The sequence below is a fragment of the Pelodiscus sinensis genome, chromosome 5, assembly GCF_049634645.1.
Source record: "Pelodiscus sinensis isolate JC-2024 chromosome 5, ASM4963464v1, whole genome shotgun sequence".
Classification (NCBI taxonomy): domain Eukaryota; kingdom Metazoa; phylum Chordata; order Testudines; family Trionychidae; genus Pelodiscus; species Pelodiscus sinensis.
In genome coordinates this window covers 29,714,659-29,827,414 of record NC_134715.1, presented here as the reverse complement: position 1 = coordinate 29,827,414, position 112,756 = coordinate 29,714,659, and the positions used below count along the sequence as shown (strand labels likewise).

The 112,756-nt window shown below is 42.6% G+C and overlaps 1 protein-coding gene across 5 annotated transcripts; it reads right to left on the bottom strand.

The window, feature by feature from the left end:
• Positions 1-501: 501 nt before the first annotated feature.
• On the bottom strand, positions 502-110,417 carry EGF (epidermal growth factor). 5 transcript variants are annotated; one of them, XM_014571590.3, is made up of 24 exons: positions 109,563-110,417; positions 98,933-99,064; positions 94,148-94,347; positions 92,689-92,870; positions 90,250-90,480; positions 87,318-87,517; positions 78,526-78,651; positions 77,450-77,572; positions 70,942-71,064; positions 69,125-69,250; positions 66,709-66,845; positions 63,466-63,614; positions 60,985-61,089; positions 58,176-58,399; positions 54,470-54,637; positions 50,357-50,515; positions 46,794-46,910; positions 41,716-41,841; positions 36,601-36,723; positions 29,454-29,604; positions 24,481-24,645; positions 20,193-20,301; positions 16,045-16,147; positions 502-1,944 (listed from the first exon to the last, which is right to left on the bottom strand). In XM_014571590.3, exons 1-24 carry the CDS (start codon positions 109,687-109,689, stop codon positions 1,913-1,915), a joined length of 3,438 nt encoding a protein of 1,145 aa, XP_014427076.2. In that variant the 5' UTR covers positions 109,690-110,417; the 3' UTR covers positions 502-1,912. The 5 variants fall into 5 exon arrangements, with proteins under 5 accessions (XP_014427076.2, XP_014427075.2, XP_006119340.2 ...); XM_014571589.3 differs by lacking the exon at positions 502-1,944 and adding an exon at positions 8,919-12,123; XM_006119278.4 differs by lacking the exon at positions 502-1,944 and adding an exon at positions 8,919-12,099.
• Between the last annotated feature and the right edge of the window lie 2,339 nt (positions 110,418-112,756).

Genomic DNA, 112,756 nt, shown 5'->3' with positions numbered 1-112,756 from the left:
CATCCTGGTCAATAACACGGAGCTGAGTTAAATCAAGTTCAGTCATGCCCCTTTTAAGTTTCTTCTCCGTACACAAAGTATTTCCCATACTATTAATTTTATTTTATACCCTTTTACAAAAATCTCAGGACCACCAACTCTTTCCTTTTCTGCTGCGTGGTTTCCTCACTCCCTCCACTATGACCAAAGACTATAATCCATCCTCTCTGCCCCTTGGCATGTTCTCTTCTTCCACATAGAGCCATCATTCATCGTGGCCAGTGTTGTGCATCACTAGCCCATGCATCTGACAGATCCCTAAAAGTAGTTTGTTTTTGCATCCCTGATGGATATAGACCTGTGATTTTTTTAGCACTCACGTGCCTTGCAATAAGACATATAATGACCCTACTGAATTGATCCCATGCAGTAGCACTGATTTATTGACAGATCACACATACAATTTTGCCATGAAAAAGCTCAGAAGCTTATGTGAGCATTTATTGATAGTTCCATGATGAAGCTTGAGGCAAAAATCTTTTTATTAATATAAACACTGGAGGAAGACAAGTAACAACATTACAATGAACAAACCTCTTGATTTGTAAAAACTTCTTCAGCCTCCCTATGCCTTTGCATTATCCACCAGATCAGTGGTTCTGCCTTATTTCTGCTGTGCAGCCAGCAAAATATTCAGCTCATCATCCTGGAACTTACTATATTCCCAACCCTTTGCTGATAAAAGAGCTTGAGGGCTTTGGATCACAGGAAGAAGCAATGGTAAGTTTTGAGATACTGCAGGCTGGATGCTGGGGATGGTTAGCATAGGCTGGGCTGACAGAAATGCAGAGTGGAAGGTTGGTGATGGGTTTGTAAGTAACACCTCCAGTGCACCCACTACAGTTTAGTTTCAGGATAATGTCAGGTTTTACCTTAGCGTAGGATATCAAAACAGACTAGGATATATGGATGTAACACCTGCGAGAAAAGAAATCCTCTTTCTCTCTCCAAATTCAAAGTGTTTCATAGTTCCCAAGTGCTTGAGAGTATAGCTAGTTCATTTGCCTGCATGATTTAGATAGCTGGAAGTAGGAAGAGGCAGCAGTTGAGTAAGGTGAACGAGCTAATTTAAGGTCACATGACAAGATCAGCTCCACCTCTCTCGCATATGACTTTCACCATTTCACAGGCCTTGAGGCCACAGGATACATTTAGAAACATTCTTTACCCACAAAGATGATTCTTTATTAAACCCCCTACACAAAAACATAAAGATACAAACTACAGCAAGGAAGTTTTTGTGAACTTATTTGCGTATGTGCCTCACGTAGTATGTGACCAGGATTCATCGCCGAATTTGGTACATTGGTTTGATCATTAGAATCCACAGGCCAGTGACTGACAAAGGGCCCAACTTAAAAGATGATCCACAACTTATTTGTGAACTCACACACACTTAAAGACCCAGAGAATAGTTTGAGAGTTTTGATAAACCAAACTCCAATGGTCTCATCAATGCCTTTAAAGTCATTGTTCAACTGTGCGATTCAGATAAGAAATCACACATTTTGTTACATATCTGAATCTTAGCCACATTCTTTGGATGTACAAAACTGAAGCTCTAGGATGCTGAGCACCCTTAGACATAACTGAGTTGAAAGTGTGCTGAACTTCACAGGATCAGAACCTAGACTGGAAATTTCACTCCGAGCTCTCACCATTCTTTTCAGCTTTTCTGCATCCAGAGGACCAGCAATGCTATGACAGCTTCTCTTTGTCGTACTAGATGGAACCATGAAGTAAAGTTCAATATTTACAATTACATTCTTAAATTTTTAAAAGAAAAAATAATGTTTCTTAAAGTCGCACTTGGAAGCAGGGGACAGGTTCTTTATTGTTTAATAACATTCAATGCACAGTCTTCAGCCCATGCTCAGTCATCTCCTTCCCACCTGCTGACAAAACCTGGAAAGAATGAAAAATAAAAATTTTAAAAACATTTAAGCCTCTATAACACTCTCTAGTTTCTGTTTTGGTCTGATGTGCATTTTGTGCTATGGTTTGGATCAGCAGTGCAGCTTAACCCATGGCTAATTGTAAGTGATTGTGTGATCAAGTCTATAAATATTGGTATCAGTGGGAGCAGAGATAGAGTAAGGTTATTTTCAGCATGAGTAAGGGTATCAGAATCTGACTCACATTCATTAATGGCCAGGTTATGAAACAGAAATCAATGGGAACATGTTCAAGGTGAGGAAGAATATCACAATCTACCTCTAAATTCCCCGGGCATGTCTGTAACAGTTCTGTACATAATGGCCATCCTTTCTGCTCAGCTCCTGGTCTACTCCTTCCCAATCTCCAGAGCCTGAATCCCTCAGAAAATCCATAAACTATTAGGCTGTGTCTACACTGATGCATTCTTGCATGAAAACAGCTGCTCTTGTGCAAAAACATGCCGCCTGTCTACACTGGCCGCACGTTCTTGTGCAAGTAAACTGACGTTGTACTATAGAAAATCAGGGCTTCTTGCGTGAGAACTCTGATACTCCCTCTCAGGAAGAAGCCCTCTTGCACAAGAGCTCTTCCAGGAAACACCAGTGTAAACAGGCAATATGAATTTCTTGTGCAAGAAGCCCCTATGGTTAAAATGGCCATCAGAGCTTTCTTGCAGAAGAGAGCATCTACACTGCCATGGATGCTCTTGCACAAAAGCACATCTCTTGCGTAAAAGCACATGGCAGTGTAGACACTCTCTTGTGGAAGAGTTTTTGCGCAAGAAGCCGCCAGTGTAGACGTAGCCTTAGTGTATGGCAGTGGAATGATGCCACAGAGAAGTAACATTGTCAGCATTCCTAAATCAGCTGTGGCCCAAAAAGCCTGTCTGTGCATCAAAAAGGTGTGCAGAAGAGCACAATGGCCAACGCTGTGCTCACGTTTGTGTCGTTTTTCTCATACAGGCAGTAGGCACTAATAGGGTCCCTACTTAGTTATATCAATCTGTAACCCACACCAGTGTCAAAAAGGGGACACACCCTCACACAGAGTGATTTTTGAGCCAATGAGTCTTCACATAGTAGTAGTAAAGCAGAAATTATGACTCATCCCATTGGCAATAATAGATAAGTAAGTGAAAGAGTCATGGGGCTTGTATAGTGTATATAGATATTGCATTAGAGTACATTGATGACTGTATTAGAAATGATTTGTTTATTTTCAAAGAGCCCCTTTCTTATGAATTATTGCTTATCCCTTTTAAAGGGAACGCAAAAGTAGTTATTTCTTCCTTCCCTTTCCACTTCTTGTTTATATCAATTTAGGAGTGAATAAGAATTGTAACGGGTTAATGCCTTACAAAGGCAATTTCCCCTCTCTTGATATCCAAATTTACACATCAACTGCTGTGAATGAGCCACTCCCATCCTGAGTTGATTAACCTCAGTTAAACAAGTACCCTCTTTCTGCTGTTGTCCTGATATAAATACTCCAGCCTCTATAACTTCTACTCCTATTCATCTGATGAAGTGGGTTTTAACCACGAAAGCTTAGGCCCTAATAAGTCTGTTAGTCTCTAAGGTGCCACAGGTTTCCTCGTTTTGATAATGATTAGTGTTTTATATTTCCAGAGAGATGTTCATCATCTGGCTCTTTTTCATTTATTAATTCTTTTAGCAAGGTCCCATTTAAAGAGTCATTTAAAATACATGTCTTCTTCCTTTTACGTTTCCATTAATTACAGACAAATAGTCCAGAGTAAAGATTACTCACATAAGAATTGACAGTCTCTGACATGCTACTTTTGCCCCACCGTATATGCACACTTCCTTTAATAACTTGACATCCTCAAAAAGATTATGTTCCAAAGGTTATGAGCAAATCAATAAATTGATTTCAGGTGGGGTTGCAAGCACTTCGGAGAACAGGTTTAAAATTCAAAACAAGATGAAATTCAATACAAATACATGCCAACCACTTCGCATAGGAACGAAAAATCAAATGCACAACTAGAAAATGAGGGATAACTAGCTGGTTATTAGTACTGCTAAAAGGGTTCAAGGGTTATAATGAATCTCAAACTGTGTACATATCCAAAAAGTGATACAGCTGCTAAAAAGGCTGATATTCTGGGGTCTATTAACAAAAGCGTTGTAAGACACACACAGGAGGTAATTGTCCCACTCTATTTGGCAATGGTGAGGCCTAAGCTTGAGTAGTGTGTCCACTATTTAGGAAACATGTCAAAAAATTGGATAGAGTCCAGAGAAGAGCCACATAAATCATAAAAGATTTAGAAAACCTGACCTATGAGCCTTTTAGGTAAGGCTAAAAACTGGGCATGTTCAGTCTTCAGAAAAGACGACTGAGGTTGGACTTGATAAGAATTTTCAAAAAAGTTAAAGGTTGTTACAAGGCGGATTGTAATTAATTAATGGAGCAACAAAATGGCAAATGAAATTGAATGTGGATAAATGTAAAATAATGCACATTGGGAAAAATAACCCCAACTATACGTATAATATGATGGGGGCTAATTTAGCTACAACTAAACAGGAAAGAGATCTTGGAGTTATCGTGGATAGTTCTCTGAAGACGTCCACGCAGTGTGCAGCAGCAGTCAAAAAAGCAAACAGGATGTTAAAAAAAGGGATAGAGAATAAGACGAAAAATATCTTATAACCCTTATATAAATCCATGGTATGCCCACATCTGGAATACTGTATACAGATGTGGTCTCCTTATCTCAAAAAAGATATACTGGCATTAGAAAGGGTTCAGAGAAGGGCAACTAAAATGATTAGGGGTTTGTAACGGGTCCCATATAAGGAGAGATTAAAGAGACTGGGACATTTCAGCTTGGAAAAGAGGAAACTAAGGGGGGATGTGATAGAGGTCTATAAAATCATGAGTGGTGTAGAGAAAGTGAATAAGGAAAAGTTATTTACTTGTTCCCATAATATAAGAACTAGGGGCCACCAAATGAAACTAATCGGCAGCAGGTTTAAAACAAGTGAAAGGAAGTTTTTCTTCATACAGCACATAGTCAGTCTGTGGAATGCCTTGCCTGAGGAGGTTGTGAAGGCTAGGACTATAACAGGGTTTAAGAGAGAACTAGATAAATTCATGGAGGTTAAGTCCATAAATGGCTATTAGCCAGCATGGGTGAGGAATGGTGTCCCTAGCCTCTGTTTGTCAGAGGGTGGAGATGGATGACAGGAGGGAGATCGCTTGATCATTGCCTGTTCAATTCACTCCCTCTGGGGCACCTGGCATTGGCCACTGTCAGTAGACAGGGTACTGGGCAGGATGGACCTTTGGTCTGACCCAGTACGGCCATTATGTTCTTAATTGTTCTGCATATTCACCAAAGGTAAGTCAAGAAGTAATGGGTTTAATCTACAGCACGGGAGATCTAGGTTACATAGACATTATTCTTGCCTCAATAAAGATAGTTAAACTCTGGAATAGGGTTCTAAGGGAGGTTGTGGAATCGCCATCACGGGAGGTTTTAAGAACAATTTCAACAAACACCTGCCAAGGATGGTCTAGGTTTATTGGGTCCTGCCTCAGTAAAGGGGATTGGACTTGCTGACCACTTGCCTTTCATTTCTATGATTCTCAATTTTTTTTAAAAATTAGCTTTCAACATAGGCAAGGGCAGCCAGTTCTTCGGTCAATTAATTATTTGAATTGGGAAAGCATCTAGGAGTTCCCGTCATGGGTCCTGACCTTAGTTGCTGTTTTGTTGATACATATTGTGGCAGCTGCTTATGAACCTTATAAAAAATGAGAGAACAGCCTTATATGGTTGCTTTCACTTTGTCCTACAGTCTTACTTAAATTATTTTTAAATTATTAATTATTATTATTGAGTCTCTTGGATAAAGGGAACTCTGCCCCTAGACTGAGAACTGGCTGAAGGGCAGGTATGCATATGGCAACAATAATCCAGGAGGGGCCATAGAAAAGGAACAAATGGGAGGCAGCCATGTATGAGATAATGTGAAACAAGGCTCTCAGGAGCAGTGCAAATGGGAAGGAAGAAGGTTGGCACTCATTGGTGAGAACAGCATTAGGTCTGAGAGGGAAGGGGGGACTGAGGTGTGCTTACTAAGCCGGGGGGGCCATATTTTAGTTTCTTACCTTGAGAACAGGGGGCTGCTAGGTTACAGTGCGCTGGTCAAATAGACCTGCCTGGGAGGCTCTTTCTGGGCATTGGCTTAGTACATAGTTGGAGCTGGATGAAAACAATTGTTTCCCTTGAGCCGGTGGCAACTGGACACTAAGGAGGAAGACAAGTCAGGGCCAAGGCTCCAATAAGAATAAGGTTCTACAACAATTGCCTCATAAGGCAAGTTCTGTGGCCTAGGATTTGCAGAATTGTCTCCTAACCTTGGTAGTACTAAAGCTTTACTCTGGGGTCTGTATCCAGGCCCACTTGGCCGTGAACAGTGACAGAAAGTCCTTCTCATCCGATGACTAATGAATGGCCTGTCCGAAATTAAATGGTTTCTGTCCAGTTCCTAGAGGACAGATATCCACATCACGACTGGTATTTAGTAACAGTCTCAGGGGAAAAGCCAAGGGGACAGTGAGTACAAATATTCTGTCACCCTTTCAGGCTGGGGCTGCATGCAGATGCCTCCACTGCTGTTACTGTTTTATCTGATTATATGGATAAAGATGGCAAATTGTCAGTCAGTGAGGCAACAATAACAAGGTTGTACTGAAGGTTAACTGAACAGTTTAAGCATCAGATTCAAGTAACATGAGAGGTAAAATTACAGCCATTTAGAGGAAAATGCAATATATCTTGGCCAGTTGAAGGTTTGATGGCCTATAAGAATTGCCACACAGATGAGACCAGGGCCCTTTTATACAGTATTTCATCCCTGACAGTGACCAGTACCTGATGCTTCTGGGGAAGCTGCAGGAAATCCTGCAGTTGACAATCAGTGAATATCTTGCACATGGAGTAAGTTTCTTATTGATCCTCCCTCAGCTACTGGTTGTCTTCTGCTCTGAAGCACTAGGGCTCATATACCATATGCTTTTTCCTTTTTAAAAAGTAATGTGGATGTTCTCATTATCAATAAAAAAAAAAGAGTCTTTTCTAAATCCTACTGACCTTTTGGCCTCAACAATGTCTTGTTGCAATGAGTTCCACAAATTAATTATTCATTCAGTAAAATAGTTTCTCAGTTCAAAATGTGTGAAAGTTCAATTTCATTGACTCTCCCATTGTTCATTCATTCCAAGTGGCTTTTTTTTTTTCTCTTAATGACATTCTGAAAAGCCACTGAACCAATTTTGCCGAAGTTTTTAGAGAAAAAAAAATCAGACTAAGGTAGACACCTGGCATAGAAAATTTCAACGTGAACAGGTAAAGTTTGGCAAAGTTATGTGACTAAAAACAGGGTCTTACAATGGAAAGTGTCAGGAAAACGGTCTAAAAATGGTACTACCTGCATTGCATGCAATAGGAGTTTTGCCAATGACTTCAATAAAGACAAGATTATAAATATTTGTCTCCTCATGAAGAAATCTTATAGTATCTAATTGTTGTCTCACTTTTAACTTTTGCATCTTTTGAATAACTTCATTTTGGTTTAATATATTTCATGCAAAGCTTTAGAAAGAGGAGTTTTAATTTCATCCCATTAAAAAATCAAAGTTTATCTGTATATTTTTAGGTATCAGTTCTAAATCTGCTCCATTCACTGAACTCTCATTATCTTCAGTGGGATTTTGACACATGCTGTGACTAGGCAGCTAAGGACAGAGATGAATAGGGATATAGCTGTGTGACTGTGTTGGAGGGATCCTTCAATCTTCAGTGCACCCTTGTGACAAAACAAGATGACAACAACCTTGGCTCAATTTCCCCTCCTTTGTTGATGGATCATTTGTCACCTAGCTTATTTGCTGCAACCTCCAGCCAAGTCATTTTCCCTTCTCAGGGTGCTAAAGAGCCCAAGAGATCAGGATGTCAATCACCCTAGATGAAGGTCATACAGTCTACATGACTCACTTGTTTAAGGCCTCAATAGACCTCCTTGCTGTGTGTAGCAGGGGCACCCAAGGACACCCATTCCTTTAGGTTCCAGGCCAGGCATTGACATTAATCTTTCCTAACCCTTTACTTGCCCTGGACTATTTCTTACCATGCCTCTCTTATAGGTCTTGAGATCACACCCTCTAGTCCTCTCCTCATGGAAGTTAAACTTCCTGGGTGGCCTCTCACCAGACTGAAGAAGGAGGATCTATATTTAAATAGCTCCTCAGCCTCTCTGGCAGCCAATTGGAACGACTTCATTCTTGCTTCCCTTTCTCTTCAGGTCCAGCCCCAAGATATAAGTTACCTACTGCAGCTCTCCACTTCCAGTTCTCCTCTGTTAGCCTTGCAGTCATTCCTTTATTGGACCCATCCAGTCTGGCTCTCCACCACTGGGTCTAATCCTTAGTTACCTGTCTCCTCTCCAGATGTTACAGAATGGGCTAATGGGCTATCCAGCTCTCCCTAACCTTAATAGTGCCAGTGTGGGATTTTATATTCACCAGCTCCCGTTAACTTCGACTGAAATCCTAGGCTAACAGCCTGTGAAGTGCTAAACATAAAATTGCAAAGATCATTTTAGAAACATTCTCATGTGCACAGAAAGGAGTAAATATGCCGCAGAGCACACAGGGAATCATAGAGTCTTCTCATAGCTAAAATCCCACATTGCCTATTAACACTTACTTTATACTCTACTATGGGTGGGAGCTAATCTTGAGGTGTGAAGGATTTGCAGTAATAACAATCAGTGAAAAACAGTGTCTGTGCATGCTGCACATATTCACTAGCTTGGCAGCTATACAGTACCCATTTGGATTTATCAGTAAATAGGACCTGTATTAAATGTAAGCCATCATTTATACACCGTTCTATGAAAACAATGGAAATGCTAGGGCACTTTTATTTTATAAATCACAACATTTATAAACATACAAATAAACCAAATATATTATATTTATATATATATATATATATATTTCTTTTCCTTGTGGTTTTAGCACTAAAAAGCATTTTCTCTTTAGATCTATGTGAGTTGAGGAAACAAACAAGTTAATGTCATTGTCACCAACCATCTGCACTATAAAAATGTATACTTTTACCTTTCAAAACTCTCCAGTGAAAATGACCAAATTAGAAACTAGATACTTTATACAAAACTAAGACAAAAAGACAATGAATCATGGATTTGAAACTGTACAATTGTTAAGGAATTGAAAACACTTTTGTTTTAGAGAGAGTCCAAATCCAAAATCTGAACTGCTAAAGATGGGGGAAGTTTAGGTCCAACTTTCAACCTTGATTCAAGATGGAGTTAAGTACATGCTTCATTTTTAGCACATGCTTAAGTCTCATTGAGGAGCCTACGCATCTCACTAAGAGGACCTTTTTGTTGGTCTGACTGAGGGATGTAAGTGATTAGTGATGCGACTAGCTGCTTTCCCCCCCCCCCTCTTGCTGCCTCTAAAAGCCGATTCTCCCACCACCATCTCCGCGGAGGGCAGCGGAGATAGAAACACAGTGGGAAACAGTGCGAGAGGGAATGAAGAGGTCTCCACTCATGCTGCTTCTGTTGTGAGTCTGCTTTTGAAGTGTACAAGAGCCCCAGCGACTTGTACATTTCAAAAGGAAGCCCTGCAGGGAGTGTGGGGCTTGGCCTGCTGGGCCTCTTGTACATTTCAAAGCAGAGAACGCAGGCCCAGTCCCCTGCTGACCCCACGGTCCCTGTGGCACTTCTGCTTTAGAACTGTAGCAAGAGCCTGGCAGGGCTCTTGCTACAGTTCAAAGGAGGAGGCCCCCTTATAGAGTAATTGAATAGTCAATGGAAATCCCATCAACTATTCGATTAGTTAATTAATCTCAATTTAACATGCCTAGTCTGGCCTCTGTCCTTATACTGAGACAAGCAAAATCAGTGACATGAACAAATACCTCTGCAAAATCCTCGGAGGTGTGGGTTTAGATACAAATCCATACTTGGAGACTATGATCCATCTCTAATATATTCAAAGTGTAGCTATTTATTTTACAGTCCAATCCATTGAGTACTTGTGTTTCAACACAAGCATTGTCCTCTCTTGTATATTATTTAGTGTTCTCACACTCTTCAAATCATTTCAGTCTAAACAGAGGAGTCCATCTGTTCATATGGGTATGTGTAATTGCCATTAATGTTAATGGCAGTTACAAACACATCTGAACATTTCCAAGTAGAAATGAAACAAATCTAATTTTTACAAAACTTTTTCTAAAAGATGTGTTTCATAACTTTGCATTGAAATCAGAGCTGATGTGGTGACTGGACATATGTTAATTAAGATATCACAAGCTCAGTTCTTCTATCGCCCACACTAGTAGAGATACCCCAGTTTTATACTTGGGTAAGTGACTAGCACTTGCTTCTCCAATCACTACCCTGGAGACTTAATAAAATGAATGGAAAATATATCCTGCCCTTTTTAATAGAATTCTAAAAAAGGATTGCCAATATATGTGAATAGGAATAATGTTTTCAGCTATCCAGATTAAGAAATTATGAACACTATTAATAGTGATGGAAAACTCAGAGGATATTAAAGATGATGATCCATAATTAGTGCAGAATAAACCTCAGAAAAACTGGTGGCTTGATTTTGAATTGCAACCACATTCCTGTATGAATGGGGTGGAAGTGCCCATGGGAATATTCATATTCAAAGTAATAGAGCTGATCTGCAAATATTTTAAAAACAATCTCAGCAATTCCAGTGAACAGGATGCAAGTAATTTGAGCTCATAAGTGACACCTCTCTCTCTCTAACTGTGCTAATTTTACGTGGGTATTAAATAATTAGGTGTAAATTGTAGCTGCTTGGATGTCAACAATAAAAATAAATCCTCTTATATGTTTATAATCAATCCCCTGGATTTAATGTAGCAGTACAAGCAAGCCGGTTTTGTGTAACTCAATCCAAACTGGATTTTTTTTCCCTTCGTTTTTTATGAAGTATGTGTATTTCATGTGGCAGATGGCTGGAACTCTTTCCATACACCAGGCTCATCCAGAATGAGCCAGATTTCACTCTCAGTCACACCATGATGAAGGGAAAATAACTCCAGTGCAGTGACACTGGTAGACCAGAGAAGAAACTGGTCCACTGTCTCATCCCAGAAACAAACTAATTCATGATCTTAAGGACTTTGAAGATTTTAGATAGGAAGATTGATGAATGATGTTGGTTTCCCCAGAAGCTACATCTCCCTTATTGCATATAACAGATGTTCATTTACAGAAAAATTCTTATGGTCCAGGTAAATCTTAAAAGTATAGGACCTCAATTTGCTGTCACTTACACAAACCTTTATCAGGAGTAACTCCACTGAAGTCAAAACAAGCACACAAGTCTCAAACCAGTGTAGAGGAGAGGATCTTCAGGCCTACTGAAGAAACCATTTTATCTGATTCTACTGCATTATCCTAGGTTACAGAACTGTAGTTTCTCCATATGGCCATCCTGGTTACCTGTTATCTAGTCTGATTTCATGACTTCTGAATAAGAATGAAGAAAGCAAACACTAGAAAATAATAAAAACATTCAGAAGATTTGTTTCTAATGGTCAGCAGCTGGGGTGCATTTTCTTCCATGTCGTCTTAGCTGCAAAGTGCTGAAATTAGTAGAACTTGTACAGTGATATTAAAAATGTAATAGAATATTTAGTACTGGTATGTTCATCACAGTAGTGCTTCCAAACAGAGATAAGGAAGGACTGGCAAGGTATTTTTAATGTACAGTTTAAAGAAAAAAATATAGCGCCAATAGATTGTATATTTCAGTTTCATACTGAATCCATGCTACCACTACTTCGGCTTAGTTCTGATACCCTTTATTCTGGCAGCATTAACAGGATGGCTGGTGCTTAGGAGCGGAGGTCACCTTCCAACATGGGATTGTGGGTGATGCTCCACTGAAGCTCATGTGGGCTCTTCTCTGCTTCACCAACTGGTGGCTTCCTACCATTGAGAAGATGTAGCTGGCACCCCGGTTCGCTCCCCTCTTCTGCTAGCATCTGCGTTGCTTTGTTGTTTGCTGCAGGATGAGACCGCACATACGCTGGATGAAATGGATGAAAGTTACTCAGAGCCATCTGAGACCACTGATAGCAACTAGCAAGAAAATTCATAAGAACAAAACAGCAGCCATATTGAGTCAGACCACTAGTCCCATCTAATCCAGTATCCTGTTTCCACCAGTGGCCAGTGCCAGAGTTTCAGAGGGAGTGTACAGAATAGGACATTTTTTGGAGAAATCCACTCCATCTTCCCCTCCCAGGTTCTGCCCATTAGAGGCTTAGGGTTGCCCTAAATATGGAACTACTTACATCCTTGACCATCTTGGCTAATAACCTATGATGTATATATCTTCCATGAACATATATAGTTCTTTTTTGAACCCAGTTATACTTTTGGCCCTCACATCCCATGGAAATGAGTTCCACAGGTTAATTGTGTGGAGTGTGTGAAAAAGTATTTCCTCTTGTTTGTATTAAACCTGTGGTTTATTAATTTCATTGGGTGACTTGAGGTTTTTGTATCGTGGGAAAGAATAAATAATTTTCCATTCACTTTCTTCCATACAATTCATGAGTTTGTAGACCTCTATCATATCCCCCTTAATCATGTCTTTTCTAGGCTGAACAGTCCTAACCCTTTTAGTCTCTCTTCTTAAGGAAGCCATACCATACATACCCTTGACCATCATTGCTATCCCTCTCTGAACCTTTTCCAGTTCCATTATATTTACTTTTTGAGATAGAGTGAGCATAACTGGACACAGTATTCAAAGTGGGTGCGCACCATGGATTTATATAGTGGCATTATGATCCTTTGTCTTATTATATGCCCCTGTTTAAAATAGTTCCCAACCTTCTGCTTGACTTTTGACTGCTGCTGTACACTATGCTCAAGTTTTTGAAAACGATCCACAGTGATTCCAAGAATTCCTTCTTGAGTACTAGAAGTACTTAGAACCTATTATTATATATGTGTAGTTGGGGTTTTTTTCCAACATGCATCAATTTGCACTTATCAGGGTTGATTTTCATCTGCCATTTTGTTGTCCCATCAGCCACTTTTGTGAGATCCCTTTGTAACTCCTTGCAGTCTGCTTTGAACATAACTATTTTGAATAACTCATGACAGCCTTGAGGAGTGGATGTGAAATGAATACAACTGGAAATGTGTCACTACAAACAAAAATCTAGGGTAAAAGAATATTAAAGTTTCAAAGAGAAGCATTTAGAAGTCAGGAGAAAGCTTGAGATTTTCAGAAACAATTTTTCAAAGACTTATCACTTGGCCAGATTTGAAGTCCCTGCAACAAAGCATAGAAATATGAGTGGTTCAGGCATATGGTGTAAGAATTCTTCTTCCCACGAGCAAAGCAATTATCTTCCCCAAATCTAAAAAATGGCTGGACCATTTTTGCTAAATCTCTCTCTCTCTCAGCAAACAGCTGCCATCAAGAATTTCAGTGCAAATGTTTCAAGTTGAACAAAGTTATAAGCAACTGAGAACAGGGTGTTAGAATAGAAAATGTCAGGCATTCTTGTCTATAGGAAGTACTACTAGCTGTGCCTATAATAACCAACAGCACTATTCTGTTCCCTTTGAGAGTCCTTAATCTAAACATCTCAAAGCAGCTTCAGAAGTTGGATAAACATGTAAGTATTATTCTCATTTACAGGTGGAGAAACTGAGCTAGAGAAATCAAAGGGTAAAATGATCTCACATATACACAGCTTGAATAAATAGGCTTTGTGCAATGAATTGAGGGTAGAATTCTCCAGCCAACCTTAGTGACTCTGCAGCCAAGACTTGGACAAAGGATCTGAACTTGGGACTGTCACTTCTGCACGTCTTTCTTAGGTGTTTTTGGCCACAGTATGCATATAACCATGGGCCCCCTTCACCATGACACTGCTCCTCCTCCATCCCACCTCCATGAGAGGCTTCCACATGGACTCCTGATATGTTATCACCACTTCACACCCAATACAAGTCTGCTCAACTTCTACCCTTTCACAGAGCAGAAGCATGGCAGTTAAACTGCACTAGGCATGTCTGTTATCCCTGTCATCTTAAAAAAAAACTTACTCTAAATGAATTGATCAATGGCTCATACCAAATTGGTGGCCGTATTGGGAACAGAACCCTGGTACTACAGCTTCCAGGCTCCTGTTTGTAGAATCCTTGACTCCCACAATATTTATGCTTTGGAAAAATCAGCTAATTTAAATATGCTAGCCTGAGACCGCCCCTGCACGTGTCGGTGCGTTGATTTGAAGCCAACGGAAGATTTGCTTACAAAGAGCATTGAGGATTAAGCTTTATGGGCTAAATTTCAAAGGGTTTTAGGCACCTAAACATGCAGATGGACACATACTGGGATTTTCAAAAGTGCCTAAGCAGGTTAAGTTCTTTGGAAAATCCCTTTAGGCATCTATCTGCATTTTAGATGTCTAAAATACCTTTGTGAATCTGGCCCTATGTGTTTATACATTATTGCAGAGAGAATTTGCTTTCCCTGATAATCGTTGTAGGTGTGAGCTAAATATGAGCACCGAGAGGACTGGTGCTGTACATGGAGCCTTTCCTCCACTGGTTTCCAGTTCAAATCCAGTGCAGGTCAGCTGTCAGTGAATCCAGATGACAGCTGAAAAGCAGTATGCTCTAAATGAAAAAGCATAGGTGCCAGGAATGCCTGGGTTTTATGCCAGGACTGGCACGGATTTTCAAGGTCAGACTTCTCTCATCTTACAACGCAGATAATGCCTGCTTCCTTTCATCACAGGGATAATACGGGGAGGCTTCAAAAGTTAATGTTTGTACAGTGCTTTGAACATGGAAATGCTGAATGAATACATATTCTCAGAATCTCATGGCTGGTTATTCAGATGTCTGTGTGAAAATACTGGTCTCTTCCCAGCTCCTAGCAGACAATGTATGCGCACGTCACAAAATCATCAGCAGTGATACTGAGCAGACCACATGGTGTGTGTCAGCAGGGGTCAAGGGCTGTGTGAGCATTATCCAGTGATGTAAGTAATGCTTACACAGTGCCAAGGGGCCTTAAACTGGCCCCAGATTCAAAAGAGGGGGACCCCTGTGTAAGTTGTCACCTACACCAGCTACCCCCTGCTCCTGGTGCAAGGGGCAAGAAGGAGCATGTAAAGGATGGGCTAAGCTGATAGGGGCATGGTGGGGCTGAGCTGATCCTCTATTGATTTAGAGGACTGAAATCAATAAAACTCTACCAGTTCCCTAGCTCCTGCTGCCCTCCAGGAAAGTACAGAATCAGGGCCAGAGAATGTAAATGGACCTTAAGAATTCATTGGTCAGTGCAGCTTTCAACTCCCTCATCTAAGTGTCATCAAACTCACCTGAATAGCACAGAGTGGTTAGGAGGGGCTTAGTGACGTAACAAACAACAGGCATGAAGCTTTTATAGGAAAGGAACCAAGTCCAGGGTGTTTATGGGTAAAATCTTTGCATCTGTTCAGGCAAAAACTAGGAGATGTCAAAGGAGCTGCACCCACTGAAGAAGCAGGAGTTTTGGCTCAAGGAACTCCTTACTATCTGACAACTCTCCTCTCAGAACTGATTAACACACTGCAGGATGTGGCTCATCTACGCCTTGTCTTTGAATGGCCGCTACACATTGAACTATTTAAATGCTAAACAGCAGTTTACCTCTCTCTCAAGCAAAAAGATCCTCCTTACACATGAACTTCTGAGAGCTCTGGTGAGATAAAGAACTGGCCTTGCCCACCAGGCTATTTACACCAGAACCCCACGTAGGCTGGGAAGCTGTCGGCTGTCTCCTCGCAGCAAGGGCAGGAATGACCTTTTGCTGTAAATGCTGCTGGACTGGAACTCGGACTGACTGCTGCATACAAGGACGCACTCTCCTGCACTAACCGCTCAATGATTCCAAGCAAAGCGGCTGCCAAAGATTAAAGAAAATCTTACTCACCGGGCTCTGAAGGACAGGAGCGGTCGTCATCAGCTGCCTCGCAGTCCATTAGTTCGACATCTCTGCCTTCCCTGTGACTGTTATGTGCCATCACAACAAGGAACTGGAAAACACACACAAATACAGCAGACGAGTCTATTCTTTTTCCTGGAGTAACATACAGTGAGCCGCACTCAAAACCCATCGCCACCGGGCTGCTCTGCCCATGAGAGAGAGAGCAGGGCCTAATGTCCTCCAGCAGGCTGAGTGGAAGGCCCACCTGCTAAGCCACCCACTTTCCCAGAAATACCCACTCCTAAGTTCCTGAGCAGTTTTTCAGTGAGCCTCTTGGGAGCCCAGGAAAAAAGCATCTGAAATCTACCCAAAGGCTCTGTCCTCTCCCCCAGATGTGGGGGCCGACCTCCCACTGATTTCAGAGGTAGGCATCTCGGTGCTTTTTTAAATCCTATGGCAGGGTGACTGTCTGCACCTTGGGCCACCTACGTACCTGTCACAAAATCTCCCCTTTGCTTTCCCCTTGTCTTTGGGGAGCGAGTCAGCAGCTGCTCAGCACCACAGAGAGCCAGCTCTGCAGGCAGTGACCAGCAGGCGGCAGCTCAGAATGGGAGAGAGAGGAAGTCCTCCAGAGCAGGCTAGGAAGAAAGCATGATTGTGACTGGCTCCCAGCATATACTCTCTGGGTATGAGGGAGGAGGAGAGCCTGCCCATTCTGGAGATAAGAAGAAAAGATAATTCTGTCCCAAGGGAGATGGGGAAACTCAACAGGGCTGTGTAGGGAAAGAACCAGGAAGAACAAAGGGAAAGGGGGTGGAAGACAAACAGAGATGAAGAGGAATGGGGAAACTGATGGTAAGGGATAGTTAAAGAGAGGGGAGGGGAATGAAAGAGGGATACTAAGAGATGGGAGCCAGAGGGTCTGGAGGCAGAAATGGAGAGAGATATTTGATATTGACAGGGGTAGGGAGGAAGGATTGATGGATTTATGCAAATAAGACAATGAATATTTGTCTAATATGCATGTTTGGGTACTGATTCAGATGCAGAAAATCTCCAGTCCTACAACTGTAAAAGGCATGTGATGGACTCTGAAGCAGCCTTTCAAATATCTGCAACATAGAGCAAAGTAGAGCTAGACTGAATTACAGGTCTCAGAACAAACTAAACCCAGAATATACTCATCCAACAGTTTGCCAAGGATGCCACAATTCTGGAGTGAACCTTGGCTGGTTTATGATTCCCTGCAAAAAAAAAAATTCTGCAAAATATGCAACTTCACATAGGCTTGACAAAAACCAGGGGGGAGGGAGGAAGAGGACAGTTTCAACTGTATGCAATACACAGGTTGTCCCCGGGATCAAGCTGGCTCCTGCACCTGGAAAGCAGGATAAAAGACCCTCTGAAGGTTTGGGGTTTATTTGAATCTGAAAGTCTACATGGACCTCAAGGCTGTGAACCCTCATAGTGTAAAAACTTAGATATGCACCTCCTTAGTGTGAAAGCCTGCAGCAAACTGCAGGTATAAAGCGGATTGCTTTGCAGTGCTCTAGCAATTGGCATAAGTGCGGGAGTAAGTGAACCATTTTACCTAGTCAGTTCCAGTAACCGACACCATGGCAATTGATTGCAGCTGGAGGGAAACACTACACCTCTTGCATGCATGTGGGCTCTGCATCAGCTCCACATATTTCACAGCTGGTGGGTGGCTCTGGGTCCAAATAGGGACAAGGCATGGAAGCTGCCTTGCACCTGGCCCAGAGATCAGAGCAGAGATTCCATTCCCCCAAATCCCCTTCTAGCTACACAAACATTACTTGCTTGGACTAAGTGCCAGGAAAGGAGTGAATTTCATTAATAGTTTACAGTTACGGGTTGCATTATTAGCATCATTTATTGCATATATTATCATCATAACATTTGATCCACCCACTATTTAAGCCATTAATTATTAAATAATATTACTAACCATTTATATTTTGGTACCACCCAAAGTCCCCAACCAGGTTTGATGCCCTATTGTGCTGGGAGCAATACAGGCACAGAGGAGAGAGAGTCTCTGTCCCAGAAAATAACAGAACTTTCTTTTTAAATCAAACTCCTGAATGGTAAAAGTGGATTATTGTTCAATGCTTTTCTTGGCAATAATGCCTTTCCTGTCCCAAGTATGTGTGAAGATGCCATAGTACTTAATCATCATTGAGCAAATCAAATGCATGATGCAAAACTAATCTACTGCTTCTAAGAGAAAATAATAGCATTGGGACAGAAACTACTTGCTGACTCATTTGAAATGAATTACTTTATTAAACATAATTTACAACCCCCCATAGAAAGAATGTAGGTGGTGAAATTTATCATTAGACTGTATATTAGGTAGGTTGGATTTGTTTTTGTTGACTCAGTTCATTGTTTTGCTGGTTAATTACCCCCCAAGCTCAATGCAAATGTCATCAGCCGTTGGTATTAACTGCAGGGATAAATGCTGATGAGGACCATGTGAATCAACTGGAGGCCACCTAATAAACGGATCCAAGCCAACAGGCTTTTTTCGATTCCAACAAATGTTTCCGATTTCCCAAACCTCAGCCGCTTTGCAAACTGTGTTTTTCTTCTCTGCCCAGGAACAAATGCCAGCATGGCTCAGATTCATCACATTGGCTATTTGATACCTGCAGCAACAAAGTGCCGACTGGCTCAGCAACTGAAATGCTGGTAATAAAAGGTCCACAGGAGCACACGGCCTCCTCAGCTAGAGAATTATTTCATGCCGCAACCATGATCTTGTCAATTCAACATGCCTTGCATATGTTTAAACATACATTTCAGTGACCACCCACTTGCAAGCCCAGCCAGACCTTGAATCCAGTCTATTTGCAATATATCTCTTTAGTGTTCCTTAAAAGTCTTCAGAGGAGATACACATTACATGTTGTTTGAAATCTTCCAGCCCCTTGCATGTATTAATTTACAAACAAACCTGGCAAGGCCTGCAAACAGATTTCTCTGAACTCAGAGACTTGGTGCAATAGATTCAAGACAGGAACCTTTTTTTCAAGATAAAATCTAGTATCTCAATTATTTAAAAAAATAAACATTTAGGGCCTTAGCTTTGGTATATAGAATCTGGTCTAAACCCAGTTTTTATACTGATATAACTATGTAGGTAACGGATGCATTTTTTTTAACCCAAATAGGTATACCAGCAGAACTCATAGGGTAAATAGATGTACTTCAATACAGATACCTTACATGGTACAACTTATTGCCCTTCCCATACCAGAATGAACTATTCCATTATATAAGTGCTGAATTCATATTGCGGGGAGGTGGAGAGGTGGAGAAGATGTACTGCTTTAATTCTACTGGAAAGCTGTGCAACTTGTGTGTGTACATGAGGCTTTCCCCTGACAATGAAAAAGGGTCTTAAAGCAAAAATCAGTGTATCCATATTTGGAAAGCACATAATTTAGGGCTACTTTAAGGCTCAGTTACCGTGTCAGAGCAGTACAAAACAGCCTTAATGTAAATGAAAATCAAGCTGATCATGTAAGAATTATGGGGCCAAATTATCTCTGTTCCACTGGTGCAATTCTAGTGACCTCAACAGACTTGGATGAGTCTGACCAGAAGGAGAATTTGACATCCTCTGCCTCAAGAAAAAAATTATTAGAAGAATACTTTATATTTTCTCACCCCCAAGCTGCTATCATAGATTAGATATTTGTCTTTCTAAGATTGCTTCTGATACAAAGGCATTTAACGGCATCAAACCCCAATCTAAAGTTCAACAGCTTGCCTAGCATGCAAAATACTTGGCTTCCAAGAAACCCTTTGCAGGGAGGGCATACTTTTCTGTGAAAATAACTCTGTGATATGCCATGTCATCACGTTGCCATTTCCTTAATTTAGAACACAGTTCCAACAGTTGTGTTCAAAGCTAACAATAACACTGGCTAATGGCTGCAATACATTCAGGCAGCTGTGAACTTTGAGGGATAACAATGAGGTAAGATGAACTACAGTTCACAGCAAAGTATTTGATGACTCTAGCAGTTATTTAATATAGTTAAGATGAGAATTATTTGATGGATAATCTCAAGTGGATCCCTAATACTCTTTGATCCTTCCTACTTCCATATTAATATAGTTACCCGAGGCTTATTGCTAGTAGGTGTCACGTTCTCACTGTCGGCACTGCTGCTGCTGCTGGCATTTCTTATCGCTTCTGCATAGGGATTCTTCTTATAGAAGTTCTGACTTCTGCAACATAACAAAAGGCCAGACAAATTCATTGTCATTGGAAGGAACAAATGCCATATTACTTTTCCATTTTCTTTTACTGGCAAAGAATAATATTTTGCTACTATTGACAAATGAATGGATGTATTCTGTTTTCTTTCACACAGATAAATTAGTATATTACTACTAATTACAGATGTGTGGTTAAAACAATCCTGACTTGATAAAAGTAGAATTGTTTCAAAAGTAGTAAAATGTTTGTACTGATGTGCCTTCAGTAGCATGTTGTTTATAAAAATAACAATTGTGGTAGGGATTTGGGAGGGAATAGTAAACAAATATAATACTGTTTATTATTGTAATATTTGTTTATTTACCAATTTGGCTTTTTTCTCTTTATTAAAGGCCAGATACTCAGAGCTACACAAATGCTACGATAGTGTGTCCAGTCATTGTAAGTGTGCGTGCACGTCAGAGAAGTAAATACACATACATTCTTGCATGCTTATTTGAGTGTATACAATTCTGAAAATTCAGCCCTTTTTAATCAGTTTTTCATAAATGACATCAACAAAACTTCAGAAAAATCACATAATAAATATTACTAATAAACTCAAAATTCTAAGAGCTAAAATATTTCCAGAGTGTCTCTAACATAGAAAGTTATATAAGCAGAGAACTACTTAGTCCTGGGGGGGAAGAAGATAGCAGTATTATCAAGAGGAGAAAAAAAGATACAAGTAGTCAGATCTAAGTGGTCAGTTTCACAATTCTAACATATTATGCTACCAGTTGAACAATGATCACTACAACACAAGATTGAATACTATTTATTTCAGAAAATCATCCCTACTGAGGAACAAAGTTTAAGTACCTGCTTCATTTTAAGAGTAGTTAATTCTTTAGTTATATCCATGCTCTCTCCTAAATTTAACTGTGAAGATGTCTCCAGTTTAATAGAAAGTGAGTTACTGAATCTAATTTCTACTTTTACTACCAATTACTAATTGATCTTTATTACATTAAATTCAAATTTCCTTCTTCATTTCACCCATGTTAATTAGCTATTTTAGTATGATGCCCATGAATGCTATATTTTGTCACATTTATAAAAATAAATTACAAACCAAAAATTAGCTTCTGATGGAGATAAGAAAGACCCATCCCCGCCATGGAATGTAAGCACTTCCCTGACAATAGCTACTGACACTAGAAACAAAAAGTGAGACTAACAAAACTCACACACAGAATCTATGTGCTTACAACAGCCTGTCCCACTTACAAGGATCATTTGAATTTGATTGGTTTTTTAAGCACACAGAAAAACACATGCTAGAATCACTTGGCAGGTTTGAGGATGTGAGAACAATTTGAAGAGGCAGTGACACCAGTGGACTGAACCTGGTCGAGGAACCAGGACCATCTCAATTCTAACCACAGCTGTGCTACTGGCTTGCCCTGTGACCTTAGGCAAATCACTTTTCCACATTTGTAAAAAATAGTGATATGAATTCTTCCCTGCCTCATAGAAGTGACATGACACTAGCCAGCTACAGCACAATAAAAATATAAAGTGCTAAATATTATTCATAACAATACTTCTATTTTACTTGACGACTACCACTAAACATATTGACACAATGCATCAGTTCTTTTGCCTTCTAGATTATATATTTTGGAAGTGAATAACTATAGTTTGCCTTAGATTCTTGCAATTATAAAGAGATACACGTATGTGTTTTATGGGGGAGAAGAGGAGTATTACCTATCTGTTTATGGAATGTACTCAGTGCTTCAAAATATACTCAGCTATGAGAAAAATGAAACAGCAATCCCAATCCAAATATTGGTTTCTAGATGTCAGTTAAATAGGGATTTTTTAGCTCAGTAGTTTCATTTTGATCTAGTTGGGCCACAGTAATAGCTGTAGTACAAAGCCAGTCAAGCATGTAACTGAAAACTTGCTGTTGAGGTAAACGGCTGTATTGATCAGAACCATCTGGTAAAGAAGAAAAGTGAATCAGGGCAAAATGATAAAGATTTTTGTTTTTAACAGAATGCAGCTTAGAAAGAAAATAAAAAGAAGGGAAAAATATTGTGTATCAATGACTATCACTGCACCCTAAAGCCAACTGTATTTTTGACTTTGTTAAAATGACAGCTTCAACTAAACACACAAGGGTACATCTACACTGCGGCGCTATTTTGGGATACCGGAGGTATCCTGAATAGCTATGCCATGTCTTTTAAACCAGCCCATTATTTTGAAATAGATTTCTAAATAACGGGCTCACTATTTCAACGTCCCTGTAACCCTCGTTCCACGAGAGTTAAGGGACATTTTGGAATATCAGTTTATTTTAAAATTTGGCACTGTGTAGACTGTGGCAAACTTCAAAATAAGCAATTTCGAAATTAGATTGAAATAAGATATGCAATTTGCATAACTCAAATTGTGTGTCTTATTATGAGCTAAGAGTGCAGTGTAAACGCACCCAAAGAATCTATGAAACCCTAAAGTCGCACATTTATTACATTTACATAATTCAGCTGACATGGTTTCGAATCCCAAATCATGAAAACAGACCAACCTACAATTAGCTTTAAATCCAGAGCTCTAAAATCAGTGAATAGAACATAAGAGATATGGCAGCACCTCCAGTTCTGTGGTCTAATATACTATAAATAATTAAATAAGAAAAAAATTACATTAACTTCACTGGCTATTTAGTGTCTAATAGACTCAGATCTTACACACACACCCATTCACACATAAGTACATATGTAGGCAGGTTTATTTCCTTCTGAACTAATCAGGAGGCGAGTGTCTTGACTTGGCCACTGGGTAGTTTTCTCAAAGTACAAACTGTGACGTAGTGGGGGTACCTGGCTGGTTTCTATGCTGCTGGCTCTGGGGTAACCCCCACTGGCTGTAGTTGGTACCATGGCCCAGCAAAACAGGATGAATCATTATGCAAAGGGTGTCTCAACCTGTCTGACCAGCCACCCCCCATGGAGAGGAACAAAGGAAGGTGGATGCTGCCCTGGCTGGGGGGCAGGGCTGGAGGAGAGTTAGTTAGTTTCTGTCTGGGAGCATGGAGGAAGCAGCCTCAGCAAAGCCTGGGGGGGTTAGAAGCCGAGACCCGTGCCCCATATCAAGGGGGGCTGAGGCATCCTAGGCCTACCCTGTAACCTGATGACATCTGTGCTGTGCTGTATACTGGGGAAGCAATAAACCACCTCTATTCTACTGGCTGGCGGAGTCTATTCGTGCCATTTCGGGGGTGCAGGAGACGGGGGACCCCAACGCGCCGTCACACAAACATACTATCAGATTGTACTATAGCCTCTGAGAACAATTGGGTGATGAGGTCCTTGACTACAGATAGCCGTTCTTGCATGAGAATTTCCTTTCCTAAATAGAATTTGATCCTGCCTGCTCAGCTTCCAGTGAAACCAGACAAGTTGGGGGTTGCAATAGACTGAAAAATCGAGACCTTCTGACATCTATAGGAACAGTGCTTATAGGGCACTTGCCCACCAAAAGGCAGTCCATCCCTGTGCAATCCCTAATAGTCATGAGACTGTTGGGAGAACTTTTCCAACAGAATCACCATAGACTAACACTTCTGTTGCAATCTACTGCTTTCACATACTTTGCTGTATGCTGCTGCTAGACTATTCATTGTTTTTTGCTGTATAGTATCATTGCACAGCGTTGGTAATAGAAGGACAACACACCAGATCTCTTCCCAGGTCAAGAAAATTCTCAAGCCCCCACAAAAAACCTAACGGTGTGGCTATCACAGAAGAGGCAAAGCCCTACTGATTACTTTGCAGCTGCGGAGTACCAAAGAGAAACCACAGGGAAAAGATACACATTATATGGCATGCATCTGAAAACACTCATCAATACAAATTATGGATCCTCTTCAAACATAATAGGGTCTATTCTCCTTCTCCCTGGACATGTGTAACACTCATTAATGTCAATGTATGTGCTGCAAGCAAGAGAGAGAAGCTCAGATGCCTAAGGATTGTGAATAATTCACAGGGTAAATTACTGAAAAGAAAAAATAACAAAATACACGAGACCAAATTGTGAGTTGCTATCAACTGGCACAGCTCCACTGACCACAATGGAGCTACACCCAATTACACCTGCTTCTCGGTAGCTAGGACATGTGTTGTAAGTCTTACCTGCAACAGTAAGCAGCAAGAGATCCCAGGAGGAGCAGCAGGAACAGTACAGCTATACAAACTGCTATTGCGATGTTCCGCTTCTTTATTTGCTCCACGTGCTGCTGGTCCCACCATTCCAAGTCACTGAACTGACAGCGCTCCCCCACGTAACCTGTCACACAGCTGTCAAAAAGCAAATGAGCACACATGGTAACCGACGGCAGAAAAGAAAAATGTCTCTGTTTTAATCACCTGTAGTGTTGCTCCATCAAGTGCAACCCTTATGGAAGATTCTTGGAAAATGTAACAGGGATTAAACAAACCAATAGGGTTTGAAGAAATTCCTCTAACAGCCTACAGAATTTAGTAGCAAGATGTTGTCTATAGAAACATTCTAAAGAATTTTATACATGGGATTTCATTCCTTAATTTTCTATTAAATTTTTTTAGGCATTTTCATAAGAGAATAGCTTTCTGAGATTTTCAAAGTAGCATCTTCCAACAGGTAAGTTTCAATTTTTTTTCTACAAAAGACAGTTTAAAAGGTAGACAAGGCAAGACATATGAGATCTCGCTGAATAATTTGGTTTTATTTTCAAACTTTTTTTGTTAAAAGCAATGGAGGAAAAGGAAGTAGGGGGAGGGTTACAAAAACTCCTATGAATATCTTCAGGATCTTTTACATTTTGAAGGAATAGTTACCGCTTTTTGTCTTAAAATGACCATTCAGTGTAATGACCCCAGACACACAAAAAAGTTCATGAAATTGACTAAAAACTGAAAAATAAAAGGGATCTCCCCAGTCTAGTTTTATTGTCCAAGATGAGTGAAATACAAAAAAGGGAACAATGCAACATAAACAATGAAATGTAAACCAGATTTTTAAAAATTCTTTCAGGGTTAATAAGGTAGAACCAAATCCTACTCACCAAACTGGTCTTACTGAAGTCAACAGAACCACCCATGAATAAAGCAAGTAGGATGTGGCCAATAGAGCCCTTTGCTGATGATTTCAAATGCTACGCTAATATTAATTATTAAATTAAGACCATGCACCTTGTTTCTGTCCCACGGTATGACAAATATTCACTAGAGCTAGAACAATGCTAATACGGTTTTGATGTAAAACCACAATACATTCCATACAAGCCAAATGGATCACTCTCTAGCATGAACATTTTAATCAAATTAAAATAAATTATGTTTGGCATGTGCAATTTATTGCTCAACACATAGTTTCCCACCTCTAACCCCATAACTACATTCTTTTATTAAACTGAATGCTCCAATCTAAATGAGGAAATACTGCCATCTAATGTGCAAATATAGAAATAACCATTAAAAAGTAAGTCCTCTGCCATATAGTGCATAGTTTTAAAGACAAATAATCTTAGCATGCAGCAGCAGGGCTGATGAAATGGGTTCCAGCCCACGAAAGCTTATGCACAAATTCATTTCTTAGCCTTGAAGGCACCACAGGTCTTGTTGTTTTTGCTGAAACACACCTCATATGAAGATTTAATGCACATCAGGCTAGTGCAAAAGAGATGTATACCCCAGCTTGCCACAAACTGAGGTCATGTCTTCATATCGATGAAAACCATTGCTGTTGTGATTGATCTTCCAGAGTACGATTTAGCGGGTCTAGTAAAGACCCACTATATCGAACCCAGAGGGCGCCCCCATCGATGGTGGTATTCTGCTCCTTGCAAACAGTAAAGGTAGGCTGACAGAAGTGTTTGCTCTGGTGGAGACTGTGTGGAAACTCAAATGAAGGCACATTGAATCTTAATTTGACCTTGCCCTAAGAGTTTGCATAGATACCCCTGCCTTCTTGAGCTTTGGAAAGTATTCATATAAGGTCTGATAGGCAAACCATTTCTATTGCTTTCTTAACAAAAGACAGGACAATGCAGCACTTTAAAGACTAACAAGATGGTTTATTAGGTGATGAGCTTTCGTGGGCCAGACCCACTTCTTCACGGAAAGCTCATCACCTAATAAACCATCTTGTTAGTCTTTAAAGTGCTGCATAGTCCTGTCTTTTGTTTCAGCAAGACCAGACTAACACAGCTACATCTCTATTACTGTTGTTTTCTTCCAATTTCTTTTTAATGAACTGTGTTTTTTAGAGGACTGTTGTATTTGATAATTTCACACAGACTGCCCAAAAGGGAACAAAATCCCTGAGTTTCTAGGTGGAAGTGTAAATGTACTATATTGGAGAAGAGGCATTGGTCTGAAGGGTCATGGAGGGAGGTGTCCTCTCCCATCTCAGAACACCACAAAAGGCTGCAGCAAACCAACCCAGGGAGAAGCCGAAAAAACCAAGGAAAAGACACGAGTTGCCAGGGGTGTGGATGACTAAATATTATTATTGAAACACACATACACAAATATATAAACATACATGTAGGAGGAGAAATGAAAAGTAACTGTTAGACATCTGATATTCTTTAAAGCTGTGGGCACTCTGGTTTGGCCAATTACCCTACAAAGGCATTGTTTACACTGCACACCTCTAGCAGTGGCACAGAGCGAATGTGTAGCTATGCATTGCAGCAAAAAGCAGGCTGCGTTCACAGAGGCATGTAGCTACATGTGTCAGTGAAAGGCTGTGGTGGGAACGGGGCTGAGGTGGGGTTGGGTGGAGGACAGCCAGGAAAGGCTTGGAAGTGAGGAGCTGATGAAGCCTTTCTGCACTGCTGTTGTCTGTCCTTGCCTCTGGAAAAGACTCCTATAGTGTAGCAGCAACAGGATTCTATGCTGCTAAAAACAGCAGTGTAGCCAGGGGAGGCACTGCTTGAGTAAGGAGGATACATACCCACAGGGATCAAGTGTGACCTTATTCTACTCAACTCAGTCTTTACTGCCTATATGCCCATGCTATAAGGCAGGGGTGGGCAATAATTTTTAATGGGGGGAGCCACTCCAAGATTTTGGTAAGAGGTCAAGGGCCACACTTCTGTGGAAGCCATGTGGGGTCTGAGATGGCAGGTGGGGTGCAGAAGGGAACTTGAGATAGAGGACTGGGGTGCTGAAGCAGGTGTGGGGTCTGAGAGGGAGTTTGTGTGAAGGAGAGGGTTGTGATCTGGATCAGGGACTTGGAGATGCAGGGTCCAGGAGAGGATTCTGGCCTGGGGGAGGGGAATAGGAGGGGATGCAGGGTCTGGGAGGGAGTTGTGACTTGGAGGAGGTGGGGAGAGGGGATACAGAGGGTTTGGGTGGTGACCTGAGGCAGGTAGTTGTGGGCGGGAGAGGAAGTGGGGTGTGAGAGGCAGGCTATGGCTGGGAGACCATGCCTGTCTGCTGGGCTGACTGGTCCATGTGGCTTTGTCCAGTACTTGGAGGGAGGAAGAAGGATTCGCTCTCCCTCTACCTCAGCAAAATTTCTCAGCTCCTATTGGCTGAAAACTGGCCAATGGGAGCTTAGAGATTTTGCTGGTGGCAAGGACAGTGCACAAATTCTCCCGTCTCTCCCCAGCTTGCAGAGCAATTAGCAGCCAGCTGTTTAAAACAGCATGAGCTGCTGGCGAGGTAGCCATGGGCTGGATTTGGCCCTCTAGCTGCCTCATGCCCACCCCTGCTGTCATAACCAAGATGGCTGACCAGCAACCTGGAGACTAAAGGGTTAACTATGTCTCCTGTCCCTAGTCAGGTATCTGGTCAGCCAATAACAATGCAGGTAGGGATTTCAAACTGGGACAAAGGAATTTTTATATTTTCCCTCCTTTTTCTGGGGAGAGAGGTTTATTCCAGATAACAGGGAGATGGGAGGCCGTCTCTCTCTCTCCAAGAAAAGTCTTCTCTCAATATGTAAGCAGGGCAAAGTTTAGTTAGCTCGTCAGGTTTTATTGTTTTCTGGTTTGGAAACCTGGAATTGAGGTCTGTGCTGTTAAAAATGTTTTTTCTTTCTCCCCCCCCCCTCCCCCTTTTGTAATGAATCTTTCTAACCCAGGGAATTTTCTCTGAGTGTATATCAATTGGTAGCTCTTACCATCTAGGCACCTCAACTATGCTTGCAATGGTAGTTTTGTTTTGATAATAAAAGTTTGTTTTCTTTTTCTTATTAACCGGTATTGGTTCATTTTTTGTGTCCTGGGAGGTCTACCTGTCTGACTAGAAGTCAGCTACCACAGACTGCAGCTTGTTTTCTCTTTTCTTTTTCAAGCTCTGTGGGGAAAAGAGCTGGGGGGGAGGCCCTGGGGTTGGTTTCAAGTGTCCACCCCGTTTGTGCATTCAAAAGCACTTGATGGCAGTGGATATTCCCCAAAGTCCGGGTATTAGGATTTTGGGGGGAAGATTTTGTACCAAAGCCAGTAGAGAAAAGATTTTGGGGTGCTTTTGTGGGCTCCCACTTCTACATTTGTCATTCCAAAGTGGGGAACAGCCTTGACACCTCCTATAAGGGGTAGGTAGTGTATGCTTTCCACATGCCAGCAACAGGAGCATGTAGACTTAGCAAGAGTGTAGACACTCTTGTAGATTCCATAGCATAACAGGAGTGTAGACATACTATAGACTCTGAAACAAATACAGGTTGAATCTCTCTAGTCTGGCAACATCCGTGGTCTGGCATGATTTTAGTTAGCCGGATGTTCACTTATCATGGGTATAGCCAAGTTTCCTGCAGTCCCATAAAGTTTGTTTACAGCCACCAGAATGTCTTCTAAGAGCACAGCAAGCATTGGAAGTGTTAGTAATGCTGCTAGACAACATTGACCTGTGGTCTGGCAAATTCTCTAGTTCGACACAGATCAGGTCTTGAAAGTGCCGGATTGAGAGGTTCAACCTGTATATGCCAAAAGAAGCAAGCACTCAGGGAAGAAATCAAGCGCTACTGTTAACTGCAATGTTTGGGAACACAGTGGGCACCAGTTATATCAACTGAATATGATATATGGCAAAATACTTCATTGTTGGTCTAGAAGGAAATGCCCATCACAGCATCTCTCTAGGATGGCACAGGTGATACAAAGGTTTATACTTACGTGCATGCATAATCTTGGAGAATTGAAACATAAATACAAACTCCGCCATGGAGACAATAGGAGTCATGTGAAGATGGACAGCCCATAAAACCATCTTGTTCAATGGAAATGTTGTCACCATTGGTGCTAGTGGTAGACTGCAGAGCAGATTCTGAAATACAATATTTCACATGCATGCAATATTAGTTGTTGGCTAAAACTGGCAAAATAGCTTGGTATAGAGTTTCAGCATTTGTAGGCAAGATAAGAAGTAAGAAGTAAGAATCTTTAACCCCAACAAACAGCTTCACCCATAAGATTTGCCCACGTGCACATGGTTAAGGTGGAACTACAATAGATACTTTCTTTGTCTCTGAAAGTTTATAATGTTCTTCCATTACTACCACACAAACAACCAGAGCAAACTTAAGCTTTAGATCTTTAAAACACTATTTCCAGAGCTGAATCAGGCATAAAGTCATAGAATCATTGATTACTAGAATTGGAAGGGACCCTGAGAGGTCATCAAGTCCAGTTCCCTGCCCTCACTGCAGGATCAAGCACTTTCTAGATCATCCCTGATAGATAGCTATGCAACCTGCTCTTAAATATGTCCAGTGATGGAGATTCCACAACTTTGCTGGACAATTTATTCTAGTGTTCAACCACCCTGACAGGCAGGAAGTTTTTCCTAATGCCCAACCTAAACTTCCCTTGCTGCAATTTAAGCCCATTGCTTCTTGTATTATCATCAGAGGCCAAGGGAAACAATGTTTCTCTCTTCTCCTTATAGCACCCTTTTAGGGCGCATCTACGCAGCACAGTAATTTTAAAATAACTAATGTTATTTTGAAATAACAATGAGAGTGTCTACACAGCAATTCCATTATTTTGAAATAAATTCAAAGTAACAGATGGCTTATTCCGACTTCTGTAAACCTCATTCCACAATGAGTAACTCCTATTCTGAAATAGCTATTTCGAAATAGCTGTAGAGTAGACACTACACTGCTATTTCAAAAGAACTCCTCCCTAAGGCCATTCAAAGTAATTACTCCCCAGTGCCTCCTTGGGCTCTAAATCAAGGTAGCACATCCACATTAGGGAAGCCTGCCTCGGACTAATTTTGAGGCTTCCCTGTAGTTTAGATGTGCTATTTAGAAATAAGCTATTTTGGAGTATTTCTTCCGGAATAGCTTATTTTGAACTACGTATGCAGTATAGACATACTCTTAGGGTATGTCTACACTACAAAGTTAGTTCGAACTAACGGACGTGGTGGGCAAGGCCCAGGCGCTACACTAGCGCTACACTAGCGCTCCGTTAGTTCGAACTTAATTCGAACTAACGGAGCGCTTAGTTCGAACTAGGTAAACCTCATTTTACAAGGACTAACGCCTAGTTCGAACTAGCTAGTTCGAACTAAGGGCTGTGTAGCCCTTTAGTTCGAACTAGTGGGAGGCTAAGGCTTCCCAGGTTTCCCTGGTGGCCACTCTGGCCAACACCAGGGAAACTCTATTGCCCCCCTCCCGGCCCCGGAGCCCTTAAAGGGCCACGGGCTGGCTACTCACTTTGTGCCAGTTGCAAGGCTGCAAGCACCCGTGCCTGCACAGCCTGCACCTGCCACACCATGAGCCAGCCATCCGAGGGCTCCCAGCCCTCCACTGCTCCCCACGACCAGCCTGGCGGCTCCCGGGAGCCTGCCCGGGGGCGCAAAAGGCGGGCGCCCGCCTGGTCAAGTGCGGAGATCGTGGACCTCATCGAGGTTTGGGGGGAAGCCTCCAATGTCCACGATCTCCGCACTAGCCACCGGAACGCGGCCGTCTACAGATGCATGGCTGCCAGCCTGGCCGCCAGGGGCCACCAGCGCAGCCGGGAGCAGGTGCGCTGCAAAATTAAGGACTTGCGGCAGTCCTACTCCCGGGCCTGCCTGCCAGGGGCCGACCCGGAGGCCTGCCCCCACTTCCATGCCCTGGACCGCATCCTGGGGCCTCATGCCGTCCCTGCCCCCCGGGACGTGATTGACCCCGGGGCAGAGGGACCGCTCCTGGACACAGAGGAGGAGGAAGAGGGCTCTGAGAGCCAGGAGCCTGCCGCCAGCCTGCCCAGGACCTGGGACCCCCGAGGCACGCCACAGAGCCGCTCGCCTGCATCGTCAGAGGCCGGGGAGGCGTCCACCTGTGAGTACCCTCGTGTTCCCCTTATGTGTACGGGGGGCTGGGGCGAGAGGGAGCCCCGGGACCGTGCGCCTGGGCCTTGCCCACCACGGAGCAGCAGCTGGGGATCCTGCAGGGGCCCTGGCCTTGCAGAGGGGAGCTGGGTTTCACACACCTGGGCCCCTGGGGAAATTGACCGCTGGTCTTCTTGCACCACAGCTGCAGCACCTGGGCCTGCAGGGCGCACCACACCGCCTGCAGCAGCCGCCCGTGCCCGGGCAAGCAGGACAGCCAGGAACCAGGAGGACTACCAGAGGCGGCACCTCCAGTTCCTGGACCGACAGCTCCGTCTCCAGGACCACTGGGTCCAGGAGGACCTCAGGCTGCGCCAGAGGAGTCTGGAGGCCCTGGAGGAGCAGGGCCGTGCCCTGCGAGGCCACCTCCAGAGCCTGCTGGACCGCTTTCCATTTCCTCCTCCCCCTGCTCCCCCTCTTGCTCCCCCTGCTCCCACTCCTGCTTCCGCTCCTGCTTCCGCTCCTGCTTCCTCCACACCCCCTGTCCCCTCTGCCCCCCCCTCCACAACCATTCCCCACCGACGCCCCCGGACCCGCAGTGTGGCGAGACGGGAGAGGCAGCCGGACTCCCACCCCTGAGCTTTCCTTTCCCTTCCTCCCTTCCCTCCCCTCCCCTTCCAGCTCCCTCGTCCCAGGTTTCCCCCTCCCTTCTCCCACCTTCATTCCTCCCTCCCCCCACCCCAGTTCTGTGAAATAAACAGACGTTTTTGTTGGAAAAACAGGTGTCTTTATTTGACAGTAGGTAGGGAGGGGAAAGGGGAAGGGGGGGTAGGGTGGAAGAAGGCCCCAGTGGGGCATGCAGGGAGAGGTCAGTCCTCCTCCTCCTCCACCTGGAAGCTCTCCCGCAGGGCTTCCTGGATCCGGATGGCCCCCCGATGGGCTTCCCGGACGGCGGCGGTGCGGGGCTGACCGTAGTGTCCAGCCATGCGGTCAGCCTCAGCCATCCAGGCTGGCAGGAAAGCCTCCCCCTTCCGCTCACACAAATTGTGGAGCACACAACATGCCGCCACCACGGGAGGGATGTTGTGCTCGGCCAGGTCCAGACGGGTGAGGAGGCATCAAAAGCAGGCTTTCAGTCGCCCGAAGGCCCCCTCCACCACGATGCGGGCCCTGGTCAGCCTGGCATTGAAGGCCTGGCGGGAGGGATTGAGGTGCCCCGTGTAGGGCTTCATGAGCCACGGCTGCAGTGGGTAGGCGGCATGCCCCACCAGGCAGACGGGCATGTCCACGTCCCCGACCCTGATGTGGCGGTCGGGGAAGAAGGTCCCGTCCTGCAGCCGCCGGCACACGGAGGAGTTGCGGTACACCCGTGCGTCGTGTGCTTTGCCGGACCAGCCCACATTTATGTCCGTGAACTGTCCCCGGTGGTCACACACGGCCTGCAGGATCACGGAGAAGTACCCCTTTCTGTTGATGTACCGGGACGCCTGGTGTTCCGGGGCACGGATGGGGACGTGCGTCCCGTCGATGGCCCCCCCGCAGTTGGGGAAGCTGAGGGCGCCGAATCCCCGGATGACGGCGTCCGGGTCGGCGAGGCGGACCACCCTGCGGAGCAGCACCCGGTTGATGGCCTTGACCACCTGCGGAGAGAGACACAGCAAAGCGCCAATCAGTGGGGCGCCCGGGTGGCTGGGAGCGTGAGTGTCCTGGCAGTGCCCCGCACCCCACTCCCGGAAGCAACCCCCCTGGCGGCGTGTAGTACGGCCGGGACAGCCCGACCCCTCCGGTGCGGGGCGCTTTCGCCTCCTCCCGCCCCCCCTTTGTCCCTGGGGCGGCCCATCCCCTCCTCGCAGCCCCCCTCCCCCCCGGCTCGGTGGCCGACGAGCGCCTTACCTGCATGAGCACCGCTCCGACGGTGGATCTCCCCACGCCGAACTGGTTCCTGACGGATCGGTAGCTGTCAGGCGTGGAGAGCTTCCATAGGGCGATGGCCACCCGCTTCTGGAGGGGGATGGCGGGTCTCATGCGAGTGTCCCTTCTTTGCAGGGCAGGGGCGAGCCACTCGCAGAGCTCCAGGAAGGTGTCCCTCCTCATCCTGAAGTTCTGGGTCCACTGTCGGTCCTCCCAGCGCTCCAGGACGATGCGGTCCCACCAGTCGGTGCTAGTGTCCAGACGCCAGACACGGTGGGGCACGCCGGTGCCGGGGCCCCCAGGGCGGCCAGGCGGAGAGGCAGGGGGCTGACGTTCCCCAGGTGGTGCCAGGCAGCCTCGAGCCATTGCTGGCAGGCTTGCAGCAGCAAGTCCAGAACGTGCACCAGAAGGTGCAGGGCGAGCCGTGGCTCCATGTTGCCACCTGCGGCGGTCCCCCCCGAAGGGAAGCACCGACACAGATGGGCACAGAGACCAACGCTTTGCTGTCCCTCGGTGAGGTTGGCAAGCAAGCAGGAAAAGCTGAGAACCGGCTGTCCAGGGGGGTCCCTTTAAGCACGAGCCTCAGATAGCCTCAGACAGCAGCCACACAAAGCAACTGCTGACCTGATGCCCTGCCAGAACCGGTTTCAGCTGCCCTTAAATGCCCCCCTGCGTCCAATCAGTGTGGACGCGCTAGTTCGAACTAGTTTTTAGTTCTAGATGCGTTAGTTCGAACTAGCTTAGTTCGAATTAATTAATTCGAACTAGCGCTGTAGTGTAGACGTACCCTTAGATACTTGAAAACAGCTATCATATCCCCTCTCAGTCTTCTCTGTTCTAAACTAAACAAGGCCAATTCCTTCAGTCATCCCTCATAGCTCATGTTTTCTAGGAGTTTAATCATTTGTGTTGCTCTTCTCTGGACATTCTCCAATTTCTCCACATCTTTCTTGAAAAGTATTATTTCAGGTTACAATTTCTTAGTAACAGCTAAAATTGCTGAAAAATTAAACCCTTGGAAAGGGGAATGAGAATCTGTTGAGCACCTTCCATTAATGTCACAATTTCCTTCACTTTTCTGCAGAGACAGGTCTCTAAGAATTTTGCAGAATGTTTTCTCTAACTAGACCAGGCCTGCCAAGCCTTTTGATCCAGTCTGCCCTGCCAGGACTCGGAGGCAGGCTCTCTGTCTGCCGCAGCCCCAGGCTGCTCAAATCGGCTTGCTCTGGACCAGAAACCTGGGCATTTTCGGTTCTTCTGTGATGCAAAGAGGCCTATCTATGCACTATTACCCCAAGGAGGGCTGGATTAACCTCCCACTAATGTTGTTCTGAGAACTAGCAACTGATAGTTGTCTGCCATGTGCCTGATAGATAGGATGTGGACAGGGTTATGGTGTTGCGGGTGCACCAATTCCATAGGTTGAGAGCTTCTATGCATAAAGAGATCAGATCCTCCTTGCCAATTTATATAAAATATGCATGCCACATTCTTGGTAAGAATGAGGATGGCCTTGTTCTCTCCATGTGCCTCTAGGTGCAGGCCGGAGCTGCAATGAGTGGGTGGGGGTAGCATGCAAAGTCTCTCTCCCACCCCCAAATGTGTGGTACAGAGAAGCACATGGAGGGAGCAGCCAGCCATTTTGAGCAACCTGGGAGCCTGCCTCAAGATTCTGCAGGGCTACTGGCCAGGGGCCATCTGGGTAAGTGCCTCCTGGCCATAGCCTGCCTCTGGTACTCCAGCCCCTTCTGATCCCCAACTCCCTGCCCCTAATCACCATCCAAATCCTCCGCACCCCCCATCTCCCATGTCACAAGTCCCTCCTGGATGCTGCACTCCATCCTATGCTCCTCCCCTGGCCAGAATCCTCTTCTGTACCCATACCCTCTTCCCTATCCTGAACTCCATTCCTCCGCCCCAGCTCACAACCCCATACTTCACCCAAACTCCCTCTCAGACCCCACAGTCTCTCCTGCATCCCAGTCCCTTACTCCAAGCTCCCGTCTGCTCTCAACCTCCATCCCAGACATTGCATCCCCTCCATGGAAAAGTGCGGCCCTCAACCACTTACCAAAATCTTGGCTATGCATCAAAAATTATTTCCTACCCCTTAACTAGACAGTATATCAACAAGAGGAAAATTCACCCCTAGGTAGAGGACCAGCACAGGGACCACATTAAGGCCACATTTTCAAAGAAGATCAACTCCCATTTAGGCACATCAGCAAAGTTCAGGGCCTATTGTGACACTAATGGCTAGATTTCCACAAGAACGTAGCAGCCAACACGCCCATCTCTGCTGAAAACCTGGCCACTTATTTTTGTGACTAAGGAGAGCACTCTTGCAAAGCCGTCCTTTAAATTCTATTCCAAGGGCTTAAGTATGACTTAAACAATAGTAGTACCAACATTCTATATAGCACTTCCCCTCCCCTCAATAAATCTCAAAGCATTTTACAAAGAAAGTCAGTATTATTATCTGCATTTTACGATGAGGAAACAAAGACGCAGGGAGGGGAAGTGACTTACCTTAGTCATATAGCAGGCCAGTAGCAGAGCCTGGCCTAGAAGACAACCCTCTCGAGTGCCATGCTAGTGCTCTATCCACCAAGCCATAATGCCCTGGGAGACTTTACCAAGCCTCTGTGCTCTGCAGAGGAGCTGAACCCACAGAGAACATGACAAATAACTTGACATTGTGAGCCTTCAGTCATTTCTCTAGAGGGGCATGGTTTTAGCCCAACAGAGAACTATATCTGCTCTGACAGAAGACAGCAGTGATTAGCTGCACATGCCATTACAGTTAGAAATCAGTCGCTGATGCTTCGAACACTGATGCTTCAAACAAATGGAATCACACACTCACCATTCCCAGCTTTATAAAATCAAAATCTGGGTCTCCTCACCCCACCTCTACTTGAGAGGTGCAATTTGCAAAATAGCAGCATCCAGAACCAATTTAATTGGATTCATAGGCTGCCTGACACATGATTATTCTGAATTTTCCTGGATGATTTATCTCTGTGACAGCTCAACCTTCCTTACTTAGGGAACAGGTTATTTGGCTTATTCACTAACTTTACTCACCAGTACAGTTGGCCCTGGCTCCAGATGGACCACTGAGGCAAGTGCAGGTGTAGTTTCCTTCAGTATTGGTGCAGACAGTGTCGTCTCTGCATGTGTGCATCCCCAGCTGGCATTCATCGATATCTGTCACCCAAACAGTCTGCACTTAGAAGAATGAATGGCTCAGAGCGGTGGTCGAAACAGGCAGCAATGGGAGAAATGCTGCAGAGCCTCCCTCCACAAAATGTTCTTGGCAGCATGTGTGATGAAAGCAGGGCCGGCATGATTATGTTCAGGACCTAGTACTAATGAAATGCTGGAGCTGCACACTGGGCCCGGGGCTGCAGTAGCTGTTCCCCCAGTGCCGCAAAGAGTTTCCTGGCCAGCAGCGTGGTGAGCCGGGCTGCCCACGGCTCCCTCACCACCAGCACCCACAGGAGCCTCCTCTTCTTCTCCTGTGGGGGGGGGGGGGAGGGGAGAGACCCGATGAGGGGACTGCCACTGCCAGGTGCAGAACCACAGCTTCAGGGTGCGCCTCATGTAGGACGTGTCACCGGGCTAATAAAGTGTGGGGCCATGTGCAGGGGAACCGACTGCACACGGCTCATGCCAGCCTTGGATGAAAGCGCAAGAAAACATGCTCTCTGAGGGAGGAGGACAGCTAGGCCTACTCAGAGGACTGCTGTGTTGGGAGAAGTGCAGTTGGATCCCCCACAGGAGAGGGAAGGCAGAAGCTTCCCCCATAAAATGAAAGGGCAGAGAAAGCACAAGAGATGCATGAGACGGCCTAAGGCCTGGCCTACACCAGACATTTTCTCTTAATATTTCCCATCACAGCTAGCACCAGTGCAGCAGTAGCCATTCACCTCCTCTGAACAGGCGTCCCCTGTAGGAAAAGGCTAAGGCAGTATAAGCCGATAAGCCTCAGGTCTGTAGAACAATTTCTCAGCTAAACAAGGTATAAGGCTTAAAAGCCTGAGCAAAAGCAGCCAACCAAGAGTAAGCCTAGATCATCAGATACCACAAGATGAACCACCGTCGTGACTAAACTGCTGACAACAACCACAAGATGCTTGTTTATACCAGCTTGGCCTATTTCAAATGAGGAACATCAGCAGATTCCCAGCCACAAAATGCCATGGTAATTAATTGATGCATATGCTAATAGGGTTGAGGTTAATGGACTTATAACCTATGGAAGAAAGACATCCCAACATTAGGAGGGCAAAGAAATACAACTAAGGGAAAGGGAACAAAACTCCTACTGAATAAGCATTAGCGGAGCCATCCTGTGCATGGGATGGTTGGGGGCAGCTGCCCCAGACCCCATGCTTCTAGGGACCCTGCAGCAACCATCCTATGGATGGGAGGGGCCTGAAAGAGTACAGGGGGTCTGGCACAGCCACAGCAGGGGCCACTCCCACCCCACCCTCGCCGTGGTGACAGGAGCCAAAGCGGCTGAGCGGCCTGCTCCAATCCGCCCTGCCACCCTTTCCCAGCACGCTGCTCTTGGCTTCTCAGTGGTGGTGGGAAGCAGAGCTCTCCAGCACCAGAGTTCTCCAGTTCCCTCCACCATAGAGAAGTGGGGTGGGAGGGTGGTAGAGCGGGGCAGAGGATAGCGGAGGGGGGCAGGCTGCTCTAGCTCCCATGATCCACATGCTGGTGGTGGGGAGGAAAACCCTTCTGCCACCACACCAAGCCCATCATCCCCCAGGCTGAGCTGCTCAGGGAAGGAGGGAAGGCGGTGGGTTGGGGCAGAGCAGGGGTAGGGCTTGAGGAAAGGGAGGAGCAGGAGTAGGGTTGGGTGGGACTTGCAACAGGGAGGGTGGTCCCAGGCCCTGCACGTGGGGTGCTGGGGGTAGGGGCGTTGCCCAAAGCCCCACATGCCTCTCAGGACGGCCTTGCACTTTAGACATAGTCACATCAGCATAAAAGTACAGAAGTTGAATCCTAGCCTGCATGACAAAGAGCAGGAGGAAGACAATGTCTAACATTTCAGATTACAACACAAGGGATGATGTGCGTATATGGATGCAACAGACAGTCATTCTGTGTTATTTCTATCTACCTGCTAGGCTGGTATGTTTGCAGCTTTGCTAACTGTGATAATACAACTATTACAAATATAGATTTATGCCTAAGTGTGAGAGGTGTAACTGTGCATGTCAGGGGTCGCAACTGAATAGTAATTTTAATAATACTAGGTCAGATCTTGGGACAAGAACCTCCCAACCCTCAGAGTGGTAACTGAGAATTCTTAAATAATCAATACAATTAACACACAGTCAATAAATCAGGCAACACAGGTTAGACCAAGAGGTGGTTAAGAAGCCTTCAGCTAGTGCTTCCAGCAATGCTAAAAACAAGGGGAAAAAATCTCACAGTCTAAAGATGTGGTTAGGTCATGTGAAATTTCAAATAAACTCTGGAAATTTCAGGTAAACTCAGCCTTTTGAGGTTCGCCAATTTCTATTTTTTCCAAATTTAAGCTGAGACAAAGAACTACATCCTGCAGAACATGGTGTCCTTTAGAAGGCTCCCATTTCTGTCTCTCTATAGGGTTCTATATTTCAAAATCAGCTTCAGTTTCATTTCTCCATGTCAGCATCTCATTACATACCAAGTTTTGAAAAAAAAAAAAAAAAAAAAAGTAGCTGAGATACTATGGTTTTAAAATCTAGCTGCTACGCATAAAGTGAATTAACTTTTTCCAAATCATTTTTGTTAGGTACAAGTGCAATCCTAGATGTGCAGCGGTTCTGAACTAGAGGTGTTAAAATAGTATAATAGGGTAGCCTACCTTTATACTGAAGAGCCTGCAGGGAATTCTCCCCGGGAGAAGGGCCGCCCGCACTTGCTGGCCAGGTTCCCAGGGCAGAGGCTTCACTGAGTATACGGGCACCATTAACTGATAAGCATTTACTTATCAGTTAAATGATTAGTCATATTTATACCCAAACATCTCTATTCTGAGCTGCCTAGTTATGTACATATCAAGGGAACCTGAACTATAAAATAAAGGTTACTGCTGGTGTACACATTTCCCTCCACATTCCCACAGGCATGCTGCCAGCCTCTGGCCTTGATTTTTTGTTTTTTTTAAACAACCTTGTTCTAACCTAATAGCCTGAGCTAATGCCCCGTGAAATCAATGGGAAAAGACCCACTGAATTAATGTTGCCTGATTTATTGTGTGTTAATTATATTGATTATTTAAGAATTCCCAGTTAACACTCTGAAAAAGTCCCACTGATTTTAATGAGCCATTGATCAGACTGTAGAGAGAAAAAAAGACGAGAAAAAGGTATTTTAAAAGGGTGAAAGGGAAATGAAGACTCATGTAAAGCCCTGCTCAAGCTTTTCATTATTCTAAAACTGATAACAGGCCTGGTCTTCACTCCTACTTGAAAAAAAATGGATTTGAAAAAAATAAACCTTAAAGGAAATGAACTGAAGACATGATGTCAGAATCCACGTTCTGGCCAATAGAACCAGTGGATTTGATTATTAACACATTTTTCAATGCACTCAAATTGTAAATGTCAACACCTTGAGGCTCATGCCTATTAAACTATCCTAGGATTATCTGAGGAGTATTATGACACACTCAATACCTGTTTTAGTTTATATGCATGGCAACAATTTCCAATAGATTTCTGCTGGTTCACCCATCCCCTATCCCCCATCCTAGTCACCGAAGTATAACCACCGGGGGAAGTATCCATTGACAACTAGAGGCTATGAATACCGAGCAGCTGCTGATGTTGCCACACGTCAAACAGTAAGGAAAGAGCCAATAAGGTAGAGTAAATATCTTTCCTGAGGAGCTTACCAGTCTAATATAAGTATACAGCAACCTATGTTATTTCTTACCAAAGTAGTGGTATGTATGATCATTATGGATGCTTGACGCAAGTCTCCCTTCTTGACATGTAAGCAGATGAAGGAATGCTCTCCTTACACCTAGCTGGGAGGGGAGAGAGACCCTGGGTGTCTCTATGTAAATACAGTTTGCTCCTGCTTTGCTTAGATTTGATCATCAGCAGATGGAGTGGTATTTTGTTCATTGTAATCAACTTATTTTGACCCAACACCAGGTATGCTTGTATTAAATGAAGGGATAGCTGAAATATGGTTACCAACGTTGGTAATTTTGGGGGAATACAGAAAAGCAGGACTGTGCCAAATTGTTCCAGAGGAATGGGCTCACAGTTAGCAGAAAAAACCTTGCTAAGCAGAGGTTTGATTTTCAGATCCCTGTGAGAGTAAGAGGAGGTGTAAGAGAATAAGAGGAAGGTTATTCTGGTCAGGAAGCTACATACCTTCCTGGTTTGATCTCTCCCACTCCCCCTTCCTTCCCCTCCCCACCCCCCCACCCCCACGTCAAAGAACGAGCTAAATAGGCATCACCTGTCATGTTAATTGTTTTGAAGCTGTATTTCTTCTACCTGGCTTGCTAAGAGTTGAAATCACTGGGAGCTGAAATCACTTGAGACTAATGAGAAAATGTCGCAGCCAAGAGGTGGATGGCAGTAGATGGGGAATGACAGAGGTGATGGAGAGAGGCAATGAATGGTCAGCAGGGTGGTGAACAGGCAGATGGCAAGTGACTAGCAGAGTAAGATGCCTCTTTACCTCCCCCAACCCAAGATGAGAGGTGAACTCTGAGGATGCAACTCTAGAGTCTGCCCTGACCAAGGGCAGCACATGTGAGTAGGGTGCATAGAAGGGATGGACATGTGACGGGACATTTAGATTATTGGACTTAATAACCTGAGAAGAAAGACACTGCTCAGCCTACTTAGGGCGGGACTTTTACTCATGGTTTATGTTTATTATCCATATTTGTGGTGTTTTCCCAGATAAATGCCTAGTTAGCTCCCTCCCTTTTATTTAAAGTTTCTTTTCTACATTCAGCCTCTCGGCAGCGCCCAGGGGCAGTGTATGAATTTCCCATGTTACTGTGTGAGGACTCGTCTCACTTCGGTATTGGATTAATGAATAGGAACCCCCTAGATATTGAAATCAGCTTTGGCTGCTGCTGGTAGGCAGGATATAGACACATAGCTGAGCCAAATCATTAGACTCATCTCTCAGCCTTCGGTCACGGCCTCCCATTCACCCTGTTGCCCTCACCATAACAACGAAGCCCATCTCCAGTATAGCCCTCCCGACACTTGCAGACGTAGCCACCTTCAGTATTGATGCAGTCTGACAGGCGTCGATTACAGCCATCCATGTTAAGAGTACATTCATCCACATCTATGAGAAAAACAATGTTAGAAGCCAACGGACACATTCTTCATGGAGCAATCAAGTAACATGCTGAAATGATGGGAAAGAAATGACTATATGAGATTCACCCACAAACTATCCTGTGACCTTTGCTTTGGGCTTGCGTACCCTAGAAAGATAAGCCAGCCTACATTAGGTCAACTTACCATCACAGGAGTAATTGCATCAAGGCTCCTGGCTCTACACTGGGAATACAACTGCAGCAGGAACTAAGATCCCAGGAGATAGCTGGACTCTTAGCGGTGGGGAATCTCTGTGCAGCACCAGGGCACCCCATAGGGAGCAGGTACCAGGTGGGTTCAACCTGGCTGGGAGTGGGGAGCTGGACTTTAGCTAGAACCCCCAACCGTCTCATGGCTTTATTACCAATTTCAGAGCTGTACAGTTAATAAGAATGACAACCAACAGCTGGCATAAGTAACACAGCATCTACATGGACACCCCTCATGGTAGCTGCATTATTATGTTGGTGTAATAGGGCATTTACTGCAGCGGGAGCAAGGCTGGAGCATGTACACCGACGTAAGCAGGTCGATGTAAGCTGGGTGATGTCAACCTAACTTTGTAGTGCACACCAGGCCTTTTGCTTCTAAAGTATGGGGGAGAGTGAGCAGGGAGTGGAAACAGTCCTTAGTTCTGTCCATAAATTGAGGTTGTGATTTTCAAAAGAGCCACCTAACCCCCACCCAGCTGGATTCCTCGCTCCCTTAGGCTTCCTTAGGCTACCAGCCTGATTGATTGATTGATACTGAACTCAAAGAAAAACTGAACTCAACTTCACCCCAAAGGGCATCCCACTCCAAAATGCTGGATGCCCATGTCATGTGATCAGTGATTTAACTCCCATTACCACATGTTCCCATCAGGCACCTTCAAATACATCGGCCGTCCCTCAGTGCCCACTGATACAGATGGGCTTTGCGGAGTATGTGAAAGGCTAATTTGGACTGGCAGTGAGGGAGTATCCTATCTAAAACCGAAGTGCAGATTACTCTGTCAGCAGCCCCTCTCTTTTATATCATAGGGCATCAAACTTGAGTATCCCTGCTGATCTCAGTTGTGGCACAAATTTATGTGAGAAACATACTTGACTGAATAAATTTGTATTTAAACCAAAAAAGGGTTGTAAGGGGTATGAGGTATAATGTAATGTTTAGCTACTAAGTCTACTTTCCCAGGAAGGAACACCACCCATCCCCCCAAGGGAGTCAACAGTCACATTGGGCCCCTGGGCAAGGTGTGGGAGGTGGTTCTGCATCCCAGAAGGGGTGGAGCCTCATGCAGAAGAGGTGGAGCCAAGGGAAGCTCCCCCTCAGTGCCACTCAGAGCATGCCACACCATCCGCTGCCCCCAAGAACTGCCCAGAGCGTGCCACACAGTGCTCTGGCAATGACTTAAAGTGCCCAGGGCTCTGGGTGGTAATGACTAGAAGCCCCAGACCCCTTAGAATCACTAGGTTCCAGAACAGTTGCCCTCTTGCCCCCGACCACTGGCAAGCCTCCACCCACCCGCACTCTCACTTTACCCTGGCTTGCCCTCTGATCTGCAGTACCTGGCTTTCTATTTAAGTGAAAAGCTTAAATAAATACTCCGATCCATGTGGATATAACCCAATCACCAAACTGCCTCCTTTCTTGCACTCCAGAATCACTATAGAAAGAGGAATAGAGTCTTTGAAAACAGATAACATTTTAAGGGGAAAAGGTACAATGTTCTCCATTTAAATACATAATATGGTTTTGAATATTGCCAAGTCCCTGGACTCAACAACATACTATGTTGCATAGCAAGGTGCTTCTTTTTATCAATTTTGTTGACTTCCAATTTCATTGGATGTCTCCTTGTTCTAGTATTGTGTGAAAGGGCAAGCTGGATTGCCCCATTTATTTCCTCTGTGGTGTTGATTATTTTGTAAACCTCTACCTTATCCACTTTTACTTGTCTCATCTCTAATTACATAGTCTTAGGGTATGTCTACACTGCAGAGTTTTTCTGGAAAAACAACCATTTTCCTGGAAAAACTACACTTGTGTCCACACTGCTATTGCATTCTTTCAACAAGTCGAAGAACAGAGGGGCTTTTCCGACAGTGGTAAACCTCTTTGTACCAGGAAGAAGACTTTTTCTGAAAAAGCTTTTTCAGAAAAAGCCGTGTGTGGATGCAAAAGAGAGTGTTTTTTTAAAAGAAGAGGCCTCCAGGGAAAAGCACAGGTGCCCTGGTGGCCACTCCATCCAGAGTAATCACAACTGAAATGCAAGATAGTGTCCAACTGAAGTGGACGCTATCTTTCAAAAAAGCCGATTGCTTTTTCGATGCACTTTGGCAGTGTGGACGCTCTCTTTCGGAAGAAGTTTTTCCAGAAGATCTCTTCCGGAAAAGCTTCTTCTGAAAGAAGACTGAAGTCTAGACGTAGCCTCAATATATCACTCCTGCTCATCTCTCACACCGGTTAAAGTGTACATATTTAGTGGCTGCAGCCTGCAGAAACTAGAAATGCAAGGGCTTTTACATGAGCATCAATGTTCATTGTTCAGAATGGAGAGGGGTTACTAGTGGTGTCCCCCAACAGTCAGTCCTGGGACCAATCCTGTTCAACTTATTCATAAATGATCTGGAGAAAGGGGTAAGCAGTGAGATGGTAAAGTTTGCAGATGATACCAAACTGTTTAGGATAATCAAGACAGAAGCAGACTGTGAGAGACTCCAAAAAGATCTCACCAAACTGACTGATTGGGTAATAAAATGGCAAATGAAATTTAATGTGGATAAATGTAAAGTAATGCACATCGGGAAAAATAACCCGACTATTCATACAGTATGATGGGGGCTAATTTGGCTATGACAAATCAGGAAAGAGATCTTGGAGTTATCGTGGATAGTTCTCTGAAAACTTCCACACAGTGTGCAGCGGCAGTCAAAAAAGCAAATAGGATGCTAGGAATATTAAGAAAGGGATAGAAAATAAGACACAGAATATCTTACTGCCCCTGTATAAAACTATGGTATGCCCACATCTTGAATACTGTGTACAGATGTGGTCTCCTCACCTCAAAAAAAGATATTTTGGCCTTGGAAAGGGTTCAGAAAAGGATAACTAAAATGATTAGGGGTTTGGAACAGGTCCCATACGAAGAGAGGTTAAAGTGACTGGGACTTTTCAGTTTAGAAAAGAGGAGACTGAGGGAGGATATGATAGAGGTCTATAAAATCATGAGTGGTGTGGAAAAGGTGAATAAAAAAAAGTTATTTATTAGTTCCCATAATAGAAGAACTAGAAGACACCAAATGAAGTTAATGGGTAACAGGTTTAAAACTAATAAAAGAAAGTTCTTCTTCACACAGTGTGTAGTCAACCTGTGGAACTCCTTGCCAGAGGAAGCTGTGAAGGCTAGGACTATAAGGGTATGTCTACACTACCCCGCTAGTTCGAACTAGCGGGGTAATGTAGGCATACCGCACTTGCAAATGAAGCCCGGGATTTGAATTTCCCGGGCTTCATTTGCATAAGCCGGCCAGCGCCATTTTTAAATGCCGGCTTGTTCGAACCCCGTGCCGTGCGGCTACACGCGGCACGGGCTAGATAGTACAAACTAGCAAGCCATTCCGCACTATCTGTACGCCTCGTTCCATGTTCCACGAGGCGTACAGATAGTGCGGAATGGCTTGCTAGTTTATACTATCTAGCCCGTGCTGCGTGTAGCCGCGCGGCACGGGGTTCGAACAAGCCGGCATTTAAAAATGGCGCCGGCCGGCTTATGCAAATGAAGCCCAGGAAATTCAAATCCCGGGCTTCATTTGCAAGTGCGGTATGCCTACATTACCCCGCTAGTTCGAACTAGCGGGGTAGTGTAGACATACCCTAATAGAGTTTAAAGAGAAGCTAGATTATTTCATGGAGGTTAGGTCCATAAAAGGCTATCAGCCAGGGGATAAAATGGTGTCCCTGGCCTCTGTTTGTCAGAGGCTAGCCACTGTCAGCAGACAGGCTACTGGGCTAGATGGACCTTTGGTCTGACCCAGTATGGCCATTCTTATTCTTATGTGCATACATAGCTATCTCTTTCACAATGTGCTAGGAGAGCCACAAGCCCAGGCTCCCACAAACCCATGTGAAGAGCTTCTTTGATATTTTGCTACATCCTCCATTGCTAGAGGTACTGTGGCACAAAGTTTATCTCCCCTTTCCCGTAAGAGTCTAAAGGATCATCCCTGGTATAATTTTTCTGAATTTAGAGAACTGAAGTCAGGAGAGTTACAGCTGAGGATTTACACTCAGGAGTCAAGGGGAAATAATGGTTGTAATAATTAACCATGCCATTTCCTGGTCTTTGTTCTTCATCTTTTTCAATGGAAATGATGTTTCTAAATACAGGTTGGATCTCCCTGGTCCAGCACCCTTGGCATCTGACTGGCCCTGGATAAGATATTTTGCTGGACATGTGGAGGTCTTATCTGGCCCTCCTGCTACTGCCCCCAACCCCAGCCCTGAACTGGCCATCAGCTTCCTGGCTGTCTCCCCCTGTGCTCCCAGCCTCACTGCCCTGCCAATCCCCTTACCCACTTCCCTGGAATGCCAGGCAGCCTGGTTCCAGCCCAGCTCTCTGCATGCTGGGCTCCTGGCCCCTCTGAGCAGCCTAGCAGTGGTGCACCAAGCTTCTGGCCTTGCTGGCTTGTGCCAAGCAGCCCTGCTGCAGGGAGCCGGGCAGCTGCTGCCAGCCTCCACTGAGACTCTCTGGTCCTGGAACATCCATGCACCCGCCAGACCACAGATGTTGCCAGACCAGAGGTTCAACCTGTACAGCAATCACATTGACCTTCCTGTAATGGCTCATGCTGGGGATATGTCAATGCAACAAAAACAGGTGACTTTTTTGATTCTATAGATTTCCAGAACATTTTATTTAATGCTTGCTCTTACCATAGCATGATTTACCCTTCCTGGTAAATCCTTTCAAACATTGGCACGTAGCACCACCTTCCAGGGGAATACACTGGCTATTCCTATTACATTCTAACACCGCACAATCATCTTGATCTGTAAAATAAACAAAATCAAAGCTCACAACAGTGACTAGTTCAGTTACTCAAGAAGCAAATAGATGTATTACCAGGAGTGTTGTAAGCAAGACACGAGAAAATAATTTTGCTCTACTCTGCGCTGATTAAGCCTCAACTGGAGTATTGTGTCTAGTTCTGTGCACCACGTTTCAGGAAAGATGTGGACAAATCGGAGAAGATCCGGAGAAGAGCACGAAAAAGTATTAAAGTTTAAAAAACATAACCTATGAAAGAAGATTGAAACAATTGGGATTGTTTAGTCTGGAAAAGAAAAAAGACTGAGAGGGCGCATGATCACAGTTTTCAAATACCTAAAAGGATGTTACAAGGAGGAGAGAGAAAAATTATTTTATCCTACCGTCAGAGGTTATGGGCTTAAATTGCAGCAACGAAGGTTTAGGTTGGACAATAGGAAAAACTTTCTAACTGTCATGGTGGTTAAGAACTAGAATAATTACCTAGGGAGGTTGTGGAATCTACATCACTGGAGATATTTTAAGAGCAGGTTAGATAAACACCTGTCAGGAATGGTCTAGATGGTGCTTGGTCCTGCCATGAGTGCAGGGAACTGGACTTCATGACCTCTCGAGGTTCCTTCCAGTCTTATTATTCTATGATTTTTAACAGAAAAGCATGTGCAGCCAAAGCTTTAAAATGTGGCCCACTAGGGTTAAGAATGACCAGCTAGCACAATTTTAAATACCACTGTCTTTGTCTACACTAGGTATAAGCAGGGTTTAACCATATTCCCAGTGTAAGCAAAACCTATCAATGCACCAGAGCTGGGTGAATAACCAATTTTTTAGTTCACTGACTGTTCAAAACATCCATTTTAACTGAATCCCAAAATTGTGTAAAATTTGGTCAATCAAAAATTTCAATTTCAGATTGAGCTAATGGAACCCACACACTTGCTGGGTGTAGTGCACTGTCCCAGCTAGTGGCACTGCAACCACTTACAGAAAAAATGGCAAGTCTGCTCTACGGCGTTAGCTGAGAGCCAGCTGGCTTTTAGCTCATGCAGTAAAGGCTCAGGAACTAAGTTCCAGAGGGCCCAGATTCGATTCGGCCTGTCTGCGTTACACTAACATGCAGCACCTAAAACCCCTTCAGCACACCACTGACAATCTACAACTGATCCTGGAAAATGATCCCTCATGCTGACGGGCCATGGGACACAGGCTAGTCCTCATCTACACACAGCCCCCCAACCTGAAGCAAACACTTACCAGCACACAACATACCACAGAAGCACTTACCGGGGAAGTGCTCTTCAACAAACTCCATTGCCAACCCTGTCCACACATCTATACAAGCGACACCAACATAGGACCTAACCACTTAAGCCACAAGATTAGGTATTGTGGCCAAAGCAGACAGTCTCTATACCAAAGGATAAATGGACGACACTGATCAGACATTGGGAAAGGTAACAAACTTAAACCTGTAGGAGAACACTTTAATTTCCCTGGACATTCAGTAATGGATTTGAAAGTAGCCATCCTTCTAGAAAAGAATTTCAAAACCAGAATATAAAGATAGACAGCTAATCTGGAGTTCATTTGCTAATTCAATACAATCGATTTAGGACTTAATAAGGATCATAACTTGTTGACATACTATGAAGGCAATTTCCCCTCTCTTGATACTCTCATGTCCACATCAAATGCTAACCCTAACTTGATTAGCCTCATTAAGGGTGTGTCTAGACTTCAGAGTTTTGTCGACAAAAGTCCACTTTTGTCAACAAAACTATACCTGCGTCTACACTACCGCTGAGTTCTGTCGACATAACATCGACAGAGCTCAGCAGTTTTGTCGACGCTGGTAAACCTCATTTTACAAGGCATAACGCCTTTTGTCGACAGAGTTCTGTCGACAGAAGGTGTCATTGCATGTAAGATTGTGTCTAGACTACAGGGTTTTGTCGACAAAGCAGCTTGCTTTGTTGACAGAACTGAATGTAGTCTAGACGCTCTATGTCAACAGAAGTTTTGTCGACAGTATCTGTAGACAAAACTTCTGTCGACAAAACCCTGTAGTCTAGACGTACCCTAACAAAAGTAACTTCTTTCTTTTGTTGTTCTTATATATGCCCCTGCCTCTGTAACTTCCACTCCTATTCATATGATGAAATGAGTTTTACCATGAAAGCTTATGCCCTAATAAATCTGTTAGTCTCAAAGGCTATGTCTAGACTGCAGCACTATTCTGGGATACCTGTCTAACCTCTTGTGGTTGGAGTAATTATTCCTATGGCAATTGTGCTCTTGGAAGTAGCTGCATGTCCCCGCAGCCCCTGAGAAAGTCAGAGCAGGGGGTCTCCACGTGCTATCCTTGCCTGTAGACACCATTCTTGCAGCTCCCATTGATCAATAACGGAGAATCATTTCCAAGAGGTATCCTGGAAAAGCTACGCCGCATCCAAGGAACACATCTGCTTTTCCAAAAAAATTTCAGAAAAGCGGATGCACTCTTTCGCCATTCCTGTAAAGCTCGTTCTACGAGGCAGAAAGGATGTGTTGAAAGATCAGGTTTTTCCAAAATTTGGTACCGTGTAGATGCCACATAGATGTGGTGCCAAATTTCAGAAAAGCCTCTTTTAAAAGAAGGGCAGGAAAAGATACGCAAATTGCATTTTGCAATTTGTATATCTTTTTCTGACTTTTCTTTGTAGTCTAGACATAGCCCAAGGATGTGTCTACAATGCAGGGCTTAGTTTGAAATAAGCTACTCAAATTGAGCTACATCAATTGCATATCTTATTTCGAAATATAGCACTCTTCCTCCGACTTTCCTTATTCCTCATACAATGAGGATTACAGGAGTCAGAGTAAGAAATCCTCCAGCTTGACAGTATTTTGACACTATTTCGAAATAACTGCCTGCTGTCTAGACACAGACTAAGTTATTTCGGAATTGCACTAGTTATTTCTAAATAGTGTTGCTGTGTAGACATACCCTAAAGACTCCTCATTGTTTTTGTAGGTACAGACTAACATGGCTACCCCTCTGAGACTTTCATTCTAGATTCATGAACCAACAGATATTTAAAATGCAAACTTTCATAGCAAGTAACTTGTGATAAAAGTGACTGGGGAAGAAAACCATTCATCCCTATTTGCGGTTTTCTGCTCCAGTTCTCTTTTAAAACATACCTTCTGTCCTTATTTAACCCAGGCCCCTCTGGATTTCATTGATGCTGACTGGACTTCCCAATTTCATATCATCCCTATTTAAACTCTGATGTTTGTTTCTTCTCCCTGATGGTGTTTATTTGCAGCATGACCATTGCAGATTGGTCTCTCCTTCCCCTAAACTCTTCCACTCATCTCTAATCCAGTTCAATGGCTCAACTTGTATCCAGATCAGACTTTTACCTTACAGTACAACAGAAATGACCCATGAAATTGTAACTCTTACCAGACAGCATGATTTCAGCCATCAACAACTGCTTGTTCTGTAGCTCCTCCTCATTGCTAGTATCCCGATATGCACCACTATTCAATGGACTTTGATGAAAGGTTTCCAGTGTTGCTGTTTTATTCTGTGATGCTGCCTTCTTGTGTACAGAGACACCTCCTGAAAATGTTGAAGATGAGTAGAACAGATGTTTGAACTCTACTGAATGAACGTTTTAATTTTTAGTAGTACATAAATCAGTAATTCACGAGTCACAGAATCCGTGACTTTCTGTTTAAAGCAAAAGTCAGATTGTTTCAACTCTGCCCCCAACACCTAAAACATAAAATCCAGTCACTGGCTGGTTTTCTCAAATACAATGGGAAGAAATTAAACTAATTCCCCAATGGCACTTGTCAACGTTGGATGTATAAACATCAATGTCTATGTGTCAAAGTCTAACACCACGAAGTCAGGTACATATGTTACTGCCCCAAGTGGGTCATCTACTGAGGTGTAAAAGAGTGTGATTTTTTTAAACTTTTAAAAAATGCTAAAGGAAGGAACCAGAAACCACCTTACAGGTTTTGATAGCTTTGTAAGATACTGGCATTGTCAGGTGAGCTTACCTGGAGAAGCCAGAATGCTATAGAGAATGGGAGAAGATGGTAAGGTAAGAGACTTGGTGCTTTTTGTCAATCTGGGGGTACCATATCAGAACACAGAATCATAAAAATCAGAGGCACAAAGAACCTTTGATCCATCCTGAGAGGGGCTGGTAAAGAATGGTAGCCTACATTATATTGACTAGTGCCTTGTCAGATGCTTAGTTATAGCACTCTCTCCTGTAATATAATCATTTGAATGAATGAGAATTATTGTTCCCCTATAGAACATACCAAATTTGCTTAAGCTTTTAGTGGGTGAGTTAGGTGGAACTGCAACTTGAAGTTCATGAGGAAAGGCCATAATTTCCAGAGCCAAATGTTATGAAATCTAGACCTGTATGTTGAAATGCATTGTTAAAAACAGGTCCTTTTTACCCTGAATAGAAACACATTACACATCTCCAGGCTCTGACAGTCACAACTAACTTCAGTGAAACCACACAGCAGTGTTTTTTTCCAGCTCAACTATGTGCCAACTATGTTGGCTTGTCTACATCTAGCACAATGCATAAACCAGTGTGTAGGAATGCATTTCAGGATAATATGAGGCATTTTCCAAACTACTTCAGCTGTTGATGCCAGAGCAGAATACAACTGGTGTATTCCTATCTGATGCAAAGAACACTGGCAAGTAGTCACAATGATTTGGAAAATTCTCTCCAGCAGAACCTGGTTAGAACCTAACAATCATGTAACGGTCCTGCTCACAAATAAAGACAAAGCATAGTACATCTCCTATCCTTGACAGGATAACAAGTTTTGTGGATAAGGGAGAAGCAGTGAATGTGGTATACGTAGACTTTAAGTAAGGCATTTGACACAGTCCCGCATGACCTTCTTATCAATAAACTAAGGAAATACAACCTAGATGAGGCTACTATAAGGTGGGTGCATAACTGGCTGGATAACCATTCTCACAGAGTAGCTATTAATGATTCACAGTCATGCAGGAAGGGCATAACAAGTGGGGTTCTGCACGGGTCTGTTTTAGGACCATATCTGTTCAATATCTTCATCAAGAATTTAGCTGCTGGCATAGAGAGTACACTTATTAAGTTTGCAGATGATACTAAGCTGGGAAGGGTTGCAGGTGTTTTGGAGGATAGGGTAAAATTCAAAATGATCTGGACAAACTAGAGAAATGGTCCGAGGTAAATAGGATGAAGTTTAATAAGGACAAATGCAAATTACTCCACTTAGGAAGGAACAATCAGTTTCACACATACAGAATGGGAAGTGATTGTCTAGGAAGGAGTACTGCAGAAAGGGATCTAGGGGTCATAGTGGACCACAAGCTAAATATAAGTCAACAGTGTGACACTGTTGCAAAACAAAGCAAACATGATTCTGGGATGCATTAACAGGAGTGTTGTGAGCAAGACACAAGAAGTCATTCTTCCGCTCTACTCTGTGCTGATTAGGCCTCAATTGGAGTTTTGTGTCCAGTTCTGGGCACCACATTTCAAGAAAGATGTGGAGAAATTGAAGAAGGTCCAGAGAAGAGCAAAAAAAATTATTAAAGATCTAGAAAACATGACCTATGAGGGAAGACTGAAGGAATTGGGCTTGTTTAGTTTGGAAAAGAAAAGACTAAGAGGGGACATGATAGTGGTTTTTGGGTATCTAAAAGGGTGTCACAGGGAGGAAATTGTTCTCCTTGGCCCCTGACGATAGGACAGGAAGCAATGGGCTTAAACTACAGCAAGGGAGGTTTAGGTTGGGCATTAGGAAAAACTTTCTAATAGTCAGGTGTTTAAGCACTGTAATAAATTTCCTGGGGAGGTTGTGGAATATCCATCACTGGAGATATTCAAGGTTAGATAGACATCTTTCAGGGATGATCTAGACAGTGCTTGGTCCTACTGTGAGGGCAGGGGACTGGACTTGATGACCTGTCAAGATCCCTTCCAGTTCTAGTATTCTATGATTTTATGATTCTACTTGGTGAGGAATTGTGTGTAAATCATTTGGCATGCAGACATGAATTATATGCAGAGTCAAAAAGGTTACAAATTCAGTAAGAATCAATAGTGCAGACAGCACATGGCTACATTTTTCTAGAGCTCTCCATGATGAAGCTCAGTGGACTGCACAAAGGTGGGCAAGTATTATTATCCATATATTGCAGATGGGAAAACACACAGAGGTTAAATGTTATCCAAACTCATAGAGCCAGTGAGTGGCAGAGATATGTTGATTTGACCTCCATTCAAAACCCATAAGTGAAAGAAAAAGAGAAGAAAAGCAGGAGATTGTCACAGTAAGAAAATGTCTGGAAAAATTGTTTTTTCAAACTTCTACAAGACTACCACAAATTGTGGAGTAAGAAAAAATACATTACACTATTATTTGACAGCATCCTTTGAAGACAAGTTTTTTCAAAGCTAAAAGAATATAAAATAATAAAATAATAAACAATAATAATACCACCACCTACTGTGGTCTCGGGAATATTCAGAGCCTGACAGGTTTTTCCATTGGGTGTTTTCATAAAGCCTTTCTGACACGAGCAATGGGGAACACCAAATCTGTTTTCACAGATCTGATCACAGCCGCCATTCTCATGAAAGCAGGGATCTGCCCCTAGTCGAAAGACATAATATGTGCACCTGAGCAGGGTGCAGAGAATCCTCACCCAGTATCTTATCTCGTTGGCAGTGCAGATATGAAACAATTGAAAAATTAAAAGCTGGCAGAGAAGCAAAAGCGCTTTTGTTTCTTAAGAGGGAACCTGCACAATAAAGTATATCTGTTATTGTATGACAGTAGAGCAGAACTGCATGCTTTCCATCAAACACAGATATACTTATAGATATAATGCATGCTTTTTATTATTGAACACCTGGAGTCCTATCACCCTCTATCCCCTTCTGTGCATGGGGATAATAAACACAGGGCCAAATTGTGATTGCCTTATGTGATTGCCTTATTGAAACCAAGAGAACAACTTACTTTATTCAATTCAATGCAATATGAAGTTTCCTGAAAGCTCTTCCAATGGATTGAAGATTGTCCCTTGCAGAAAAATAAAGTAGTTTGTTCCTCAGTCCAAAGAACCTTAGAGGTTCCACAGATGCCTTTTGGATATTACTCATTACTAATTTATTTGTGTAAGGAGAATGATGCTCCACAAAGGCTATGGTTATCAAGAGTGTAGCAATTGGGCAAGTTAACACTACAGAAAATATTATATTCTTAGTTTGAAGTAACTGACTTTCGGTATACAAGATCTATTAGCTGCCCCCTCCAAAGTCTATGCACTCCACTGAGAACAAACCCACTTAGGTCTATGAGTTTAAGAGTACGACACAACATCAACAGTTTTTTCGTTATTCTAATAAAAGCTAGTCTGACTGTCACATGTGACCTTTTGAAACATTCTGTCCTCTAAATGTCTATTGTACCAGTTGCAGTGAGCATAAAAAGGAACCAGTAAGGGAATGGCTGCTTAACTTTTGCAGTGTACCTGGTTTCGCCAAAGGATGAACTACAACCACTGATGAGGGTCTCAGCATGCTGCCTCGAAGACGTACCCTGTTTTGGCCGGTCTTCTTGTCCACCCTCATTAACGAAGGCTTAGCCCAGTCAGAGAACCAAATGTGATCCTCAAATACTGCTACATCAAACGGGTGGCCTAGAAAGCAATTATACTCTTCAATTCCTGCTCAAGTTCAAGTGGTACAAGTGAGCACACAACCAAAATAAGTATCCACATACGTCTTTCTAGAAACACAGCAATGCTGTAGAGAAACCCGTACTCGTAGGTATCCATCAGTGTCTGATGGAACAAATCAATGCCCATGAATGGTTGCCACTGCATTGATGAGCAGTGGTACCCAGCTCTTCCTATTCCAAAACATAGGCCCTTTGCCTCTCAAGATTCTCTTTTAGCTGCATAAGCAACTGGTGTCTGGAAAGGATAGGGGGCAGGGAGGACCCCCCAGAGGATCAGGAAGGGGGCATGAGGGAGCACCCCATTTAGCAATCAAAATTTTGTCAGGCACAGTGTGGGTGGGCTCCTGGGTGGTAGCACAAATCGCCTATGTTTACCAATGCGAAGACTGTGATACAGCTGATTCCATTTTGATTCCATCCTACAAGGCACAGTGCTCTGGGTACCTGTGTCTATGCCCAAAGCAGTATACCACATCAGTCACCTACTTAGAATTAACCCTTACAATTTGAAAATTGCACACAGAGTGGCAGTTTTGCCCATGGTAACTATAGCCTTGCACGGATACCAAATGTACATAAGTGGATGAGGATATCTGCAGATCTAAATCAGTGTCCACGGTGCTGCAGGGCTCCACTGGGAACCACAGCAGCAAAAGCAGCAACCTGTTGAGCCACCCCTCCCAAGAGCCGGAACCCAACACCCGCAGCTCCTCCAGCATAACTGTGTCACCCCCAGCACTGCCCCCAGCAGGAGCACAACTGAGGACAGCTGCTGGTGAGCCTGATGCCTGCCCCAGTGGCCAGGTCAGGGAGTTCCAAAGGCAGCACAGCCACCCCAGAGGAGATGTCTGCACAGAACACTGGCTCCTGGGAGTGGTGGCCCATCAGGCTACAGCCTTCAATGTTGGAGTCCCCAGCAAAGCCCTGCAGCTTTTCATACTCACCAATATATATTTTGTATCCCTGCAGGACACTAGTGGTAACAAGATATTCACTATATTTGAAAATTTAAACATAAGAAGGTGGTTTCAAAATACAAGGAGGGCAATTCAGAGGTAAGGATACCGAATACTGTTGTATAGATTTTTTTAAAAGAAATCTCTGCTGTCTAATTCTGGCTATTTCAGAGTAAGAGATTGCTGTTAGCTTGCTATGGGCCTATACATTTAGACAAGTCATCCTCTCCTCTATGCACCCACAGATAGATCACATATACTGGACCTGCATTTTAGCTGCTCTGGAGGGAATTCTAAACTCCTACCAAATTGTGGATATTTGCCCTATTTTATTGGCCTTTAGCATCAGGTATTCCTGTTGAGTGATGGGTATTTCCTTCAGGAATTCAATTTACACATAATCCTTTGCATGCACAACTGGAAAAACACTGTCCATATGAGTAAAATACTACCAGCGTAACCAGTCCTATTGGATACTTACTCCAGGATAGTCTTTTTTCAGTTTTGCTTATTCACCTTCCAAAGTAACAATTTAGCTAAACTAAAAAAAGATACTTTTATACCAGAATTACAGTATCTACACAGCCGGTTTTAGCAGTATTGGTTTCAATTCACATTTCCACTTATATAGAAGAAAAGTTTCTTTATGGACAAGACCATTTAATTTTTCTTAAATGTTGTATGAGTTTTGGCAATCCTTATATATCCCATGAGCATACCTCGTCAAGTACTCCACACCAGGCTCATTCACTTGGCTTTATTCTCTTTTTACTTCATTCCATGATGTTTGAGTAATTAGCCAACATCCTGAATAATGTCCTCATCCAAATATTGAATCATTTTATTATACAAAAAGTGTTCTCCTGGAAGACCAAAACCCTCCCATCCTGTTGCTCATGTCAATCATTTATCCACAACTTAAAAATCAATAGTAAAAGGGGGGAAATTATCCAATAAAATAAAAAATAAGTAAAAAAAAGATCCATGTTACATCATGTAGAAGCAGGGTTGCATACCATGACTATGCATCTCCTAACATAACAAAGACTATATACACAAATTGAAGCCTTTGCTGTTGGTCCCCTAGAACAACTGCTTGCAGCTTTGTTTTTATTCGTGCTACCAGACAGTCATAATAATAGAACAAATCTAAAAATACCTTATCTGCCTTGTATGCAGCTGTCATCAGATGTCCATGCATTCTACTCATTATTCACATATGACCTGTAACTACGGTGACACTAGATGGCACCCGTGCAATAAGAATGCATACTTACACCCAAGTATGCATAAAGTATTTAGATACTCTTGGGAAGGTTTGAAGCTATGTGTGGTCAGGGCACAATGTATTAATCTTCAAATGCTCATGGGTCCAGCTGAGTGTTTATCAAAGCACATCATTCAAAAATAATATAAAGTTATATACATACTGTACAATAATACTACACATAGACTGAGACCAGACATTTTAAGAAAGAGACTTTTTTTAAAAAAAAAGCCCAAATATTTAAAAAATTCCCTGAATCGGACTTGCTGACAGAAATCCCAGTCCTACAGCAAACTGTCAATGTGCACCCTAGAAAGGGATGGCCACTGCCATCCGTATCACCTCACATGATCCTAAGAGCCCTGGTGCCCATCTGGGCAATTTACAAGGGCCTGGGATCACCAGATGCTTTAAAATCATTCAAACCCTTGGGCAATTGCTCCCCCCACATCACGGAGCTTTGCTGGAAAAAAGCGCCAGTCTAGACGCTGATCTTAAGGAAAATAAAGCCTTTTCCAAAAGATCTCTTATCCCTCTTAAGCTCTGTGCCAAAAAAAAGCGGTAGCCATTTTATGCTAATGAAGCGGGGGAGATTTAAATCCCCGCTTCATTAGCAATTGCGATACGTCTAATTTGCATCCCTTTTCCGAAAAAGGGATGCAATCTAGACATAGCCCACGTGTTTGGCTATCAGTTACACTCTGCAGAGGCTTCTGTTCTAGCCCGCTCCCCAAGGTTAGCCCTCTGTCTTGTCTCAAATCACAGCAAGGTGGAACAGCAAGGAAGTAATAGCCACAAACATCTTGCAGAGATCGTCTTTCCATTGTATTAGAACTGTGTATTTAGAGACATCTGCATGTTGAAGACTGTATAGACATAGTCCTCGACACAAAGAGCTTAAATCTAAAGGCCTGATTTCTCCTCTCACTTACGTAAGTGGAACTCCACTGATGTATGTATGCAGTGAAACAATGACACAAGAAACAAGCGTATCATTTTCTTAGTGGGACAGATCTTCCAAGGAAGACAGCACAGAATCCTATGCAATACATTTGGGGTAGTCTCTTACAACTAGAGAGTGATTAATAAGGGTTATCTCTTGCACAGGTGTTGATGAATATACAAAATTCTACATTGACTTACTACAATCCCATTAACATCAACAGAGCTACAGAGGATGTAAATCAGTGAAGAATCTGGCCAACAATTCAGATTAACATGCACACAGACATAAAAAATTACATAGCAAGTAATCATCGATCCCAAAACCTCACCTACATCGTTCTGTGCAAGTATTTGGCGGTTAGAGCCATCCAGATTTGCAGTTTCAATAACAGACTGTTTAGCATCACACCAATACAACTTGTCAGCTAAGCAGTCAACTGTTATTCCACTGGGCCACACCAGGTCCATGCTTGCTATAACCCGACGATCATTGCCTTGTAGGGAAGCACTTTCGATCCGTGGATTGACCCCCAAGTCAGTCCAGAAGAGTCTCCTTCAGTGAACAAAGCACACAAAGGAGTCAGTAAGAAAATATCATGCATTTATTTGTTTTGGAAAATTCTTCCATGGCAGTCTGACTGTAGCAAGTCAGAGAATGCATAGGCACCTGTCCTGCAAGCAAATATTTTGAATACTGAGCTTTTAAAAATTGTTTTAAGATCCCAGATCATTGCATTAATATATGTGTTGTTGTGAACATAACCTTTGAAAAATCATCTCCTTCATCTGCTTCCTGCCAAGTTTGGAGTTTAGGGTTCCGTGTTTCCCTTGCAACTCTGTAATGATGGAGAGATTGCTGCATTAGGGATTGTGATAGCAGCAACTATTACAAGGCACATCTGGAATCCTGAATGCGCATCTCAGCTAGCAAGCCAGCAAGGAAATTACTTTCTTCTATTTTATTTTATATACTAAAAGAAACCAATAATGAGCCCTGGCCTAAATATTTCAGACAGAAAGATTCTTGATGCTTCAATTTATGGGTGCCCAACCCAAAATGTTCTGAAGAAGCATGATTATCAGAGGTTTGGGGCACAATATTTTCTGGAAATCAGGCCCATTTCAGGTGACTGAAGTTGGGCACTTAAAAATTAAGGCAGGTAGAATCACTAAACATTTTTGGGCCTGAGATTTTCCCTAGTGTAATCCCAGTGACTTGAGTGGAGTTACATCAAGGATGAATGTGGCCAAGTTATCTGCTTTTCTTAAATGTATGTATTTAGGCTCCAAATCCTACTCGCCTTGCATAAGTAGTTCCTCTGACGTCAAAGGAGTGTTAATGGAGAGTACCGTCCTGTCCCACGGTGTTATTGATATGTTTGTTTGACTTTGAATTTCATCTTCAATACTGACCTTTACCATCGTATACTCTACCACAATTCTTTGTTGTTTCTTTAGCCTTTAACTCCTTACCAGAGAAATTTTCACAAGGCTGTAATTCTACACTTCACCATATCTGCCCCTCCCTAATGCAATCTTTGCTTCAACTTTGAACAGTGATTCATCATTTACTATTTCAAAATCATCTTGTCAACAGCAATCAAAACTCACCTGTACTTCTGCTTGCTTTTTCAGGCATGAGACCATAAAAAGCTCTGACATTCTGTGACATACTATACATAGGTCAATCTTACTTTCAACTTGAGATTTGGGTTTATTACTAACTTATAATTAATTCTCTAAGCTCAGATATTCTTAAGTATTTTCCCTGGAGACCCTCTGTGTCCCGTACCTTTGTTCCATCACCACTTTCAAATTCTCCCAAACCTTTTATTTCCTGGGTGGAATTAACAAGGTCCACCTACTCTTTGCAAAGAGAAGTAATTATACTGTACTATCCTGCAGAGTAAACACACCTGACATCAAAATGTCTCAGAAGACTCCTGCATCACTAATTCAGGTTCTAGAAACCATCCTGATATGCACATGATGAAATCCTGGCCCAGATGAAGTCCATGGTGGGAGTTTTGCCATTAACTTCAATGAGGCCAGAACTTCACCAATAATCCTAAAACATCTCTTGGTGTTTCTAAGGTCTTTCAACATACTATATATATGCCACCAGCCTACACTGATGAGATATAAGTGCAGATACATGTTTATATTTGTGCACCTTCACACATCGAGTAGATTATTATGGATCTGATTTCAAGGACTGCAACACTACTTAAAAGTGAGTATGATAATTTCAATAGAATTCCTTCCCTGGTCAAAAGAGAAATGACTTTCACAGCTCAGCATAGACTGGCCTGCAAAATATATGATCCTTTTTAACTAATAGCATACAGCAGAGAGGGTAACTTAAACAATATATATAGATTTTCTTCGTTTTACTCTGTACAATTTATCCCCAGTGCCAGGTGCAAATTGTACAAAACATACAGTAATCATATAACAGGACTATGTAGCACTTTAAAGACTAACAAGATGGTTTATTATCTAATAAACCATCTTGTTAGTCTTTAAAGTGCTACATAGTCCTGTTTTTTGATTCAGCTACGCCAGACTAACATGGCTACATTTCTATCAGTAATCACATAATTCCTGCAATTACCTCTCATCTAACAATAGCCCAGCAGCAAAAAAAAGAAGCTGTAAGTATTTTTAAACCCTGTTTCTAGATTCCCACTGCTACTGCTGCCCACCCACACAAAACTAGGGAGACAGCATGTGTGGTTAGAGTGTGTTCCAAAGGCAAATGTGTGTCTTTACTAAAAAAGTTAAATGGAGGCAGATTCTTGGGGGGAAAAAATCCTGTTCCAAGATCAGTTGGGTACTGATTGACCATGAAGAACTGATAAAACTGAGTAGAGCCAAGTAACGGCAGGTATTTGGCAAAATTCTCCCACTCAACTCCATCATCTTCACCCCCCATGCCCCCAATTACAGTTTCACTGGGCAGTCCACTTCCAACAGTGGGAAGTGGACAAGTATCCTAGAATGAGATCAGGAAACTCGGTTTATAAGGGCAAAGACAGGACCCGAACTCTGACTTTGTAATTAGAAAGGGGAACAAAACTTTAATCTTTACCTTCCTCCCCACCTACTCTTCACTCAGTAATATCTGTTATTTCTTACTTGGCTAATGGGTGAACAGCAATCCCTCGAGGCTGGAGGACATCCTCCTTGATGATCATTTCTCTGTGTATTCCATTCAACTCACTCCTCCCAATATATGACTTCCTGAAATATACATGATGCAGTTTGAGCCATTACTGTTGTCATCTTCATTCCCTGTTTTACCAAATATACTCACTCAATAGTCCCACTGCTGCAGCTGCCTACCCCACCCAAAACTAGGGAGATGACATTTGTGGTCACAGTGTGTCCCAAAGGAAACTATGTGACTTTGCTAGAAAAGTCATAGAAAAGCAGCACCTTGAAAGAAAAAAAAAAAAAGACCTGTTCAAGGTAAATTGAGTGCTGATTTGAACAGTAATTTGCTTGAGCTGACCATAAAAGGTACTGAATGGCATTTTAAATACAGACACTAGTCCTGCCAGCTCTGATTGGCTTGTTCTTATCATCTTTCATGTCATAGCTGCATGATTTGGCCCAATGAAATGATGGCAGAAAACCCACTGCAGGAAATTGTAAGCACGCTTTTTTTCAGGTAGGTAGAGAACTGCATATCTGTTAATCAAAAGCATTAATAAGAATCAAGAGTAGAATAAGCTCCTGAACAAGGCACAGTGCTCGAGGGAAAAAGTAAAAACACTTTTCTCTACATAGCGTTTTCCTTCAGAGGTCTCAAAGCACTTTACAAAGACAGGTACATATCATTCTCCTCACTCCACAGGCAGGGAAACTGAGTCATTCATGTGTGTGTCCAAGCAAACACAGAAAACCTGGGACAAAAACAGATGGTCTGATTCCCAGTCCGTTATTTTATTCAGAAAAGACAGGTGACATCTTACTCTCATAAATGATATCCAGGAGAACAAATGTCAGAATAGCAATAACATCTGACTGAAAGCAAACCTACATCCTTCCATTCCTAGCTGAATCAACAAGGGTAGGGCAAGCAGTGGCAGGCTGGAAGGGGGAATGTGGGTAAGGGAGAAAATAAAAAACAGTGGCTCAAAATGGGTGGTGGGTACAGTTTCAAAGCTCCATCCATGAACTATACCTTCTGAAAGAAGGGTGTCAGAACTTTGCTAATTTGTATACAAAAGGTTGATCCACATATTTGCCAGACAGTTTGCAAACAAAAATAGCCTTGATATATACATCACAGAGGGAGAAAGGTGCAATTTGGGGTACAGCACATACAGTAAGTAGTAAGATGTCCTGAATATTCAGAATCACTTTTGATTAACTACTAAAATGTTGGTCTTGGTATGTAGCCACTCTTCATCTGTCCTAGAATATAACCACTATCTGTTGCTCTAATCCAGTGGTCTCAAAGTATGAGATCACTTTTTGAATTTAAGTGCAATCCAGGATCTACCTCAGACTCGAATACCCTTGCCCTGCCTCCCTCCTTCCCCTTCTCTGAGGCCCCTTCTCACTCCATCCTCCTCCTCCTTCCTCACTCACTTTTATCAGGCAGAGGTTAGGGGTGCAGGAGGATTCAGGACTAGGGCTGGGGTTTGGAATGCTGGCTCCAGCTGAGCACTGCTTACCACAGGTGGCTTCTGGGTGCTGGTGCAGGGGGCTAAGGCAGGCTCACCCCTACCCTGGCCCTGCACCACTCTCAAAAGCAGCCAGCAAACTCTCTCCATCCCTGCCCCCCTCATCTCTGTGGCAATGGGGTACAGGGTGGAGGGACAGGCCCCCTGACATCAGTATCCCTCCTTCCTCATCTTTCCATGCCCTGCACAGCAAACAGGAGGCTCCGAGGGGTGAGGGGCACCTCCAAGACAGAGGGCAGGAGCAGCACAGCAGTGCTGAGAGGGGCAGATGAAGTGCCTTCACTTGATAGCCTCCTGGCCAAACCTGTCAGGATCACCTATCAAAGGTTCCAAGATCTACCAGTAGATCCTGACCTCCTGGTTGGTGACCACTGCTAATCCAACACGGCCTTTTTACCAAAGCTGTGCTTTCTTTTTCTCCATGCGTAGTGTAATGTATTACGTTGTCCACTAGTGAGCAAGGCACAAGGAGGACATAATCCTTTCTATGACAGTGAATTGACCTCCTTAAACTCAAGGAGATCTGTACTTTAGAAGACAAGGGTCCGGTGCTATATCCCAGATGTGTCACGTATTCATGTTCATGATGCTCGTATGCAGCATGCTTTCTACATTCACTGCAATTGAGCCTGAACATCTGGTCTGCACAAAGACAGATCACTGAAATTGGATGGGAATTGTGACTGTACAAGAAATACAATATCAGAATCACAGAGAATTGTTCTTTTTTGACACACTTTCATACACTTGATTTTGATTTTCAGATGCTAAACTTCCATTTGGCAATGATTTGCAGTCACTATATAAAATACTAATAGTTTTCAAGTAACATGGCCACTTATCCCCCTATTACACTTCAGTTATTCCGTATATTTTATGACAATACTTTATGTGCTCTTGCATCAGGGCAGAGAGAAGAGCATACCCTCTGTCTGTCCAATACAATTTACGGTTAATCCAGTCCACAGCAAGACCTTCAGGTATATCTATAGCTTCATAAATAATTTTTTCACGATTTGAGCCATCCAGATTAGCTCGTTCTATCCACTTCAAGACTGTGTGTGCAAAATAAATCTGTTAAGAGGAAACAAAAGAGTTATTTCCCACATTTTCATGGAGAATATCTGTCCAACTTCCCTGATCTTACTGTTCCACTCAAACTGTGAATTTTCTTTTTAGAAACATCCCTATTCACGTATTTACCAAATGGTAACCTGTGATTATTGATCAGACAAAGAGGCACTTAACCTTCAACCAGAATGACTTCTGCAGGCTGAGCGTGCTTAACTATAAATCCTCGTTGCCCTACATACCATCTCCTGAATAACCTAAGGTTCTCTTTCAGACAGCAGCCTCCTGAAGTGAAGCATGGTACATAAAACAAGACAAGAATGAGGCAGCAAATATGTATTAATATTTAGCTGGCAGATCATATGACTAAATAAAAACATGTGTGTATGGGGGGGAGGATATAATGTGCTCCTGTTCCACATGGTTTCGAATTTTCTCGTTTTTTTCTCAAACAACAGGCTCCAGTTCTGCAGGATGTTCTAGGATCTAGCTCTAACAGCGTGTCAGGCAGGCACAAAGGTCTGCCCTTTGCAGAGAAACTTGCAAGATTTCAGCCAAAATTTGAGATTTTTCACTGTCTAGAGTTATGATCACCACTGCTAACAAGAGGTGGAAAGGCCATTTTATACTTCATATCAGCAGAGAACTGTATCCTGAACTGCAAAACTACATATGAAATAACATTAAACCTCACTGCAAATGCTAACAGCATCATAAATGTCTTTGCACTGATTGTAGATTTTTTTATTGAGCCTTTAACTCAACTCCAACAAACTCTCATTCCCTTCAAAGGGGATTTTGCATGAAATGAGTGAAGGATCTGCCCCACAGTGGCCCATGACCCCAATTCTACAAAGACTTATGCATGGGCTTAACTTTAAACACATGAGGCGTCCTGTTGCTTTCAAAGTGATGATTTGTGTTTACATAATTCTGCAGGATTGGAGCCTATATATGGAAGAAGAATGGGTTGGTATTTTTAAAACCTCCCATTTAGCAACTCCAGCATGCAGCCCTCCAGTGAAACCCCTTGTCCAGCTACCAGCATGCAACCCTCCCAAGGGAGCCCCCTACCACCAGTGTCAGCTAACTGCAGGTACGTGCCCTGCCCCCCTCACTTGCTCTTCTTTCCTCTGTGCGGAGCTACTCTTCACTGGGTCAGTGCTGTAGCTATTGGCCATGGCTGGTGCAGCCCCAAGGTACCCAGCTCCCTCTTCTGTGCAGCCTCCACGCTCCCTAGGCAACCCCAGAAGATAACGATGGGGTGTGTGCACTCCGAGCCAAGCACCCACAGGAACCCGAGTGCTAGGGGGTTTGCTGTCTTGTCGTTACTTCCCATGTGCTGCGAAAACAACCACGTACGTCTGTACCCTATCTAGCTGTTTCTGATAGCAAGAGCACTGGGGGAAGGGGATGAGCAGCTGCCCTCATTTATCTGAGCCCCCAATTACCCAAATAAAATGTGCATCCCCCATAGTATTCAGATAAACTCAAGCATCCTGCATTATCTTAGAGAACTGTGGAGAGAAGTCTTTTTATAAAGAGGAAACTAGCTATTATACAAGGCTTAACAAAGCAGCATTCAACCATCCCTCTGCCAGACTCATCAGGCTCAGAGCTTTGGGATGAAGCAGTGCTCACTGACTCCCATCCGGCAAGCTGCTCCATTTGGGCTGACTCCTGAGTCCAGAAGGAATACCAGACAGGATCAGGACCACATTCTGAAAGGCTAACAAGCCAGCCACATTTGCAGCAGGTTGGTTTAACACTACTAGGAAATGTGGATATAATGCTTGTTAAAATAGCCCCTACATAAGGTATGGGTTGTGATGCCTAGGTTTTCTATGATCCTTCAATAAAAGCACCTGATATATTTCCAGGAAATTATTCTGAAATTTAAAGTGAGAAATCAATTGATTGCACAAGCTTATGTCCTAATAAATATGTTCGTCTCTAAGGGGACATCTACAAAGCAAAATTATTTCAAAATAACTTAGTCCGTGTCTACACAGCAGGCAGTTATTTTGAAATAATGTTGAAATACTGTCAGTCTGGAGGACTGCTTACTCCAACTCCTGTAACCTTCATTGTACAAGGAGTAAGGGAAGTCGGAGGAAGAGTACTCTGTTTAGAAATAAGTGCTGTATAGACACTCCTAATTTCGAAATAAGCTATTTCAAAATAAGTTACGCAATTGACGTAGCTCAATTTGCATAGTTTATTTTGAATTAAGCCCTACTTTGTAGACACACCCTAAGGGTGCGTCTACGCAGCAGTATCCAGAATAACAGCTGTTATTCCAAAATAACAATGTGAGCATCTACACAGCAATTGCATTATTTTGAAATAAATCTGAAACAACAGATGGCTTATTCCTCCTTCCATGAGGAATAATGCCTATTCCAAAACAGCTATTTCAATAGAGCTGTGGAGTGGATGATCTACTGCTGCTGTTTCAAAATAGCTCCTCCCCAGGCCATTCAAAGTAATTACTCCCTAGTATTTCCTGGAGCTCCAAACTGAGGTAGCACATTCCATTAGGGGAGCCTGCCTCAGACTAATTTTGAGGCTTCCCTGTAGTGTAGACACGCTATTTCAAAATAAGCTATTTCAGAGTATTTCTTCCAGAATAGCTTATTCTGAAATAAGCGTACAGTGTAGACATACTCTAAGGTGCCACAGGACTTCTCGTTGTTTTTTGCAGATACAGGCTAACATGGCTACCCCTCTGAGACTTAGTTCTAGACAACGTTTCTTTCACTGACAAAAATTGGGCCAATAGAAGAGACCCACCGTAGCTCTTCATTCTTGACTGCCAGTCATACTTAAAACTATGTGGGAAATCCAGCCTTTTTGACCTATGGAGCACATCAAACTAAATGATAAAGAACTGAAGGGTTAAATTTAACCCATAGACTGGTGTTTATCAGCTTACTCAGGACAGAACACCACACCGACTGGGTGGCTGGACAGTCAACAGAATGATGGCAGCGCAGCATGTAACCTGGATCAGTGGCGGCAAAAAGGTTAAGGTATAAGGAAACACAATCCATTTGTCCTCACAACACTTCAAAATCCTCTCCTTTTAATGCCTTACCTTACTTTCAACGGGGTCATAGTCCAGCGCTAAGACTATTCCCATCTGCCAGTCGAGTAAACTTGTATAATCTGTTCCATCAAAACTGATGCGTCTGATGTCCTGGCCAGTTGCAAATAGCAAAAATGGCCTGGGGCCTGTTAATGAAATTTTGCATGAATGTTTAATTCTTCTAGGCCCAAAGTAATCTATAGATAAGGTGCTCTAAAGAGGAAGAGCAATTAGAATACTCATTTCTCCTCTCTCTTGCCAGACTCTTTTGTTTCCATCACTTAAATTGGAGTTCCACAGGAAGATTTTATCCGTGAAAAAAGGAAAAAGTTAATTGTCACTGGAAGTAGTTGCTTCTCTTCCATTTATTGCTAAATCTTAAACTAGCACTTATCTCTTCTGCGCAAATGACTGCATAATTATGTTGGACACACATAGAGCAAATTATGAAGTCCTTACTTAGTTATTACTCAGTCCTTTCCTCAGGCAAACTCCCGTGAAGATCAATACAAGTTTTGTCTCAAGAAAGGCTTAAAGTCTGGGCCCAGGCATGCACAAGCTGCACCAGTATATTTTATTTAACAAAGAAACAGGAGGGGATGTGTTAAAATATAGAATATTGACTGAAAGCCACTCACACTTTTCCGCCGGCCCATATTGTTGGAATTGCTAAGGGCACACCCACACTGCAATCAATGGGAGGTAGGCAGGCATATTCACGCCAACTTTTACCTAGCTAGCACAAATAAAAATAGCCATGGAGATATGGCAGCATGGATTTCAGAGCAGGCTATACACATCTAGTAGGTAGATATTTGCTTTGCTAGTCCACACTAGGGTCTGTGCTAAAAGCTGCAATTCACTAGAACAGCACCATTGGGACCTGACCAGTGCAGAACCAGAGAATTTTCTGGATCACGTGAAGTCAATATTGTCTAGCAACATTACCAACTCTTACACTGCTTACTGGGCTGTTAGAGAACATTTGGGGGTAAGTTAAAGCTAAATAACAGCACAGAACACTGAGAGGCAGGACTGGTGACTGTAAACAAACTTTATGGGACCGCAGGAAACTTGGCCGCTCCCGTGATAAGGCTAACTAACATCATGCCGGACTACGGATGTTGCCTGGCCAGAGAGTGCTGGACTAGAGAAGTTCAACCTGTGCTGCATCTTCATGGCCATTTTTCACCATACTAACTAAATTAAAGCTAGCATGGCTACTCCTTCCTGAGCTGCAATCATACCTACAAATGCAGCAAAGACATACCCTAAATCAGCATCTCCCAACATAAATGCATTATTGCTGCTGTTGTCATTTGCATGACAGTATTGCCCAGAAGCAACAAGTGAAATTAGGGCACCATCGTGCTAGACAGCATACAGCCATATTGTAAGAGACACTTTCTGCCCCCAAAGAATTTATATTCCGAGTAGAAATAGTGAATGACAAAGGGCAAAAGTGAAACTGAGGCACAGGGATTCGGATTCTGATCCTGCAAGCAAGTCCATGCTTACCATTACACATGAGAATAGATGTAAATATGTGTAAGTGTTTTCAGGATCAGAGCTGTGTCATCTGCTCAAGGGCTCCCAGAGTCTGTGGCAGAGGCAGAAATTGAACCTACATCTCTTCTTTGCCAGTCCAGCCACAAGAAAATCATTTTTCTTATAAATTGTCTATCATAACACCACCATCCAATCCAGTCCACTCAACAGGGTGGGACCATAAGGAGCTTTGCACTGTAATATTTAAGACTGCAAGTTGGTATCGACATGCAGTGAGTAAAACTGCCCAGTGCAGATGTGCCTATTGTCATATGCCTGGTGTTTGACAATGCAATTTATTCATCAAGTCAGCTTCTCAGGGCATGTGTGTAATATATAACATCTAACATGGACTGAAATCTAAAAGTAAAGACTCACTCCAAAAACTCTCTGCTCACAACCACTGTCCTTACTTACACTGGAGGGATGGGTCTCGCACTGTGACATACACGTCAACAAACTTGGACGTTTTTGGATCAGTGGTGAAAATAATTCTGGAATAGAGGGTCCTCATGCTCTGCCCACTCCCCACATATAGAAACCTAGCCCCCAGTCCTGCACTGTGTAGCACATCAGCTCCCCGTTTACTTGCCGGGAACAACACATGCTACGCAATACAGGAATGGAGCCCCTCATGAAGTACTGAAGTTAACTAAAAGAAACAAAGTGTTGCAAGGGAAACTGATCTGTGCAGTTGTGTGTGCCACAATATAGTTCACCATGTTTTATTTTCCCAAGCTAACAATATTCCTCAAATTCATTCCAATTAATTAAAAAAAAAATTAAAAGTGATCCAAAATACATAATCCCCTTTAAAAGTTATTACAAACTTTCTTGTTATGTAGCCAGGAATATCCAGGAACACTTCCATACTGACCTATAGCAGTGCAGCGTCTTTTATCCCCTTGTAGCTTATATCCAGGAAAACAATCACACTCCCAGGAAGATGGACTTAAAGAGGTACAAATCTGGCTGCATCCACCATTATCCAGAGATGTACAACCTTAGAGAGAACATTTAAAAAAAAATTAAACTCAGTTATAATATAACGCACTATAAAACCTCAAGTAATCAGCAAGAGAACAACCCACCATACAATTATCATTTCAACTGGGAACTAGATTTCATTGGTGACAGACTTCAAGAGTCAGTGTTATTATTAAAAGCCCAAGTTTCCTCATGAAGTATTATCAGTAAGGTTAAGATTATCAGATCCTAATGTTACATTTTTTTCTTGAAGCTTTACAACAGGGGCAGCAGGACATGTAAACAGGGTTTGTATGTGTTGATTTAAGTCAGCTCATTATACAACAGAACTCTAGTTAAATCTACAGAAGGCAACAACTTCCATCAGACACTGAGGGTATGACTACACTAAGCAGCTTTTAGCAACAAGGCTGTATTGACACTTGTCATTTATGGGTTTGAGTTTTTTAAGCACTGTGAATGACAAAAGCTTTGTCAATCAAGTGGGAGTGTAGACGTACCCTGTACTTTGTTCCATGGCATAGCAAATTAACACCATTTTTTCACCAAACGTGAAATGCATTAGGGTGATTATGCAATGAAACCCACTGATCTTGTAACTTGATGGATCTTTCTAAGTCCATGCCACCTTGTTGAGAGAATGCCTTATATCTTCATCCTGAGATGAAAAATCATAGAATCATAGAATCCTAGGGCTGGAAGAGACCTCAGGAGGTCATCAAGTCCAGTCCCCTGCCCAAAGCAAGACCAATCCCAACAAGAATGCAAATGATTTACTAGATTTTTTTTTAAATCACTACTCAGCCTTACCACACCAAAAGAAACCATTCCATCCATATAAATGTGGTCTTATTGGATATGTCCACACTGTAACTGGGTACATGGCTACCAATTCGAGTAGACAGACATGCTCCTTGTGAGCTACTGCAATAAAAATACCATGGTGGGTGAGACAGCACGTGCTAGCCACTTGAGGACAGACCCAGGGGTTGAGTGGTCTTCTACTTGAACATCTAGACCAAGTCACTGCCTGTGCCACAATGTCTAAAGGTACACACACACACAGCCATTATGTAGAGATACCCATCAACTACATAAACTGACTCAACTGAGTGTACACAGCAAAAACAAAGTCACACTGACAAAAACGGTCCCCACCTCCAACTGATCCTTCCTAGGTCTTGGCTTCTGTATAACACTCCAGAATATACAGGAGCTGTAAAGGAGCCATCAAAGAAGTGTCCTCCCTAAACCTTCCCCCTGTTGTAGCCCTTGGTGTAGGAGATACTTCTGGAATAGAAGTGGGTGTTAGGGGAAGGCAAGTAACAAAAACTCTTTATACTATGGCTCAAAGCAGCCTTCCCCTTTCCCCTTTAAGCTGTACCCTCAGTGCTGTGTCACCTGAGAGAGTCTGTCAAGAGAAAATCACTGGTCTGTGTTAGGGAGACAGACATTTGTTCCAGATTAGCATTTACAGAAGGGGCCAGCAGACTACAGTCTGAAGGGATTCAAATGCTGCTGACCAGAAATGACTATTGGTTCTGATGAGTTTTATTCATCCTATCAAAAAGCATGAGACTCTGCTGTCTTGCACAGACATTGACAGCTGTGCAAAGCTAGCATGAAATACCATTACCCAGCTCTGAGGCTCGGCACTAATAATAAATGTAGACTTCAGCACCCATTAAAGCAAGAAAATGTACTTACCTGAGCATGTTTTGCCATCTACTTGGAGCACCGATCCCCCAGGACAGAAGCAAATGGGCCCTTTAGATGTTTCAAGACAACCGTGGCTGCATTCAGTGTGATTATTTGCACAGGAAATGAGCTCTATTGTAATTTGAAAGGGAAAAGGTTTAAGAAAAACCCATACTAACTTCACAAAGGTTAATCAGCATTTTTAAAAAGTCACAAAGGTTCATTTGCAGACACATATTTCTAATATTTCTATTTGCTTTTCAAAATTTCTAAATATCATGACGAAGAAAGTTGAAATAGTTGCTGTGCTCTCTTAATATGTACCTTGTAATTTCAACTTTCCACAATTTTACTCAGATGTCAACAAAGTAGCAACAATTAAAGACACACTCACATGTTGCACGTGAAACTGACCAAATAACTGAACTGGGGTAGAGAGTCTGAAAGTATGGGGGAGGCTAATCTGAAGAGAAGGATGGTCTTGTGAGTAAGACACTGAACTGTAAACTAGATGTGGGTGCATCTCCCAACTCTGCCCTGTATTCCCAGTGTGACTGGAAGTAGTTAGTCTACTCTGTGCCTCAGTTCTCCGTCTGTAAAGTGCTTCATACTCTGGGAACAACACCATTCCTTTCTCCCACTCTTTACTTAGTCTCGTTAGGCCATAACTCAGAAAGATACTTAAGCATTGAAGTCAATCACTCATTTCTTCATTTCTTAAAACTGAAATAACCCACTCAGAGAAGTGAAAAAACAGATCGACAGAGCCAGAAGAGTACCCAGACATAAACTTCTTCAAGACAGGCGAAGAAGAGAAAACAACAGAATTCCACTTGTCATCACCTAGAGCCTCCAACACAGTATCAACAATCTACAACCTATCCTGGAAAATGACTCCTCACTATCACAGGCCTTGGGGGAAAGGCCAGTCTTCATCTACAGCCGTGGTCCCCAACACGGTGCCCGCGGGCGCCATGGCGCCCGCGGGGGCATTTCAATGCGCCCGCCAGGTGCTCGGGGCTGGCCTGGCACGGGCGCTTGCGGGGGGAGCACGCTTGGTGGGGGGAGCGCCGGGCGCGCAGCACTCGTGGGGGGGGCAGGGGTGGGCGCCGGCCCCGGGCACGCGGCGGGGGGGAGCGCCACCCCGGGCGCGCGGCGGGGGGGAGCGCCGGCCCCGGGCGCGCGGCACTCGGCGGGGGGGGGGGAGCGCCGGGCGCGCGGCACTCAGCGGGAGGGGGGGAGCACCGGGCGCGCGGCACTCGGCGAGGGAGTGGGGGGGGAGCGCCGGGCGCGCGGCACTCGGCGGGAGGGGGGGAGCGCCGGCCCCGGGCGCACGGCACTCGGCGGGGGGGAGCGGGGGAGCACCGGCCCCGGGCGCGCGGCCCTTGGAGGGGGCCCTGCCCCCGGGCGCGTGGCTATGGGGGGGCCCTGCCCCCTGGCGCGCAGCTGGGGGGAGCGAGCGGCAAGGGGGGGTCGCCCTCGGGCATGCGTCAAGGGGGGGGCCCGCCCCCGGGCGCGCTAGTGTCCCCGCCCCCTGGCGCCCGGCGGGCAAACAGCCACGCCCCCTGGCGCCCGACAACCTCAAAAGGTTGGGGACCACTGATCTACAGACAACCCCCTAACCTCAAACAAACAAATCCTTACTGCAGCACACAGAGCTGAGTCAAACCAACCATATCCCGGTACCTTCCCGAAATGTGGCTGCTCTAGGCCTTTGACCATGGTGCAGTGTGAGCAGACTTGCCTCTGTCCACCCTGCACATTAAAGGAGATTTTAATCACCCAACCACACATCCTGCTAAGCTGTCATTTTGGTCTGTGCACACTCACAGCTATTAGAGACAGCAACACAGAGGGGCTGTGTCTCGATTGGCCAGTTTTTCCGGAAAAATCAGCTGCTTTTCCGGAAAAACTTGCCAGCTGTCTACACTGGCTACTTGAATTTCCGCAAAAGCACTGACTTCCTACTGTAAGAAATCAGTGCTTTTTGCGGAAATACAGACTTTTTCCATTCGGGCAAAAGTCGCGAAAATGGCGATCGGGGCTTTTTTGCACAAAAGCGAATCTAGATTGGCCACGGACGCTTTTCCGCAAAAAGTGCTTTTGCGGAAAAGCTTCCTTGACAATCTAGACACTCTTTTCTGAAAATGCTTTTAACGGAAAACTTTTCCATTAAAAGCATTTCCGGAAAATCATGCCAGTCTAGACGTAGCCAGGAGGTACCATTGAAAGAAATGGTCATCCTTGCATTTTCACTTTTGTATCTTGCTTACTTAAGGTGCTCTTTAAATACTGCTTCTCCTGCTGTGGAGACAAAGTATGTATTTAATCATTACATATTGGAAATGCAGTGTTCTGCATCTAGAATGTATTCTCTCTCTGAGTACACTGAAGTCTTAACTGTTGATCTTCCAGACACAAAAGGAAGGTGCGATACCATGTCGCTATTCCTCTTGGCAAGGGATTGTAAATTGTCATCAGTCTCATTACCTGAAATATTGCTTATTGGTATTCTTTCCCTTTCAGGTAATTAGGCAGGAGAATAGCCATAGTTACCCTCTATCCAGCCAACATATTTGTTTCTTTACACTGCCTTAGTGACATATGGAAACATCTGCTGAAACAAATGCAGGTTTCCCACAGATGTATCCATGTATGCTGGCCTGGATGGTACAGAGCTGCTGTAAATATTACTTATCCAAGGCAACTGTGCTCTGCTATGCATTTTTCTGACCTCTTACGCACCTTGAAAGAGATCTAGAAACTCACCTCGGAACACCTGGCTTAGAGACTTATATAAGAAGCAGGAAGTCCTTAAAGCTTCAGGCTACTATGTGGGCTACCACCATCCCATCTTTATTCTTAAATGAGAAAAGGTGCTGGTGTTGTGATTAGGTGCATAGGGTGGGAATCACTTTGTAGTATAGAAGTTATAGCAGTAATCTAGGGGTTAATTAGTCCCTTGTCTGTCTCAGGTGATTATCTTCTTCCCGTATATCACAATTCAGCACTTACATTCTAAACTGATAGGTGACTTGAAAAATAACTAAAATGATCTATGGATCAAAAGAGTGATGAGCTGTGTTGAAAATGTTCATGGTTTCGAGTAGCTGCATGTAAGATAATGCCACAAACAGGGCACAAATCATCTAAAGATAGGGATCAATTGCAATAGTGGCTCCTCCCTGAGCTCAGAAGAGCACTGAACTGCTCCCGCTCTGTCTGGCCCAGGTATACACTTCATCCAAATGGTGATGCAGGGAAGTAGAGCAAAAGCTCTGCAACAAGCCAGATGCACCAAGGGAAGCAGGCAGTACCACACTTGAGAATCATAGTGCGGCCTCCCCCAACCTTTCAGGCATCAAAATGGGCTTACACCTTTTTGAGCATGGGACAGCACAGTGCCTCATCCCCTCTGTCTAAATGCCAAACTCAGCCCAGGACAGTTTGGGGATGAGTGCCAGAGTAGTAGCCTACAGCAACATCCCACGAGGGTGAGTTTTCATGAGATAGAGAACACACCCAAACTGCCAACCTGTGAAAAGTAACAGTGGCTTGTACCATAGTGAAATGAAACCCCTTTAAAATACACTCAGGCAATGGAGATAGCATTGTATTTTCACCGTGAGACAACGCCACTCCACAGACATGATTTTAAACAAATGTTCTTCTTTCCCCCCAATGTGTAAGCATAGCATGTAAAAGAAAAGGCATTTTTCAACCATGGTCTGAAAATAAACAGTGCAGGATGCACACTTGTCATAGTCAAGTACAAAAGGAGAGTCAGTTAGGGTACGTCTAAACTACATGCCTCCGTCGAGATCGGCAGAGGGAAATGAAGCCGCGATTAAAGTATGCCTCGTGAAACCAGGTTTACCTGTGCCGATCAAGAAAGGCTTCTTTGTCGGCGCGGCGCGTCCAGACTGCCCCGATCTGCCGACAAACAGCTGATCGGCAGAGCGGGGCAGCCATTTAAATTTAAATGAAGCCGCGATTATTTTAATCGCGGCTTCATTTCCCTCTGCCGATCTGGCTAATCTACATGCCTCCGTTGACGGAGGCATGTAGTCTAGACACACCCTTACTGAGCCCAGCTCTGTTGGTAACCACATGGGCTTTCCACAGCCAGGTTTCCAAACAGCTGTCCAAGACAAACCTAAGGAACATTGTACTGTGTAAATCTGACTGGAGGATTACATTACTTTAGAGCCTTAACAAAGGAATACATTAGACTGCACCACAGGCACAACTGTCCCATACTTGCTCCTGGTCAAACATGGCGATGCAGGCTCTCCCTGTCTTAGCGTCCTCCTCTGATGTTGGTCCCCTCAGCCTTCCCTTCCCAGGGCAGCCAGCACTGGTGAAGTGGCTCCAGCCCCTTCCTACACAAATGTAATCCCTTATGAAAGAATGAAACTCCCAACTAACAGAAGATTCTGCCACCCCTCCTGGATTGCCTTCACGTTTTCTGTGCTCTGTCTGAGAGATTTCCCTAGAGTCCCTCTCACAGCTCACTGGAATCCCCTGCTTCTAGCAAGCTCCCTCCCCAAGAGCCTAACCTGTTTCCTGTAGTTCCTTCCTGCAGTTGACTTCTACTAGTCTTAGGAAACCCAGGTGTTGATCAGACTATCTGCTGATCCTATTTTCCCTCCCCCTCATGCTATGAGGCACAGGAGGGGGATGATTGAACTGGGTTAGCTGGCTGGTCCAAGGTCCCCAGGCCTTTATAAGGGCAGGCTGCCCCGATTCCAGGCTGTTATAAACAAACTTACACAAAATCTCTTTTCAGGACATGCAAAGCATTATGTACATGTCACACCCTGCACCCCCCGCCCCTCATCAGTCAGGGTTGGGAGTTCAATGGAACCAACAGGTGGAGTGCTCCCTTCTGAGTCCTGGATGGCTCAGTCCTAGGAGAGGCGAAACAAAAAACAGGACTATGTAGCACTTTAAAGACTAACAAGATGGTTTATTAGGTGATGAACTTTCGTGGGCCAGACCCACTTCCTCAGATCAAATTGTTCCTGGGAGAGGAACACTCACCATTTCCTCTGGAGGCATTTCCCCTGCTGGGCTAAGAGCAAGGAAGACAGAGGAGATGAGAATGTACTGGAGAATTCTCTGTTGCTGGCTATTGTGTAAAATTCTGTCTTCTTACAGTGACGCCTCTTATCCCCTGATAGGGATTAAAATACTGTTTACCCCACAATGATGTTAATAACATTGAGGCTTGATGCTTTATTTCATCTCTGCACTGTGGGTTGTAGATTTTGTTTTTTGTTTGTTTGTTTTTTCACCTTTGCTTCCTGCCCAAATTGACTAGGTACGCAAAATTACATTCTGGTCCCCACACACAGTAGGGATTTAGGTGTTCATATTCCCAAGTCTTACACGTAGCAGCTAATCTTCCTCACATAAGATCAGATCTTCAGTGACTCCCTCAGAAATTAGGAACCTAATGGGCCTCAGATACTATGGCGATTACAAGTCTGGTACAAGAACCTCCATAGAACAGAACAGAATCATGACTATGACTAAAAATTAAAAGAAATATTTGTGTGGCCAAATGCCATCTTGGCTGGGCAACTTTAAATGAATGAAACCATGACTAAAAATGTAGATCGATCGAGCATGAATAAAACACTGTTGAAATTACTTTGATTGACCCACTACTTGAAAGATATTCTAGGGCCCAAGCAATTAGAAATTGGAGCTCACGCAATTTTGTTATCATGATGGAGCAGGAAGAAGAGGACACAGAATTCTTCAGGAAAAGTTCTCCAAATAAGTCAGGTCCACAGTTCCTACCTACCCACACAGGTGAAATCTCTTTGCGCATTTTAGTGAGTTTTATATTGTTTTATATTATTACTTAATTATCAATATCTGAAAATGGACACTCTTAGAGGTTGTTCTTAATGGTCTCTTTAAGATCAAGCAATATTTAAAAAAAAATTCCCTGCCTCCTACATCCTTTGCCTCATAAATTTACCATGACAATCTTGCATAAACCCACTGTAAACATTGCAAAAGTATATACACAACCAGGGATGGGAGAACTCCCAAAGTTGAGATTCATAGCTTGGAACTGTTTCAGGTAAACATCTTAGAATGTGGATGCTTAGTTAACTCCTGTAGGCTCCATGAGACTCACATGTGTAATTTATACTCAGTGCTTAGTTTGTAATGCAAGAGGTTCCAGGGCCCAAGCAATTATGAGCCAGAACCCAGGTAATTTTTTTTTACATTCATAACTGCACTGCAAGCCCAGAGGAGCCAAGGCTATGAATTGCCAAGTACAGAGGTGCTGGGGCTCAGCTCTGGCAAGTCCTTACACATGTTAAGCACTGCTTATTCTTGCTCAAACAAGACCTCGAAAGTTGGCTCACTGAGTCTAAGCTGATCTAACTTACACATTAAAGGACAAGAGGAGACACATGTAGCAACACTGGAAACACAAGTATAAGTGAGGATTCCAAGATCAGTCCTCAAATGTTTATATATTACAGCTACTTACCATGACATGTTTTCCTATCAGGTAGCAAAATAAAACCTCGTGGACACGTACAGTAATAGGAGCCAGGGATATTTACGCATCCCAGAGTACAGCCATGGTTCCAAAACGCACATTCATTGACATCTGACAAGAGAAACAATTGTATGACAGAGTAGGATCATTATAGGTAGGACATGCATTAATAAAGCAAAGTAGCACAAAGTTCAAGCAGAAAGTCTTAGGTAGTTGTTAATGAAGACGGGATATTTCATTTTGTAAAATATGCTGGTCTTAATATACAATGAAACACAAGTTTGTAGAATTCAATTAAACAAGCTTTAATAAACTTTAATACACTGATTTATAATTATGAAGTGCCAAAGGGCCAAATTTTTAAAGATATTAGGTGCCTAAACAACTTACGGCAAAATTTTCAAAAGCACCTAAATGCCATAGGATCCTCAGGTCCACCTTCTAAAGTGATTCCATTTTTTTATGGGAGATATGCACCTAACCTGGTTACACACTTTTGAAAATCCCAGTAGGCACCTAACTGCATCTTAAGGGCCTAAATACTTTTGGAAAATTAACTTCTGAGTGATTAGTATGCTTTTATAAATTTTATTCTAAAACAAGTTATATAAATGAAAGAAAAATGTTCAAAGAAAAATATAGGAATATTTAATTTGGAATAAAACAGGTAAGGTTAATTTTTTCAAAAGTAAGAGTTTTAGGAACTTGAAAATGTGACTAGGACCCTACATTATTTTGGCATATGAACACTTTACACTTGTAGTGAGATTCATTTCTTATAAGCATACAGAATTATACATGCTTATCTGAACATCATCTGACTAATCAAAAGTGAGACTGCAACATTTCAAAAGAACAGACTTTCTTGAGGTATTTTGGTATTTTTGCTCCTAGACTCACTCAGACCCCAGAAACATGGAAATAAAAGATGACAAAGAAAAGAAAGTTACCTGGAATTTTTAAAACCTCCAAAAGAAACAACATTCAGTATTTGAAAAAAGATACAAGTGTGGGAGAAAGCTTATCCAGCTGGCCCTCCAGCCCATCTTTTGAATCCATATTACCTTCACAGTATTGCCTATTTCGACTTAAAACAAATCCATTGGAACACTTGCACAGATGGGTCTTGGAGTCAGCCTTGCAGATGCTTCTCTTGCAGTTTCCATTATTTAAATGGCAGGATCTGTGTTCTGGAAGAGAAAATGTTTTCTAGGATGGAGATTGATTCATAACACACAACATTTACTTTCATATACAGAACCTGATTTCAGAGTCGCTTCTCATGTGCAAGTCACATTGACTTCAAAGTCAGTTTCATATATGGAGCATACACAATGAGACCCATGATATTAGGTGAGAAAGCACACACACATCTTTGGTTTCTTCCTCCAAATCCTGTATCAAAACCCATTCACTATGTTTTCCACCAAAGATATAGCCTACTCATTACTTAATTGTATTGTGGTAACACTTGGAAACCCAGCTCTGGATCAGGACCCTAATATGCTAGGTACTGTACACACACAGAACAAAAAGATGGTCCCCGTGTCAAAGAATTTACAAGCTTTAGATTGCCTTGCCTCAGTCTGTCCTTTAAAACAGCAGAACTCTTGCTGCACAAACTGGCATTTTTAAATGTATTAACTTTTATTGCTTTTTTCTACAGCCTTCCTCTGTCAGCTACTTTCATGTTCTATGTTTGTCCAATTTAGACCGTAAAATTTTTTGGGGAAAGGGACTGTGAAGGCACATAAGATTATAGTGCTATGTGCATGTTTAGTATTCAATCATAAATAAACTAAAGCTTCTTTCATGAACAGAGAATAAAGCCTATTGAGTATCATCACCTTAGAAACAGTAATAATACTACAAATGCCCTTTAAAGACCTCTGAAATTCTTCCAGACAGTCCAGGAAGATACACTAGTAATGGAACTCACATGCAGTAACTGATGAAGTTCATTATTTGTTTGTGTACTGAGATTTATCTTAATATCTAATAGTCTACGGTGCTTCGGACTTAAGTAAAAAATACACTTAATTGAAATAAACCCATCAACTAACCACCCAGCACAAAAGTCAACTCCCTGCAATATTTATCCTCATGCAACAATCCTCTCCTCCAGAGAACTCCCAAGCCCCACTAAATCATGCACTGGTGGTCAACAATCAGAGTTTATTTTGGACCAATGGAAGGACTGGGTTTCAGAGCTCACAGAGAAGGTCCTACTACCAGCTCCCTCTCCCTTTACTCAGAGAGTCCAATCAGAGTGCCCGCACCCATCATGGCTGTGGCAGAAAGGCCTGGGAAGAGGGAGGAAGTATCTCCTGTATGTAAGTTCCGAGTCTAGTTAGTTTGTATAAAATACATCTGGCAATCCTAAAAAAATTCCTCCTCTTTCAAATATTGCTTATTCTGGTGGAAGACAATTTTTGTCCTGCCACTTAAAAGCAGAGATGGTCTGGGCTCTAACTCTTGCTTCTCTTCAGCTGTGTCCACAAATTGGGGAAACGACCTTGCCATCATTTGCCACTGGTAAAATCAATCAGTAAGCTACTATCTAAAAATGAAGCTCTTTGTGCTCCACCAGGAGAGTGGGGGCAAGCTGGAAGTAGTGACCGCATAGAATCATTTCGGGCCACCTGTCAACACAGCCACTTCCAGAAGGCATCAGGAGAAGTAGCAGAACTGGTTTGGTTGGAGACCCATGGTTGGACTCAGCTGGGCCAAATGCAAGATGATCCCTCGCCAGAAAAGGGTTGCCTGTCTCTGTGATCCACTTTGCTGTCTCCACTTATCTGTGCATATACAGGAGACTGATCCCTTTACAAAGGGAGTATCATTGTGCCAACTGTGCACATGGTATTGCATCCTGTTTCAGATGCTAATTATCATTGTATTGCTTTCTGTTATTTACATATGACAAATAATTAATCATCTACTTTGTTCTGTTGCCGGGACTTCATGGAACGTTTGTGGTAAATTGGCTTCCTTGTCATATTCACTGTCACTTTGGATAATGAGGATTCATTTATCTTATATACTATGCACTACTTAAGAGGAAACAGTTGCAGCTTTTCTCCTAGCAAGTGCTGGGGGATTGTTCTGGATAATAAATAGAGTCAAGAGTAGACCTCCAAATAGGTGATCCACCACAATAGCTATATATACAACCAGAGCATACATAGAGGGATAAGATGGGCAAATGTTCTTAAAGGAACTAGTATCTGTAAAATAAGGTTTTTCCATTTTCTACAGATGGGAGGAAGAACCTAATTGCACAAAGGTATGGCTGGTGCAAGCAGCCAGGTCAGACAACCCTGTGTCAACTGGAATGCCAAATGGGCTATCAGCTGCCAGTAAAGATCCTGAATCAGCAAATATGGACAGGGCCTGGAGAAGGGCTTTGATTCCCAGTATCCTATGATAATGCTGAAGCAGCTTTCCTGAAGAACACAGTACAGCATCAACAAGCAATGCCTGCCTTTGCCACACTGGAGCCAAAGAAAGAGGGACAGATAAAGACCTTATTAGAGCAATTTATCCACAATAACAACTGCTAAAGGACACAAAAGGCAAAAAGTATCTGAGTTAAGCTAGCAGTTGAACTTTAGGATTACAAAAACAGAGTCAATTGTGATTCAGTGGCAAATAAGCTTCTGTTTGCTGCCCAATATACTGTTGTTATTGGTCCCCCGTGAATCCTACTGAATAGACAAAGATCTCTCTCTGCAATTATTTTAACTCCATTACTACAGTTAACTTAGTAAAGCATGTTGGGACTCAGTTTGCGTGAAAGATGGAATCTACTTTAAACTAACATGCACTGTACAATAGTAGATGGTATGTTATTAAATGGGATGCTACTTCTCTATTGGAAGTATAGTGCTTTGATCTCAAACCAGCAGTCCTCAAAGAGGAAGACAACAAGCCCATTCATTGAACAGACATACAAAGAGGCAAGAATTTCTAAAAAATCCATTTTTACACATACAGCAGTCAGATACTTAGGATCAACTTATCTAGCTCCAATATCTAAGAACTATATCAGGTGTCATATAACTAAGAATCCCTGGAGTTTACAAGGAAACCAAAAGCAAAATCCAGGTGAAGAATAAAAGGCAGCAATGCGTGATGATGTGGGGCCCAATTCTCCTTCTAGCCCTTAGCAGCTTCTGTTTCAGTAGAGAAAACACCATCTGTGATAGGATAAGAACAATAAGAACATCCACTTCTTCCCAGGACACACAGAGAATCAGCTTAGAGATTCTGCTCTAAGTAGCTGAGTATCATTATGTTCCAAACCAAAAAGAGAAAAGCAGGAAAATCAGACAGCTCCCCATCACAAATGTAAAGTAATTAATTAGTTTAATAAACATGGGGCACTCAGGAGGGCAGCAGTGAGGGAGATTTCCAAAGGTTTCTTTTTTTTGTATCCTTGATGCCATTATTTTCAGAGAGTGTCTAGAGATAAGAAAACAAAGCCAGGAATGAATCCTATAACTAACTGAGTAGAACCTTTCTGAAGGACAGAGTTGGGGTAGGCACTACAGAATAGATATCTTTGAGTATAGCAAATGGAGATAAGGTGCAATTACAAAATGATTGATCACAAGTGCTGTCCCAGAGGGCAAGGAAGCACTATGCCAAGAAAATGTGGTTACTTACAACAAAAGACCAAATGTTAGAGATCTGGCTTATAGAATCAGCCCATAGATAGTTAATTCAATTCACAGCCTTGGGTTCTTTTGGCCTGTAATGCTACAGGGTGCCCAAACAACCCTGGCAAAAATCCCACCCACTTCCATATGCATCTGGCCAGAAAATAGCACCCCTTCCCCAAAAACCATGACCTACGTATTTATGAACTCTAAGCTTGATTACTGCAATTCATATCTAAGAATGAAGCCACATGCCTAGCTAACCCTCCACCTGGGACAAAATGCAGCAGTCTCTTTGTGTAGCAACACAGGTTGTTGTGGACACCCCAAGCTTTGTTTCCAGTACTGGCTCCACACAGAGTAGAGAGTACAGCTCCAAGTCTCTGATACTCATATTTCCAAGGCACCACTGCCTACTTCCCCTTTCATCAGCATGAGCTCTCAGAATGACTACATTCTAATACAGGGGTGAGGAACCTCAGGCCTGGGGGCTGTCTGCAGCCTCCAGCTTGCCTGGATCCAGCCCCTGAAGCTCAGCACTGGGGAGCCTGCGCTGGCACTCCAGACTCCCAGCCTCCCACCTGCAGGGCTGGAGCACACAAAAATTTAAAAGCCTGCCCCCCATCCAGGCTCTGGTGCGCAAGGGAAATGTGAAGAGTGTCTCCCTCCTCTGTCAGGGGCTTCTCACTTGTGTGAGGGCTCCCAACTGATTTTTCTGGGGATCAGCAGCCCCGACCCAAAAAAGGTCCCCTCCCCCATTCTAACAGAATAATAAAAGAACGATAAAGAACAACAACAAGAAGGTCAAGGAAATGACATTGTAAAGAGAGGTCATTTTCCTCACATTACCGATGGCTAGTGACTGATCCTGATTTTAAAATTCAGTAAGGGATGTTTGTGCCTCACATGTTTATAAAAACAGGCTGGGTAGATTAACTGAGCCCAGCAACATGTTATTCAGACAAAAACATTGCCTGAAGCTGGTAAAAAAAAAATCTGTCACTATTATGGACACTAGTTCCTTAACCATTAGAATTTAAGTGCTACACATCCTTGCTTACTATACTGCATTCAGCGTACACACACACAAAAACCCCACACACCACCCTGAACTTCCCTCAAACAAAACCCAGTTATCCAAATATCCTTTTTAGGGAGAGGGGTTTTCATGCTGCTTGAGCTGTCTGTGCCCAGCTCTCCTCAGCTGCTGAGGCTTCTGTAGCTAGGACAGAGCGCTCACAAGCTTATTTTTATCTCCCAAACTATTATTTTTGGTTTAATCTCCCTAATCTTCTTCTGGGATTGCCTGTCCCTTTATCAGGCAAAGAATAGCTGTACTGTTGCTGTTGCTGAACGTGAGTATGCAATCACCCCCACACGCATGCAGCAAACAACCCTTATGTGACCACACAGGCGAGAAAAAGCTCATGAATAAGCTCTCTTGTACTATTTCCAATTCCCTTCTAAATTCTACCACGTGAAAAAAATAGCCTAACAATTGTAATCTCACATGCTTTATTCTACCCAGTCATAATATGGAAAATGCTGGCCAACTGGTGGAAAGGCAAATTGACAATGACTATTTAATCTAATGTGAATGAAGATGTTGGTTCAGGTTTGGTTGGAGGTGTCAGAATATGACCTGCTTGTCTCATAGAGATTAGCAACACTATGACTAGCTTCCACTGGACCTTTTAAAAAACATCATGGAAATATGGCTATTGGTCTCATTTTAAAACAATGAATCACTTTCCATTTCTGATTTAAGGGCAATGGGAGTTATAGATACACAGAACCTCTGAAAACCAAAACATTTTTATTTAGGTGTCTATGTATGGCTTTCGGAACCTAACTTTAGATACCCATATTTGAAAATTCTGGCAATAAACCCTAATTTTGGGCTAAGTTTTGCATGACACCAATATCCCTTTGATCAGAACCATACTCAGAGGCAGGGAAGAGAGAGATAATTAAAGATGAAAAGCTAAAATCAGCCTTTGAAACGTTAGTACAATGCTGACAGTCAATAAAATGTTAAATAGAAGTGGGCAAGTATTCCAGAGAGGTTGTACATTTATCAGCAGCTGAATATGAAACTATTTCCTCAGATTCTTTATCATGTGGGGAGAAAGACTTTGCCCCACAGAACAAAGTTGTTGCATCAGGAGGTTGTGGTATTTACAGCATGACATTGTGGGAGTACATTACCTCAAATCCAAAGCCAAATTAATATTCAGTTAGTCATGAAAGAAACACTCATGCCAAACTCAAGATTGTCCTGTGAAAGAAAAAAGGGGATGGTAGAGGTCTTCTCTCATACCAGTCACTAAGTATAAGGGGAAAAGCTTGCAGCATGTAACCCAGATTTGGTCTTCGGCAGGAGTTGTAGTAGATAAACATTTCCTTTCAGGTACTTTTGTACCTGAGGAGAACTTACGTGCCATCTGTGTTACTGTTTTAAATAAGGTTTGATCATTCACATTTAATGCTGTGTTGCAGCAAACATTGACTTAGCCTCCACAGGGCATCCAGTTAGAGCCTTCATGCTCTCCTCTCCAGGTTGCCTGTGGTAAGATCCCCTATAAATCTCATTTGTGCTCTGGGCTAATTAGTCTTCTCAATCCTGATTCTTGGAGTGGATAAGCTAAGCAATGCACATGTAAAAAGCTTCATCTGGATTGGGCAAGGTAAGCTTCTTTTTCTCCCCATGTACAATAAGAAGCGATTGGGAAAAGAAAAAAAACACATTACAAGTACCACGTACTTTCATGCTTCTACCCAAGTTGCCCTTGCAAAGCTGCAGACAGCATGAAGCATTTAAAAATGCTGGCCATGTATCCGCTAACACAAGCATGGGAAAAACTTGTTTTCAATTGAAAAGTGGATACTGAAAAGCAGTGTACACTCTGGGAGGGAAATACATTTATGCTCCTATGAGAAAAGTAAAAGGGTCAATAAGCTTTACATTATGTACTTTGCCTCAAGGGAATGCTTATAATAACCCAGTTGACAACTCCTGGAATTCATACGTCTGCAGTTATAAACTAGCATTCTTGTTTCCAGGTTCTTCTCCCTCCTTCTCCCACATACGGATATGCAGACACATCCTATTAATACCAACTCAGGACTTAGTTACATCAGGCTATGCAAGATGCTGACGCTTCTCCCTCTGAACCACAAACCTACCCTAAACTTGGCGTGTGTGTTTTCAAAGGGAATGCTGCAGTCTGCAGGTTGGAACTCTCTGGTTCAGCACCCTCAGGACCTGACCAGTCTTGAATGAGGGGATTTTGCTGGACCAAAGGAGATCACTCCCCTAATTGCCCAGGTTGCCCCAGCCCTGTTGCTGCCCCAGCCCTCTGTGGTTCTCTAGCTGCCACCGGCTCAGCTTTGCTGGGGCCAGAGTGCCAGGGCCAGAGCTCCCTGGCTCTGTGACTGGAGCACCACAGCTGCCTGGCTCTGTGGTCGGGGTGAAGCCTGGAGCGCTCTCTGGCTGCTGCAGGGGCTGGCGCTCCCCAGCTGCAGAGTTCCAGCTCTGTTCTGGCCCCAGCAACTGAGGAGCTCCAGCCCCAGCAGCAGCCAGGGAGCCCTGGCCCTGGCCCCAGCCCCAGCTCTGGCCTCTGAGCTCTGGCCCCAGCGCCAACTGCAGAACTCCAGCCCCGGCTGTGGAGCCAGGTGGCTGCAGAGTTCCGGCCCCAGCAGCAGCCAGGGAGTTCTGCAGCTGCTTGATTCTGGGGCCGGAGCTCCCTGGCCACTGGGGCCAGAACTCCCCACTGTGCTGCCTGCCCCCACCTCCAGCACGGGACTCCTGGCTGAATTGCCAGCCCCCGCTAACATGCTCTTTCCCTGCCACCAGACTTCCCGGTTTCTGGGCTTTGTGGTCCAGAAACATCCATGGTCCTGCCAGACCATGGGTGTTGCTAGACCAGAGTCCCAGATTAGTACAACCTGTACCAGATTCAAAGTAACATGTTGTGAAAATCCCTGAATACAGGAACTGGCTCCTTTAAGGTCATGGATGGATGTTTTATTTTCATGCAAGCACTTGCCATTTGATTTTAATTATCCCTACTGCAGCAGGACAAATGTTTGAAATGAAATTTAGACATCTCCACGGGAAATACGTCTTGTTAATGATCTTGGTTTCTATTACCCCACAACACAAGAAGGGGGAGTGGGTCCAAATATGACGTTAGGTGGAGTGAAAGGACAGAAGGGTTAAAAGAAGGACAAGAGAGATTAAGTTAATAAGCGTCATGGGGTGGTTACTAACATGTGTTTCAAGAGGGTTCTTTTACATTATAATCTTTGCTAAGAAACACTCTGTGTTCCTCTTACTCCTGCTTACTAAGTTGCTCAGAATCTCATGTTCTTCACCTTCCATGTGCTCTTTAGGACTACACAGTGTCTTCGCAGGTCTCTGATTTGCCACAGTTTTGCATTGGAGGTAGTTCCTTATACACTTGTACAAAATAAGTGAAAAATACCACTGCATCTAACTAGTAACAATTCACACCCATTTTGTCTAGGTATAAATGACTACATAAGGTGTAAGACAGTGGAAAGTCAGGCCCCGTTTTCTTCTTATCTCTGGGCATTTATTGTGTACCCACCACTGTGGTATTTAGGCACTATGTTGTGCTGGTGGGCAAAGAATGACAACACCTGTGTTATACCTTCACTTACATTCATCCTCTCATCCCACAGTAAAATATCCATAATGCAATCACACTTTGAGGTGACTTACTGTAAGTCACGCAGACTCACACCTATTGGTTGGATATTTCATAGATTTCTCAGAACAATTTAGGATTGTTAGTAAGGTACTGTATTCAATTATGTCTTAGAATGAAAAGTCCAGAAGGGAAAGCCTACAAGGGAGTTGCAAAGGTGTATCTTTGAAATATTTAGGAATATGGGGACACACACAGAACAATTAGTTCACGCAGATGTTCTTATTATTAAATTAATAGGATAAATTAATAGGAAGTATGCAGTGAACAATCTAACTGAAGTTCCTGTTAAAGTCATGTATATATTTAGAGAAATGCTGGCCCTGCTGCACTCCATGAGAATCTTTTCATCAACTTCAAAGGGGTCAGACCTCTTCCTGAGGAAAAGTCTATCCTGAAAAGTCAGATGGAGTGTGTGATAATACACTTATAAACATAAGAATGTCATTATGGGTGACTTACCAAAATCTTGAACATCTGTTCTTGTACCAGGCTGTTTAAATGGATGTACCACTTTTATTTCAGTAGGTGGCAAAAATGGTTTCAAGCTGATTGTGACTATAACCTTCCCTGTAAATTTATTGGCTCTCCAGATGATGCCAGTTTTCAGCTCTGAATAGTACAAGTGCTCCGCAAACAAAGACATGCCAAATAAATGGTGTCTGGAGTGAAGAGGAAATAACAAGTAAGTGACTTTGATTTCATGCCTACTCAATCATTTGCTTAATGTCTCCTGAAAACATGGAATATCTGCATCATCAACGAGGGGCAACCTAGACTAGCGAGTGGACTGCATGAGTGGCCCTCCTCCATCTTTGGGCTGCAAGATTGTCATAACCAAGATGGTCTCCTGGGTTACGGTAGTTTTGCTAACTGCGCTAGTGTACCTAGAATTTGCGGGGTGGGCCGACTGAACTGCAGCTACACTTGGATTGGATGCAGAAGATACACACGGTCTCACAATGCTGTATGCAATCAGCACACACCTCACTTCACATGCCCTTGCTTTAAGTGCGTATCACTTTTGTAATATCATAGGAAAACACCTATGTGGATGAAAACCAGCAGAATCTGGCAACCCTGTGCATGGACAATGGTAAACCAAATGTCTCACAGGCCACACATAGAACCCCAATGGGACGCACATGGCTCTCGGGCCACAGGTTGCCCACCACTGACCTAGATCAACCGTGTTTGCTTCAAATACCCTAATATACTTTTTATCAGAAATTAAAATGTATGACCATGTGATTGAGTGGTTTGTGAGATACAGTGTGACAACTGAAATGTCACTTACACCTCCAATGGAATAACACAAAACATACTGCACATACAGTGGGGCCACCCGAACAATTACTAACAACTCCTGCAGGTTGCGTGAGTAGTTGATCAGGACTGTCACAGAGAAAATTCTGGTAATTGTGGTGAATTCTGTTGAACCCATGGCTTGAAATGGACAACCCATTGTGTCTTGTGCCTTTGTGGAAGGAGCTATGTCTATTAAGCATCCCCATTTCTCTGACATACTACTGATTTCTATTACCTCTTTAGGAGCAAGAGAGAGGCTGGAAACTCTACATTGCTGGCTAGTAAGAGCAGGATGCTGGCTTCCGTTTCCCAGCATATACTCTAGGGGAGGAGGAGGAAGGAGAATGCCCCTCCTGAGCTCAAGGGAAAATAATATTGCCCTAGGGAACACAGGGAAACAAAGGGGGATTTGAGGACTGGGTTGACAAGTTATGGGTAAATTCAGTGGGAGCAGCTGAGAGAGATTTCAAAGTGTCCAGAGAAACTTACATTTAATGGTAATTGGATGCATACTGAAACATAGCACTTTATTTACATAAAACCTTCCGATTTCTAAACCTACAGCCGTAACAGATCTGTATTATGGACCAGACAGGAGTTGTCTGAGGAGTATATTAGGTATACCAGGATGTGATACAATCTTGTCTACAACAGAGATTTGCCCCACTGCAACTTCCACTGGTGTGAGTCTACTGATATAAATTGCAATGATGCAGGGCATCCATACTAGGTATCCTTTTTATATGTATTATTGCAATGTATTTCAACAATTATCCTGCACCATTGCAGCAGCTAAAGCCCAGATATTTTACATGCAGACAAACACCTAGGGGGATTTTTAAAAGTGTCCCACTGGGTGTATATCTGCATCATTAGGCATCTAAATACCTTTAATAATCTTCTAGATAACTATCCCACAGTTCCTAGAAGACCCCCAGCATGGGTATCTTAAGACAGAAGATACAGACTTCCTTAAATCTACAGTCTTGGTTTTTCTTCTGCACTTCTTAAAGTGCATGAAAAAGGAGCTCAGTCTAGTACAGCTCCTAAAGTGTCCATCACTTGGGAGCATTCACCCATTCTCAGGAAGTGTACAGAATGGCAGGGGGTAGGGAAAACAGTATTTGGCTGGAACATAAGATGGGGAAGTAGTAGAAGGACTGATGTACCAGGACCCAGAGGAGCGGACAGTTGGTACTGAAAGAGGGGATTTTCCCCTAACATCTTGAGGTCAATAGGTGAGAGGAACCATTCCTAAGCAATTCCTGCAGTGTGTCGAGATAGATCTTTGCTTATACAGACCTCACGGAGAAGTTCATTAGAAAAAAGTAACATTCTGGTATAGTAACAGGAGTGCAACTTTCTATTCATGTTGCAGTCAGTACATTACCACAGAGTGGCCTTAAATCAAGCAAAAGGAACATGCACATGTGCTTGCCATACCAACATTTTCCAGTGTAAACCAGACTTATGAGGACCATAATAACAGAGACACTCATTGTAACTAGGTCTTTTTCTCTGTAACTGGGCATAGTAATAAAATCAGCAGAGAAATGGACAGTATGTAGATCTAGTGCTTCTAGGGTCAGGAAAGCTTCCTGAACCATCAGCTGAAGGGGCAGCAAGACTATATATATATTGATCAGACAGAAGAGGAAGACAAGTCTGGTGGTCTGACCACTGACTGGGAGCCTATGTTCCTGGGTTCTCTTTTTGCCCTGTGACCTGGGGCAAATCACTTCTTTGCCTCAGTTTCTTTGCCTAAAGGGAAGAGCTAATAATAATTCATACATACCTAGCAGGAGAGTCCTGAAGATTAATGGATTGTCATTTGCTGAAAGCTCTGAAGATGAGAAGTGCCCAGGAGCAGTATTATTCAGACAGCAGCGAAAATGGGTTATGTTTACTCTATTTTCCTATATTCTTCTAGTTATAGATTGGCTATTCTGAAAATGGTGTGCCTTTTTATCTATACTTTGTAATTGTTATCGTTTCCAAACTCAAAGAAGAAAAAGATGAAGACGCCTTTATCTGATCTAGCCCTAAAAATATTTAGTTTCATTCTATCCAACACAGAAAAACTTACCGGGCAGAATGTATGGGCAAATGTATAGAGCCACCGTTATAGTCACATGACCCAATGCGTGACACATCTTCCTCACTATCATACTGAATCCAGAAGAGTCTCGTGTCAGTAAAATCCAATGAAATGGTCTTTATTTTTTCTGTGGTCCTTAAAACACTTCTCATGTCAGTTCCATCGACAGTTGCTCTGTGAATGCTGGATAAAGCGCTGTCTGAAGACCAAAATATAGACCTACAGGAGAAAAAGAGTCATATTTTTGAAGAACTGTTTGCAAAATAGAGCAACATTTAGTGCAAATTATCTGTTTAGTCCTCTCTTTTCCGGGATTCCTCATTTTTATTACAGTACTCCCAGAACAGAAACACCTAATTCAAAAGCTGAGCAACACCAAGGTATTTGTTGCACGAAGGAAAAGTCAGATACACAGAAATTGACTACCAGAAGCAGAATGTTTACAAATATTCTTCTTCAATACTTGTGCAGTATCGCTGGAAAGTCCACAAAAGATATCTGTGTGGATTTGAGTCTTGCTCTTGATAGATTGTTGCCATTTTCTTTACCCCTCTTAAAGACCCTTGAGGCTCGGCAAGGCTCTCTGTCATTTAGGCTAACAGTTTTAATACATTTGTTGCTTATTGAAACCAGATTGCCTGACAACCACTTGAAGTTCACCTGGACAACAGTGCACCTCCTCTTACTTCCCATAACATAAGAACTAGTGGTCACCAAATGTAATTAATGGGTAGCAGGTTTAAAACAAACAAAAGGAAGTTTTTCTTCACACAATGCATAGTCAACTGTGGAACTCCTTGCCAGAGGATGTTGTGAAGACCAGGACTTTAACAGGGTTCAAAAAGGAACTAGATATATTCATGGAGGTTAGGTCCATCAATACTTATTAGCCAGAATGGATAGGAATGGTGTCCCTAGCCTCCATTTCTCAGAGTCTGGGAATGGGTGACAAAAGAGGGATCACTTGATGATTATCTGTTCTGTTCACTCCCTCTGGGGCATCTGGTATTGGCCACTGTCAGAAGACAGGATACTGGGCTAGATGGACCTTTGGTCTGACCCGGTATGGCCCTTCTTATGTTGACCTCACTACATTAATATTAATACAACACCATCAGGACTTTCAGAAAAGCAGAATGTGCTATAATATAAATATGATCTGTAAGAAACTAGACTTCTAGGAGGACCTAAGCCGTATTAATAGCTAACTAGCCTGACAGGGCAGCATGTGAGTAATACTTTAAAATAAATTCCTAGTGGATCACTCATTGGTGTATGTATATACCTTCGTCTCCTCTCAGAGTTCATAAAAGTTTAGCAAATATATTTCCATTATTCCATTCATAAAATGTTTCTATGTGGATTTAGGCTGGAAGGGTACAAGGACTTGTGAGCACCTCCTAATCAGTAAATTGGACATTCAGTACAGAAAAGAAATGATCTGCCATTCAGTTTTTTAAGTCACACTCAAACAGCAGCCCTGTGAGAAATATAGATATTGCTGGTTCGCATGAAAAGAAAGTTAATGTGTAAGTACAAAAGAGGAGGATACGTGAGCTTTAATATTTAAATGTCTTTGCAAAGGTGATGAGAGGCCTCAGTATATAAAAAGCTCTAATAAAATACGTTATTGACATATTCTTTTTAAAACTACCTATGAAAGAGCTGAACAAGGTCAGGAGAAGGCAGCACAGAATATTCACTGTGATGCTACGAATACAAATCTCTCTTCAGAAAAGCCAAATCTCCCTGCAGGGATGCATCTATGAATGGCTGTCTATGTAAATTGTCATGAGCCTAGAAAAGCTCTCTTATCCTGTCCAAGACACTAGCATTTATAGAACAGTAACAGCAATCAATAGCTTTGCAAGTGGCATTCAAGCTAACCAAAATCAGAGGCAAACATAATAGAAAGGGGGGAGGCGGAGAAAACCACTAGAGTTTTAGCTTTTCTTTAAAAGTCACTTACTTTCAAATAAGTATTATATGCTTAATAAAAATTGTGTCATAGACTGGAGCTTCTCAGCATTTTCAGGCATCATTCCTGCTTTGCCAAGTAAAAATCAAACTCATTCCCTTACATTCTCCACCTCCATCAGTTGAGGCATCCTTGGCTCCTTCCCTAACAACAATAGCCTCATCTTTCCTCTCCTCCTTGAGCTAAATCTCCCTCATCCTGTCTTGCAATTAGAGCTCTCCCTTCTTTAATGAGTTGAAAGGTGGGCGTGTCAGTCTCTGTGTTGGACTCCAGGAGGCTGCTGCCACCTGCCACCCTTTTTATCTTTATTTGTGTTCTTGGGGAAATTGCAGCAATCATTTGAACAATATACTGTATGCAAACTGTTCCATTAGCCTCCAGGAAGCCATCAGAGTACTTGATTTACTTTGATACTGATTCTTGGAACTTATAAATGCAAGCAGAGTTACCTTTTCACAGGGTCAACAGCAATACTTGTGGGATGACCTATGTCCTTTAAAAGGACTCGGGAATTATTTCCATTCATATCAGTTGCTTCAATAGTTGCTTTCTGGTGGTTGGCCCAAATAATATCTTGATTTATCCAGTCGATGGCAAATCCTGAAACACCTTTTTCAATGTAGCATAGTCTCTGTCCACAGAAATTAAAAACATAATATACAACCCACATTACCATTGTCACCAAGCAAAACAGTGACCTGCAAACACATTGAGATTTCCATTTAAATCCCTTGGCTGTCTTCGTTTTAATAACACCACAGAGACTGGATTTCCTTTCTTGATTTTTAATCACCTTGATTTGTGCTGCATTTCTCCCTCTCCTTCACCTACATCTTTAAGCGCAAACCACTGAGTTAAGTCATTCTGAGCAAGGATGTGCTGTTCTCAACTGAAAATAGATAACACTGGGTATCTCAGTGTTGCCTAGATTTTCCTTTTTTCCTACATTTATTTCCAAAGCTATAAAATATCCATTCACACACCGAAAAAGCCCTAATCCTTCTCGTCCCTGCATGCAGGATAAGGCGTGCATGCAGACATAGGACATGCAGTTCATTGCAAAACTGAGAGCATCTTGGGTCACGGAAGCACTGAAGTTCCTTTTTCTTTGCTACATAATCTAGGCAGACATAGAGCATTATACAGCACTGTTTGGGTACATCTACACTACAGCGCAATTTTGGGATACTTCTGGTATCCCGAAATAGTGTTTTCCACATCTTGACAGCGTGCCCCTTATTTCGAAATGTAATCAAAATAACGGGCGTGCTATTCTGATGTCCTGGTAAACCTCATTCCACGAGGATTAAGGGACTCGATGGAATAGAGCTCTTTTTTGAAATAAGGTATACAATTTGCATAGCTCAAATTGCATAGCTTATTTCAAGCTAGTGCTGCAGTGTAGACATACCCTGTCTGAGCAAGAGGGTAACACTTGTGGCCACATGACCCTTGTTCTCAATTTGTCATTTCAAAACAAAAAGTCAGAGGAGTTATATGCATTCTCTTCATATTAGCCATCCCCATTTCAAATGGACCATTTGGATTTCTGAAAAACACTATTTGAAAAAATTCCATAATTTCAGTGATCTATTCAAAGCTGGTAGAAATTAGTATTGTCTGCAAGAACAACAACCCTAGATGTGTCTGGACTTTCTCTCCTTAGCCTTTATTCTATTGCTTCCCCTCCCATGATTGCAACGGTCCTGTATTGTGAAAAACAATGGGTTAGTAATGGGGAGGTTTGTGTTTAGTTGGCTGACAAATCTACTATGCCAGGGATACTACACTAGAGTTGCAAATTGGTAAGCAGAAACTGCACCACTATCATCTGAAGTGGTGCCCCTCACATCAGATATGTCATTAGGCATGTTTTCTTGGAGAATTCTATGGAAATTACCACCTTACCTCTTGTTTTGTGCCATTCAGGTACACTCGTTGCAGAAGTCCTTTTTCAGAGTCCACCCAATACATTTTCTCATCTTTGTAATAAAAATCTATGAGCACTGATAGGCCAGCATTAGCAACTAGCCTTTCATGATTGGTCCCCTCTCTATCAATTCTAAAGATCGCATTTCCATGACTAAAAATTAGGAATGGTGCAGGATCTGAGGGGGGGAAAGAAATGTGGTCATACATGGATATTTTCCTTTCATTACACTACATTTTTTCAGTACTGTGCCAGTTACAGAGTTGAGAAGAACTTATAATATTCATACCTCTCAACAGTCAGCATTCTAAGGGTCACTGCCCATCTTAGTCTCAGACTTCCCTGTGTTTTACACAAATGTAATGTCCCCTCACTTTTTAGTGTTGACAGTCAGTTAAATAAAAAAATCACAGACTCATGAAACTGAGAACACAATGTTATGTACACTAAAAGCTGGAATCCCACCCCCATTTTAAGCTTCTTGTATGAATACTATTTTTGGTGACCCTCATTTTGGGTCTTAGTGAAACCGTGCAAGGCCACCTTTGAACTTTAGCATGTGATGGGAAAATCAAAACAGAGTAATTATCAAGTGAAGCCAAGATTTCCACAAATTGAAGTGCCTACTTGTCTGCTGTAGCATACCTGTTAGAGATGAGGGCCCAGAAATCTGAAGAGTTCATGCAAATGATTCAATGCTCTCATCTAGATATCTGATAAATATGGAGCTATTTAATAACACAGAACCACAAAGATTCTACTGATAAACTCAAAAGGCTGCAGCATAAAATAAACGTTAGGAAACAGTAATTCCTATGTTCCTGCAGACTGCAGGTTCCTCCAGAGCTGTTGTTCAGGAATCTCAACGTTCCCCTTGAAAGTTTTTCCTGGTTGCCTTGGGCTGGGAGTGGGATCCGGGATGCTTCCTGTCAGCAGCTAGGGAATGTTCTAACTGGGCTCCTGACCTGCTGTTGGATGCGCCAATGATGGGGGTTTCTACACACCTTTGCCTAGGGAAAGAGGGTTACAGCCCTGACTAGCCCTGAATGACTGTGTCTATATAGTTAGACACAGAAGCTATGTCTACTGTACAAGGTTTTTGTGCAAAAACAACTGTTTTGCGCAAAAACCTGTGAAGTGTCCAGACCTCAAATGAGCTGTTGCACAATTAAATGGGCAGTTAAATGGCAGAACAAGGGGCTTTTTCTGCTGTAGGTAAACCTCCTTTTCTGAGGCATCACTGCTTTTAGCACTACAGCTATTGCACAAGAAGGCAAGTGTGGATGTTCCAGAGGGATTTCTTGCACAAGAAAACCCTATGGGCAAAAGCACAGATGAATGGCCATCAGAGCTTTCTTGCACAAGAGCATCCATGCAGCGTGGACACTCTCTTGTGCAAAAGCACATGGCTTTTGTAATGTGCTTTGAGGTGTGGATGTGCTCTTGCGCAAGAAGTTTTTGTGGAAAAACTCTTGCGCAAAAGTCTTCTTGCGCAAGAATCACGTAGTGTAGACGTAGCCAGAGAGACAACCAGAGTGTCTCTTCAGATCTGTACACTGGGGGATGAAGGTCCTGGGGAGCAATAGTGGAAACTGGCGAGGTCTGGGCATAGGTAGCTCATAGAAACCAGCAAATAACTGCAAATATAGACTTGGGCAACCACTAATTACCATTCATTCCCAGACATAATCCACAATAGGATGGAGTTATGATTGAGAGCACCATCACTACCTCAGTGCTGCAAGCATCCCAAACACTGGGAATCCAGACCTGAGGTTAAATGCAAGGAATGGAAATGCACAGTTAGGGCACCCAAACAGCCTTAACTCTGCCCTCTGGTGATACCATGAAATAATCATATAACTTTGATTTGTACATTAGAGTGTCTGTGGCCCCAGATTACATTAAAACAATGTATGTTCTTGCTAGATTTATTTTCCCCTTATGGTGCCCTTATAGGGCAGAGTTAAGGTTGTTTGGGTGCCTAATTGTGCATTTCCATATTTCAAAATGTTTGTGGATTTCTTTTTTTCAGAGATGAGGATGTTTAACAGAGAGGCTTTTTACCCTGATAGAAAAGTATTACTATGCATTCCCAACAGCACAGCCCTAGAAACACTAATTAGAATCAGAGAGGATGAGGGAGGTATAACAACCCCATTACCATACCCAGACAGAGCCAGTTTGATATGTGCAGCATGGTCAGCAGTACACATTTCTTTTCACTCAGATAGTACAAGCCATTAGTATGCTGGTGAGTCAAGGAGCTTCACCAGGCCAGTCACAATTCAGTCTTTGATTTTTTTTAAATTGTTTTGCATATCAGTGCGCTGCCTAATAATCAATTGGCCACCAAAACCACATTTGGAAGGGAAAGAAATAAAAACGTAAATGGCAGAGTCTATGTGCAGGTTATGAAATGGTGTCTGAAACTGGTCAGAGCACACAAAGAGGTGGAAGATGCACCTGAAATGTGTAACATGGATATCATCCTGAAATCTGTTACAACTATAACAACTGTCCAGTCACGTCTTGGGTTTTGTTTCTAATACTGCAAGGGAAATCTTAAAATCCCTTAAACTCACACTCTACCACCAGTTTTCACTGACTTGCTTTTAACATTCATATGTACTTATTCATACATCGGTTTTAATCTTAAAAGATTAATAGAATTTTATAATTTTAAACTAGACATAAGCTTTGGTTCTAAACTCCATTGTCATCATTCCTATACACTTGAACTAGATGATTTCAAGATGCATAACACTTGTAAGGTGAAGACAGACAAATAAAACTCTGTGCCTGAACAAGATAATGGGACTCCTTAATCCCTCCAGATTCTGAGTTTGATTCTGCTTTCAAATAGCAGGTTTAGGCCGCAGTTTTTTACCAGAACCCAAGATTTGGTTTACTGTTGAACAAGAGAAAGTTAACCAGCACACTGATTTGTATTATAGGCTGTTTTGTACATGGCATTTTCAAGGTATTACCCAATTAGAACAGCTGCTTCTAAGATGTTAGTGACTCTCTTTTTCTGTTGTTTGCACTGAGCAAATCCATGTGAGAGTATTTCAGCTATGTAGACTTCATTTACGTACATGGTAAATTAATGTTGAACTGAAGCAAGGTTGATTTGTCTCAGGAACCTCGCAGCTGTACTGCTTGCAATTTTGCCAATTACTCCACAGACCAAGAGTTTATAGATATTTTGTTCTTGTCCTCTCCAGTCGACGAATTTCTTACAACAGTAGTTTAACTGAGGACTCCAACTGAAGTGGAGTTGAACACATTGAGGAATTTTGTTCTGTTATTATTTAAATATGTATATTATGCTATCATCCAGAGATATCAATCAAGTTTGGAACTTCATTGTATAAGGTGCTGATCAAACAAACAGAAAGAGAAAGCCTCTGCCCCAAAGTGCTTACTGTAGCCTGTATAACAGGAAGGAATTTTGTTTGGTATTCTTCCTACCGAAAACTGTATATCCAGAGATGGAGATATGAGCTATAAGGCTTCTGACCCACCTTGACAACAATTCAAGTGAAAAGCTACTTCTCCTTTGACTGTCCACACATTATAACTTAAATAAAATATACAGGACTAGGGCTTGACACTTGTATTGTTTATATAAAGCAGCTCAGCAAATAACCCAAACAACAGCTCCAGGAGCCTTCCTGGACAGTGTTTTAACCTTTGAAATGATCCTTAAAAAACAATGATGTGGAGGACATAGTTTCCAATTTAATGAGGTATAATTTCCAATTTAATATGGGACTTTTCTCAGAAAAGCATCTCTGCACAAATGGCCTCATGAAGCTACATTATTTCCCTCTCCTAGGTCTCCAGCTCAAATGTACATAATTTAAAAGTAAATATTAGATAACGTCTTTTAAACTCCTTGTACTGCTTGTAGCCTTGTGAACTCAGCCTGGGATCCAAAAATCAAGTTTGTTTCTTTCTGGCTCACTCTTCATCAGTTGTGTGATGTAGTATGATGAAGCTGGATAGGAGCTAATAATTCTGTTGTTGAGTTGTGGGCCAGACTGAATCGAGTTCTGTCTTCCTTAGCTAAACGGGCACCAGGAAGCTACCAGGAGTAACATGTATTCAAACTTGATTTGGTTGTAAGTGCTAGGTATTACAGTATTGAACATGACAGAATGTATTATGATTGATCATGTTTTAAGGTAGTGCATAAGGACCAGCCAAGACTGGGACTCCATTGTGCTGGAGCTGTACAAACAAAGGAGTAGATAGTTCTGCCCCAAAGAGGTGACATTCCAAATAGCAAAGGCTGACAGAGTGTAAGGGAAAAAGATAAAACTCACAGAGTGAAAAATGTGATGGGCATGATTTTTTGGAGGAGGAAGAATATTGGGAGAGCTAGTTAGGAGAAGGATGGATGAACAGGTGGATGCTATGACACTGCAAACAGACAGAGTCTGTTAAGTAAGAAGGGCTCATTTTTACATGCTCCCTTTTCTTACCACAACCACACCCTATGTTTTGTGTGTGAGCTGTCATGCTAACACCAGAGCATAGCCCCTTCCAGTCAGCTCACTTTCCACTTGAATGTTAGGTTAGTTATGGCAGTTGTTTAATCAGCACCTGAAATTGACCCAGTCATTGTCCTGTAGCTGAGTTATGTCAGGTCAGTGCTAGGAGCAGCCTCACCTGGAATGTTTTTGCATTGTGAACAGGGGCTAACCACTAGATAAAATGATAAAGCTCCTTTCAGACATTTAAAAATATCATCTCACCATCAGCATAACAGGACCACCTGTCATTGTCCAGTGTGTAGCCAGGCAAGCAGGAGCAGAGATAGGACCCTGGAACATTGATGCAGGATTGGCCACAGGTACCTAGACCACCTTCAAGGCATTCATCAATATCTGAAATACAACTATTTACAAGTCAGGAAAATACAGCAACCAAAACAGAACAAAATACAAAAAGGAAGTATGCATGACGACTCAGCTAGTCAAAACTGTAAGTGTTAGCCACAGATTTTTAATCTCCCGTTATTAAAATAGTAGGATGACTATATGGTAATGTTAGCAACAAATCTGCAGCTATGCCAGTCAATTGTAGGGTAAGTATAAGTGAGGGTGGGAGGATGTGGGTGTTGCGCTGAGAAGGTTATGTTGATTTATGTATGGATTGTGTCATTCTGAGAGAGTTGTATGGATTTTTTTTTGGTGGCGCTGCAGAGAGAGCATGTGTGTATTTGGAGCTATTAGGTGTGCCAGCTGTGTTGTGCTGAAGTTGTTGAAATGTCAACTATCCATAGTGTAAGAGTGATGATTGCTATGTTCTCTCTGATACCACAATGGTCTCTAGAGGACATTCGGCATGGCATAGATACGTGCCTCTCTCTTACTGTATACTGCACAGGTGTACTTTGTAAAGTAAAAATGGCTGAGAACTTCAAAATCGGACAGTAACAGTCCACGAAACATGTTATATATTGAACAAAAAACTCTAAACCACACTTTCAACTATTTTCAATGAGATTTTAGGGTTCAGAGTGATTATTAGCTTCTTCGTGACTACCAAGAAGCTTCTTTGTGGCTTTTGCTCAGTGATTTATCTATAGGGGACAAGCCAGGGAAATCTCCCTTCCATCTAATGACTAACTATCTACTTTCCATTCTAAACTAATGTTTAGTATGTATTTTTCCCATGCTCTTCGTTGTTCCTGAGGTTTACATTATAATTTACTACATTAATTTTGACATCTTACCTCAGTCCACAGTTGTGTGATTTTTGTGTAAGTATCCCCCTCCCCAACCACTGTCCCTTCTGCTGTACTCTTTGTAAAACACCAATGCGTTCCCATTTCAAACTGGATCTAGTACATTTGGCATTCAGCAGCTTCTTGAATAAAAAAATCAGATCCTTTGAATAGTGCAAGTAACAAGCCCAAAGCAAACGCCAGTCCAGTGCAATGAGTGAATCCATTAGAAATGCCAACTTCTAACTGAGAAATTAGTCAAGAGCCTGCAGGACTCAACAAAATGCTTGATGCCTTTATGCTGTATTATCGGGGCTTGAGACAACATCTACGAGAGTGAAGGACTTTTGAAAAACAAGGTCATTCCCGAAAAGCAGGTTTTATTTCGGGTACATATGAGGAATGGAATTAAACACTTAGGGACCTTATAGGGTGCTGAACACCGAAATGTGAGAGGCCTCAATTCCAACTGAAAACAAATACAGCTGATGGCAACACTCAGAAAGTATTTAATGCTTTGGGCTCTTATGTATTTGTTAGGGGACATCAGTGGAAACTAACTGGCACATAGAAGGTGTTCTTAATTGATTACTTTTGCCCTGCATAAAATCCATTTTTCTGTCCATTGTGCAGGGAGAGGGAAAAAAGCATATCAAAGGTTGTGGAAGGGAATTTATCAAGTTATTAAGTGCATGAATCTAGACAAACAGAAAATTCCTGACCAAGATTTTGGTACAACCAAGCAAAAGAAAGCCTGGAGAACCAACCTCAAATTTTAATTTTATTCCAGTGCAAACTAAATAAGACTTTGGGAATTCACTGAATGCTGTGTGAATACTCATGTAGTTCAAATATGATCACGAAAGCTCATAGTCATACCTCTCACTGGAGAGAGATCAGTGATATGATTTAAGATGCTTTTGATAATAAGAGACAAACCTATTGCACTTCCTCTCCAGATAAACTGACCTTACTCCTTGCTCCATAATGAAGGTTCAAGTCTGTCATACCACTCTACTGTTCTTGCACAATTTCTCCAATTTATTAGGTGGAGCAAACCCAGCATTAAATGGCTATATTAGATGTTACATTTCCTTTTTCTATCTTTTTTTTTTAAATTACACAAGCATGACTGTAATAAATCACCTATCTCACTTTCACTTTTACTGGCTTCTTCATTCCCACACCTCAAAAAGGAACCAAGAGCAAACAACAGAGGCAGCAATTTTCAGTACTTCACATATGTATGCAAGAGAACCATCTGTACAAGGTAACTATGTTAGGAAGCATGCCAATCCTTTTCCTACCTTTTGAGCTGTGAAGAAAAAGCTGCTGTTCTGTGGGTAAAACATATCGGCTACGTCTACATTGGCAGGATGCTTTTCCAGAAAAGCACTTTTTCCGGAAAAGCGTCCGTGCCAATGTAGACGCGCTTCCCTGCAAAAAAGCCCCGATCGTCATTTTCGCGATTGGGGCTTTTTTGTGGAAAAGACTACTGGGCTGTCTACACTGGCCCTTTTCCAGAACAGTTTTTCCGGAAAAGGACTTTTGCCCGAACGGGAGCAGCATAGTTCTTCCGGAAAAACAATGATGATTTTACATTAGACCATCATTGCTTTTCCGGAAAAGCAAGCGGCCAATGTAAACAGCTGGCAAGTTATTCCGGAAAAGTGGCCGGTGTAGACACAGCCATCATGTTTACATTTTGAAATATGGCTTCCTTTGAGATGTGCTCTACTGTGTGTGCACCAATCATTTGTGTGCAATGTTTTCTCACACTATCACTTTTGTGCACAAGTAACAGACCCCCCTCTAGGGGTACGTCTAGACTACAGGCTTTTGTCAAAAGATACTGTTGACAAAGCTTTTGTCGACAAATAGCATCCAGTTCTGTCGACAAAAACAAGCTGCTTTGTCAACATTAGAGTGTAGATGCAAAGGACAGTATAGATGCAATAACGCCTTCTGTCAACTCTGTCAACAAAAGGAGTTATTCCTCGTAGAATGAGGTTTACCGCCATCGACAAAACTGCCGAGTTCTGTTGACGTTATGTTGATAGAACTTGGCGGTAGTGTAGACGCAGATATAGTTTTGTCGACAGAAGTCCACTTTTGTCCACAAAACCCTGTAGTCTAGACACACCCTAGGTGTGCAATTTAAGCACCAAGTTCATGCAACTGGATTTTGCATTTGTAAGTTCTATAATTTGTGCAAATAAGGAATAATGCACCACAAAGGATGATTGCAAGTGACTGTATGTAGACGTGAAGGCTGAATTGAAACTTTTGAACACAGAGCCCAGATCTAAATTCATTCCACTTTGCTCACTTCTTTGGTAGCCTTCCCTCAGTCTCTGCTGCATACATTCTCTATCATGCCATTCTGCTATTATGCTTTGAACCATCTCCCACTTCTACTGGGTCAAGCAACTTCCCTTTCTCTTTCAAACTCCTGGCATAAAGCTCCAATATCTGCACCTATTATTTTAAACTGTTATTCAACGTATTGTATTTCCCTGTGCCAGACTGTTTGATCCTTAAAGAAGGATGTATATGACAAAGAATAACAATTGGGCATAAAGCCCACCTCAAAAGTTCCCTAGTTGCACAGTATAGAGAAAAAGAAGAAATGCCTTCTACCCATGTGTAAGCCTTTTACTCAAATATGCAGTGAATCAAACACTGGCATGTTGCTACGTACAGATTGTTCAGAGTTGACAAGCAGATTGCCAACGTGTTTAGCTGACTAAACAGAGGAACTATGTAACATAAAACAAAAAAGAATCATAAAACCACATTGCCTCCTGCCTCCTCCTACCAATGCAAATTCTAGTGACAGAATCAGTGGTGTCTTTTTTTAAATAATTTGCATATATTTTATACATAAAATTATGCTGGATGACCTTTGCCCTAAGGATAATTCATCCATCACCATAAGTACTAAGGGTGTTTCAGGCTAAGAACCATGAACTAAATGGCCCCATCTTATTTCATTCTCAATGTGCTACACACTGGGAAATAACGGAGCAAATTTTGAGCCAGCTTCTGAACTCTGTTTGAAATGTGCCAGTTCTAGAAGGATTTTTTACACCATTTTCTTCAATTCCCCTGGATTCTGAGGCCTACTAACTCCCTAGCACAGTTTAAAGACTATTCTCATTTATACCCAGCTATGCTGTTCTAGCAACTGAAAATTGGAGGAGCATAGATTCACCATGGCCATGCAACTTATCCCTCAGAAAGGAGCCCTTCAATTGGAGCTGGGTGGAAAGGAGCACAGAATTGCTCCTTTGACTCTGAGCCGTCTTTATACAATGGAAGTACTACTCTTTTGTTCCTTAATTTTCCAACCGCAAAATGGATGTAATAACTTTCTTAGATCGTGGGGTTTGTTGTGAAGTTAAGTTCATTACTGTAACAAGCAAGCACCTCCCAGACAGAAAAGGGGACTGCATAAGTCTCTAGATAGACAGCTACTTCCTCAGAAAGCTTAGTAATTATTATATATGAAGCCCCTCTCGTTTTTTTCTAATGATTATATTTGAAACATCCTGTTATTTGACTGATTTTGATATTAATATATTTTGAGATAGATTCCTACCATGCTGTCTTTGTATATCAGTTATTTCAATATGCATCTTTTGCAAAGAAAGCCTTCCCTTCTTCCTAATCATGACAGTTGTTAGCATACCATATTGAACTCTGCAAAATGCTGCTCTAAATGTCCTCTAAAACTCACAGCGTTATGCCCGGTCAAGAAGATTCGTTGTCCCTCTATGGCGTACATGCATTGAAATGATCTATACAAAAGAGCAATCTCAACCGAAGTTTCCATTCAACATGTTGCTAAGCAGACTCTTAGGAAAGTTATACTGATTAGGAAGCTGCATCTAGGTTGCTTGGGACTAAATCCTGCAACCATTTTCCCATCAAAATACGTATTAATGACTGAGCATTTCAACTGAATAAAGGCTGCCAAATTTGGGCCTTTAATTTGAGTGCCATTTGGGGAGGATCAAAGTATAGAATTGAAGAAAGGTAGAGCTAGAAGGGATCTTGAGAGGTCACTGGTTCCCCTGGGTTGAGTCTGGACCAAGTAAACCTAGACTATCACTGACAGGTGTTTGTCCTACTTATCCTTAAAAACCTCCAGGGATGGTGATTCCACGTCCTCACTTGGAAACCTATTCCAGAGCTTACCTATCATTAGGGTTGAAAAGTTTTTCCTAAAATCTCATCTAAATTTCCAATGCTTCAGGTTAAGTGCATTACTTCTTGTTCTACTTTCAGCGGACATGGGGAATAATTATTGTCCTTTTTACATATTTGAAGACATCAGGTCCACCCATGGTTTTTTTCCTCAGGACTATACATGCCCAGTTTTGTTTGGCCAGGTTTCCTAAACCTTTGTAATTTCTGTTGCTCTGCTCAGGACTCTTTCCAATTTATCCACATCTTTCCTAAAGTGTGCACCCTGAATCAGACACAGTACTCCAACTAAAGCCTCATCAGAACCGAAAAAAGTGGAACAATTATCTCCCTTGTCTTACATATGACACTCCTGTTAATAATATTTGCTTTTTTAGCAACTGCATCACATTGTGGACTCATATTCATTTGATTTCCACCATAAATATCAGATCCTTTTAATAGTGCTAACACATAGCCAGTTATTCTCAGGCTACGTCTACACTGTTAGCTTTTTGTGCAAGAATGTGTATAGATCCCATCTGCAGAAACTAGAACATCAATGGCCTGCAGGAGTATTTAGCTATAGCAGAGAAATGAACCAAATGCTGGAAGGTGAGCAAGACTAATTAAAATTAGAAATTAGACACCTTTTTTTTTTTTGAGAGAGAGAGAGAGAGAGAGAGAGAGATTAATCATTGAAAAAAAACTATCATGGGAAGTGATGTATTCTCCTTCTGCTGACATCTTTATATCCAGACTGAAGACCTTTCTGGAAGATGTATTTTAATCAGACATGAGTTGTTAGGCTCAAAAGAAGGGATAAATGGATGAAGGGAAATAGCCTGTGTTACACAAGAGGCCAGACTAGATTATCCACTGGTGCCACCAGCCTTCAATGAATCTATGAAAAGTTCCTCCAGACAAGGGGACACTGGCTGGGTGAGGAAGCTTATGCTGCCTCTCTTCTATTTGTTTTATAGCTGGACCAGAAATTTCGGTATTTAGGGCTGTCAATCTGGTGCCTTTCATTGCCACCAAAGTTCACATGAAAAAGAAAATCCCCTCTCCCCACTCCCCCCACACAGGTAAGTGATCAAGCACCTTAACAAAAGCACGAGACAGTTAAAGAATAACTGTCAAAGATAAAATCACAGGCATGTTGATAACCCACTTCTGCTATCAGAAAACATTTATTATAGCTGCAAAAGATGAGGCTCCAACTGTACACAGGGGTACTACTGAATATATTGGGTCTCTAGGTATGTAACAGTGGACGATAGTCCAATACTGAATACAGTCACTCCTCTCTGTGCAAAGTATAAGTAGTAAACAACTCCAGCTATACGTAGTAAAAATGCTATTTCTTATATTGTGGGAGAAACTGATGATAAAGCTGCCCACCAGGTGCAACCTAAGTATTCTCCTTCACCTGCGCTATTTGTGCCAAACGGAAGTGCAGCTGCCATCTGGCTGGAGCTGCTTTACGTATCCCAGCAACAACTAATGAGAACTGTTCCCTGTGAAAGAAATCGGCTTAGTGAACACAAAGGCTGTTGGCAGTGCTCTGGCAGGCAGCTCTGAAGAGAAGAATGAGGTGCTGCTTTGCACTCAAAGACTTCTTTATGCAGAGAATGCCTTGAGAAGCAGTGAAAACGATGAATCATGTCATCGTGATGCTGGCAGTCCTCAATGCCCTTCTACACAACTATTCTTGTTTATTGAGGGTCCTGAGAAATGCTCTAAAGGTGGCGTGTTAACATGCTTGGCAGGGAGGCAGAGAAGCAATGTGTGTGAAGGCAGTGAGTCAGAGTCTGTCTTCATCTATTTACAAATGCAACCTCGCTCAAGTTTGGTTCCTGTAGGAGTTACACCAGAGATTGATTCAGCCCATTATGTCTGGTCACCACAATTTTATCAAAAAACACAAACAAATTCTTTTGAAGGACGAAGAAAATACCTGTGGTGACCTTTTAGACTAAAACTGTACCGTGTCCAGGCCAAAGGAGAGCAAGAAATGAAAAAGAAAATGCACTTACACTATACAAAGTAGCAGCAGAAATTGATGTGCTAATCTGAGGCCAGGTCTGCACTACCGGAAAAAGTCGACTTAAGATACACAACTCCAGCTATGAGAATAGTGTAGCTGTAATCGACATACCTTAAGTCAACTTTCTGTGGAGTCCCCACTGCGGGACGTTCAATGGGAGAAACTCTCTAGTCAACTTCCCTTACTCCTCGAACCCTAATGGAATGCCAGGGTCAACAGTGCAGCCATCAGTGGCCAATTTAGTGAGTCTGTACTGTTATAGGGTATATTATATCAGTCAGACTGACCTGTCCCTAACAAAACACCAACCAAATTTCCTTTAGACAAGAAATGTTATCACTGAAGTCAATGTGAGTTGACCCTACGTGAGATGTGATATTAAGGTTCCAATATTCCCTGGTTGCTTTTAGTTCATGCCTCATTTTCAAGGTTGCTCTAAATTTTGATCCTTACAGATGGCATTTATTCATATCAAGCCTCATGCAAAGTGCACTGAAATCAGCGGGAGTCCTTCAGTTGACGTCAATAAACTTTGTATCAGACCTCTGGGGAAGATATCTTTTTTGAATATTTTCAAGATTCCCATGCATTATGAAGGTGAACTGTTTAACTAGCGTGGCTGGAGGAAAGTTATTCACCATAAGCAAACAACTGCAGTAGTATATGTCGTAGCATATTTTCTTTCAAAAATATAAATGATGCAGGTAAATAATTGTCTACTGGGCTGGAAAATAAAGCTCCTCTAGAAATCTGACATTGGGTATGCATTCTGACTGGTATGAAGAAGCACAATGCCTGAATGACTGAAAATACTTTTCCTGTATAGGTGACGGTTTACAGGTACTCACTAAGGTCTATGAGAAAGAGAGATGACTGACCAAGTGGTCACCAAGTCTTACAATCTGATTAAGGGTTCTCTATGTACTAGTGTTCAAGGCCCAAAATCATCAACATTTTGTAAATGTTATAACTTTATAATAGCATAAAATATATAACAACTTCCTCCTTCCCTATAGTGGAGAAAATTTGGTCCAGTGACTAAATAAGCACTTGTTTTTGGTCTCCCTGACTGTGTTCTGTTTTTATTATTTATTATTATTAATTAATTATTATTATTATTCCTTATTCCTTAATCTGTGGAGTTCTCTGCTCTGTGGCTCCTCCCTCATTTGAGGGCACAGGGCCATTCACTGATGTGGTGGGTTTTGTCCACCAACCCAGGATTCAAATAAATAGCCCTACTAAGCTATTTTAAAATATTTAATGCCAGATTTATGAAAATTTTATGCTAAGTAGCATCTTGGTCTTTGAATATCCCTTGAAAGCAGTGAAACAATTCAAGGAATAAATTTACTCCTCCATAGGAATAAGGCTTTCACACGCTAGCCCTGAATCAGTAGTAATAATATTTAACAAATCTAGAAAAACCTGTGTTATTTCGGAGAAAGAAAGCTGTTGCAAAAAAAGCACTAAATCAGAGAGTTGTGACCTTTTGGTAAAGGCCTTTATGGCTGACGTGATGCTGATACACTAACAGGGAAACAGACAATGTCAGGAGCACTGATTAATAATCGGTATATTTGTTATGATCCATGGATGACAAGGATGTTTGTCAAGCACTATGCAGCATTGTCATTGTTCACAGTTTGCCAGTATGATCATGAGACTCACTCTCCACATGTGTTCCCTCCCTTGCCTTCAGCATCTGCCTTCGGGTTCCTGGGATGCATTTGCACAGCCTTTGCTGTATATTTGCTACTTGGCTTCATGCAATTATTAAAGGGACTCAAACATTAATAAGTCTACAGTCATACAAGCAAAATCCTGGGGCAGAAGAGAATTAAGAGAGGGATTTAGAAGATCAAAAGCCATTCCATTGGAATCAATGCCAAGCGCTGTGCCAAATTCTGCCCTCAATAACAGCCATGCAACTTCAGAAGGCTCTGAGGGCACATTCCAGCCCATTTCATTTCAATTTCCATTTACTCCACACAGCACCAGGTTACTTGGCATCAAGCAATACCTGTGATTACATTATCTACTTAACCTAATAGCTTAGCAGGCTTAGCTACTGCACAAAATACATACTTCTTCCAGGTTATAGCTACAGATTGTATGACTATCTCTACAGTGTTTTGCTAAGCTACTGGCTAGCTGTTCTGGTGACGAGTAGGTGTTTAAAAAAAAGAAATTTCACCAAGTACAGTATGGAAAATAGAATAGAGTGTGTCTCATTCTCTGTAGAAAAAGAGACAAGCACTCTTCTGGAGATTAAGATGTGCAATATAAAGATGCAACAGAGTCAATTGCAAGGAAAAGAAGAAAGAATGCATCTTTATAGACTTCTAAACTTCAGTGGTTCTTCCAGTGATCAAAGTCTGCTCTAAATTATGTCCAGAATATCACCTTCGGTTCAATGGGGTTGTTCTCATGCGAGGACACAATAAGGTGTTTAGACATTATATTGTCCTGAATATGACCCAAAAGAGTAATAAAATGCACCTTAGTCACTGAAAAGGCTTCAGGTAAATTTATCATTTGTATGCCTTGTACTTGTATGTCCTTTTGCTTAGCAGTAAAACATTTAGCATGCATGCTTTTGTTTTCTGTTTACAAGTTGCTATTTCTTGGCAGAACATACCAAGAAGCACAAGTTATTAAATCACTGGAATCCTGTCAAGAACTGAGCCAGAGCTTCTGACACACTAGAAAACCAAGGGGAAAAGTTGGCTTCTAATATCAGGATTCCCTCCTTGAAAACTTCCAGCATTTTTTCTCCCTCACTGTATAGCCCAATACATCATTGCTCTGCCTTTCCACAATCTTAAAGTTCTGTCCGTAACTGCAGGCTGTCAGAAGAAAGGTTTCCAGTGCATAAATCTGTATTTTTAAACACAAATCCAAAACACCACGATTAAACTAATGTTATTATGGCATCTGTTTTACCTGTGCTTTTTACAATAACATAATTTTAAATAGGATCTTGATTCATATAGCATGAGATATACAGGTAGATATATGCTAGATGAATTAAAAAACCTCTGTGTGTGTGTGTACACAGAATGATACATATAAAGACAAAATTTATTTATATGAAAGCAATAAGACACACACAAAAACAGAACAGGAGTAACCAGGGGACAGTTCAAATCACTTTATTAGTCATATTAATCTTTCTCTTGGAGATTTACTTTCAGGTAGCTAAATTGTCATTAGTTAGCTTTGGTATAAAAATAAAAGAATAGCACTCCTGTTCGTTGTGGGAAACAAAAAATACGGGAAAGTTTATTTATCCCACCAATCCTAGTTACACAGGTGCATTATGTAAAAGTCAAAAGCACATGAAATTCAGGTAAGAGGGGGAAAATGTAGCTTACTTTAACATTTCAATGGTCTAAAGTAAAAGTCAATTACTTACCTATACAAGTCGAGTTTTCATTCCCCAATCGGTATCCCTTGGGACAGTTCCAATGCTGTAAAACTGAGAGGCTAACAAAACCAATTTTGAAAACCACTGGCAAAAAAACTGTAAGTACGAGAAACATAATCTTCTACTTTTTGAACAGTCAATAGAGAGCAACTTCCTTGTACTCAGTCATATCCAGGACAAGATGAACATGTGTATTCCCAGAGTGTTTCTACAACAGCCTGCTTTATGCAATGGGACATCTTTTCACAGCCCCATAGTTTTATCCCCCAGTCTTGCTTTTCTTGTCCCTACTAGAACCTTTGAGGGAATTCCAGCAAGATTTCTTCCACACACACACACACACACACACACACACACAATGTTTTTTCTCTCTCACACACTCTCTCTTTCTTCTTTCTTTTTTTTTCTAAGCCACGTATGAAATGCCTGACACCCTTGCCACAAATTTAACTCAGCTTAAAAGCAAAGCTCACAAGGATCACATCAAATTTCCTTGCCACAAGTAAAGCTGTGAAATAAATCTTAAACACAGAAAAGCTGTGAAACTGTCCACCACGGACTGTAAATGGGTTGGGCGGTAAATATCTATAGGTATTATTCCCCCTAAAACATAGTTTCTCTTTATATACAAACTTGGAATGACTCCCCATTCCTCTTTAAAGCTCTGCTTGCCCCACCTCTTCTCTTTTTAGTGCCACTTGAGTGAAGCCTGTGTTTGCAAATAGTAATGTTGTCAGTTCTATACTACAGGGAAGCCAGCCAAAGTGCAGATATCCCACCGCTCATAATAAATACTCAGTATTTTAGAAAAGCGTCCTTGGTGCCTAGCTTAATACTGGCTGTACCTTAGCTTCTCAGAGGTTGTAGCCGGACTTACGCTCTCTGCTACGTACAGTCACGATTAAGAAAAATTAGTTATTCATTTTACTATCATGTATTTAATTATCACAGACTTTATCCTGAATACACATTTGTACATAAATAGAAAAACATATTATATTCCACTTTCCCTGAGCTTTATTTTTGTCTGGAAAGGTGAATTATATTAGGGTCAAATTCAGAACTGGCAACTTCTTACATCAGTCTGAATTTGGCTCATCATTCTCTCACAATCACAAGCAGATAGCTACTGTCAGGAACGGAGATAGCATGCAGCCTGATTCTGCCCTGTTTTGCACCTGCTACAGTCATTGATATCTGTGCACAGAGGCTGCAAAAGGCAACCATTCTAAAACCGTGGCCTTTTACATCCACTTTGCACGGGAATAAATGACTGCAAGATGCTAGGAAGTGATTCATCAGATTCACTTTCTTCCTGCTGCTCCAGAAATCCCCATCATATAAGCCTTTTGGGCCCAATTCAGCAAAGTACTTAGACACGTCCCTAAAAGATTTGTTGAATATGAATGGATTTAAATGTGCTAAAATTTTAAACAGCTGCTTTAGTGCTTTTCAAAACTGGGGCCTGTTACACAAACTGTTGTGAGATGTTTCATTTTTATATTAACCTTGTGGCTTTATTATGGAGTAAATATTCCAGTAATACAGCAGCTGGGAACATTGCACAGCTGTATGCTAGTCCAGCCCTGGGAATTTTTTTCTAGATTTGCTTGAATCGACAAGACTTGTGGACTTGTACTGATTGAAAAAAAGAACCATGAAACATTGATTATAAGATGTGTAATTGCCTGCCAAAAGCAACTGTGTGAAACTGCTTCTTGATGTCTATGTCCATGCATAGTAATGTTCTGCTTGCTTAATCCACTGCCCTCCTTGAAAGAACAGGGGAAAGCTGCCAATTAAATCTGTACCAACAAATGCAAGCCTTGTTTTCCTGTAATACAATCAGAACTGGATTCACTACTGTGTGCAGTATAAACCAAAAAGTAATGTGAATTATACAGGGCCAGAAATGACAGCCCTGATTCCTGCTGAATAGCATTCACCCATGCAAAAAGCCCTGTTGAATTCAGTGGTACGACTGGCGTGAACGAGAGGTATTCACTGAGGGATAGAATTTGCAGAATCTACCGTAAATTGTCATGTTGACCTATTAGTACATTTGCACTAACAAAAAGACTTTGGGTCATGGCTTTACCTCCATTCATCCCCCATATTTTCTGCTAAGTTCAAGTTGGGAGGGAGAGGGAGAGATACTGCTTAAGCAGCACCAAAGGAATGCATCACTTATCTGTGAGTAATCACCAGGCAGTGTTTGCCAAACTGGGAGGCAGGCCTCCCCTGAAGGGCTCTGACCTCCCCCAGGTCAGGCACACACAAAAGGAGAAAAAAAATGAATAATCTCTCCCTTTTACTTAGGACTAGGGCCGATTTTATTCCTGGGACATTGCATTGTCTCAATCTTCTGCTTTCCCACACATGGCTCTACTCAGCCTCTCCTCCATCTTTTACTTTGATTCTTCATTCTGTCCTCCCCAAACGCTTGCTCAGAAGGGAGGCCCACAGATTTTTATTTTCCCTTCCATCTCAGATCCCAAATAGTGGGTGGGAGAAGGGAGAAAGTTTTCACACCACAATAACCTTTACCTTACACAGAGCCCCTTTCAGTGTAGTCAGCCAACAGCAGACCCCCAGTTGCCCATTACTTTCAGGACTTTCTTATAAACTTAGAAGCTGGAGAGAAGCTGGAGAGAAGCTCTCTCAGTGGTGGCACTTTTCATCCCTAAAAGCTAGATCTGCATCCAACCTGACAAAACCAGAAGTGAATACCTAATATTAGTTCATGAAAACTAGATAAAAGAAATCGTGCCTAATTCAAAGTGGGAATTTCCGAGAGAGAGAACATAATAATAACGGCCATACTGGGTCAGACCAAAGGTCATCTAGCCCAGTAGCCCGTCTTCCAACAGTGGCCAATGCCAGGTGCCCCAGAAGTAATCAACAAAACAGATAATCAAGTGATCTGTCCCCTGCACCTCACAAACAGAGGCTAAGGGAACCATTCCTGCCCACCCTGGATAATAGTCATTGATGGACCTATCCTATATGAATTTATCTAGCTCTTTTTTGAAATCTGTTAAAGTCCTGGTCTTCATGACATCCTCTGGCAAGGAGTTTCACAGATTGACTTCACAGATTCAAATGAACTTTCCAAATGCACCATTCTTCTCCAGTAGAGAAGGCTGTTTGCTATAGCATCCTATTTCTAAAATGTCTATCAT

What these genes read in the sequence shown, in the direction of transcription:
- EGF (XM_014571589.3), bottom strand. Translation starts at nt 109,689, where the DNA reads ATGTTTCTCGTACTTACAGTTTTTTTGCCAGTGGTTTTCAAAATTGGT. An exon ending in ATGACCCCGTTGAAAGTAAG is followed by an intron (nt 63,615 to 66,708) that starts GTAAGGCATTAA and finishes TCCTCTTAACAG; the next exon opens with ATTTATTTTGCACACACAGT. An exon ending in GCTGTTCACCCATTAGCCAA is followed by an intron (nt 58,400 to 60,984) that starts GTAAGAAATAAC and finishes TGTTCACTGAAG; the next exon opens with GAGACTCTTCTGGACTGACT.